The sequence below is a fragment of the Gobio gobio genome (assembly GCF_949357685.1).
Source record: "Gobio gobio genome assembly, chromosome: 2".
NCBI lineage: Eukaryota > Metazoa > Chordata > Actinopteri > Cypriniformes > Gobionidae > Gobio > Gobio gobio.
This window is the reverse complement of record NC_137098.1, coordinates 36525321-36669499: the sequence shown is the minus strand read 5'-3', so window position 1 is coordinate 36669499 and position 144179 is coordinate 36525321.

Here is a 144179-nt window from a genome sequence, read left to right as displayed (position 1 = left end):
AAACCAATATCCAAAAGCTCACAACGGGTGTACGATGTAAAAGCACAACTGTTCTGTACGAACAGACCCGAGATGAACAAGAAAAATACCGCAAAATTGCAGAATCTGGAGAGACGCTGAGCCTCGCGATCTACTCGCGCCGCCATCTTGGTCACTACATTGTTTGGCGGAAGAATAATATTTTTATTAATATAATTACATTTTATTTGCTTTTTTTATTTTATAAAACCTTGTTACATATATGGAATAACCGTTTTATAAAAACAATAAGCCCCGTACAGCCGTGGTTTACAGTGGATTTATAACAGTTATAAATTCACTGTTATAAACTAAAACTGTTATAAATTCACTGTAAACCACAGCTTCACAGGGCTTATTGCTTTATTTCATTTATAATTTTGCAGTGAAGACTGTGAAGTGTTTGATAACTTTATTAGATCAAATATTTCAAATATACTGTCTTTATGGTGTTTCTACATTAATTTGGAAATTAAATGTGAAATTATTACAATATAAAATACATAATATATATTCTTTAAGGTTAGGTGAGATTAATTACATAAAAAATGTGGGAATAATTCATTTTTACAACATTTCTTTAATCGATTGAAAGCACTAATTCATTTTGCATCTAACAATTATCTAAAAAGAACATTTTGCATAAAGTAAACCATGAAAGGTGAGTGATTAACTTATTACATTTGTTCTATAAGCTCTTTCGTATAAAGCGTCTTTATATTAGCCACCATGTTTCTCATCAACACACACCCATTCAAAGTTTCCCACATACAACTTCACTTGGTCATTCATTTGTTTAAAATTTGTAAACACAATATTTCTCTCTAGACTGCAATAATAAGGAGTCTTTGATCGCTTTTTGTGACCTGTTGCAGACGATTTATTAATCACCAATAAATCATCCAACTTTCCACTATCCCTGACATTAGCATACAATTTTCACATTTTGCACCTAGTGGCAGTTGCATGGAACTTTCAAATTGGTTGTGAAGCTGCCATAGCACTGCACTTAGGGTCCCCTCCACTTCGCTTTTAGACACACAATCATCAGCTTCCCTAAGCATTTCCACTTACGGAATCCCAGCTGCCATTTTGAAGCTTCTTCCACTTTTCAAGTGGACAAGGGAAGTTTATATGGACAGACCCTCGACCTCTTGATTTTGACAGTGGAAGTGAGTCTACTCATATGTACACTTCAGGCAGATCCATACCACAAAGCAACACGGTTGTGACGTCACAGCACATCTTGTTTAATTTAACCCCACCACACACAACTCTAGTGTATGATATATTCATTATTTTAGATTTAACCACATATATACTTGTTGCTACCTTAACTTGTTTGTTACACAGTCATAGTTTATTGTATTTGTTGTTTTTTTCCGCTTGTGTAATTTTATACATTTTCTCCAACAGTCCAAGCATACCTATAGTCATATAGAATGGTGCATTAAACAAATTCTTAAGGGAAAAAAGCATGTAAATAATAAATCCATAATGAGTTCCAATTCAACCCATTGCAAGGGTTCCACCAGTAGTGGGCACTCGTGAAACCTAAGCTATGAAGTTCATTGGTCATTGAGACAGAAGGAATTTAGCAAGCAAAATGGAACGCAGCCTTATTCACTATGGTAAAACATTTTAGGACTAAATAACATAATTAATTATGGTATGTAATAATTATAAAATAATGTATTATTCATAACCAGCCAGAAATAGTTTTAAGACAAGACACTACAGGTGAATAGGGATTTTTTTTTTTATTATTTACTACTGGCATAAACATAAGAAAAAAAATGTATTACAAGTTTTGTGTAAATTAATGTTTTAATAAGCAAATGAGGCCTTATATACTTAAATATACGCTAATTTGCATACATTTCCAAAAACTAAATCTGGAAATTGAAAAGGACCAGGTTTAAAATAATTGGTTCTATTTGTTGACATATTAGGTGAGAGGGCTTTTACAGAGGGGATTCTGGATATCTTATTTTTTGCTTTAGTAAATTAGAGAATACTGAATACAATTTTCAACATGTTTTTTGGAGTAAAAGGACGTATAACTCAGGATATGAATGATATATCAACAAATCCCTCTGTAAAAGCCTCCAGAATATAGTTAAGTATACGACTGGAAGTGGATATATCTGACTCTGAGTGTGAGAAAAAAACTCATTTTGAGAAAACTGCCTTTAAAGTTTTATATTATATAATTACATACATTTCTATGAAACCCCCAACCAACAAACAAAATATATATTCAGTTCATTAATATCAGTAGTGTATAATATTTAAAACACATGGAAATTGATAAATGAATAAATTATTAATAGCAATAGCCTTAAGCTGAAGAGAACTACCTTAACAAACACACAGTCACAAAAACTGCAAAAGAACTGTCCCTGTTTGTTGTATATGTCCATCTAAAACTATTTTAATCTAATTCTGACGGGGGGGGGGGGGGGGGTTAATCGTCTAATCTGTTGTTGTTTACTTTCTTTTTACTACCTCTTGCTACTTGGTCTTTTCTGTGAACGTTTATGAGCTGATTTCGGCGTTGTCTGCATTTTCTCTTAGGCGGAGAATGTACAAGGAAGCAACAGCGCGTATCACTTAGTGGGAAATTCACATCGACCAATCAGATGTGGCTTTCGGCTGCAAACTTTCGCGGTTGGTTAGTTCTAGGGCTGTGCAATTAATCGAATTTCGATTTCGATTTCGATTTTGCCTCCCAACGATCACCAAAATAGTACAATCGAGAAAAAACGATTATTTTGCCATGTTCAGTTTTGCAAGAACAGTCTTATTTTGTCTTGCGTTCTGAATGAAACATCCGCCCCTCCCGAAGCCACAATCTCTCTCAGTTCGTGAGTCTCGTGTGCATATCATCCGCTGGAATTTAAAAACTCGGCGCGAGTAAAAATGGCAGAAGGAGGGCAGTTACAGCAGCGTTTGGTGAGCAAAAAAGGCAAAACCAACTCCGTTGTCTGGGAACAGTTTGGCTTCGAGGAATCAGACGACGAGCAGAAACATGCTACGTGCAAGATTTGCTACATGGTATTTGGTAGTGACTGCAACGCAAGGGAACATCACGAATTTGTTTAACCACTTGAAAAAACACAGAGTGACCTATGACAATCTAATAAAGAAACAAAAACTGACGAGAGCAGGGATGCCGTGTAAACGTCCTTTTTTTCCTTCATATTTTTCAAATAATTCTCTCTTTGTAAACTTTGTTCAATGCATGCGAGTGCTGCCATTTCGCCGTCTTCACCCGGGTTTAGTGCCAGAAGACGCGAATGAGAAGACGCGCGCGCTGTGAGAAAATGTGCGTCTCACAGCGCGCAAATATTGAGTTCTCTTTCAAGTCTTGCTCTTGAACGGACAAACTCACACAAAACGTATGTCAACATGTCCATATTGATGAGTATCCTAGCAGACATAGTCTGTATATGCCTTAAGTAAACTTTATACAGTCGAGAAAGACGACGCATATCCTCTTAAAGGGGCAGTATCATTAGGTCTTAAAGAGGCAGCAGCCTTTACTTCCGTCTGTTTAATGTCAAACAACAAAAGACAAGGACATCACTCACCGCTCTTGATTGAATAGCTTTTGTAAGTTTAATAGAATTAATCTTTAATTTATGCACTTAAATATGCAATGTTATTTTACATTTGATACATTTCTGTACCTGAAAACTAATGTTAGACATACCTGAAAAGCATATCTAGCCGAACCATACTGTTGATCTTATTTATTTGTGGTTATCATTTTTACGTGAATACTTTTATACTTTGATTTGAATATATGTTATATTATTTATTTTAATAGTTCAAAAAAGTAAAACAAATGTTACAATTTCAATTGAATTGTTGAAAGGTGTATTTTTAATAAATGCAACACATTCCCAAAGTCATGTGAAATAATCGTGTTACATAATCGTGATTTCAATATTGACCAAAATAATCGTGATTATGATTTTTTCCATAATCGAGCAGCCCTAGTTAGTTCTACAAAGGAAATGCCCATATTTGGATTAGACAGCGCTATGTAGAAGACTGAGAGCTTTATGATGATACCAGGCATGACATTATTCTGTGAATGGAGACGGCACGGGAGCTTGTGTTAGAATGCTAACTGATGACTTTGGGTAGAAATCTAAAGGCGCAAGTTGACAAAATATAATGAAATAACCACTTTAATGTGTACTGTTGAATTTTTATTTTTTTTTGCCATGAAAGTTTACATATTAAGGGAGCAAACTTGTCCACTGCATTTTCACCTGCCGTGTCTCGCCTTAAAGAATGACATTTTAGTGCAATATTGGTAATAGTCACATGTGACGCATAGTTTTGATTCGAATAATTAACATTCAATCTTGCGGTTCAATACAGTTTAGCAACAAAAGTTAAAATATTTCAACTCAACTGAAGCTCAAATTGGACGTGAAAATTATGCATGTTGGTTTAAACTGCAGCTCCCACACTACTCTCCATTTGTAATAAATGATGGACAGTGTCGAAATTCTAAGTTACAGTCGTGCACTGACACTTCCTACGAGCTGTCGACAGGACGATTAGGACCAAAGACTTGGCAACGATGTGTTTATCCATCTGATAAAAGACAGTTGATGTCACAGTGCGCCATGGCTTTTACCCCACATCTTACTCGGATCATATCTTACAGTCTGACAAGCAACAATCATAAAAGACCAAAAACATCATACAGTGTGTGCCGGGTTTATGATAGAGGATGTCTGAAAAACTTGTATATGAGGAGGCAGCATCTGTAAAGGGAAATTAACTTACTGATTATGACAAAAGATTTTGCACATGCAAGTACGCAATGTACATTTTCAAAGAAAATATCTTATTTAAATGAATGTGTATGTATTAATGTCTCTTACAGCCTTCACAGGTCTCTTTCAAGGATATTATAGTCGTAATCAGTCCACACTGATTCTTAGTTTTTAAAGTGGCTTGAGAAATATGCACTATTTCTATCTATATAAGAATGTGAGTGTGTATGACATGTCCTTCCAGAGCCTGTTGATGTGAAAAGTGTTTTTTCAAGAGTTGTTTGCAGTGAAGAAATATAGATCTCATGCATTTGATTCTGACCTGCTCACTGGAGCATGGGTGGGTGAGCCGGTCAGCTGTGCAGAAACCCATCAGCTATTGAAAGGCAATCAAATAAGTGTCAATCGGCCTCTTTTGAATTCTGCCCAAAATCACTCACACACACACACACACACACACACACACACACACACACACACACACACACACACACACACACACACACACACACACACACACACACACACACACACACACACACACACACACCCACCTTTATATATAATTTTCCAGCCTAGTGGACTTGTTCTTTTGAGCAGGGGGAAAGAATCTGAGGAAAGAATTGCATCATTAATAATCAAAAAATAAATCAAATTCTTAAAAATGAAAATAGTATTGACTCACTTGGAGGAATATCTATTATTTTATGTCATCATGAAAGATTTTTTTTTTTTTTTTAAATGATTAAGGGTAAATGATTCACATGGCTGCCTACTTACAGCTTCCTGCTGCTTTATACGATGTTCATAAATAAAGATGCCACTATTTTTGAATTTGGTGATTCAGATAAATATCAGAAAGATCTCAAATCAAGAGAGTGAGACAAGAGAGAGAGATAGATAAAAAGCAGGCAAGACATTTTTGCTTAAATCCCAGACCACTTACTGGCAAAACGAAAGTACAAGCAGCAGTTTTAATCAAGACAATGACTTTATTTGTGTAGCCAGATGGTAATATACATTATAGGCCATGCCCATCCAGGTTTTTTACAAGAATGTGTTAATTCAACAGTTGTTGCAAAATTGACTGAGAGAAACAACGAGTAATGACTAGTGGTTCCATGGCAATTAGTATAAGAATGTGGTTAACACCTTAATTGCTATTCAAAAATCCCATTTACGTTAGGATGTTGTACTCAAAATTGCTTCTAAAGGGTGAGAGGAGGGGGAGGCAGTCTTGTTAAACACACCAGAAGAGAAGCGCCACACAAAGTGCAGGTAATCCTACATAGGACATGTCATTCTATGGGTGCAAACTCAATTTCAAAGCAGTCAGTCATTCTGAATCACACTATAGACAAAAATACATATAAGCCGTTTCATGTGACATAAGCAATGTGACATGAGTTCACAGGTTGGTTTATGAAAAAAAAAAAGTGGGAAAAGGTTGTGGGAAAAGGTTATTTTTTAAAAGGTTCTTCACACTAAGAAAAAAAAATCTGTTTAACTGAAAGGTTCTTTGGGAAACGTTTTAAAAAACCTCCCTTTTGGAACTTTTATTTATGAGATTGTAGATAATAAGGGGATCCAGTTGTGCCACATTAAATTAACTGAGCTATTGCAACCTACAAGGTAACATACGACAACCCATGTAAAAGGGTCCGCATTAACAAAGCGAACTTGCCCTCACACAGACTTCTAAACAGTCATTTTAGGTGTTGTAGGCATGTAGACAGTGAGTCAGCTCTCCAGGTGATCCCCACAAACATCATTGACTGTAAAGGCTGATTTATACTTCTGCGTCGGACCAAGGCCATATCCTCTACGCCGCAAATTACGCGTTGGTTTTCATTTATACTTCTGCGTTAATGTGCAATTACACATGCAGACCGCTAGGAGGCAGTGTCCACGGGCATGTTGATGGTAACCCACAGTATCAAGGCAAAAGCCGAAGAAGCGGCTTGTTTACACTGTCATTGCATGCGTCTCAATCAGCTCCCTAGTTCAGTAGTCAGGGCACTGATCAGGACATAAGTCAATGGGCTGACTCCCTGATCAGTGCCCTGACTACTGAACTAGGGAGCTGATTGAGGCGCACCTCAAGTATCAGCAGCAGTGATGGTGGCAGATAGCGGCTTTTCTTGCGGCTTGAGTTGTTGTATCTAATACAAATTAAGCATCTCTAGTTGATTAGTAGAGTTCCATAAGAGGAGATCTGACACTGGAATGTGTTTTTGAAATCATGCAGAGTGCTCGTGGCGCTGTTTTCACTATCGGTAGCTTGTGCACAGACTAGAGCTTCAATCGATTGCTGTTGCGGAGACTTTATTTGTTCCGTTAAAATCACAAAATGAAATGCACCCATTGTGATGTGTCCCTGTTCTTGATATACAATCACTGATTAACATCTTTGGTTTTAATGAGAAAATAAATAAACTATACACAGCGGATCTATGTTTTTATTCACTAACATAAAGAATCTGTGCACTACAAAATATTGTGTTATATAGCAGATGTAAGGATGAAACTATCATCCCATTTCTGGACACACACTCCTATCGCAGATTTTTTTATTTTATTTATTGACCTGAGGGAGGGGTTCTGGCAGACCAATCACAGCGCTTGCGGTCCGCGTAGAATTGATGCGTTGTTACATTTTTGGAGAGGTGCGCATCAGGGTACGTCGTAGGGTACGCACCTATCACACAGCCTATGGCGTATACTTGACGCAGAAGTATAAATTGGCCGTAAGGTTACGCAACTACAGCAGTACTGAAAACCAGTCTGCAAAACTCAGAAAGTCATTAGGTTTTTGATTCACCCAAAAATGAAAATTCTGTCATACTTTACTCTCCTCATGGAGTTGCAAATCCTTGTGACTTTTCTTTATTCAGCAGAACACAAAAGAAGGTATTTTAAAGAATTTCACAGCGAGTCTTGTCCTTGTTAAGTCACTGGGGTCCAGAGTTTCACTGAATGGACAAAAACTGTTGAAATGTTCTTCAAAATATCTTGATTTGTGTTCACCGAAGTCATATAGGTTTCAATTGGAATGACATGAGAGTGAGTAAATGATGACAGATTTATTTATTTTTTACATTCAAGTGATTTTATACAGTACACATTGCTTAGTATATAGTGAAAAAAAAAATCACTGTGTGTGTGTGTGTGTTTATGTTTTTCTATCCCAGTGGGGACTTCAACCTGATACAGTTTGTACAGTATAAAAAACATTACATCTATGGAGCATCAACACAAAAATTTAGTGTAGTGTAGTGTGTTCGTGTGTGTGTGTGTGTGTGTGTGTGCGTGTGTGTGTGTGTGTGTGTGTGTGTATGCACAGTTTAGACTAAAACTAGTTCCATTGTTGTTTGTCAAAGTAAAAACTAAATAAACAGAATCTACAATCATCTACAAAAATGTATTGAACAATGCTCGACAACAAACAATCCTGCAGTCCAGAGCTCTAGTCTTCTCTTCTCCTTTCACTAAAAAGACCAATTTAAAAGCCTCTACATCTAGGGGAATTATTCTTACATATAGATGTGTTTGCCTTGCCATGTTTACATTTCGAGGTAGAAAAGCATTAAAGGACAAACAATACTCAGGGAACGTTGTGTATAATTTGACTGTGTTTGTGTGGGCATATGTCCACTGTGATAATACAGCCTTCTGCCACTGTGAGGGATCAGTGAAAGCCTTTCACAGCAAATGAGCCAGGGAGTTGCTGACCAGAGGTTTTAACAGATTACAACTGTCACTGGCTGCCTTTCCCATTTATTTGGGCCCTCCACGGTGGGAATATGGAATGTCTGTGCAGCGTTATACCTTATTCATCCAACTGTAGTTATGGCAGAAAGTGGGAACACAAACAATTTACTCAACTTATGACAGCACCTGAATAGAATTTTCACATCTCCAGGCAGAGATAACACAGTTCGACTTATTGAGCTCCGCCATGCCGCAAACATGAATCTAGATTTTTTTTCCTGCCATGCCTAAAAGCCTGGAAGGTCAGTCTTTATTCTGTCTTTGCCCAGAGGAAATCAATTTAACTTTGTGTAAAAGGCTCAATTTCAGTGGCTTTTCTAAGATGGAAGCAGCTATAGAAGCACCAAAAGCAACAAGTCATCTGCTTTTTATAAGATAGAAGCAAAATAAGTGATCTTGTGCTTTTAACTCCTGAAAGAGAGAATGATCTGTATTTACAGAAGCCCTCTGGTGTAAGGAGCCCACCCTTGATAGCTCTTTTTGACCATTCAGTGTAATACTCTATATGTAATTCAACATGGCTGATGAAAAGGGAAAGCACCAAATACCTCTAGATCTATACCATCTTTCATTCCATAAATATTGTGAAATATTATTACAATTTAAAATATATATTTTCTAGTTTATTATATTTTAAAATGTAATCTATTCCTGCAAAGCTGAATTTTCAGCATCATTACTCCAGTTTTCAGTGTCACATCATGATCCGTCAGAAATCATAATAAGCTGATTTACTGCTCAAGAAACATTTCTTATCATTATCAATGCTGAAAAGACTTGTGGTGCTTAATATTTCATGGAAACAGTGATACTGATTCTTTGATGAATAGAACATTCAAAAGAGTAGCATTTATTTGACATTGATTTACTGTCACTTTTGATCAATTTAATGTGTCTTTGCTGAAGAAATTATTATTTTTTTAAATAAATTACTGACCCCAAACTTAAAGGAGTGGATACAATGCAAATAGATAATAAATTCCTCAATTAGTTACATTTCTTTAAAAAAGAAAAGAAAAAAAAAATCTAATTGGACATATGTCAAAGTTCAGCTTGTCTTTACTCTTCACACCCAGTTTACAAAATGGCAGTTATTGATAAAGTATCAGTTCAGTGGCTCCAGATCAAAGTGGGGCTATCCGCTCCTCCGTGTTCAAAGTGCTGAGCGCGCTGACAGGGAATGAAGCTACAACATGATCTTAGATCTTTAACAACGGGTGGAGCACGCACCAGCTCTCAAATCAATTCAATGATGCATAGCCATCCACATAGCAAAGAGAGCTCCCTCTCCCCTCTCACACAAAGCAGATTGAGATCACATCAGACACTGAGCTCATTGACGGATTAGAGAATTCAAAATAGCAGGAAATATACTTTATTTTAAGTAGAAGAGATGGGAAAAGAGAATTATGAATGTGTTCTAGTCCAGCAATGATCCTCCATCTGTTGGGGAGGGGGTGCATGACAGTGCATGACAACAATCCATTAGATAGTATTTGTTTAGAATAGTTGTCCATATTGTTCACATTCTTGTAGGTTTTAATTAATATTTGTTTTGGAGAAAATGTCAGGGACTGAAATGTGTTTAACACATGTAGCAATGCATAAACAACACTGCCTGTTTGTTTTAAAGCGCTCTCCAGCAACATGTCTTCATTATTTGTAGGCCCATTTGCTTATGTTAAATTATTCCTGTAACCTACTGATCCAAAATATTTGTTATTCCCTCTTCTATAACTCACATTCTTTATCAACAGAACATGCACTAGCCTCCAGCCACTGTGTTTTACATTATGCTAGGCCTAATGCAAGGTAAATAACCATCCTTCTATTGTCTGCATGCCCTATGGGAGAAGCCCCCTGATCCAGGCCTGATTTCCATTTATACTACATGTTACTCGGGGGTAGTTTTTTTTTTTTCAGCGTTACTGGAGATGGTTGCAATGCCAGGGAAAAACAGTGAATACATTCATTCTGCAGTGACACTGCATGTTTCTCAACAACCGAAACGAATGCAGAAAAATACCAGCGTCTGAGTCTGTGGGCATAACATTTGTGAGAGCATGTGGGTGTTTTTTTGTGGCTGAATGCATGTGTGTGTTTGTGTGTATATGCATCATATAGTGTCTGTCACTGCTACAAGTGGGCACAGGGAATATAATGGCCTCCCGATGGGAGAGGATCAATTATTCCAACACTGCTTTTTAATACCTGCTGACATGTGAGGGGGAAATGCATTCAGCTGAGGCATTTAAGAGTGATACCTCTTCCGGCAGAAAGAGAGGAGACTGCTTTCTCAGGGAGGCTTGGAAAGTGTTTTTCCAAGAGAGCTGAAGAGCAGTGAGGGGGAGACCTTACCTAGCTAGCAGGCATCAGTGACAAGGGCATTTGAAAGTAAGGGAGTTAAGGGAAGGAGAGAGGGAGAGCTGTCAATCTCATCCCAACCTACTCCAGCTAGCTAGGATAAAGCCAATAGGGGGGAAATGTCTGTCGGTATCCATTGCTGTCAGCAGGTGCCTTTCAAGTGGGCCCAACAGATTGAGTCCAGCTCTCCAATGGCCACTACAGATTATCTACAGTATCAGTCAACAGCAATTTACCTATTTAACTAACTTAAAGGGGTCATGAACTGATAATTCAAACTTTTTTATCATCATGCTATGAGAAAAATTGAAAACTTCCTTGTTAGTCCAAAAACAGCTTTTATTCGAATCAAGTTAAAGAGATTAAAGATAAAACAGTGTCTTCACTTTTTTATCTTTTTACACATTCATTTCCCACATATAATTGAATGAGGAAAGTAAAAAAAGAAACAAAAGAAAACAGCAACAACAGACTAGCATGTTGACTACTTGAACATACATTTTGCTCTCCTTTCTTTCTGGCCAGCAATTTTCTCAATGACTCTCTGATTAAAGTCAGTCATCTCAGTAGTGTCATGACGTTTGCATTGTTTAGTTAGATATTTGATGTCTCTTACCCCCGTTGTTGTCCACAAAACTTCAGTACCGACACTTAGAAATAAAAGACAGGGAAAGCAATAAAGGGCATTGCTAACAACACATCCAGCCAGCCACCTACGCTTCTCATAACAAGCGCGTGACACTCCGAGTGCAGCTGCGTCCTGTCACTGGCCTGCTGCTGGATTTGTAAATCGCGTTGGTCCGGTTCGGGATCCTTTTTTTTCTTCCAACGAACGCCTTGTGAAAGAATTTGGTTAAACTGCTGCCATCTCTATGAAACTGATCATCCTAACAAGGTTTTGGCGGGGTCGGAGTGACGGTGTCGCCCGCGCACTTTCGATTTAGTGGCCAAGAGCATAAAGTTGAATGACAGGTGACAAGACCAATCAGATTGGATAAAATAACACGCATCCAATTCTGATTCGCCAGGGACGCAGCGACCTGCATCCGGAGGAGGATCTTTAAAAAACAATTAGAGACCAGCTTCAGGTCACATGCTGCCCATATATTTTTGGACTCAGATAGACATCCATTTGTCCGGCGTCCCTCGCGCATGAAACAGCATGAAACATATTGAAGAACATATAAAATAGTTAACCCATCAAAGCCAGTTTTTATTAAATGCTGAGGCTCTTACTAACAGCCAGCACATTGTATGAGTAAACTATTTTATTTTTATTTCACTTTTATATCATTTTTGTATACATGTGTATTTCTGTTATTTTGATTGGGGCGGCACCCCAGCGCCCTCTATTGACCAGCCGCCACTGGCGACAACATGTAAGTAACGGTGTTAATTCTAATGCCTGATCTGTGACCAATGATCTTTGATATGTACTGATTCATGTACAGTCATTTGTTCTTTGTCTAGCCTACTTGTCAGTAAATCAAACCAGTCACTAAACGGTCAACTTCACATTGTTTCTCTTAGTAGGATGAAAATAATCTGTTATTTAAACTGTGATTCAATTATATATAGAAAGCGATAAAAGAGTGCTCCCTTCACAATCGCTGGAGCTGTCAATCAAACTTTTATCAATTAAAAGTTTATCTGTGACTGAGTTCTGGACTGCCAAAATGAATCTCTTATTCACATTTTGTTTGCACTGTTAGTTATGATGAAAGCATTTGTTCGTGTGCAGCAATCGAGTTGCAATGACGAGATCACTGCATTCATGCACTCAACATGTCTGTGATCAGCTACAATTCTTATCACTGCAAACTTTCATGCCACAATCTAAATATAATGTCAAAGATCTAAATGCCATTTTCATGATTAGTTAACCTTGAGAGCTGTAATAGTAAAAAATATGCAAAAAGTTTTCAAGAGAGATAAACATGTAATACTTGGCTATTTCATATGCAAAGATGTTAGCCAATGTCAGCCACAGCAGCGGGCGTTTACACTGAAGTCTCACAGCAAATATGCCACTTAAAACAGAGCGTTTAAATCAGATGGCTAAAATCATGGTAGGAAAATACATAATTAAATATACAAAAAAGCAAAAATAAGTATTTATAATTGTATTTCCTTATTTATGTATAATTGTATTTTTTTTTCAAAATTCAAATTTTTTCCTCCAATATTTTTTTTACTCTTTTATTTATGTATATATGTATTTATGTCTACTAGGGATGCCACAAATCAAACCGTTCGGTATGACATCCGCGGTTCAATACACGCTCTGTTTTGCATTTATTTAATTAATTTCCGTGCATTTTAGTTCTCTCTGAATTGTCTCTGTTTGTGTGTGCCCGTGAGTCTGCGCGCTGATATGAGTAAATATCCAATCACTATGCACTAAAGTTAGGGGGTGTTGAGTAGGGCTGGGACGGTATGTATTTTTTCTTACCGCGGTTGAAAAGCAAGAGATTCCCGCGGTTCAGCGGTAAACCGCTTTAAACGGGTCCCGCTCGACTTTCGTGCACAGCCGCACACGCACACACCAGCGCAGGCAATTGAACATAATAAGGAACATGTTTATTTTACACTGATTTTTTCACGTTTAGAACAGGAACATTTAGAACAGAAATGGAATGATATCTGAAAAGTGCTGGCAAAACAAAATATAGACTAGGCTATGGTTTACATCCAGTCTTTATATTTTTTGCTGAGAGAGCAGAACAGATCACGACTGAGAGATCTGAAGATGGAACAGCATAAACAAAGACAAACAAACACATTTTTATTTATCAGTATTGATCAGTAATATATAATTATTTGTTCATGTTTATTTATTTCCCATATTTTTACTTTCAGATTACAGTCGTCGTCATCAAACAATAAACTAACGACTTTCGCGCACACACCAGCGCATATAATATAATATATTATTTATATTTTTAGTATTTATATTTTTATATTACATATTTTTACAAATTCAGGCTATTAATTTACATTTACAGTTTACATCTCGTGTGTGCTTTTGTCTCAGTGGTTAATGAAGACTATTTAACGAAGGCTCAAGGCTATTTAATTTAACAAAGTGTCCCGCTGCTCACACTACCGTGATTGTATATTATGCTACTTTTATATATAATATAATATATAATATGAATATTATATATATTTATTTTTTATATTTTATAAAATTTACATATTTATATAAATTTACATATCTCGTGTGGTGTGCACTTTTGTCTCAGTGGTTCAAGGCTATTTAACGAAGACTATTTAGGCTAATTTAACAAATAGTCCCTGCTCACACTACCGTGATTGTATGTATGTATGTATGTATGTATGTATGTATGTATATATATATATATATATATATATATATATATATATATATATATATATATATATATATATATATATATATATATATATATATATATATATATATAATTATATATATATATATATATATATATATATATAATTATTATTTATGTTATTTATATTACATATTTTCACATATTTATATTAATTTATATATAGGCCTATATGCCTATCTCGTCTGCGCTTTTGTCTCAGTGGTGCTATTTAACGAAGGCTATTTAATTTAACAAAGTGTCGCTGCTCACACTTACTTATTATTTATATTTATATTACATATTTTTACATATTTATATTAATTTATACATCTCGTGTGCGCTTTTGTCTCAGTGGTTCAAATATTTAACGAAGGCTATTTATTTTAACAAAGTGTCGCACACTAATGTGATTGTAAGCCTGCCAGATGGTTATCTTTTTTGATAGCCTTTTAATGAAATTGAAATTGGCCTACAATAGATTATTTATTGATTATATTGAATGAAATTTTGCATGCCCAGCTTATTTGTAGTCAATCTTTCCCAAACAGAGTTGGAAGAGAGTTAAAACTTACCAGTACTAAGGAGGGCTGAGGCAGGTCCAGCTCAGTTTGTTCTTTCTGAAGCCGTTGTTTTTTTTTTTTGCCAGCTATGGGAGAAAGCGGTCACCAGCTTTCGACACAAACCCATTGCCCGGGCGGTGCGTTATTTTTCTGCTTTCATGACTTCTATCTACCTACCCGCTATTGTCGGCTGCGCAACCATGTGAGAGAATTGTGTTAAGCACGTGCAATTAAAAACTGAGGTCCTGCTTATACGCCTGTATTTTATGCTTTAGTAAAATTAAATTCAAATTATAGGCTACAAGACATTACACAGGTAGCCTACTCTCGCATATGGGCCTAATAGTCAATACGAATGAAATGTTATAATGGAACATTGCACTCCCCAACTCGCGAAAGGTCGGATTTGCTCCATCTTTTGATGAAGTTTTGTTTAGAAAACCTTGAATCCATGTAAGACACACATGTCATTAGTAACAATCCATGAATCAATGAATCCATGGAATTAGACACAACGTGCACACATTTTTTTTTTTTCGTGGTGATGGCGGTGACGATCTCAGACCCGCGGTATTGCGGTAATGCGGTAACCGTCCCAGCCCTAGTGTTGAGCCACGCTCGCAAGGCCAGATTTCACAGCGGTGAAGTGAGGCTGCAGTGCGCACCATCATCTTTCAAATCTGTGGTGTGGGTGGGGTGGGGTGTGCGATATCACATGTTGGTGGTAGAGTTAAGCTCACGGGACACTAGTTATTCGCAAATCATGGAAGTTCATTATTTGCATGCATTTTAAAGCCTTGCCGGTTAAACATTTCATACTTGAATGCTGCTGTACAGCTCTGAGCAGCCAGTGTCAATATTTATATATATTTATGTTATATTATACATAGGAAGGTTTACAAGGGTTTCTTTCTATTAAGTAAAATAATTTTAATATTTTTTTTGCCATAAAAAAATGTATTTTTTCTCCTTAACCTCTTGCTGTTCACGTCACCTAAGAATAGAATAACAAAAAACACTGATGTGACAAGCCATCAGAACCGAAAAGAAAACCGTGGTTAAAAAACCGAGGTATGTATTGAACCGTGTACTAACTGTATTGTTGCATCCCTAATGTCTACATTTATTTATTTCCACATTTATTTATTTTCACATGTATTTATTTCTACGATTAATAGTGGATTTCTCGTGCTTCCATGTCTAAGTGTCTGTTATCAGATCTTTTGAAGATGCAGTGGTAACCCTACATACATACAGGTAAGGAGATATTAAATGACTTAAACTGTGATATAAGATTTTGGATATATTGCCCATCTCTAAGTCATTCATTTCCTGTGCGACTTCTTACAAAGGCTTGCGTTTCGTTTGGTCACACTACAAGGTGTCACTGTGGCCTCAAAGCTTCTGCACTGCCACTCTGAGCTCGATTGCTATGTCTGATATAAAACACGCCCCCATCATTAGCATACAGACAAAGAAATGTAGAAATAAATAAATGTAGAAAAAAATAAATGTGAAAATAAATAAATGTGTAAATAAATAAATTTATAAATGGGGAAAAATATATGTATATTTATTTATGTATGTATTCATTTATGTATATTTGCTTTTTTACATTTATTTGTATATTTATTTATGTATTCATTTATTTATAATTAAAATATATAAATATATAAAATAGTCAGCTTTGGAATTCCATAGTTCATGACCCCTTTAACTTCTAAATACCTGAAAAGTTTTTTTGGTCAATGACCAAATCAAAGTAATCGATTGTGTCGCTGAGTAATTAAAGTAACTGATTACGCCATTTGCTAAATATAACTAACTGAAAAAATGAACTAGGAATTAAGATGTTTGTACACTCACATCTATTCATGGTTTAAGGTAATGTTGTTATTGCATTTTACTTGATTGTTCCATCACATTACATTTTTGGAGCTAATAAATGTAAGCTTTTTTGAAAATGGACACTATGTCATCGATCCAATTACCAATCTCTCAGCCCTTTTCTTCTTCAAGATTCTAAAGGGTGGTACTAGTTTATTGCTCATCTTTCACTCTCTAATGCTTGCTCAATGGCTTACGGCTGACATAAAGCCCACATCAACCATCAGTGGGAGGAAAATGACTAAAGCATTCTCAACGCTATACAGGCAGGCTCACAAACTGAAAAAAAAAATAAAATAACAGTCATTCGTTGCACTCTAAAATGTACCATGTATATCGCTAACATGGTCATCTAATATGTCATTTACGCTTAATCGCTTATGTTTTTTGTATCTCTTAGATTCGTAATCTTCTTTAACATAATCATTGTCTGAGGGGAAAAACAGAAAAAAAGAGTTATGCGTCAGAGAACACAAACAAGACTCTCAGGTAAACAAACCAGCCTGCTGTGCATGCAAATGCTGCTGCACAGACAAAAGCGCTTGTCAGAATGTCCCTCCATTGGGTATTTCTTTGAGAACAGATTACTCTTATCTCTCATGTCACTTTAGTCACATCTTATACTTGTGATTTGTAACTCATTTAGACTGGCAGTCAGTGCCAAATTAAAACATGGCTTCCGAAATTTACATTCATCAAACTAATGCAATACAGCGGGTTCATTGCACTGCAGTACTGAGCATTATTCTGCATCTGTAAAGCATAGCGTAAACTATAATTTTTGATGATGCAACGCAACCACTAACTCCCGAGGTCCATTAATTGTTTTTCTTTTCTTTTTTTCGAAGAGTGCATTAAAACACTGTGTGCTTCTTATACAGAGTAGTCATTTACAGACTGTGCAATTGAGAATAAAAATAGCAGCATTTTCAGTTGATGCAAAGAAGCATTAGCAGGGAAGAATTTTAGATTGCCAATGTGAATGGTAATGACTTACAGTGGTCGGTCCTGGCCAGTTCATGTTTGGCGTAATAGAAATAAGAGCAGATAGTGGCTGCAACCAGTCATGCATATGAAACAGAGTTTTTTACTATTTAATGCTCTGTAAAGTCCATTCATTAAACATGCAGAGGGAGATACATCCATCACATCCATGTATTCTGGAATCTAAATAATTCCCCACTGTACACATGATAGAGAGCACACAACATCTCTATCGCATGTTAATCTTGTTCCAAAAGCTGCCAGATATCCCCATCCATCAAAAGCCTATCTACATGCATTCATACTCATTTCCTCGTTCCCTATGTGTTAAACATGAGTATTAGTCACTGGCATTTTCTATTCTCAGATGTGCTCAAGTATCCATCACCAGCGTCCCAGTTCCCACCTGAACGTCATCACTGTACTTCAAAAATAACTTTTTGAAATCCATCATTGAAGGCTCTAGATCTGTAAAAAAAAAAAAAAAAACATTGTGACGCTTGGTCAGGACCCTTCGGCATCACTTTTTAACGCACAGGGTACCCCTTTAGCGTCATTTTTCGTCATGCAGGGTACTCCATTGATTTCAGATATTTGCCCAATGCGTCAGATCAAGACAAATTTAATTCCTTCCATTTGTAAAACTAGACATGATTTTATAAATATTCACAGGCTACTTTTATATTTTGGAGCAACTAACCCCACTCCTAACCTAAACCTACCCACTTCTCAACAATATAAAACACTAATAAAAAGTAGAGTCACAGGCATTTATAGCAAAAACTGAATACGCTGATCCACCCTTACAGAAAAAACATGTGCATGTGGTCAAAAACATGTTAAAAGCACATGTGAAATATGTTTTGCACATGGGAAATGTGTGCGTTGGGAACATTTAGCACGTAATCACATGTGAAACCCATTGGAATTCACATGTGATCACGTGAAACCCATAAATTCCCATGTGAAAACCATGTAATCACATGTGAAACGTATATTCCCATGTGAAACCCATGTGAAATGTACATTCCCATGTGATCACATGTTAAACCCTTAAATTCCCATGTGAAACCAATGTAATCACATTTGAAACGTATGAATACTTCATATGCAAAAGCCTCAAAGTCTGTCTGACGTTTTTCTTTAAAATAAGTATTTTTGTCATGCTTCTATGTATAGGTTTCTACCTATGTACCTGAATGGGCTGAGGCTGGGATTTAGTGGGTTTGAAGTGAAAGTATTTTATGAATGTATACTATATACGGAGAGCATTCACTCAGTATCGTTATCAAATTTTTGACCGGAGTGGCTTTTAGAGGATTTTGCACCTTCATATATTCCCATGTGATCACATGTGAAATACATGAAATCACATGCGAAACATGTACATTCCCATGTGAGACCCATGGAATAACATTTGAAACCCATCAACAATCATTTCTAAAGTAAATCCACAGAAAACGGTACCATGTTCTTCTGTAGGGCCTACAGCCATGTTTCCCAACATTAAAACAAATAATTCAAATTTAGCTTTTATTTATTTTCAAAATATGCAATACAAATTGAATGTTTAAAACAAACAATGCAAAACCAAATATTAAAATTATACATGAAAAAGCCTTATACATAAAACGCAGATGTATAGGGCATGCTTTCTGTTTTGGGATAGAAAAACAATCATATTAGGCAGTGCAAACACAAGTCTATGATAAAGTAAACTTTTCTTTCTGGATTTCAGGATTGTATCTGTTATTTTCAAGTGATGGCTGGTCTATGTATATTGGCAGTACCCAAATATATAAACAAGCAGATCCTGTGCACAACTACAGCATGCCCTCTAGAAGCCATACAAAATGGGTGTTCTAATGGCTCTAAGAAGTTCTAGTGAGGTAAAAACATAGCCTGTAATCATTTGTATCTGACTCAGAGTATTCTATTTATTATGTCTGTTGTGATGTAAATAATAAAGTATTAAAAACCGAAGCGTATTCCAACATGCAACCGGGAAACCTACGGACACATATTATCCTCTCATTCCGTAGAATATAAATAGGTTACGATGTTCACCTTTCTGTTCATCTTCTGAGATCTTTTCATTTTTGTGCCATGCAGACCTTAATCTCAATGTCTCCAACGGCAGTGTGAACTTGACATAGTCTGTAAGAAATGAAAATAATTATATTAAAAATTGAAAACAAGTTTGGAGTTAAGCTGCCAAAGAGGGTCTGAAGGTCAAGAAAAACTTTTTATTTTATCAATTATTCATGGACAATCACCGTTCATGTTCCGATAAACCAAGACACAAAGGAAGGGTGTGAAGAACTGTGGATTGGCCTGGTGTGTATGCTGTGTAATTCCTATAATGATAACATCAAGAACACAATGAAACTTTACTTCCACAGTGGGTCATTTCATCAAGTTATTAGGCCTATATTACTTTTCTTAAAGAACTTGTTAATATTGCTTCAAAAAAATATCTTGTCAATATTGCTTCAAAATAATCATGAAAGTAATTGCTAAATATATATTTAGCCATCCACCTCACAGTAAAGCTGCGGTCACATTACAGCCATTACAACATTTTCCACGTTGGTAACATGTTTGCCACATGTGCTACATTTCATTGCAACATGTGGTGACATGTTTCCCATATGTGATCACGTGAAATTCATGTGTTTTTTCTGTAAGGGCAGCCCCTCTATGAACGAACGCATAGTTTTTTTCCCTGTGTTTTATATCATATAATACACAAATGGGTAGGTTAAGGCGTGGGGTGGGGTTGGGTTACGTGTTCAAAAGTGTCTAAAGAGCGTAAATAAAAAAAAAATTATTCAATTAAACAAAATGATGCTGGCTGATTAAATTGAGAATCATATTCCAACATGTCAAAATCATAACCAAATATATAATTTCATCATGACGATAACATTCCCATGTCCAAGGCGTCTGTGTATGACGCCAAAGGTTTCTCATTGAAATCAATGGAGTACCCTGCGCTTCGTAAAAATTAGGCTAAAGGGGTACCCTGTGCATTACAAAGTGACGCAGAGGGGTCCTGACCAAGAGTCAATAAGTGAGAATGTGCTGCAAATTTTTTTTTGCATTTATTTTATCTTGACTTTACTAATAATAACTGGGCCTTTCCAGTTTAAAAATATTCTACATGACAACATGAATGAGAAAATGTCTTTACTTTTAACAAGATTCAAAATGCCACCAGATAAGAGAAGAAACGGCTTTGAAAGAAATGGCAAATTGCGCACAACCAGGAGGACTACATGAGGGAATATTCTGAGGATGCAAATGTCTATATATTAGTATAGAGGGTATGCATTGACGTCACTTTCCCGCCAAAACACCCCCTCAGCTGGACTGAGCGCTTTATATTATACAATATAGGTATATAACATCCAGCCCTAAAACTTGTTTAGTATTTGTCAGTGTTTATTTAAAAACATCAAATTAGACAGAATATACGATGGTAAATATTTAATTGAGTTGTCAGGGTATGATTTCACCCCAAAATTCAGCATATTGACAAAATGATAACTGCAAATCCACCTTTCGCTGCCTGGAGTCCAGTTGTTTCTGTGAACTGCAGCAATCTATTTGCTTCTCTTTTCTGTAGTTTTCGGAATTCTGTAAAAAATATACCTCAGATTTCATTATTTTAATCTGTAATAATTCTGACATAATTTAGGTTATAATCTAGATTATATTTACACTAAGTAAAAAAGGCATATACTTAGCGATAATTGCTATTTACACTAAGTGCAAATAGTGATAGATGCTATTTACACCAAGTGAAAATAACATTTTCTTAGTGATAGATGATATTTACACTTATGATATATTCTATTTACAGCATATAAAAGTAGTAGTTATTTGCAATATGTGTAAATAGTAATGACATGCAATTTATACTTTATTTTGACAGATACATAATATTTGCACCTCAGTATTGTACATTAACAGGATGCAATAATAACAGAGTGTAAATGATTATACTAATTCAAATTATTAAATGGATGCCGTCTTAATGGGACAATAAAAGCCCTCCCTACACCTACCCTTAACCCTACCCAATAAATGCTTTTATTATTATTAAACATTTTGTTAGGCACTTTATTTCCACTTTTAGAACATTTTCTTAATTTTTATTGAAAGTAACTGCATTTCCGATGTGATGAGAAAAGGGACAAGAGCAAGCTCAGCAAAAGGCAGCTTCGAACCCGGGTTGATCGCGTCAAAAACAAGATCCTTAAGCCTTACGCTTTACTGATTGCACCACTGAAGAAATTGAAATACAAGAATATTTTTTATCTTGTTTGGCCCAACCAGGCATAGGCGGAGCTAGTGCAAATAGCACTTGCCAACAAGGCACGTTATTTGCACTTGAATAGTGTGTGAATAGACACTCCGAATAATTTAACACTACTAACACTAATTTAACGGTTTTTGGATATGCAAAATTATTTAGAACCAAGGCAACAGGATATGATGTCATGCCCTAGGCATTCTAATTAATTAGAAACACAGTTATAAATAAATTAAAAATGTCAAATACTTTACTTCCTCACAGCACTGCAAAGTGTGCAGCAAGTTTGTTCCTGATGTCAAACCAGGGACTACACAAATCAGTAGACAGAGGGGATGGAATAATATCCTGGATGCGTAAAGTTTTCAGGAAAATCTATAACAATTTTGTCTGCCTAGACTGTCGCAAAACAAAACGATCCCAATAAAATCAGCCAAAACATCTTCATGTCTACAAGCTGAGAAAAGGGCCATGTTGTGCTTCCCTTCTATCACAAATCAACATAAGACCTTTAGAAAAGAGAGAAGATTTACATTATGCAGTACATATCGATTCATGTAAGCCTTTTCATTTATTCCCTTTAGCGTATTTTATATTAATTGTTTAAAGGTCTCACTAGAACTGCCACAAGCGGAGATTATTTGCATGCAAGAGGAGTAAGAAATGAAAGGGGAGGTGAGAACATTGCTCTGCATCAAACACCAATCTGACTGATCTCATGTACTTATGTCATCACGGCTCAGCACAGAATACATCATGACAGGTCCAATTTAAATCAAAAACCTCTGTGGAAATTCTCACAAGCACAAATATTATTCTCAATGGGCTTTCAATCAAAGAAGGTGGTAGAAAAAAATAATCTCAGCTAATGGTAGATGACATAAAACCAAGGCTGTATGATTTTGCTCTGGAGTCCAGGCACAGTTTTTTTTGTTTCTGCAGCACATAACTTCTACTGTATCCGTTATGCACACTAACTATTCCTTCGGTCTGAGTCTCAGTTAGTCAGCATGCAATCTTGAATGCCAATGTTTTACCTACTAAAACTAGCATGTAAAATATATTAACATAACATTCATATTCACAAGTAATTGTTCATTTTACACGTCTGTTTGGAGCTGTCAAAAGATCATGTAGTGTGGTCGACTGTAGTCGCTTCAGACCACTGAACAAGATACTGAGATGTGGGTTAAGAGCTGGAGTGGGACAAATGCCTCAGAGTCTTACATGACCTCTGTCTCATCTTCAAAAGGGGAACTGAAGTCAGTGAAATTTACACATGTAAAGGAGAGACCTCAAGGGTTTATACACTTGTCTCAGTAATGGGCTAAAAAGTACATTTGGCACTCAATCCAGATCTTATACTCTACGCTCTTCTATTGCTTTTAGGGATTCCATTGAAAATCACCAGGCATGGCGAAAAAATTGATTCCCTCCCAAACCACAGGCCTTTTCTTCTCCTTCAAGCTTGAATCCATCCTGAAACTCTCAGTGGGTATTGAGATGTGTGACATTAGCATTTCAGCACTTCCATTGGTCGACTCACTGAAAAATGGGCATCACATATTAATGATGTGTTGAAAGTGAAGTAATCTTTGAACAAGCAATGCACAGCGTATGACATCTGATATAATCAAAACAAATTTAAAGACTTGTTTTTATATGCCATTTTTATATGTATTTATATGCAAATATATAATATCTTTATCAGTTTGTATCACAACGTTGACTATGATACCAATCAACTTATATTAAATTATACTTTTCACTACACTAAATAAAGAGCATAGCTATATAGCAGCTTAAACATATATAATTAACTTAAAATTATCAGCACTGATCTAGAAAGTGGCCCGTGTGAATTTTAATCAGCTCTGAACAAACATTTCTGACTGGTTCAGTTCATATATTTTAATTTATGAGGTTACAAAACAAATAAAAAAGAAAATGACCTCCACACGCACAAACACACATCTAAATGAGAAAAGTTGAAACATTCCAAGATATTCAAATCCTAAAATATTCATTTTAGGGTTGCACCCAAAGCTAAAACATAAAATGCATACTGAACATCACAGCTAGACTGAGGCAAGAATGGGCTACAAAACAAACAACAATCATCTTCCATAGATATTCACAAACATATCTCTGCCTTCAAGCATCAATAGTATAAAGGTAGCAATCCTGACTAGAAAAGGAAAGCAACTCTCAAATGAAATTAACAGAGAATCTTATTCCTGATAGTGCAGTCAGAAATGCATATGACCACATTCAATTTGCTGTGTAAATGCTAAAGACCAAACTGATTAAATCATTGCATTAAAGGTCCCATGGCATGAACATTTCATTTTATGAGGTTTTTTAACATTAATATGAGTTCCCCTAGCTTGTATATTGTCCTCAAGTGGCTAGAAATTTTGATGGGTGTAAACCGAGTTCTGGCTGTCTTTCTCTGCCTTTGAGAAAATGAGAGCTCAGATGAGCTGATCTGAAATTTTCCTGTTATGACGTCATAAGGTTACCTCCCACTTCTTCTGCTTTGCCCACCCAGAGCACTCGGAGAAAATGGATTCAGTTTATGTCAGCACAGGCTTTACAAACAGACTTTACGATATGGATTCGACAGCACCGTGACAAACAGTAAGTAACAGTGTTCATTAATGCCTGATCTGTGTTCAGTGATTTCTGATGTGTAGCTAATCATTCAAGTTCACTCAGACTTTCTTTCTAGATCGTTTAATGATCGCCGTCTTGATGCCCTAAGCGTAATGCATCAGTGAATCAAGCCAGTGACTAAAACGATCATTTCTGTTAGTAGCATGAAACAAATCCGTTTTTTAAGTGATTCAACTACAGAAAGCGATCAAAGAACACTCTTTATAATGTCCGTAGCTGTCAATCACATGTCGCGAGTGTATCTGTACACTTGCCTTAACTGCCATTATAATGAATGACGCTGTTATGCTGCACAAAGCTCTTACTGTATTCATGTCCATGTCGTGTTTGCTGTTAGTTGTGGTGAAATCCTTTTGTGAGAGACAAAGGTGGAAGACAGCGAGTCGACGTGACTGGGACTGTTTATTCAGAACTCTCAGACACAAATAAGCTCGCGCTAACAGCACAGCACTCTCAACAACTCAGTACGTTACAATAAATGTAGCGGACCCCACCGAATGATGGCTAGACTTTACTGATGTTTCAAGAGTTTATTTGAAACCGTTTATCTCCAAAAACCGTAAGAGCTGAACAAAAAACAAAGTGCGCATAAACACCTCAAACACAAACTCTCTTTCCATAGCATTATCAATAACAAACAATACAGCAAAAAACACAAACATACTCATTACAAATGACAGTAAACAAGCACATACACACCTATTGTCTTTTCGGGGGGAGCTAAACAAACTGTAAACTTTAAATCTCCTTAAACCCACTGAATGATGAACAGCAAGCTCTCACGAGCACTCCCTCTTTTTTCATATCGCTCCGTAGACTGCAACACCCGTCAAAATAAAAGTCTCTACTTATTTACACAGATAATACAGACCTAAAACCTATTTAAATCCACAGAAATTACAAAAATGTACACAAAAACAAATGATAAGATCTATTACAATGAAGTCTGTTACAATAAAACTTCCTCCAGCTCTCCGTGGTTCACGAGTGCTCAGTCAGTCTCTCTCTCTCATGCATGCAGTGCCTACAGGGCCTCGCTAAACCACGCCCCCTCCGCAACATAATCTAACACTCATTTCAAATGCAAAGATGTTAGCCAATCACAACAGTGGGCGTTTTCACTGAAGTCTCACAGCAGACACGCCCCTTGAAACAGAGCATTCAAGCCAGAGAATAACAGTATTTAAAAAAATGCCTTTTATTTCTAAATTATGACATTTTTTGATGTAAAAATCATACTAACAATATAAGTACACCTCAGGAAACATTATAAAATAATAGAAAAATGCCATGCCATGGGACCTTTAAATCAAAGGTTTTAAACCTTGTCAGCTTTAAAAGATAACCATCTCATCTTGGAACCAGACTGAACATAAATGTACGGTTTTAAAAATTATATTTATATCAACTGAGGCAAATCACTAATCTGTTTTGTTGTTGTTGTTGTTGTACCTTTATAATATATAGGCTACACTGACCTTAAAGAAGTCAGTTTATCACAAGTAGCTTTTCCACAAGCTGAGATAAATACTAATTATATAGAAGGACATACACACAAACAAAGAACACAATCATGGTAACACACAAAACTAAAATAATGCAATAAACATTAATTCTGGGAATGTAAATTTACAATTTTTCACTGTAAATTATAAGATGTCTTGATCGTTTTTACTTCCAAAAACAGTACATTTAACAGTAGGCTATTTATGAAAGTATTACAGTTTTTTCATCATATAGAAAACTGAACCAATTACCAGATTTTTACTGTAGCATGTTTAGCCTTTTGCTGTTAAAATTACGTTCATTTTTTACGCTGTGACATATTTACTCATGAAATAAGAAAACAATTTGATCACAAGCATCACCAAAGATGCAATAATTCCAGGTGTAAATGTCAATCTGTCTCCGCTGACCACTTGTGATCAGATCATCTGTGACAGATGTTAACACTAGGTGTAAACAGGACCCGAGGGAGCTTTGCTGAGACCCAGCATTTACAACTAATCTTGTTGATTGCTTCTAATCAGTCGGGGAAAAAATGGAGATGATCAGTGTGGGTTCATTTATTTGTTTGCTTGTTTATCCAATTACTTGAAACAACAACTTGGTTATCCCAATGTCATTATGATGCAAATGATCCATCTGTCTATCTTTTACCTCTGACCAACTAAACTGTGTGTCTTCACAATTCCCAGACCTTTACAATGAATCTTCGGGTTTGGTTTTGTTATATGCTCCAAAGCGAAACACTTCCCAAAACAATTCCAAAAGCAAAACAATCCCAAATGTTTATCTGCCAGCAGCCAGAACACAGCATGAAAAGTGGTTTTATTTATATTTTTTCCCCATTTCTCCTGTGTGGCAGCACTAGAAAAAGATCTCTTCTCTCGTCCCTTCATGTCACTTGCATGTTCTTTAATCTCCCTTTCACTTTTTCCTCTGGATTACTCACATGGCCAGCTGTGTCGAATCAAAGTGCTCACCGGGCATATGCCCTGAACATCATCAATGTCCCTTGCTGATTTTATATGGCACTCATTGGGCTCATCAACTGTGACATGCAAGCCATGAAAGAGGATGAAAGAAGAAGCAGCATGCAAGGAGAGCCAGAAGTGCTTAATCCAACCCTCACTCCTTTACTTTAACACCCCTTTCAAATGCATTTCTTCAAACAAGCTGAGCATCAGTTAGAGGTGATTTTTTTTTTGGCAGTTTTTTTGTTGTTGTTTTTGTTTTGTATTTTCAATCATGCAGGGAAAAAAATAAAAAAATAAATATATACATACATATATACATACATACATACATATATACATACATACATACATATATATATATATATATATATATATATATCGTCGCTGTCCGATGAAAACCACGTATGTCCATTTTGCCGATTTTGAGATTTTTCGACGGATTGAATGTCCAGGTTCATTTCCGTATACAGTATGCTTCACATATCTAAATGGCCAATGAAAAGTTGTGAAATCATGTCATCTGATTTTCACGTATATCCATTTGGTGTCAAAGCTGTCAATCACGCCGCATATCTCCCGCCCTGTGGAAGCATCTCGCCGGTCTCGTGAAGTTGTTTCATCGAAGCTCAGCACTGGATAGCCGAAAGTACGACATTGAAGCTCTCCACAGTTTAGTTCTAATCTAGTTCTTCACAGATTAGTTTGCTTGCTAGTATGTAAATAAACTCGGTCTCATTGATGAGATTCAGCCTTTTTTTTCTTAGTCAAACTGATCAAATTATAGCCTGTAATGCTACTGTCATGATTGTCACTAGAACATGCCTCACTCATACTGCGATCACCGCTTGCCAGAGGCTGAGAATGTCCAGCACGTATTCCTCTGTCAATATGAAACGCGACTTGGCCATTCTAATTAATGATCGGAAGAACGCGTATCGACCACCGTTACTGTAAAATATGCACGTATGTCCATTTAAGCTCAATTTTGGTCAAATGTGGATTATAACATTACACTGGCAAGAATATGGTTACATGTAAAGATGCCGTACCAAGTATGACAATGCTACATTCAACTGCTTTTGAAATACGGTGTTTTTTTCACTTCCTGAAAAGTAAGCGTTTTGGACATACGTGAGTTTCATCGGGCAGATATGTATATATATACCTGATATATATAAGTACCTGATCACATTAGAGAATGCACAACATTTAGTCTTTTTAAAACTACAGCATTAGGCAGCATTGATGCGCACTATGTTCCCTTAAAGGGATCATGAATTGAGAAATCAACTTTCCCTTGAGCTTTTGATATATAAAAGGTCATGGTAATATAAGAATCTCCTTTAAGTTTCAGAGCTGAAAACTTCCTTGTTAGTCAAAGAAAAGCTTTTATTGACAGCTGGCTCAGCAAACTGCGAATGTGCTTCCCTGTGACGTCAGAGAGCAGTCTTAACCGAAGAAGAAGAATGCCTAATTCTGTAGCCCTGCCCACCGATTCGCGCATGACATGAAATAGATAAATAACATAGGCGTGGAGCTAAATCGGATTGAGCTAACAAGCAATAAACACGGGCTATCTTAAATAGTGAAATAACATTCCTTTCTTGATGTGCATTGTTCACTCTCTTGACTTGATATTTGAAGGAAAATACAATCGTGGAAGTTTTGAACATGCTGATTTGTCTGCAGTGAAGTTTTGCTGATGCACGTACTTGGCTTGTGTGTGTGGGTGCGTGTGTGTTAGTGACACACGGTTCACGGTTATTTCCACTGGTCGGGCCGGCCAAGTAATAAAAAATAACATTCCAATTAATTGTAGGTGGATGAGAGATAAATCATAGTGTTTGTTTGATAAACACATTTTGAGAGTCCTGTGGGCAAATCATTCCGGTTGCCGTTTTTCTACACGTTTTCAAAACAATTCCACCCATGTACTGACGGGGGAGCCGAAGCTCACTATAATATGCAAAACTGTTATCCAATCATAGCAGTGGGCGTTTACTTCCAAGTCTTCAATGCAACACGCCCCTACAAACCGAGCGATTCAAGAGCTAGGCTCAAAACCAGGGTAGAAAATAGCCTCTTACTAGCGTGGTTTTTACATTAAAAAATATCATAATGAAGCTTCATTATGATATTTTGAATGTAAAAACCACGCAAACATCATAAGTTGACCTCAGACAACAGTCTAAATAGAAAATTATACATTTAATCCTGGTTTCGCTTAGCATTCACCATGCCATTTTTAACACTGAACCTAAAGATACAAAAACAAGGCTTTTTCTGACATATTTTGCAACAGAGCTTACCATACATCCAAAACAATGCTGTGTACTGGGATAAATGCGTTTGTTGTGCGTACATATGATGGTATTTTTACCAGCTGAGAACTCGCAAAGAGCTTATAAAATATGTAAAGGTGTCAAAACAGCACCAGTAATTCCTCTGTTTTACACACAGAGGAAGTTCTGCAGCAAGGAAACAGCAGTATTGACGCCTGTACCGAATTGTAATGGGCGACGTTGCTCCTATTACGAGAAAAAACAGGTAAGAACGAGCTCAAGAAGAAAGTGAAGCCAAGTGCTTGAGCATTCTGTCCTTTTTAGGGTCGCATCTTGTGACATCACGTCCTGTTTAGATGTTTGTTTAGATGTCTTTGGCCCGTGTTTGTTTGGAAGCCAACCGAGACCCACCTTTTTAAGTTGCTTGTTGCACACCAGGGTTCGGATGGCAGCGTTTACACTTAGTTTGTTTTAATCGAACCAAACATGTCAAGTGGCTTAAGCTAAATCAATTATGTGATCGCTGGTCAGGGGCCTCATTTATAAACGCACAAAAGTTTTCAGATTTATAAAACCATGCGTACGCCAGAACCTGCGCAAAATTCCCTTTATAAAACCCAGTAAGTGTCTCCACCCCGTCTCCTCCCCGAAATAACCATATATGGAGCTTACAACGCCTAGTTTTACTATGCATATCCTCATATTATTTGCATATGCATATTCATCCACTTTCAACTGTACAAAACAGTAGGAAAAGATACAAATGTGCCGTCACATTGCATTACTAAAAATCATTCAGTAGCCTATCCTTGCCTTGTTTTTGAATAAATAAATCAAAAATACATTTCAGAGAAAGTTTTTCTCAATATTTTCCACTGGCCAAATAGTATTTTTAAATGCTTCATATTTTTTATGGAAACAGATATGCCTTACTGTGCTTTTTGATCATTATTTGCGCAGAAAATTCTGCCATTTTATCTAAATGTGTATATCAGATGTAAAACCTTAATTTTTTTATATTTAAACGGTCATTGTGAACATGCACTGTATTTATGATTAGGACTCATAATGCCGATTTCAAGTGGGTTTCTGTGTTAGTCCCTCATCTCACCATACGCCTCTTTCGTTTTGTTTGTACGCAATGGTTATAAATGAGGCCCCTGTACATTTATTGAATATGTGATATGTACATGTTTATGTACTTATTTATTTATTTTGTAAATTATATTGTCTTTTTTTTTTACTTGTAGTGTATTGCTGTACTTTTCATATAACATAATACTGCCCAGGGACTGCAGATGCAAATGAGCTTTATAGCTAACTCTGGCATAACTCATAGCTCAAGTGTGAAGAGGGTCAGTCGTACAAGCACAGCAATGGGTGCATGAGGATTTTGATATGTTCTCGTCTCCAACCGGGCATCCCTGCTTGGAGTACACATTCTCAGCGCGCTTGCTCACACAGCTCAGCAGGACTGCTTGTTAAGTCTGCTTCGACTTTTACAGATATGTTTTTAAACTTCTCAGGGAGCAAGTGGCAATGCGAAAAGATAGAGGCTAATTGATGAGAATGTGTACTGGCAGTCTGCAGAGTGCACAACGGCACAAACAAGCAGGTATGACAGATAATTTGACAGCTTCTGTGTTTTAACTTCCCTTAACTCCGCAGATATTCTCACAACAAACCACATGAAACAGCGTGCTGCTGCGAGACCGGTATCTCAAAGCCCTGACTTCACATATATCTTGCATTACTCAAACGTGTTTGCTCCCTCAGCATCAAAGACTGTGCCATATGATGGGAGAAAAAAAAAAAGAGACCGTAGGTGGATGAAATGCCCCTGGAGTGTGTTAAGTCACCCAGTCTAATTGTATAACACGTACTGAGCATATTGATATTCCTCTAGCTTGCTCCGTCAAACTGAAAAGATAATAAAAGGGAGGAACAATGGAGTTATGGTGGGAGAGCTCTGATATAGATGGGTCAATGACGTATGGGATTGTTTTCAAAAGAAAACTAATCTTAAAAATCTACTTTAGAAAACATGAGCCAAGTGCTTAGAAATCTTTGTATTCATATTGGTTTCATAGAGTTTTGATAACTATATTTGAGTTAATAAACTTTTAATAGCTTTACACATTAAATTCATGACTATCTTAATCATTATATATATAAAAAAATTGCATATATTTTCTTTTTTTCTACAAATATCATGAAATAATCATTCATATATATATATATATATATATATATATATATATATATAATTAGGTTTATATAAACACCTGAACTAACCTTGACTTAAAGGTCAGGTAGCAGTTTTTTACCACCGCGGTGGTAATGGACCAATAAACAAGTCTCAAACATCCATTTCATGACAAGCATGCATGTTTATTTTAGCACTCCCGTCAGTGAAATGAAAAAATGTAATATTAGTTTTAAAAAAAATTTTGTTTAATATTTGCTCTGCGCTTTGAGAGGGATGTGGGACATGAGCAGGAAAGATACCATCTCTTTTCGAATATCATCTTGTCTTCATGTTTTCTCCTGATGTTGGAAAGCAACTGACACTTGTTGTAAAAGGTCTGAAGAGCGCATTTTATCTTCCACAGGGTAAGACATTTAGGCTATGTTTGCTTTTGTGCTGCCAGAGAAAGTGAAACTAAAATCACTTTAGTTTCGTTAGAGTGTGTGAAATGCGCTATACAAATAAACTTGACGAGCCTTACCAAGTCTAATAACAAGCACAAACTGTGTTAAATAGAATTTGAAGTAAAAAGGTGTCTGTCCTACAGTGTTTTTTCTACTTTACCACAGTAAAGGAAGTGTATATGTATAATAGACATAATTAACGAAAGGAAGAAATGTTTATAATCCTCTGCGAAAATGGGTGAAACGTAAGTGAAGATTTGGGAAACGAGATGTCCATGTCCAGTGGAATAAAATGGAGTAGTCCTATTGTTAAAATTAGCGGGAAATCGGGTGACCAGATCGCAAAACAGAATAACAAAGCTGACAAAGCTTAAATTGGGCTCACATAGCCTACCTCTCTCATTCGGCATGATTCCAAGTTTCCATGGCTGTGAAGTAACATTTAATTGCTAACCTATTATTTATTTTGTAAACAAAGCTTTGTGCTTTACTCCAGTGGTAAAATTAACGTAAAACAACATTCAAATACAAACAAAAAAGTGTTTTAGTGGACGGTTGTCAAGTTTACAGGCACAGCCCTAATGATATCTATGATATCATTTTATGTTTTTCTCTGCATATTTCTACATGTTTGGATACCTACGGTGGCCCAGTAGTGCACAACACAACGAAATATAAAAAGCAAACATAAGTTCACAACACAACGGAAACAAGCCACAACACAACGAAATCAAGCCACAACACAACCGAAATCAAGCCACAACACAACGGAAACAAGCCACAACACAACGAAATCAAGCCACAACACAACGAAATCAAGCCACAACACAACGGAAATGCTCCCAACCACTCAGGGGCACTCGGAGCGCGGTAAAGTTGCCACTGTTCAATAGAGTCGGCAATCTTACAAAGAAATCGATACCACAATAAGTTTTAACAGTATGTAGGCTAACCATTGTTTATCGATATGAAATATTAATTTAAAATCACCTACATGCATTATAGCTGCATATTTATGCTCAAGAATGCTTTGACCCGACACCACGGCGCTAAGGGAACGTCTGCCAATTCCACCAATTGGTTGAAACGTATAATTTGTAAGAATTAAAATTGCTTTTAACATTTAAAAACAGACATGTTAAAATTCCACAGCTTGATTGTATTGGTAAAACTGACTTAATAATGCACAACACAACATTGGAATTTGACATTTAAAAAAAAAGTTAATTTAATTCATATAAATTATATGTTTCAACTTGGTGGAATTGGCAGACGCTCCCTTAGCGTTGTGGCAGAGCATTCTCGAGTATAAATATGCAGCTATTATGCACGTAGGTGATTTTGAATTGATATTTCATGTCGATATACAACTGCACACTTAAAACTGATCGAAGTGTTTAAATATTTGTAAGATTTGCGAATCTATAGAACAATGCAAGGAAAACTTTACCGCACTCAGAGAGTCCCCTAGTGGTCAGGAGCATTTCGTTGTGTTGTGGCTATTTCGTTGTGTTGTGGATTGATTTCGTTGTGTTGTGGATTTTTCGTTGTGTTGTGGCTTTATTTTGTTGTGTTGTGGCTTGATTTTGTTGTGTTGTGGCTTTTTCGTTGTGTCGTGGCTTTATTTCGTTGTGTTGTGGCTTGATTTTGTTGTGTTGTGGCTTTATTTCGTTGTGTTGTGGCTTTATTTTGTTGTGTTGTGGCTTTATTTCGTTGTGTTGTGGATTTTTCGTTGTGTTGTGGCTTGATTTTGTTGTGTTGTGGCTTTTTCGTTGTGTTGTGAACTTATGTATGCTTTTTAAATTTCGTTGTGTTGTGGCTTCATTCCGTTGTTTTGTGGATTTATTTTGTTGTGTTGTGGACTAATGTATGCTTTTTAAATTTCGTTGTGTTGTGGCTTCATTCCGTTGTTTTGTGGATTTATTTCATTGTGTTGTGAACTTATGTGTGCTTTTTAAATTTCGTTGTGTTGTGCACTACTGGGCCACCGTAGATACCCCCAAAAACTGAATATCTAAAGGAATGTCTGAGAATATGTCCTTCAAAGAAGAGGTGTATTCAAGTCATTGTATGTGTGAAATGCATTTTTAATGTCATTTTGAATAGATTTGTTATTTCTAGACGGGGGGGGGGGGGGGGGGGGGGGGGTCGGGTTGTGTTACGCCTTTGACCCAGGTGCTTTTTCCAGAATGGATAAAAAAAAGCTAGCGGTGAATACAGTGTTCACCTTCTCCGTCTGAACAAAGCTAAGGTCAATGGTGTCTGATAGATGGGAGACTACTTACTCATGCAAATCCGGAGTGAGCGCAGCTAGCCATGCCAAGCTACACGCCCAAGTCACTGTTCAGTCAGGGGTAACCAGACTCAGTGGGCAAATCATGCAGCGAGAAAGGGGGGAGTGGATGAAGCAGAGGATATCGAGAGAGGGGAGGGAGAGGGAGGGAGCCAAACTCACCTGGTCCTGGCTGTTTCTCTGCCAGCTGAACAGCTCGGCCTGCTCTGTGCCATCTGAGGCTAGTGAGCTATGATGCTGGCCAGGCCATCCTGCCTCTAATGATCTGCATTGTAGGCAAAGAGTCTGGGCTCTCTCCCTATCACTCTCCCTTGTCCACTCACACACTCTCACACCAGAAGCCTAACCTGCTATCAGCAAACCCCCACTCCCTCAAATGAAGCAATCTGCTCGGCTATTACTGTACATCACCAAGGATATTTTTCTCTCCCTGTCCCATCGGCGAACCGGCTGTATATTAACACAGGGAAACAGGGCATTTGCTGTACTACTAGCAAGTTGTTTAATGATCTATGTGCTGCTTTTATCTATCTCATGCCATAATCAGGGCTTCGGATGGGATATAAACATCCTTGTTTTTGGTTTTCTTCCCATCGCCAGCTAATTGGCCAAGATATAAGAGAGAGCTTGAATGATTTGAGGTTAGTCCATGTTATTTTGCCTCTCTGAGCTCAGTGTTATATGGCCAGACTATCAACTAAAAATGGCAATACATGTATCCTGCATTTTCTTCTAGCAATAAGATAAGCACAAAATGTTCTCCCTGGCTTTTTGACTGTGAATATTGTACAGTATAGCCATTAGAACACAACCAGCACATAAACTTGCAGGTGCCTTATGAACTATTAGAGGAGACTAATATATTACCCTGCTCCGTGCTTGCATGAGAGCAGAATAATTTTCAATTACATCACCGCAGTGCAGAATAAACAAAGGAGGTAATCTGAAATTAAATGCATTCATATAAATATGGCATCATTTTCTATTATATACTGTAATTATAAGTCCGTATTGAGACCATATTAGATGTACAATTTGCAAGGTATACACACATTTGAAATAAACATGTAATAAGCAGAAACACACTATGCATTTGAATAAGTTGCCTGCGTGTGCCAGAAGAACGTCTAAGATAAACTTAGCTTATTTGAATACAAATGAATTGGGTCAGCCTTTTTATTGTTTCCATTTTATTTAAATGAACACAATACACAATATAAGACTAAATAAAAGAGATCATACTGTTAAGCTGTGTGATAAACATGGATTGGCAGTATAAGAGTTAGTGGAATTGAAGGTGTTGGAATAAACATGAAAGGCTCCCGTCAAGGTCTCAAGAGTTCCTTAATGATAACAGCTCATTTCGGTCATCATCAGGTACGTGTCAGAGCTTGTGTGGGCGACAGGCCTCGCTTTACACATTACTGACACATTACTTTTTTAGTCAGACTGAAATTGTGAATGTAAAGTGCATGTAAATGTACCCTACCATTCAAATGTTTGAGGTTTGTAAGATTTTTTTTTTGTTCTCTTCGGCTGCATTTATTTGACCAAAAATACAGTAAAAATCATGCTGTGAAAAATTATCACAATGTAAAAACACCTTTTTTCTTTTTCTATTATAATTTTTTTTTTTTTATTCCATGTTTTCCTGTGATGGCAAAGCTGAATTTTCAGCATTACTTTATGCTGGGTAAACACCAAAAGATTTTTTACATCTTATAATATTTTCAAAATGTGATAGACCACACACATGAGGACAAATAATCCTAGATTTAACCGTTTTGCTCCTATAGTGTGTGGTGTGCCATGATGTGACAAAGACAGCACACCACACACAAACAGATTTTTGAGTCCCGACTGTAAACACAGGAAATCTCGCAAAATCTTGCTAGACTTCAGAATAAGCATGGCGGTGATTGGCACAAATACCGATTCAATGAATTCATTCCTTGATTCAATATCAATTCATATAGCCTACTGGTACATATAAGGAAAGTTTGCCTTTTTAGCTCTATTTTAAACTTTTCTTGGGTAAATTATATTTGCTTGCACTCATTAATATTCACTTGTGTGTGCTTATATAAGTAGCCTATCATTAAAAAATATGAACATTTCACATTTAATGAAATCTAGTGTTTGATCATAAATATGTATTTAAATGCAAAACCTAAAAATAAGTAAGCAGTTATGATCTGCAATACTTTGAGCAACCAGACTAGATACATGTATATGTATTAAAGAGCCATTCATCCACCTGGTGGGTAATGACATTACTAATAAAAAATAATTTTTCCAGCCACAAAATGACTCTAATTTGCCTCTTTGCATTGGAATTCTCTATTTTAACCTTAATTACTACACTAATTGTAATATAAATAATAAAAAAAATATATATATTTTTAATGGTCATTAATTGACCATAATTATTGCACAAATAGTAGGCCTATATAGTACCAAAAAATATCCTCAAAATATTCAATACATATTATTAAACTAAAATATAGAACATTTATTTAATTGAAAAATAATGTAAAGAGGTGTATAGTCACATTTGATCACCAATGAGTATGAGTGTGACCAATTAGGAATACCTGAGGGCTAAATACAAGAAAAACATTAACATTAATGTAACAATTTTGCTTATATCATCACTCTCCATAATAAAATGATACTGTAAAAGTAGTTGACGTAATAATCAATGCAAACTACGCTGTACTGTTTACCAAAACTTGCTGCAAACACCTGTATAGTGATATGAAGCTGTTGTGCATTCAAATGTATCAGCGCAGCTTTTTGTGGAACTATTGAGCGCTCCGTGAACCACGTACGTGAGTGTGCGCGCCGCCGGGAGATGAGAGCATGTCGCAACTCTGTTTTTCCACGTCTCTGGCTTTAACTTTTATGCCACATTAGCGCCAAAACGCTAAATTTATTGTTTGAATTTCGTATTCAATTTAGAAGCTTAGACTTTCAAGTTTCAAATCAAAAGCAGGGTTGAGAGAAAGAGAGAGAGACGCATGAGTGACAGAGAGATGGAGAGCGAGAGAGCAGGGAAAGGAAATGAAGAATACGCTGCCTGTTTTAAATAGCGTTAAAAAGTTAATGAATAAAAACGAGCAATATGTGGCGGCCGGTTGATTCTGTGGCGCACCGCCACTAATTAGTCTATGTGTGGGAAACACTGATGTTACAGAGTGAGCTAGAGGTGAGTAATGGTTAAAAAAAAAATCACACTGCTTTGTTTTTTTTTATAATTGTTGTCCTCAGGTGTCTCTTGGAAAATATATATTATTCTCTTTGAAATTGCCTTGTTAAATAAACTTTAAATAATTGTTTTTATAGTCGGAGTTATAGTCAGTTCATGACTATTTCATCTCTCAGCGTGCTTTCGGATTGAATATTATTTCATTTCATGTGAGTGTGCGCACGTTTGTCCTCGGGGTTCCCCCCACACATCAGGATTTCTGATCGTAAATATTCAACATGTTGAATATTTACGATTCATGATCGGGACGGCTCCGACGTTCTTCCGAGCAGGTTCGGACACTCTTAACACACTTCACACCACAGGAAAATCTGATAAGATAATCTTGAGAACAATCAAGATAATCGGGACAAAGCTAGGATTGTCGGAAGGGGGGAAATCGGCCCAAAATCAGCCCGATTATCTTTTGGTGTGTACCCAGCATTAGTCTTCACAGTGTCTCAATGTCACGATTCACCAGTTAGAGTGCCCCTGATTACCACCAGAGGGCACTCCACCCCGGATTGTCATTCCATCAAAGACTACATTTCCCATAATCCTTTGCCCAGACTCATTATTGTTTACACCTGTGTCTCATTTTCCTCATTACCTCTGCCTATATCTAGCATGTTCACCGGTTCTTTTCGGACAGTTCGGCTCAATGAACCGGTCCAAAAAGCCGATTCATAGGTTCCTGACGTCATCATGCAATGATGTCACTATGCATTTCTCAGTGTCATGTTATATCAAGGAAACATTCAAATAAAGTAATATTTTTTTTTAAATTAGCGTGAGTGCATTTTGCTTATTATGTCTTTCATTCACTTAAATTAATGGTGTTGTTTTCACAGTTAACTCATTAATCGACTGACATTTGCGCAACTAGAGCACACATTACAGGCACTGATCAACAAACGCGGATATTTTCCTTATGTCTAAAGTAGAACGAGTAAACCAGTCTTATCAACTCCTTGTTTATTGTCCTTATAAACTCGTTATTTAAAATATAAGCATGCACAATAAACTACAGTAAAATTTATTTAAATCTCTCAACAGAAAGGTTTTTGCAAGTTTTAATAAATTTACTTAATAGTCATAATAAGCATATTTCCAGTACGTTGATTGAACCGGCTCGTTCGGTTCCTTTTGAGTCCTCGGTAATCGTCTGCAAACTTCGACAGATCTTTGAACGGGCTCATTCTGTTCTTTTTTAGTCGGACGTGCTACTTCGGCTTTTGCGTCTTGTGTCATCAAACCGGAACTAAAGTTAGATTCAGTCCGATTAGTGAACCGCCTCGACCGGTTACTTGCTGAGAACCGGCTCAAAAGAACGATTCGAAATGAAAAGAACGAAAAGACTGCATTTCTTGTCTCTTGGTTTTGGATTACTTGCCCATTGTGTGGATTACCCTTTTGCCTGTCTCTCCTGTCTTGTTTGCCTGTTTGGACTGCTTGCATGTGTATGAGCTTTTGCCAGTTTTTTGACTACGATTGTGGATTATCCTTTAATAAAGCTGCGTTTGGATTCTCAGCCTTTGTGTCTCGGAGCAGTTACGTTACACTCGAGATCCCTCAGAAATCATTCTTATATGCAGATTGGTGCTTAAATAATATTTCTTTGTATCAATGTTGAAAAGTTGTGCTCCTTCATATTTTTGTGGAAATCATGATTTTATTTTCAGGATTCTTTGATGAATAGAAAGTTCAAAATAATATGTATATATAATATGTATAATTTATTTATTTTATTTCATGTCATTTACTGTCATTTCAATCAGTTATCCTTGCTGGATTCAGAAAGTTTCACTGAGCCCAACATTTTGAACATTTAGTGAAATTGTGGTGGAGCTGAGAGATGTGTGGAAAAAGTTTCGAATTTAACATGCATTGCATCAAAATCAGTCTGCAGAGGGCTTCATAGAGTGCGGTCCACTTGCAGCTTCTTTCCAAAAACCTCCCACTTAGACAGAAAGAGTACATCTGATCAATATGTACATACACTTAGTAATTGTTTATGTTATGTTGGCACTTATTCATCCCAGCATTTCATAACACCTCTATGTATCAGCAGGAAGTTGCTGCCTCTACAAATGTATAGTTTGTTTATTTGTCTCAACACATACTGTATCAATAAAATGTACATTCTTCGATTCAATCATAACAATTGCCATGCACTGTTTGTAAAGTTCTGGCTATAGTGCCAATTGTTCTTGCAGATCTGCAAAGTTAATCTCAAACCCTTCCAAACACAACTGAACCCTAATTAAGATCTTCAGGAGCACTTACTAATTGGATCTGAACTCTGCAGATATAGGTAAAACTCCAGGAAAAGTATTGGGCACTGTCTGCTATATTAAGTATAGAAACTATGAAGTAAAGTACACTGAAGTGGCATTATTTGCAATGCAGTTTCTAACAACACAGTCCTTCAACAGCCTCTTTGCAAAGCCTGAATTACATTGTGACAGGTGCACAAAACAACCCGCTTTCAAACATGTTACACAAACTGTGAAGGTTGTTGACATTTTTGTAGACCTTGTTAAAAATAAACTTCAGCCACTCATTTCTACCACTGCAGTCTTCCAGAAGGATAAAGCAGATGATACAGCCAGGAACAGCACAAGGTAGACAATCATGATGAACTCTATTCTTCTTCAGTGTACAAGATAATCAACAATAAATCCACCTTTATATAAATAAATACAGTCTAAAAGAAATTATATGTTGTATATTACACTGACAGGTAAAGTGATAACACTGATTTTCTCTTCATCACGGCACCTGTTAGTGGGTGGGATATATTAGGCAGCAAGTGAACATTTTGTCCTCAAATTTGATATGTTAGAAGCAGGAAAATGGCCAAGCGTAAGGATTTTAGCGAGTTTGACAAGGGACAAATTGTGACGGCTAGACGACTGGGTCAGAGCATCTCCAAAACTGCAGCTCTATTGTGGGGAGTTCCCGGTCTACAGTGGTCAGTATCTATCAAAAGTGCTCCAAGGAAGGAACAGTGGTGAATCGGCAACAGGGTCATGTGTGGCCAAGGCTCATTGATGCACGTGGGGAGCGAAGGCTGGCCTGTGTGGTTCAATCAAACAGACAAGCTACTGTAGCTCAAATTGCTCAAGAAGTTAATGCTGGTTTTGACAGAAAGGTGTCAGAATACACAATGCATCACAGTTTGTTGCATATGGGGCTGCATAGCCGCAGACCAGTCAGGGCGCCTGACCCCTGTCCACTGCCGAAAACGGCAACAGTGGGCATGTGAGCATCAGAACTGGACCACGGTGCAATGGAAGAAGGTGGCCTGGTCTGATGAATCATGTTTTCTTTTACATCACGTGGGTGGCCGGTTGCGTGTGCTTTGCTTACCAGGGGAACACATGGCACCAGGATGCACTTTGGGAAGAAGGGAAGAAGGCAAGCCGGCGGAGGCAGTGTGATGCTTTGGGCAATGTTCTGCTGGTAAACCTTGGGTTCTGCCATCCATTTGGATGTTACTTTGACACGTACCACCTACCTAAGCATTGTTGTAGACCATGAACACCCTTTCATGGAAAAGGTATTCCCTGGTGGCTGTGGCCTCTTTCAGCAGGATAATGTGGGTCATAATATTATGCCTGATCTGTGTATATAATTATATATTATGCCTCATTATAAATAGGCAAATTCTCCGTTTACATGCCTGGTGATACTTTGGGATTTCGGTCTCATAAGTAACAGCAAGCAGTAGGGGTGTGTTGGGAATTGATGAGTACAGACCAGCATATGGCCAAGCGTGTTGTTCAGGGAGCTGTTGTGAGCCTGAGTGCTCCTGTAAGCAGCATTATTTCTCACTCAGCTACAAGAAAAAATGGGGCTCTTAAAATGCTTGACCCTCCTACAGATAAAACTCGACTCTTTGGGTGCTCAAGAGCCTTGCCAGAGCATGTCTGGACTGAAGCCAAGCCTGGCACAGCTCTTTCACCTGTATTTATTGAATGGCTGATTAACTAACATCCTCTGTAGAGCAGCAACGGGCAGAGTGATGGGAAAAAAATCCACAATGGACACCATTATTTCTTTATGGACAGATTAAAGCAGTATCCTTAAAGACAGCTCTTTATATTCTAGCAATTAAGGCACATTAAATTTAGTTATTAAGTTATAATAAAATGATATGTTTATTATTGTTAATATGCTGAAGCCACACCAAAAACTGTTTAATCAAGTTGAAATAGCCTTTCAAATGTGAGATGCTCTCCGAGGAAATATGGTTCCTATAATGATGAGTGTTTTGTACTTTTAATATTTTGTACTTGAAATTCTATAGATGACAACATTTAGTTTACTAGGCAGAAACACATTAAACTACTCCCTTATTCTCTCTAATGGTGTGTTAAATTTGCTGGGGCTGCAGTCAAACTATGGAACAAAGTCATTTAAAAGGCTCATGCATCTGAATGATGAGATTCCCCTGCATTTGGAATGTAAAAGGAAAGAAATAGTACTAAAATAATAATATAAACAATAATCAGTGGCTCTTGTCTTTTTGCACATGGGCCATATAACTGTTCTGGCAACGAAACTGAGGCAAGACAACAAAGGAAGACTTTGACTGTTCAAACGTCAATCAGCAGGCCTGACGATTCCAAAACAAATGATTGTCCTGGACGATGATCAGTCCAAAACAAATGATTTTATTATTCAAACCTGTCTTTCATGAGTCAGCTAAAGCTTCCACAAGATTAACTTATTAATGAACACATGCACAGTTGTTTATGACATAAGAGAATCTGCAGCCAAATGTTCAACTGCTGTCGTTCTGTACAATATCATATCAAGCTAAAGCCAAAACAGTGCTGTTATCGTTAACTATAAAACCATTAAAATCATTTTCAGCATTTGAAATAGAACTGCAATGAAATGAAATATATTAGATGAAAAACTTTTCTTACATTTTCCAAAAAAGTTGTCTTGGAAACTAACTGAAATAAATTTAACTTGCAGTACTAAAAATACTAATACTAAAAAAGAAATAAAGCTAAATAGAATCATTAAAAAAATTAATTCAATTTTTTATGACAAGGCAAGCACATATTGAAATTCAAATGTAAATGATAGCTGGAAATATAAAAATAACACCTAATTCAAGTATTAATAAATATTAACAACACTGATCCAAAGTACTCTTTTCTGATCAGTGAGAGTTTAAGTTATTATAATATGGCTGAATAAAAAGAAAACAGAAACAGGAATGAATACATTATAAGCTTATATCAGCTTGGAAACTCCTATTTATTAAGTATTCAAATAAGCGAAACACCAGAGGTTATACATAATGACTTGAATACTAATCACTGAGTCTAAATCATGTGTCACATCATTAATTGCTGAATATTATAATTAATCAAACTATGCTAATTATAAAAGCAGATGTGTCATGAAAAAGAATATAACTCAAATTTTGATTACATTCAGAAAGACCCAAGAATCAATTGCATTAACATACAAGGTATTTTAATAGTGCATATTATATTTGGCAGCTATGATAATAAACCACAGCCTGCAATAAGGAATTCATGTCAAAGCACTCAACTAAACTACTTATTAACAGAAAAAACATCACAACCATCCCTTTTCTTAAATTTTCAATGGGGTTATTGGCTTACATCTGGTCAATCTTGGGCTTTGGGATACTTTTCAGGAAAAAAATACATAGTGATACACCCAGCTCTTAGCTGAACTCGAGATGCCTGTTGATTCTTTGTGCACCGAGGGTCACACCACCCACCAATACTTCATCTCCGCTTGTTTGTTCACCTCTGATTTCCCTCTACTAAAGCTGGCTTGTGTTCATCCAGCCATCAAAGCCTCTGCCACCTTATCCAGCTGCGATGGGAGAATCAGCCACTCGACCCAAACCTCCACAGACCTCTCCAAAGCCTCGCAGAGATCAGATGACCACTGCAAAACAGCTACGACAAGCGAAACCTTTCCACATAAGAAATCTCATATCTGAGAAAAGTGCGGGTGTCCTTTGAAGTGCAATAAAGACACTAGTCCCTATGAAACAGGAGGGCTGCCCTCTAAAAACAAACCTTTTTTTAGTAGCTTACAAATCTTATCCCCAGAAGTAAAGTTGAAAGACCAATTAATTTGGTTTTAAAGGGTTTTGTTAATCGACGACTACGGTGGTACACACATTGTTAGTGACATTTAAGATGTAGTGTGGAATGAGAGCACCTTAGCTATTACTAATTAGCACTTCACAGGAGCTCATGTCAACAGCACTTTATGGCAAGAGGCTTTATTACCGACACGTTTACAATCTGTTTTGCTTATAGGTTTATCTTTCCTTGCCATTGTTGTCATCACAGATAATGATTGGTGTCCTCAAGAAATCATATTGCTTATCAGTGAATTGCAGCAACCACTAGCTGCTCTTGATATGAATTACAGAAAGATGCAATATAGTATCAACTACCATAGGTCAGTATGGGACCTCTGAAGCATTTGAAATTCTTACTACGATACACTCTAAAAAAAAAAAAGGTTCTATATGGCACCAAAAAATGGTTCTTTGTCATAATCATAGAGGAACCACTTTTGGTGCTATATAGCACCATATCTTAACATGTTCTGTACATGGTAGCGATGCTATACTGTATAGCACCATAGTTAGCAGTGCTATATAGCACCTTAGTCAAAGAACCGGTGAAGAACCTCTGAAGAACCGCTGAAGAACCACTGATACCCCTTTTCCACCAAGGCAGTGCTAGAGCTAGATCGGAGCCAGAGCCTAGTTTCAAATCGGTTCTTTGTGTTTCCACACCCAAAGCCCCAGCTCCGAGCCAGGAAAAGTGGTTCTTAAGTAGCACCAAAACATTGCTGGGCTAGAACAGGGCTAGAAGTAAGAACCGATTACGTCAGGCGCTGTGGGCGGGGTCAACAAGACCAACACAACTTGAGATCCGCCATTGTTGAAATAGCAGCTAATAGAGCTAAAGGCTGCTGCTCGTTTGTAATCTCCGTCTATACAAATTACGGCGAACTGCATGAATGCGTTGGATTCGCTGTGTTTTCGTTGTGTTTTGATGCCGATGTAGGATCGTAAAGCCATGTGAATCTAGTAATGCAACGTTTGCATTGTTGATGGAAGGCTTGTTCGCAGCGGTGCTGTGCTCTGCAGACCGATCGCCGTATGATAACGAGTCCAGCGAGAGCATATGACTCCTTATGCTTTTGATTCACTCATGCGTTTTTGTTTTTATATCATTCGTGGATCGGTCTGCGCAGCGCCGATGCATCTCGAACAAGCCTGGTTTGTTTGTGTTTCCCGCTGCAGGGTTGCCAGGTTTTCACAACAAAACCCACCCAATTGCAACTCAAAACAACCCCAATCGCGTTTCAGGTGGGCTTCCCCGGTAAAAATCACATTTGGGGGTAAAATATGTGTTTTTTTTGGCATGGTTGCCTACTAAAATTCGCATTCCCGGGGCTAAATATCACATAATTGGGGTCGCTTCAACCCGCGGACATGAAAAACAGCCCAATTCCGCAGGAAAACCGCAAACTTGGCAACACTACCGCTGCCTCGCTAGCGTTGTTGAGAAAGATGAGACGTATACAGTGACATAAGATCTGACTCTGTTGTGGCTCTCAGCATGTGGAAAAGCAAACGGTTCTTAGAAGGCTCCTCAGTCGAACCAACTATGAACTGGGACTAGCCCTGGCTCTGAACTAGCTCTAGCACTGCCTTGGTGGAAAAGGGGTATGAAGCACCAAAATTGGTGCTATGTAGCACTTTAAAAGGTTCCCCTATGATTACGAGCTAAGAACCATATTTGGTGCCATATAGAACCTTTTTTTTTTTAGAGTGTATGTAAGCTGACATAAGATAGTTTAAACTATAACGTTTGTTCACACCACATTTTTACGTAGTACATAATTATACAAATAAGTAGACAGAAGTAACTATAACCTAACAATGGCACAAATGCCATCATGGCACTGTCACGTTTGGTTTTCGGATTTGTTTCACGTTTATGTTTTCATGTCTTTTATTTTGTAATTTCATAGTCATAGTTTCATGTTTCCTGTTCTTGTCATGTGCTTCCCTTATCCTCATGTGATCATGTCATGTGCTTCCCTAGTCTCATGTGTTATGTCCTGATTAGTGGTTTTGGTCATGTGTCCTATGATCTTATTGGTTTCTTATAGTGTGTTCGACATCGGCTGCATGCAACCGATCGGCGAGAGTTGCCACGGTAGGCGGGGAGGAGCCGTCAAGTCGGACACTTTCTGCTTGCCGTAGTAACGCCCGCGCTGTGTTTGCATATTTGAACACAGCTGAAGTGAAATAAATGCAATATAATGCACATATGTTTCAGAGACATTGTCATGTAATACTTTATGTACGGCTTAAAGGAACACACCAACTTTTTGGGACTTTTGCTTATTAACTGTATTCCCCAGAGTTAGATAAGTCGATTCATACCATTCTCATCTCCGTGCGTGCCATAACTCTGTCTGACGCACCCCCTGCTAGCCTAGCTTAGCACAAAGACTGGAAGTAAATGGCTCCAGCTAGCCTACTGCTCAATAAGTGACAAAATAACGCCAACATTTTCCTATTTACATGTTGTGATGTGCATAGTCATAGCTTGTACAAATAACAAGATTACATGAGACAGAGGCCATCTTATAAACATATACATACTGGGGACTATATTCTCAGAAGGCGCAGTTAGGCTCAGTTAGGCTAGCTGAAGCCATATACTTCCAGTCTTTGTGCTAAGCTAGGCTAGCAGGGGGGTGCGTCAGACAGAGTTATGGCACGTACGGAGATGAGAATGGTATGTATGGACTTATCTAACTCTGGGGAATACAGTTAATAAGCCAAAGTCCCAAAAAATTGGCGTGTTCCTTTAATACAGAGTGTGTTTGTACAAGATTAAAGTTCAACATAAGTGGACTATCAATGAAGTGGGGTCTACATTTTTTTTTTAATGAACTGAATAGCAGGCTAGAATAGATAAAAAAACACATTTTATACTAAAATAGATTTTCTTGAGTATCGGCTAGTTTATTACAAAAAATGCATGCATTTTTACCGGATTCAGTGCATCTTGTATTTTTTTTGTTGTTGTCCTGACTGGTGTAGCTATTTATGATTTTTGATGTGGTCCCCATGGTTCCTTTGCTTCATCCACACAGTCGTCAACAGCAGAAAAATCCCTCTCTACGAATGCGTCAGATGTATATTTTTCCGCTCTAGCTACAACATGAAGACTGCGCAAATGGATTTTTAAACACCAATCACATTTTATATATTACACTTCTTATTGTGGTATTGCAATTTCAGAGAAGAAATAAAATAATACAGGCATAATTTAAAATGTGGGACACTGATTATGTCTTGCGGGACACGGGACAAAGCTCCCAATTTCGGGACCGTCCTGCAAAATGCGGGACAGGTGGACACCCTAGTCTCATCCAGTGTAGACAGCATGTTTATTATAGCTTATTATAATTTGTCGCTGCTCGCTACCAGTGTAGACATGAGAGGTTATACATGTAGAGACACACACATGGATGTGTGATATTATTTACATTACAATCAAGAGTAGCGTAATTATGAAACATTTAAGAGGGGGGTTGAATGGTATGGACTAGGCCTATATCTTAAAAGGAATTAGACTTATACATAGCTTTATAAAATTTGTTGAGGGATTGATTTGATTGATCTTTGGATAAATATTTTATGGATAAAAAATTATTTTAAAAGTTAAGTAGGGTTTACTGTTATTTCACTTGCTTTTATGTAGCTATACAATATTTACTAATGTTTACCATTGACATATTTTTTTGAGACACCATCCACATGAACCAAAACCTGAATTTAATGAAGAAATGTCAGTAGCGATGTTTAGCCAGCTGCAAATATTCTGCCAGAACTGGATGTATTTATACAGATGAATAGAGAACAGATATAAATGTTTAATAGACAACACAAATTATTATAATCATAGATATCCTACTAATAATAAATAGGCCTACTTGATTTTTATGTGGTTATGTCTTTCGAGTAGTCTTTTAATAGGAATAATTTATAAAGAAAATTCTACAGCAAGTCCCTAAGAAAGCTACATACATTTCTGCTTCCTTCTGTGATCAGAATCCACTTAATATCAGAAGTTGCTTTATAAAAAACAGTTGCTTTTTTGAGAGAGTTTTGAGTAGGAAAAACAGATTCTGGTAGCCTAATTTGTCATGTGTGCATTTACCTATGGAAAGGTAAAGCTTTCGGTAACAGTTTATTTTGATGGTCCCTTTTGAACATTCTTTTGACTATAAGTAACTTTGCAACTACATGTCAACTTATTCTCATTAGAGTATTTGTAGACTGTGTGCTTAATATCTGCTAAATCTTTATTATGATGGCCCTCCAACAGACATTAAACTGACTATAAGTAACTTTGCAACTATATCAACGTATTCTAACCCTACCAGTACTAATACTATTAGAGTTAATAGACATCTAGGTGCAACGTTATTTATAGTCAACAGAATGTGTTAAAGGGACCATCAAAATAATGTGAAACCAAGTTTTTCTAGCTCTTACATGGACCTGTTGAAGTGTGATTATCCTTTATGTATAATTTGGTAAAGTGAATTCATATAGGATCATTAAAAATGCACTTTTTATAGAAAAGCATTTAATAGATTGGCAAGAGAAGAATCAAAAGAATGTTATTCATAGGTAATAGATGGGATAGGTATAAAGGTGCCACACAGAAAGAAGCATTTTGGTTGAACAGTTGAGCCAGGGCGTAGCCAATGAGTCGGAGGTTTGAGGTAGAGCTGAGAGATCCACGGGCCAAGGCAGAGCTGATGACTGGGAAGCCCCAGGCGGAATCACTGGAAGAGTCAAGGGGCAAGGAACTGGATGGCTTTGGCAGAGGAGAAGGCAGATGGAGGCTGGGCGGGACCATCTGCAACAAAAGAGACTTGACTTGGAGCTTGGAAGCACCAATGGCGACAAAGGAGACTTGGTGACGGATGACGAAGGAGGCTTGGTGCTAGAAGAAACCAGTGATAGCGACGAAGACTTGGGGCTGGGCTGGGCTGAACCCACAGCAAGGAAAATGACTTGGGACTGGGCTTAACCAGCGGCAACTAAGACAACTTTGAATTGCGCTGAACTAGCAGAACCTGAGATGACTTGGAACCAGTGGAGAAGATGACGATTTGGAGCTTGGCTTAACCAGCGGCAGCAAAGATGACTTGGAATTTGGTTGAACCAGAAGAGACTGAAACGACTTGGCATATTGAGAAGCAAGATAGAATGAGAATAAATAAAGACGTTCTGTGCGTTCTGAATTGTAAAGTCAAATGTGTGTGTGTGTGTGCGCCTGAAAGGGGGGTGAGTGAAAAGAAATCGGATTGGCTAGTTTATAAGCGCAAATAAATAGTGCTGTAATAATTGTATGGTTTTTATACTGTTTATATACGGCAGAATATGATAATGTAATAGAATATAGGTTACAGGCTTATATATAAAAATTTTAGTAAATTGACTTGAACTTCCGTAAAGCCGTAGATTAGTAGTTTGGGTTCACTTCACAGTTCACACATTACAAAAAGCAAAGTGAAGCATTCCCATGACTGGAAAGAAAGTGAGGCTTTGTTTTTCATTAGATCACGTGTTTTTCTCAAAACAATATGCTCTCCGCGACAAAGCCGCTCAGTGACTGGAGTAACGTAAGTCACAAACACAAACCACTATCTACACAAGCACATCAGAGAGATTAGTTACGCAAATCAGATTTTGTAAGTGTGTGTACAGGAAAGAGAAGGTTGATTTCAACCAAGACATTAGAAGGCAACAAGTAGGCTATAGTACCAACGCTATAATTGAAAAAAAGGGGGGGGGGGGGATTCTGTGCGTACCAAGAGATAAAATCCTGGACCAGGAAACATTTCCTAATCCAGCTCATCCAATATTAATTTCGTTGAAATCCAGCTTTGTTTATGTACCTTAGAGGCGGGAGTGAGGGCGGGGCTCCAATCCTTGCAATCAACCTCCATTAATCTGCCCTCAATGATGGACTGTGATGCCGGTTCACACACCTGAACAGACTCTGTTATGGGCTTGGGCTCTCAGAAGAACGTGGCCTTTGGCAATCGTTCTGGATCTTTTTCCATGCCGGGCTTGGGCTCGGAGTCAGCGATGGACTCTGGCTTGTCATTCGTGGCAGGCATGGCTGAAGACGGTCTGGCTTTGTCCCCTTCAGTGGGGAATCACATTGTACCAGCACATACTCTACATATTCGGTGAATGGCCCCCAAGGTCCATCTCCAGGCAGACATGGTACTCTGATTCAGGCTGACTTTTAAAAATACACAGAGGTTGCAATCTGGGAAGTGGGTATGGCACACAAGAGAGTTCAGAGCAGCCCAAAAAATACAACAGCAAAAAAATCCTTTTCAGAGATTGTTTGACCATACCATTGCCTGGAGTTTGTTTTTTGTCTGTCCTCACCCAGCACTCCCTTTAGAGAGAGTGTATATGATATCAGTGGGGGAGAGGATAGAGGTTACATCTATGGACTGAACTACACAGTAGTGTTTGTTTTCCGAGTTGGATCTGTGTCCATCAGCGGTCAACTCCCACAGAGAGAGTTATGGGACCTAGGCAACCCCTTTCCCCAGCTGCCTTTGCTGCCACCTTTCTGCTTGGCTGCATCCCTTTGGTAAATATACCTCCAGAGTCATTCTCTGCCAATATTTCACACAGGTAGTGCATCAGCGACCACCCTTACCACTTTATTTGTCTTCCCTGCCTGAATACCAGGCCTTTGTCCTCAGCTCTGAGCTTCAGAACAAAAGAGACACTGGAGTTATTGATGTATTGGACCCCAGGCTTCGCAGGGGGCCTTCAGTGGCCAAAGTAAGACCGCTGTCAGTACAGAGCACTATAAGGGCTCCTCTGGGTCTCAACATCATGTGCGGGAGACAGGAGCCATCTTTTATTCCACAAGAACAGGCCATGTTCAGTCCTTACTGCTCCACGCTGTACCCAACTGAGCGTTATAAACAGCTTCCTCTAAAATGACTAATGAACCATAAAAGCTTATCACCTAAATGTAATAAACCTGTGTGGAATTGCTTTTCCTCTTAGTATTAGCCATGTATGGTTTGTGTAGACTCTACTTGACTACAAATTCTTGCACCTTATGCATGTCATTTGAAATTTGATGAGGTAACGCAAGTGTCAATAAATATCCATTAATGTATAATGAACTAATTAAAATAAATATATAAAATATGACCACAGACTACCTACTGAGTACTCAGAGAAATTTTGACAGAGACAGCATGATGAGGCAGGATTAGGTTAACCTTGCCTGGGGTGAAAAAACAACAACATTTTATTCTAAAAACTAGATTTTTCCTATTCCTATTTATGATGCGCCCCTGGCATCACAGCCTCCCAACCTATACTAAATCTTGCTTAGAAACAGTGTCAGCAGCGATAAAACATGGTTGTGAGCAAGACAAAACTGGATGTAAGATTTAGCAGGTCTCTCTTAATAGTTACTGAGCAGTTATAATCTTTCACAGTATTTGACTTATCAGTTAATGTTAGTTTATTATAGATTCGTTTGTGTAAAATACGGCCCAAAGGCTATAGATAGTTAAGACTTTTGGCATAAATTTGCAGAAATCTGTTCATAACCCTAAACTATCTGGTTAAACAAAAAACTAAACAAAAAATCTGTTTTGACTCCAAACCCCTTTAGTAATCAAATCTTTAGGTGTAAAATCTTTAAATGTAAGATAGTAGCATAGAGTCTTTTACTGTATAATAGAGGATCTTTTAATGATTGACAAAATAATCATTAAAAAGGGTCTGTAAGTTTTTTTTTTGTTGTTGTTCTTAAAGAAATTACTACTTAGTCAGCAAGGACACATTGATCAAAAGTGACAGTAAACACTTTACTTTTTATTTCAAATAAATGCTGTTCGTTTAGGCTTTCTATTCATCAAAGAATCCTGAATGTAAATGTATAATGTTTTCCACAAAAAACATTAAGGTGCAAAACTTATTACAATAATTAAATTTAAATTGTAATTATATTTCACAATATTACTGTTTGTACTTTATTGCTAACCCCAAACTTCCAAAGTGTGTAATTTAAGAACTTGCCTTATTCCATATTTTTAAGCAAGGTAACACAGCAGAATATATCATATAAATTGCTTACAGAGCAAATGTTTCGCTTGCTTAATGATCAATCATTTTCAAAGCTGTTTTTGATGAGAAGAGCAATTCCAAAATCATCATCAATAAGTTCACTCTCTCTTTCTGTAGACATCAGCACATACGACAGTATATCAAAATAAGACATTTTGTATAGCTGGCCTTGATGGGTCTTTCATATTCATCATCAGTTTGGGATGTACATTATTCAGGAGCCAGCATGCATCCTGGGGACGATGGGGTATGCAAGAAACACAAATGGATGAATATTACAAGACTTTTGGTGCACAGAAGTTCCAGCTGAATAAACACAGACTGTGTATCTGGCCCTGTCCCACTTTATGCTTTCTGCCTGGCACTGTTATCAGAAGAAAGAACTTAACGTGACTGCTGTGCTGCCAAGCTGGTTAGTCTAAATGTTCAGTTAGTCCCTGTCCTTAAACATAATGTTGTTCCAATCATGCCCTAATATTCAGGATGTGCTTACATAGTTGGAGTTTATAAAGCCCCCTATGTACCCTTCTGAGTAAATGTCATCTTATGTCACTATACGCAGCCCACACTTTGTGTAAATAGCATGTTGCTTTTTTTCATTCAGGGAAAAACATCAACAGATGACTATTTGCATGTATTGTAAAGTGTTCGTTAAACCTAAGGTAAACATGATTTTGTACAATTTGCAGTTTGGTGTGAAGAGCTTGTTGCCATTTGCACCACCCATTTATTTATTTATATTTGCATGTTTGCTCCTTTAAAGGGAAGAAATTGACTCACTCTCATGTTGTTTCCAATTCTCTTTTTCATGCAATTACAAGGAAGCACAAATGCAAGTTATTATATATTACATGCTCCATATGACATAATAACTGTGTGTGAGAAACAATTTTTTCGATTAATTTTAATTTTAATGTGACAGGCTGAAAGGTGCTGTTATTTTATGTTTTTACAAAATATTTGCAGCTAATAATAGCCTATTACTGGTGTTATTTATTGCTTTTACTTTTTGGCTAAGAAATATTGAGCATTTTCTTATTTTATATTATTTCTGAGTATATAGAATAGGTTTAAGATATGTTTATACAATATTTGCCTTTATATATCATGCATATTTTTGGCAAAGATATTTAACAAATAACAAGTCATTTGTTTTACATTTACATACATCATGAACAATAGAACATTTTTAACCAGATGGTTACTGAAGAGAATGTTACCCTAACATGTAGTTGTAGTTACGTTTTTAAGTTAAACATTAAAAAAAATCTAATCAAACTTGTGAATTTTTTTGCCATATTGCCTACTGGCAAGTTCATTAAGGCTGGGACACACCAAGCTGACGGTGGGACATCAGGCAATGTCAGGCTGTTTTTTGAGCGTTGGTCGGCTTAGTTTTTTTGTTTTTTTCTACATCGTTTTTTGTGTCAATTCAGCATGTTGTATCGGCAGCGAACCATCAGTGAGCGAGAGAACTCTGATTCGCTGTTCAGCTTAGCGAACAAGTCAAGTGCATGAGAATAAAAGCGAAAGTGATGAAAACGTGCAAAGCAGTCAAGACGGTACAGACAGAAGGCTGTAATAATCTTACGTCATCTTACCTGAACATTCAAATGCACAAATTTTTCATAATAACATGAGCCGACTGGAATGAAAAAAGTTATCCGCATGACTGATATTAAAAATGGTAAACAAGCGCTGCTTTGTTTGCGGTTTGTATCTCTGCAGTCTTAGTTTCGGTTTCCATTTTTGAATGACGAAAATAGACAATTGATTGGGGAGAGTGGGGTAAGATAAGTCAGTGGGTAAGTTGACCCAACCCCTTTATCTTGGCAACTGTACACTTTTATTGTCATGTGACCATATATTTTGGAACCACTCATCATTTCTGCCAGACTGTGAAAATGAGAAACACATGGGAGGAGTTGAAGACACCAATTTACTTTAAAAAACATTTTTGGCTTGTCAAAATAAAATTTTAGTATAACAGATGTAATGGCTGTTGCATGAAAGCAAATTTTTCCAGGTCTAAAATATTTATGATCCATATTGGTGATTTAGTAATGTATAAAACCATGCAAATCATTTAGCTAAATATTAGCCTGAATCGGTAAGCTAGCAAGTTTAATCCAAAAGGGCAGCTTTGGGGCGAAGTGAGCCACATGTTGTGGGGTAAATTGAGCCAGCGTTTTAACTTACCCTACCATAAGGCACTGCGTTAAGTTAAATCTCTAAAGTATAAACTGGTATAATTTCAATGTAATGTTACATAACTGGTTTAGTTTATAATTTTCTTTTAAAAAAACAAATGTTTGAGTTTATTTGATAGGAACGATGTACAAGTACACTAAATCCTTCTCTGATAATGACCAGAAAATGCTTAATCATATATATCTTTCCACCTGTAGTCTCTAATGACCAATATGTACAATATTGCAAAATGCCATGCCAAGATCCTTTTGACTAAAATGTGTATTAGTTTCAATGACATTCATTCATTCTAATTCAGTTTTTATTTAATTTTACTCAACAGACTCTGTTTAGGCTGTGTTTGGGAAGGTTACAACTTTGGTGTTCAACTGTTTTTTCAGAAATGCAAACAATTAAAGATATTGAAATTTCAACTTCATTTGGTTGGTTTTATGTTGTTAAAGTTAGCTTTAAAAAATATATGACTATTTGTAATAGGACATTTGATTACCTTTACAATCCCACATGGGTTTGATTCAGATTCAGTTAGATGGTCCGTTTACACCCAGATGGTGCAACTTACCAACTGACTCAGATCAACTTACCCCTAACCTGGGGTAAACTTAGCCACAGAAACACTTTTTTATAAGATGCATTCTGATCATTTAAAATGATAGCAAACATCCTGAAATTTCTTTAAATACTTTCATTGTACTTCTGCCTTATTTTATCTTATCTTAAGTAAAACCACATAAGTAAAAAATGGCTCATTTTACCCCTCTCTCACCTACCTGCTGATATAGACAGATATTTACTAGGGTAAAATATATCGATTTCTCGATTTTAATCGATTCTCACTTTTACAAAACAATATCGATTCTTAAATCCCATGAATCGATTAGTCATCCTGTTCTCAGTTAGTGAATGAAATAAACATTGTAGTGCACCTCCCATCCAATAAATCGCAATAATCTTTGTGCTTTATTACTATTGATATGAACCAAAGTCTCAGATTTCAGATTACGTCTATTTTTTTACGAAATTCAAAAGCATAAATACCGCTTTGGCGCTGTGGCGCGAGATCGCTCTGCCACAGCTCAGCTCAAGAGGACCGGCAGCACTGAGCGCACATGAACGGATCTCCACTTTAATACCAGTTACAGCGCAAAATAAACATGAATAAGCATCTGAAAGTGTGTTAAAAGATACAGGACAACTTACACAGCAAATTCTGGTTTTTGGAATAAACTCTCTGTTAGTTAAAATCAACTCAATCTGAGTGTACATGCGTGACCATCAAATAAACTCCAGCGCAGAGTTAAAATAACTCTGCTCTTGGAGTTGAATTTTTAACACTTTTTCAGAGTTAAAATTGAACTCTTTCTGGAGTTAAAATACTAATCCTATGAAGAGTAACTGTAACTCTGAAATGTAGTTAATTATAAAATAAACTCCTTACCAGTGTTAAAAATTAACACTTGAAACACATTTTATTTAAAGGTCCCATGGCATGAAATTTTCATTTTATGAGGTATTTACAACATTAATATGAGTTCTCTTAGCCTGAATATTGTCCCCAAGTGGATAGAAATGTTGATCGGTGTAAAACCGAGTTCTGGCTGTCTCTCTCTGCCTTTGAGAAAATGACAGCCCAGACGAGCCAATCCTGAAGTCTCCTGGTTTGACGTCCAAGCAGGAACGGTTACCTCCCTTTCCTCCACGCAGAGAATCTGGTACGCCCATGCAAACGCTCCAGAGATCATTACTTGTGAACGAGTGAACGCTGGCAGTTTCTCAGTGTTTGGATGTACAAATGAAAACAGAAGTCTTTCTTCAGTTCCTTCTGATCTGTGATCATTGATTTCTTATGTGTAGCTAATTATTTATTATTCGTGCACACGCTGCGGCTTCTCTCTCTCCCGACAGAAAGGTGTTTTCTATCTTGTGAGTCAGTGTTTTTGTACGTCCTCGTCGCGTCTATCTGTTCTTAAATGTGCATACAGTCTTTTCTGCTCAACACCAGCAGAGTCATGTCTTTAGAGATAAACCTCACACACGCCGAAGCTCGGCCTTCAACATCCCCGACCCCCAGTACTGCATCTGGCCCACAGCGGAGGCACCAAACGCGGCGTGAGATTAAGCAGAAGGGGGGTAAGCGTGAGCATATCTGGGTTAGGCTAGCCAGCTTTCCCCACAATAAACTGGATTACATTCGATTACTGCTGTTGTGTCTTTGTTTGCGCTGTGTAAGTTACTCAATGCGCGTCACTGACGCTTTTCATATGATTGGAACATATCTAGAAATAATGCTATACTCAACACTTACTAACTCGTTCATCTCGCTGTAATGGTACATTGCATGTGTTACAAAGTTGGTAGAATAATGATGAAGACGGACTTGGCGTGACTGGGACTCGTGTTTATTCAGAACTCTCAGATACAAACACAATAAACTCGCGCTGACTGACAGCGCTCTCATAACTCAGTAGTTACTATAAATAACTTTGTTAGCAATCGCTCCGTCTCTGTGATGTCCGGTTCGCGAACGAATCATTCTTTTGAATCAGTTCTTTTTAGTGAACTGAACCAGTTCATCAAATCGGACTGAATCGTTCTAAACGGTTCGCGTCTCGAGTCAGCGCTGATCCATAATTTACTAAAGTTACTAACTTTCTGACATGAGTGACAGCCCCTCCGACTAGAAATAAACTAATAACCTGAAGTATATGCTAGTAACTACAACAGTTCACCCTGAACTGAGACATGCTGAGAGAACTGATGTGAAGTGAACTCAGGTCCATCCATCTCTCTGGCAGACTCGTGCCTGCTCGTGCCTCGTTAAACCACGCCCCCTCCGCTCATTTAAAATGCAAAGATGTCAGCCAATCACAACAGTGGGCGTTTTTACTAAAGTCTCACAGCAGACACGCCTCTTGAAGCAGGGCATTCAGCCACAGGGCAAACAGCAGTATAGAAAAATGCCTTTTATTTCTAAATTATGACATTTTATGATGTAAAAATCATACTAACAATATAAGTACACCTCAGGAAACACTATAAAATAATAGAAAAATGCCATGCCATGGGACCTTTAACACTTCTTAGAGTTAACATTTATTTAACACAATATGTTTTATGTGGAAATGACTACACTGAACACCATACTCTTGATTTACTGCCTTTATTTGAGCAAATTCATACATTTGGTTCAGAAATTCAATGCATGGACACACTTTGAAAACAATTGCTGTCAAACTGTAAAATCTAACAGCAAAACATATAGGCAGCTAACAGAGTGAATTACGTTACCTCGTCGGCATTAAAGTTAGTGTGGAAGCTGAACAGGTTTCTTGAGCTGAGTCGCCACTTCAATTTGACGGCAAAACACTCATTTTCAGAAACACGGTGAATGTGTAACAAGTACAATTCGGTGCTGCTCTTTTAAGGGGGAAGGCTCTTATTTTACTCACTCGCTGAGTGCAGTCCTTAGATGGAGCACGAGCTGTGAGCTGCATGTATGCTTTATATATTTCTGTTGCTCTTTATCGTTTATTTTTCCGTTCAGTAACGCCATAAAGTGTTGCAAACTTACATTACCCCATGTGTGCATGGGAATTGCGCTGATAATAAACCCCATGTGAAACGTCAGATAGCCTGCCTACTTGAGTTTTGCTTGCACTTGGCTGAAGCCATTCTATCCGGTTTCTCTGCAAAGCAAATGGAAAGACGGTTAGCTGGTTTACATCGACAAAAAGTCAGCGCAAATAGGCAATTCAAATTTTGAAACAAGTTATCGGCTACGTTCATACGTTGCCATGGTCGTTGACGTTAGTACACAGTATATAACGTAACAGCTATGACAAAACGTGTTTGTCAGAAAATATAGAACATGTTGAAATATTTTTTTTTTTGTTGTATATATACACTTTTACCTACCTCAGTCACGACGAAGCACATAAGTCCATTATTTGTGCTGCAGAACCAGGGTCGTGTCGTGACGCACTTCTCAAAATGTAACTCCAGATGTAGTGTTAAAACACGCTCCTGAACACCAATGAATGAACGCCAAAATACAACACAGCCAGGGAGTATCCAATAACACCCACGGTAGTCAAAATTAAAAAAATAACTCAACAAATTTAACTCATTCAAACTTTTTTGTCTAACTCATGATTTTTCAACTCCTGAAATGTGCTGTGTACTGAAATTCGTATCATGTCACATAGAATAGCTCAAGTGTTTAAACCGCAGAAAGACGTAAGTAAAATGGTTTGTAAACAATGTCATGTAACGTCACATATAGCTCAGAAAAACCATATCCAGTGTCCATAAATTTGTTTGTCAGCTTTAGTCAGCTAGAGAAATTAACTCTAGAGAGGAGCATTTTGCTAATTATATCCACCATTACATAGGCTATTGATTGTCATGTTTAATGTTCTTCAATATTTAATGCATGTATGTAGCCTATGAATAATTCTGGCAAGTTTTTATGACAGCCAAATTTTTATATAAAAAGAAACTAATTTGAGTAGAAATATGATTATATAATTGTAAAGTTAATATTAGAACTTTATTATTATAAAAAACTAAAATCATTTAGTGTAATTTAAGTGTTTGTATACAAATCAGTTAATTTTTACCTTCACAATTAGTAGGCTAATGTAGTACCAAATGACTCCCATAGTTTACAACATTAGTTCAGAGATTTGTTTTCCCTGAGAAAATTGGCCATGTATTATACCGGATATATATCTAAAATAATCTAAATTGAATTGAATCGAAATCGAATCGAATTGTGAAATTTGTGTCAATACCCAGCCCTAATATTTACTAGCAAGCAGGCGCAGAACACACATTTGATAATCTTTAGTCCTTGTGGTGTGTTCAAGCGCAGCTTTTTGGCTGAGACAGAGCAGTTCTTTGATGTTGTCTTGTGTTCCAGGCTTTAGAGATTGATGTCCGATGTTTTGATTCTTCTGGCTCAGATCTTTTAATGATTCAGTTGAAGCGGTTCACAAAACCAGCCAGAATTGTTAATAAATCATGATGATTTGGTGCTTGACAACCTGCTGACTCAGTGATTCTTTTAACATTTAACATTTAACATAACATTTGGGGATGTTCATCACACAAAGCTATTGTGTGACTTCAAAAGGCTTGCAACTCAAGTCATATACACTATTCTGATACATTTGTGGTGTTTGATGTGTTTTCTTTCTGTTTTAACCTTGAATGTTTCAGCTCACATTTGTTGTAATTGGATAGAAAAAGAAAGTCATTTTTAGATTTTTACGATTTAGTGTTTTACGAAAGAAAAAAATGGTATGAGTAAATGAGAATTTTCGTTTGGCCATGAAATGTCCCTTTAATGTTTATGCATTTATTCATGTATTGATTTATTTCAAGCTGGGTTATTAGCCTCCATAACATGTCAGTTTTGAAGCAGAGCTCCCGTGTGATTCACACAAGCAGGATTCTTCCTCTCAGGCTGAAGTCTGCTGATAACTGAAGGAGAGGTGAGTCACTGATAGAGGTCACTAACTGCTTCACAAACCGAAATAGTATCAGCCTGCAATGGCAGACTGGATACTTTAACCACTTCAAAGAGAGCGAAGGCGTTTCTAGAGATAACGTGGCTTTTAAGAGAAAGATGCTGGAGTGCGACTGAACGACTGAGATATAAGCGGCAGACAGAAAGACAGAGGTTAGTTTCAATGCCGAGATTGTAGTGCTTGTGAAACACTGCAGATGAGACATGGAAAGAGGGGCTGAGAGGGGCTTGCAGGGTGTTAATAGCACAATATTGTCCCCACCTGAAGCAGCAGGTTCTAATCATTTTCTCAAATCGCATCTAAGACAAGCATCTGGATTTAGGTGTGTGGAAACTGCATGGGTTCAGCTGGAACCCTTCCAGAGTATACAATTACACTCAGGGACTCTTCCTATTCTGTGAAAGCACCATTTATCCTCCAGCGGTGGGGGTTCAACACCTTTGGCCAGACAAGCACTTTCCAAGGGCCTCAACCTCATCCAGACCGTCTGATAACAGGCGTGAGATCTGCTCTAATGGAAGCTTGAATCAGCACTTTCACAACTGCCCTTTCAGCCAACTAAGTGGAACGTAACCTGCCGGTTTAGGGTGGTTTGTTCTTAAATAGTTTGTTTCTGTGCCAGCAGAACCTTATGGATGTTTTTATACAGCAGAAATGTGATAAAAAATGAAGTCTATGATATACCTTTACCAACACCGTAGCTGCCTTCCAGCTTTTTGATTTTTTTTTTCCTCAAACAGCTGTATCTGTAGCTGTGTTCGCAGAATCCCTATCAGATGTGTTTTTTCTTGGCCTCTGATACAGTGTCAATGAATGCCCTTGCACACGGCAATTTACAGGGAATGAATTGAAATGCCAGAGTAGCCAATTATTTTGTCAGAAAACACCTCACGATCATTGCATGGAGCTGCCAGGCTCCTGTGGAAAATTGTCAGAAAGCCCTTCCTGAGACAGAGAGGGCCATGGAGAACCAGCGTGGAGCCCAATAAATAAAACTCATTGAGCCCTCTCCGCTCATTACCTTGTCATCCCAAATAAGGAGCACTCTCAGAGAGAGGCTACTGGAAGATGTATGGCACAGTAATTAGTTGTTCTCAGCTTGTAAATTATTTATTCCCAAAATACATTTCAAGTACAAGCAAAATTGCACAACAAGCATTTGAGGAGCTTATGTATTATTTAAGTCTCTATTACAATATGCAGGGAGATGGGTGTTGACTTTCATCATGACAGTATCTCTATCTATCTATCTATCTATCTATCTATCTATCTATCTATCTATCTATCTATCTATCTATCTATCTATCTATCTATCTATCTATCTATCTATCTATCTATCTATCTATCTATCTATCTATCTATCTATCTATCTATCTATCTATCTATCTATCTATCTATCTATCTATCATCTCTTTGAGTTGATCTTTGCCATTATATAATGCTCACTTGAGTTTAATCTTTAAAAAATATTTTTTATAATTAAAATGTTAACTAAGTATTTATTTAATTTACATTTAAATTCAAACAGCAAAACCCCCATGTTAAATTAACAGTGTTATTATATATTTTTAATAAGTTTTTTTTGATTTGGCCCTGTCAGCTTTAGAGCAAATATCTGATGTTTAGAAAGCAATTTCAATAAGAAAAGATTGCTTCATTTGTTTCCAGCGGAAGATGATAAAGAGATAAATATCGTCGTACTCAGAACAGGGTGGATAATGTTTACATAGTCACTTTGTTTTCACAATGAATTTAGCGGCAACTTTCAGAATCTAATCAAATATTCATGTGTCCTCCTTTCCCTATTACAGATGACTTTACGGGCACAAGACTTTCTATAGTTGGAAAACTTTTTCTTTCACTATGATTGAAAAGCGTCAGGAACCGTGAGATACAGCCATCACGTCCTTGTGCACAAAGTGCGTGAGGAGACAACCTTATGGCACCGACATCCAAATTGGCAGTGCTTTTTGTCACAAAGCGCAAAGCAATTAAATATTTAATGAAAAAGGGGCCACATATTTCCATCCACCTGGGAATTGCTTCTATTTTCTGATATATTTGTGAGAACTGAGTGCCACTTCCCCAAATCAATGCACACCGCACATCATGTCCCTTCGCCCAGCTACAGATGGAAGCAGCCACAGAAGCCTGTGAATACGCAGTGTTACATGACCTTCTAAACCTGTTTGGTCATTTTTATCCACAGCAGAATTAACTAAGTGGCATAAAATAACATCCATTATTTAACTGCATGTACTTGCTTTAATGGAACAAAGTGCGATGGCTTTTGATGTCTTCTTCGTCTTATAAAAGCAGATAGTAATTTCAACAAGTGCTGCATCGAGATACGTCAGCAGTAAAAGTGGTTCTTGCTACAGTATCAGCACATTCTGAAGTCCATTAAAGGATCATCTTCATGAACCCATTTAGCTACCAACTTTCTTTCTGCATCGGTTTACTTTTTAAAGCATGTTAGTTTTATCATTATGCACCTGAAGAACGAGAAAAATAAAGCACTGGTCAAAAGAAATCACAGGATAAATTGTGTCTAACTGTTTATATTTGCCCACTGTCTATCAGACATGGTATGCTTGAGAACAACGTCGACATTGACAGTCCAGTATAAACAATGAAATATCTGCGGCACTCTATGCTGTGATAGTAAACACATCCTATGATATTACAGCGCATTACTGACAGCCACATTTTGCAGTCAGACAATTTGAGATTTGTTTATTCCATTATTTCAAGCTAGAGAGATGATACTGTTTTCCAGTGTCAGTCTAAGCCTCATACGCGGAAGTTTGATGTTGTCTGACCTGCAGCGTTCAGGGAGAGAGGGAGCAGAGCCATGATGGAGGAGTGTTTTATAGCTCACATAAAGACTGCGCTCTTTTGCAATACTAAACAAGCTGGCGGAGCACATACTCAAATTCAAATCATCTCATTTCAACATTGCTGTCACCTTGTTTCACCCTTCCCATCAGAATCACACAGTCTTAATAATACATGTGCTGTGTCTTCCAAGGAGAGGAGTTTTGTATTGTGATGATGGTGATTGCTATTTAACCTTGATGGTTAACAGAGGCTGATTTTGAAGGTTAATAGTTCATTTGTGCATGAGATAATGAGCAAACTTACCCATGGAGCCCAAGCATTTTAATGGTGACTCAGCTCATTATACATGCTGTGTGTTTGTGTCTCTGTGTGTGAACAAGGTCAAAGGGGATTTTTGTAGAATGAGCTTGATTAAAATTTTGCTGTTTTGTTTTCCAGGTTGTGAAAAAAAGCCAGAGAAGAAATTAAGACAAAGCATTGTGTTGAAATTAAGCTGTCAATCTCCCTTGTAAACAAAGAAAACAAAATGGAAATTCCAGTTCAAGCCAGTATCTGCAATTATTCATTTTGTTCAAAGACATTAAACTCCTTCATATTTCACTGCTTCTGATTACCATCAATGCTTCTAACGATGTTATGCTTTCATATCTTATTAAATAATGACAACAAATGAATTTCTCAAAGCTTTCTTTCAGGCTCCTAAAATAGGTAAGAGAAATTCAATTGAACAAAATATTAAAATAAAAAAAACAGAGCAGTAAGAATAAAAGCTGATGATATATCAGCTTCAAACATTATTCTCAGTCACCTGTTTAGAATGATGTTTCAAAGAACATTTTAAATGAAGATACACGTTTCCACATTTTCACATCAAGACATAAATTTAGCATTCCTGAAGAAAAAAAAATCAAATTAATCTCTGTCTTTGCAATAATGAAGTATGTCTAGTCTCTTACCAAATGGAATCTCATTATGTCAGTTTTAACCTCATGAAATCTGTTCATTCATCACACATTGCATTTTAATAAAGTAAAATCACAAGTGATAACTAATCTCGACACTTCCTATCAATGATTCCCAAGCCCTCAAATGAAATGCCTGCCAACGCCATCAGTCAATTTAGGGTAATCTAATCTGTTTCTGTCAGCAAAAATAAAAAACATTCCTGCTTCATTGTGATAATGATTAATGTATGTCCAATTAGACAGGCACATTCTGACATGCCTCCATACATTCGGTATATACACACACACACACGTTCACATGAACAACACACATTCGGTATATACACACATCACATGAACAACACACATACGGTGAACAACTATAATGTGAAAGTGTGTGCTGTATTTGTTTGAAATAAAGAATGTTAAGTAGAGAAGAAAATGTGGATGACCGTGCAAATAATGAATTACTATTCTATACATATATTTATAAAGACTCATTAAGACCTATAGTGCATTTTAAGAACACTTATAGTTACATTTATATTATTTTTATTAATTAGCTTTTTTTTATTTGAATGCTCATAATCCAGGATACACTTTATAAATTATCAAATATAAAATAGTTCCAGAGACACTTGTTTGCTGTACCAATTAGTTATTAATGATGTCTTTAATGGATAATGTATGCATTAGAGGTCATGAATGGTAGTCTTGATTTGTTAAAATCTATATCTCCTTAGCCATATTCATGGTATATTGCTTATAGCAATTTGAATTATACTTTTAAAAATATTGTTGCAGTGTTTTGCTACTATGTAACATAAAAAATATAGTTTTAATGATTTATTTCCCCATTATTTTATTACATTAATTATTGTCCATTAGTTACATTTACAAATAAACAATTTAAAATGTATAATAAGTACATCTTCATGATTTATTAACATTTGCTTTAAGAAAATTGCACTTTACTTAAAGGTCCCATGGCATGGCATTTTTCTATTATTTTATAGTGTTTCCTGAGGTGTACTTATATTGTTAGTATGATTTTTACATCATAAAATGTCATAATTTAGAAATAAAAGGCATTTTTTCTATACTGCTGTTTGCCCTGTGGCTGAATGCCCTGCTTCAAGAGGCGTGTCTGCTGTGAGACTTCAGTAAAAACGCCCACTGTTGTGATTGGCTGACATCTTTGCATTTTAAATGAGCGGAGGGGGTGTGGTTTAACGAGGTCTACGACGCACGAGCTGCTGCCAGAGAGACGGATGGACCTGAGTTCACTTCTCATCAGTTCTCTCAGCATGTCTCAGTTCAGGGTGAACTGTTGTAGTTACAGCATATACTTCAGGTTATTAGTTTATTTCTAGTCGGAGGGGCTGTCACTCATGTCAGAAAGTTAGTAACTTTAGTAAATTATGGATCAGCGCTGACTCGAGACGCGAACCGTTTAGAACGATTCAGTCCGATTTGGTGAACTGGTTCGGTTCACTAAAAAGAACCGATTCAAAAGAATGATTGCGCGAACCGGACATCACAGAGACGGAGCGATTGCTAACAAAGTTATTTATAGTAACTACTGAGTTATGAGAACGCTGTCTGTCAGCGCAAGTTTATTGTGTTTGTATCTGAGAGTTCTGAATAAACACGAGTCCCAGTCATGCCGAGTCCGTCTTCATCATTATTCTACCAACTTTGTAACACATGCAATGTACCATTACAGCGAGATGAACGAGTTAGTAAGTTTGATTAAAGCATTATTTCTAGATATGTTCCAATCATATAAAAAGCGTCAGTGACGCGCATTGAGTAACTTACACAGCGCAAACAAAGACACAACAGCAGTAATCGAATGTAATCCAGTTTATTGTGGGGAAAGCTGGCTAGCCTAACCCAGATATGCTCACGCTTACCCTCCTTCTGCTTAATCTCACGCCGCGTTTGGTGCCTCCGCTGTGGGCCAGATGCAGTACTGGGGGTCGGGGATGTTGAAGGCCGAGCTTCGGCGTGCGTGAGGTTTATCTCTAAAGATGTGGCTCTGCCGATGTTAAGCAGAAACTCCCGACTGTATGCACATTTAAGAACAGATAGACGCGACGAGGACGTACAAAAACACTGACTCACAAGATAGAAAACACGAAAACACCTTTCTGTCGGGAGAGAGAGAAGCCGCAGTGTGTGCACGAATAATAAATAATTAGCTACACATAAGAAATCAATGATCACAGATCAGAAGGAACTGAAAAAAGACTTCTGTTTTCATTTGTACATCCAAACACTGAGAAACTGCCAGCATTCACTCGTTCACAAGTAATGATCTCTGGAGCGTTTGCATGGGCGTGCCAGATTCTCTGGGCGGAGGAAAGGGAGGTAACCGTTCCTGCTTGGACGTCATAATAGGAGACTTCAGGATAGGCTCGTCTGGCCTGTCATTTTCTCAAAGGCAGAGAAAGACAGCCAGAACTCGGTTTTACACCGATCAACATTTCTATCCACTTGGGGACAATATTCAGGCTAGGGGAACTCATATTAATGTTGAAATACCTCATAAAATGAAAATTTCATGCCATGGGACCTTTAAAGCCATCAATGATGCATTTATAGAGAGGTTAGTAACTGTACTATCACTCTATCACTCTAAGTATTTATAAGAACACAACACGGTTATTATTAACAACATATTCCCTTATTTGACGGAAATCATTGTAACTATAATATAATAACATTATAGCAATGCAGGCTACATCTTTATAAATATATTGATGGAACCATACGACTGACTAATCAATACCTATAAATCTGTGTATAATGGATTATGAGCATGTGCATAGAAAAGTGGGACTTATAATTATAAAAATAATATAAATGTAACTATAACTGTTCTTATAATACAGTATAGTAAATGAGTCTTAATAAATATATTTATTAGAATAGTAATAGTATAAATGGAGCTATAATTCATTATAAGCATGGGCTTCATAGATAGCGTTACACACTGTAAAATTGTTTGTAATGTTTACAGAAAAATAAAGTAAAACTATATAGTAAAAACATGTTAGCTGGTTAACTATGTAAAATACTATCACATTTATTGTTTTTTTTAAAGTATTACTGTATGATTTATGGTGCAAAATTACACATCACATGATTCTATTTTATAAAAATACAAAATTATATAAAATATTGCATTATTTTAGAGTCATGTGTGTCACTATAAGGGTGTTTTGTCTTTGCATATATGACCCTGTCCACCATGCACAAATACTTGCCAAGTTATATGGACAGGCCACTTATGAGGGACTGGACTCTAAGCACTATTATTGTGGTGGTTTAGTAGTCCAATTTACAATTTTGACAGTTCAAGTAGACTGGCATATTAACATTATACCACTCAATGAAATATAGGGTCCTATCATACACCTGGCACAATGAGGCGCCTGGCACGGCACAAGTTTTCTTTGCTAGTTTCCATAAACCATAAAAAAACATTGTATTTTTTACTGTGAATTTCTGGCAAACCACAGCTGATTCATTATTTTTCAACCACAGCTGAGTTATAATTTTCATTTAACAGGTGTTTGTTTGGGGGTTTTTTGCAGTTAAAAAGGCAGCAGTTAACTTCTTTTTTTCCCCCTTATAACTAAAGATTGTTTCCCATATCGGAACAGAGGAGGATATGTGTGAAAGAGTGAGAAAGAGAGAGTCAGTTGATTTCTATTCCACACGCTCTTCAGCAAAGCTAATCACCTCAGCGGCTAGTCCCTTCACCTCAACTCTATCGCGCACAATCAAGACTTCCAGGTGCAGACTGATAACTTTTGTGAGAAAGATGGAGTGTAGTAGCTCATTCCAATTATCACTTAATTTCTCTTTCTTTCTCCTCGTTGTCAGATTTTGACTCATGCCTCTATTAGTTGTGTGAATTATATCAGGGTTTTTTTCCCAATAGAGTGAATTCTGTGTGTGTGTGTGTGTGTGTGGTGTGAGAGAGAGAGAGAGAGAGAGAGAGAGAGAGAGAGCGAGAGAGAGAGAGAGAGAGTGTGTGTGTGTTACTATTTTATCTACTTTAAGCAGGAATTTTTTAACTCCTGTTCAGAATGTATGAGCAATTCTTCCTCTGCAGTTTTTATTTGAGAAGGATAAGTTAAGCATATGCTGTGTATATTGTAGGTTTAAAAAAATAAATAAATTAAGTATATTAATTGTCACACAATATAAAGTTAGATATCCTGGTAGCTTAATTGGCTTGGTGAACAAAGATCAGATGCGGAATCGACCAATGTGGCATTTAATTGCCCTATTTTACTCCCAGATGATCTAGTGCCTTTGTAATCTGCTGGATATGTATCTGTCTGGCTGTGTAGCAAATGCCAAGGTCACTGGTGATATTGTCAAGACATAGATGATATTGAGATATGCAAATGAGAAAGCATCTCTATGTAAACCTTGTGTGGAAGTGTGTGGAAGTGGAGGGTGATAGCATAAAAACAAGCATAGGTAATGAGACTATAAAAGCTCATCAATAGACAATGGTTGTGCTATAGAGTAAATTAGTAAGACATGGCGAACAAAATTAAATAAAACACATCCTTTTAGCCAAACAAAATGCACATTCTATGTCCTGTCATTTTGTAATTGGTTATGGTCATGGTGGGATATTGAGCTGCTTTAAATGCCTTCATTTATTTGGCTGATTTCTAGCAGTCCAGAGCCATTGAGCTCCGTAAGCAGCCACAAAAATCCATTGGAAATTCTCCCATGTGACAGAACATCAAATGTGCTCTGCTTTGGGGTAATTGCCTCTTTATTGATAAATGAACAAGAGTGATCATGGCAGCCTCGCTAAACCATTCGCACATTAAATATTAAAACTTTTACTGAGGTCAGTTCCGCAACCATGAATGCCACATCTGCTCCATTTTGAAAACAAAAAAAAATCCTGAAATCATGTCAATGCTTCATTCTCTAATGGTACTTTTCCCCGAGAAATCATCTTGTATTTCCTCCTGGTGCTTAACAGATTCAGATTTTTCTCCAATTACATGTCTCCAAAAAATAAATAAATGTCATATTTGCATTTGCACTTTATTGGGGCTGGTGGAGGAAGAGTGAGAAAATGGAAGCTGGGTGTTATCTACATATTGAGGAGAAACACTATTTATTGGAAGGACACCACATTTGGACCTTATAATAAGTGCAGAGGGCAGACAATATTTGAAGAAGCACAATAACTAAATGTCACAGCATTGACAATCAGTCGCCACAGGGCCTGTTTACAAAGTGCAAGCTTAAGTCACCTTCGGCTGACATGTTGCTTGCCATGTTAACTTGTGTTGACACATTTGAATGTTTATGAGATACCTGCTTCGGTGTTATGTTTCCTTCGGTGGAGCATGTTATGTAATCCATCATGATTTCTCCACATAGTTTAGTGCAGGTTTAGTTTCACTGTCAGACCACATCTCAAAATGGCTTAAATTAAGGGATGGCATTTGACTTAATGCTGTCAAGTGTTTGTCCCACTTTTCTTGTATTATTATTACCTGCATATAGCCTCCATTGGGGATTTGTGCTCTACAAGTGAACAAAACTTTAATTGAGGGTTATTTTATGTATTAGCTTATATCCCCTAGAGACAAAAAAGCTTCAAAAAATGTCGGAGAAAAAAAAAAAGAGATTTGAAAAGAAAAGAGTGTGCAGTGACAGAATCCTAGGCTATAGATCACTCTGACACATCCTGATACGGAGCCTAGTCTACCGGCTTCATTAAATATTCAGTTACCCTTCAATTACACCAGGGCCAGCATGATTTATGCTTTTACGTTTTAATTTCAATTAAGCAACCTGTTTAGCCAATGTCCCGTTGTATGCTCGCGTACGAGGCAGGGGGAAAAACTCAATTACGCCCTACAACATGTTGATTCGCTATATCAGAAATTGGCTAATACATTTCTTGTCTAGACACATACAGCTCCTGTTCTCGCCTCGACTTCCTCCAAAATCTACTTTCAGTGTCCACTGGGCTTTGCGCACACATCAAACAAACGTGGAACAAAAACAATTAGATTAGCCTTGAAATCAGAGGTTTTATTTCATAAGTAAAACACACCATATACAGTAGTGATAGTGGATAGGAACGAACTGCAAACCCGTAGTAGGAAGATAACCCAATTTTATTCCACAGTATTTGTCTTCAGGGCAGAAGTTAAAGAGCGGCAGAGACACGATATGGTCTCAGTGGAGAGTCAAGCACAGCAGACAGCAACAGGTAATATAGAGAATGCCCATGTTTAATGTAAATTGGTCCAATGCGTGCCTCAGAACTGCTGCTGTGAAGCACTTGCTTGAGAAACCGGCATGTTGGCTGCACATATTACAATAAGGTTCTATATTGTTTAAAAAGTGTGGGGTCGGTAAGAATTTTTTTTTTTTTTTTTTTTTTAGAAAATTTGTGAGAACTCATTAAATTGATCATAAGTAACAGTAAAGGCATTTAAAATGTTACAAAATATTTCTATTTCACATAAATGCTGTTCTTTGGAACTTTCTATTCATCATAGTACAAAAATATTCAACTGTTTCGAACATAATATGATGGTTTGCTGCTCAAGAAACATTTATTATCGTTATAATAAATGTTTCTTGAGCAGCAAATCATCATATTAGAATGATTTCTGAAGGATCATGTGACACTGGCTGCTAAAAAATTCAGCTTTGCCATCACAGAAATACATTTCATTTTAAAATATATTAACATATAACTAAGTTACAAATTATACAAATATTTCACAATATTACTGATGTTTACTCTGTATTTTATTTAATAAATGCAGCCTTGGTGAGCACAAGAGATTTCTTTCATTTCTTTCATTTGAATGGTATATCATTATTGTAGTAAGATGATAAAATTGGATTAATCGTACCTAATTTACTTGTTGACCACATAGTATCATTAAAAATTCTTGTAATACAGTTTCAGTACAGTAATGTGTAGATAATCTGTTTATCACACACACACACACACAATATCCATAAGCTGCATTTAATTACCAATAACCAAAAACCACAAATCAGCTCATATTTTAATACCAGACTGTTTCTTTTTATTGTTGCAACAGTAAACTGTAACCCTAGAATGTAGAATATATGCATGCCAAAGTAAATAATCTCATAAATCATTTTAAATCAAGTCTTATCCATGTGACATCAGCCACCCCTGATGGTGCAGCCTCATACCACCTCTAGCAGAGTCTCTTACATTACTATTTAATAAGACTCAGCAAATCAGCAAGGGGTGGGACAGAGTCCATCCAGTATGTGTGTAGCATGACTGAGTACACTTTGAAACACAAATGTTCTTACACATAGGCTGCACAAAATGCATTGCAGATGGTGTCTGGAGTCTGGAGAAAGCTATTTTTGTGGTGCAGATTGTGCAGACAGGGTGGCAGATGATGAAATGCCATAAGCTGAGGGAAGGAAAATAGGTCATATACGTCAGGTTCTTGGCTTCATTCTCTGACGTGTCATCACCTGAGGTGCAAAATGAAGAAAAATTGCACATAACTAGACACATGCCTAAGGAGCTGATTGTTTTCAGGGGTTTTGGTTTGGGGTGTGTTACGTATTTCGACCATCCTGACATGGCTTAACGTTGAAGATTCACAAGCCTAGTATACAAAGGGCTGCTTGAATTTTTGATATTCTAGGAGAGAGAAGATGGTGAAAAGTACAAAATATTACGATGTACATGCTTCTATTAGATCCTCACTTGGGTTTCCTCCTTCTGCTCGTCTAAATTTTGATTTACACAAATAAAGTAAGTGCCAGACAAACAGTCTGCTGCCTATGAGTCAGGTTATCCCAGCCTTCCCTGGGTCTGGAGAATGTTCTGTGTCTTTTTCTCCTTCACACAAATGCAAACACCTTACAAAATAATAATCAGCATGGCCATAAGCAGGCTTTGTAAGTCTGTTAACATATCTACATAATCATATGTCTTTTCTGCAAAAGATTTTTAAAATCCCAAGATCAATCATCCTTGCACTTAGAATGACTCATTCATTTGACTCCTGAACGAATCGGTGATATTGAACGAATCAATTGAATGAATTAATCAATGACTCACTGGGTGTTTCTCAAACGGAAGGCTGCATCCTACAAACTTTTCCAAAGTTAAGTTTTAATAGTATTTTCGTGCCGTGACCGTGGGGGCGGAAGCATGTGTGACATTGCTGTGGAGGACACTAGCCTACAAGCCTCTGAAGGACTGGAGTGGGAAGGAATTATATGGCATTCTTCTTTCAGACGAATACAATCAGAGTTATATTAAAGAAATGGCTCTTCCAAGCAATGATGGCAGTCCAAAGTTTGAAGACCAAAACAGTGTATCCATCCATTATAAAAGTAATCTACACAGCTCTGTGGGGTAAAAGACCTTCTGAAGCGAATCGATGGGTTTATGTAAGAAAAATATCCATATTTAACATTATAAAGTAAAATATCTAGCTTCCAGCCAACCACCTCCCGTATTCAAGGTATCCAACCTTCAACAGAAGGTCTTTATTAACCTACCGCTCATTTTTGGGTGAACTATCCCTTTAATGACTCAATAAAGACAGTGTTTCTCAATCGGAAGGCTGCGTTCTACTAATGCTGCATACCACCGCTGCCATGACATCAAGTGACGTCGAAGGTTGTGTCAATTTGAAGCATCCTTGGAAGGCAGCCTTCATTTTGTGTCCTTCATTTGGCATATTTTGAAGGATTCATCAAGTGTATCTTTCCCGACCTCGAGTTCATTATGAACTGCAGGAAGACAAAAAAAAAGATTATGGAGGTGAATGCATTGTTTTAATTGCTTATTGCACTTAATAACTTTTTTTAAAATCAAAGCATGTCTAACAATTTACTTTCTCATTTATGCATATCTTTGCATTTCATCAGAGAAGAGATTAAGCACATAAATTAATAATTAATGAATTAATGAAAAAATTATGATCTGCAAGGATAAATAATTTATAATAAACACTGCAATATTCCATAAAAAAATAAGAATTGTCATTTTATTTGACTTTAAGCAGTCCAGCACCATGATATATATTGTAATATCGCCCAACCTTACTCCACAGAATGGCTCAAGCTCTTTTGCTGACAACAATGAAGATGGCAATATTCAGCAGTTAAAGAAAAAAAAAAAATTTCTGGAGCACCACAGCTAATTGATAATTATTCTATTCCACTGACCAATAATAACATTCAGTGAGTAAAATCTGATAGCATATTTTAAGGCAGTTTGCACTGCGCACCAAAACAGCTTAAAATAAAATTACATAATTATTTAATTAAGTATTTTAAATAAAAAATACAGTCTATAAAAGTATTTAACTTCAAATTACACCAGATTTTTTTTTGTCCAACAAAATACAAATGACAAATAATGCAAAAGTAATTAAAAACGTATTTTAAATACATTTCATTAAAATACATTGTGGATGCAGCCATACTTGTATAGCCTATAGCCTTCCAATTGAGAAACAGTCCGTTTTGTTCTTAAATGAATCAGTGTTTTTGAATGAATCTGCTGAATGAATCACTCAATGAGTCTTTATGTAATATATTATATAATATTATCAGGGTTTATCTGGGTTTGCTTTGGTTTTGGATGGTTTTGTTCAAGTTCTGGTTCAGTTCCCTTGGTTTTTTTATGGTTATTCATTGTTTGATTAGTGAATGCACCTGTAATTCATTCCGTTGATGTTTTTGATTCAGTTCATTATTAATTGAATCTGAATTAAGAGCTTGTGAATTGGAATCAAATCAAGAAATGTGTAGTGATAGCCCTACATATAGCAGCACAAAAAAAAGGTCTCTTAACAAACTGCTCCCACTCCCCAAACTCCCATTTTACCTCAGTCCAACTTCAATTTACTTTCTCATTCATTCTCCTCCAAACTCCAAATAAGAAAGTGGGTGAGTTCAGACGACCGCCCTTAGGGCTTTGTTTTTTAGGTGCCAAGTACCTTTTCTCCCTCTCTGCATTTGGAATTCCATTTACCAGCTATATATTAAACTTATGAGCTCCTCCATATTGAGGGGGGTTCTTCACAGGCCCATGTTGGCCATTCACATCAAACTGTGTCACCAATTATTAGGCCTAAGCAGAGGGGCCCAAACACAACAATTCAATTGAGAATTTACAAATGGACCTGCCAGTGCCAGAGGATAGGAGGATGTCAAAGAGAAATGCACAGTAACTAATTGGGACATGTCTCCCATCCCATATGGATCCCTCTGCAGTGAACAGTTGGGCTGGCAACTCAGGTACCGTATGCTGTTTGAGATTTCGTGTCAGTTCAAACACACAACCTAACCAGTAGTTCCCTCGCTGAATACTGTCACACACGAGATGAATGTATATAATTTAGATTTAGAAGTTCCTCTAACGAGAATCCCGTAGTGATTATATGGCTCATATATATATATATATCATATATTATATGATATATAGAGAAGGCTTTGGGATTGTAGTCTGACTTGAAAAGCATTATAAATTGTATTAGCCTGGCTCATGAATATTAATTTGGTGCATTTATTAATATTAATTATGTAGGTAGTGTTTGCCCCAGCCAGCCTATTTTTAACGTAAGAGCAGGCCATTTGTATTTTGAATGTGAGAGGATTCTGGCGTCATCAGCTTCCAGTTATTTTTAGCTGTACAAAACAGCTTGTTATGCTGGATGATTTTGCAAACTGCAAAATTATATCATATTAAAATGGTGAAAATGGACTGGATTTATTTAGCACTTTCAACAGACCCATGGCCACCAAAGCGCTTTACATATTGCCTCACATTCACCCACTCATTCATACACCGACGGAGCCATGCAAGGCGCCATCCAGCTCGTCGGGAGCAACTGGGGTTAGGTGTCTTGCTCATGGACACCTCGACACTTGGTCAGGTGGAACCGGGAATAGAACCACCAACCTACCGGTTAGTAGATAACCTACATGAACAACTGAGCCACTGGCGCCCCATAATATGAGCCATATTATAATTATTCCACTGGTTTGTAGTGCAAATAGCGCTACCGTTTGCTACACTGTAATCTTGTAGCTGTTTACCTAGTGGTTAATGAATCAAAAATCTCACACATTTACAGAAAATAGCTTACTTCCACAAAATAAGGTGAATATAATTAAATTAATTGATGAAAGGCAGGTACAGTAGGTGGGCACTAGCCATTGCAGGTGTTTTGTGTCACCTTTTTAATTTTTAGCTTGACACAGTGGCTTAAAAACTTGGTGGTCATGTTAAAACTGTTTTTTTTTTTAAACTGTGTGACAAAACTTCTTAATCTTGTTGTTTCATGTGGACAGCAAAAAAAAATCTAGTACCATAGCCAAGCAAAACTCAAATATAATGATTGTCTAAAAAGTGGGGCGGACTGCTAACCCTCTGCTCTATACCTGCTTGAGGAAAAACAGGTAGACTTATTACTGCATTTTGAAGCTATACAATTTGAGAAATGGGTCAGTGGAGTTTGGATTCAGGGTTCAGCCTGTTCCCTCTGGCTATGTCTAGGTCAGTCAGTGGCAGTACAAATCAGACAAGGCTTAACACATAACAAGGCTCTGTACATTTGTCACACTTCAAGCCACTAAAACTCATTTACTGTGTAGTGGATTTTGTTGCAAAGCAACAGACTGTGCACAAGTTTGATGCTAATCTTTTCATCATAGTACATATCACCAGGACTCAAAGGTTAAGAGCTACAATAGCTGTAACATTTTAATTTAATATAATATAATTTGTGTTAGATGTAGTCTTGCACAACATTTGCCTATCTGTACAGGAAGCTGTACAGCCAGGCTGTTTTACAAAATTAAGCATAGGCTACTTATTGGAATAATTTGAATTCATAATAATCCTAGTGCCATATTTTAGTCAATATCATATGAACCAGGACTAATGGTTGAAGTATCTTTTCAAATGTAAAAAAAAAAACACTTAAGCCATGCTCACTTTCAATGCCTCAATGTTGACTATTTCTAAAATTGAAGCCTCAGAGAAAATGAGTAGAGAAGGTCATGATGATTGCACAGCCATAAAGGTCCAAATGATACATGGATTAAGTAATTTCACAGAGAAAGGTTCAGAGTGGAATTGTCTATTTCATTTGTAATAAATTTCAGTTTTCTGTGGCAACTGAGAACATTTTGTTTGATTTTGTTGACTTGAAAAATCACCTTTCCGCCCCTTTGGCAACAATTCGCTGCTAATATTCAATTGCTATAGTAATTGAGGTGCCTCATCCCCATATCTGCTCACCTCAGACATTTTACAGGAAAAAGCAAAATGCCTTTGCTTTTTCTGGCTACAGATAAGCTTTCTAACTGGCTTACATTTCTTTCATAATATTGAGTCAGAAATAGCAATTTTTGTAGTTACAGCCATACTGGGAGAAAAGCAAATTGAATGTCACCACATGCAATGGTTCCATAGTGTGACACATGAAACACCTGCAATTTGTTTGTACAGATCAGAGTGGCAGGGGCACAGTCAGATCTCAACCACACTGAATGAGCTGTCAATAAGAACTTGTACCTAATGATATACTGTGTAGCCAGCTTTACAACACAGCAGTCAAGATGCTAATTTTGGTTAGAGGCTAAAATAAATCAAATCGGCAAATAATTTTACCTACTAAGAGAGCAAAGCAAGATGGTAAAACCAGCCCAGTCTGAGTCTTAATAATATTGATTTAATTTATATTTCATACAATGAATGTGGACACTATGGGTGAATAAATATTGCACCCCACATATGCAGTTGATAAAGAATGTAATGTTTATCGGCATAACAACTTATTATGAATTATCACAATAGGTTTTGCCATCCCCTCAGGGATTTGGGTAATGCAAATGTCCATTTTTTCTGTCGATACTGGATATTATGTTTTGAGACCACAGAATATGCTAAGTATAATATGCAAGAAATCTTACAATGAAGACTATAGCTAGTATGGGCTATTATGATTCAAATTATTATAAGACTATTACATAAAAACCGAAAAACTGAAGTGTATAGTCTTTGAACAAAGTAATTACTTGGCGTCTTTACTTGCGCAGGTGGATTTCACTATCATTAAAAGTGGTTGAAATGATTGTATCATGTGATAAAAGGACCTTATAACTACAGTACCTGTCTTTGATGCTGTCGGCAAAAAGCAAAACAGATTTAAGTATCTGGCAATTTAATATTTAAAGCTAAACTCAAACCAGACCTGAACTGGGTTAACATTTTAAATATAATTGAGTGAAATTTTAATTAACCTATCACACGGACAGACAGAGCATGGATGGAAAAAGGATTGTGTTTAGGAGCACCTGTCTTGGTAGATCATCATCCATTTGCACTTCAGATATGAAATAACAAAACAAAGAACCAAATCTCCTGGCTCCCTACCTGTCCCCTTGTAGTGTTGAGAAAAGCTTTTCACAGATTCGGAAAATTATTCCATGAGTCATCTCAGTCAAAGGATATGAAACGTAAACAAACTATAAAACCGCAAGCTAAAAAAGCTATTGGATGCTCCAATTATTTATTTATATCATTTATTTATTTATTTGCTAGAAAACTCATCACATTATTCAAGTTTGAAAAAATGTACTGTATTTTTTGTTCCAAAAAATATAGAAAACACTTTTTCGAAGGTTGCAATGTAATTCCTGTACTTATTAAAAGTTACTTACATAGAGAGCTTGATATTTCAGATGTAGCCATACTCAGTGACACTTTATTTTACAATGTCATTTTTACATATATTACACATAGTTACGATAGTAATAACTATGGTAACACTTTATTTTACAGTGTCCTTTTTACATGTTACAAGTACTTTCCATATAGCCTGACGTCGTCATACTTAATTCTAGTCAGAATATGAGTCTGAGACCGCTCCGTTGGGCTGTGATTATGGGGCGTGTTTCAACCGAACCAGGAAAGATCTCAATTGGATAGACCTACAATCAATCAGAGCAACGGAGCGACGCACAACGTTAGTTGTCAAATGTCAACAGAACTCAACTGCACTGTGTTGCCATGTTCGCGGGTTGAAGTGACCCCAATAATGTGATATACAAACCCAGGAATGCGATTTTTAGCTGCCAGCCCTGCCAAAATAACACATATTTTACCCCCCAAATGCCTTTTTTTTCCCGGAGAACCCCCCCTGGAAAGCTATTGGGCTTGTTTTTGGCTAGTTTTGAGGAACGTTAGCAATTGGGAGGGTTTTGTTGTAAAAACTTGGCAACCCTGTCTGCACGCACGCTGGAATAAGTAGCCTAACGTTAGAAGAACAAGATTAGTGTACGATCTTTGCCGGTGTTGTAAAAAAAATAATTTAAGGATACACAGAGTACTTACCAACACGATCATCATTTCTGAGAGAAATAGTAAAGGTGAATGCATATACGAACAAGTTCTCCGTTTAGGATTAGAACAAACTCAACCCAAGCGGCTTTTGATGACGTGGATGATTACGTTACTGTTTATCATCTGTCCATCATCGTCTAAAGCCCGCCCTGACAATTTCATTGGTCCGAACAGTTTCTGTTCGGGCATAATTACTTCTCTACCGATCAATTCCAGACCGAACTGCCCGAGTAAAAATGTTGTGGGCGGGGCTAAGTTCGGCTGGCATCCAGGCTACTTTCCATAGTAATAACAGTAATTTATGCGTAATCACATGCAACTAACCCTCAAACAAACCCTAATCCTACCCTAACCCTATAGTAAGTGCATGTAGTTAATTAATATTATTCAGTACTTAAATATATAAGTACACTGTAACAATGACACCGTAAGATAAAGTGTAACCTAGGGATGGGCAACAGTGGTCGAGTAATCGAGTACTCGAACGTGAAAAAAAATGTATTTGTCTCTTTTTTATTGGTTATTGCGTCATTTTACGCGGTACCGGAGGTCTGATTGGTTAGCGTTATACAGCACGCCTCCAGACCGCGGCGAAATAAAGTGAAACTGAGGCGTGCACTGCAGTGATGTCTGGAATCACTGTGATCATTAAATGGTTAGTGCAAGATGCGCCAATCTGTCATAGCCTACATAGCATTATAATGAGAACACGATGGAAATAGAATGCTGTAAATTCTCTGTGCTTAGTTTCCCGTGTATCAGCTGTTAAAGGAAATCCACAGAGAAACTAGCGAGAACACTCAGACTAGCGCGTGAAGTTCATGTGCGTATTCGCGTCCTTTTCTGCAGATGCATGTTGTAAGATTACTTTTATGTTGTCTATATCTGATTAATCTAATATAAGAAGCGTTTGGTTGAGCTTAATAAGCTAGAAAAGCGCTGCCGTTATACCAGCTGTTGTTCATTCTCTTCAGTTTCAGCTCAAACGCATTAATGCTCGACATTATGGTTTAGAGATGGTCATATTCTTTTTAGATAGGCTATTTATTTCTCAGAATCATAGATATTAGTAATGCAGCAGTGCTATACTGTTCTCATATTTTTTAACAGTAGACCTAGTTTATTTAAAGTTGTTTTTCATTATGAGTTTGAAAACGCGAAGTGATGTCTGTAAACACTTTGATCATGAATAATACAATTAAGTGCATGATGTGCAGAGTCAATCTGTCAAAGCATTATAATGAGAACACTATTTTAATAAAATGTTGTCCCTTTAATCTAGCACGCTGAAGTTCACGTGCGCATTCACGTCCTTTTGTGTTAATTTAAGTTGTAATAGGTTCCTATTAATCTTCATATTAATATTGATATAGGGTGCGTTTGGTTGAGTTTATTAACCAGCTAGCAAGCTCTGTAAGGTGGTGTTATTTCACAGTTTCAGCTCAAAGGCAATGCTCGATATTATTGACTTGGTTATTTGAGACGGTCATTTTATAAAGATGTTTCTTTTTCAAAGACATTTATGCATCATAATCTAGCAGTTAGTTTTTGCTTTATATGTTCATGTTTTCATATACCCGTTTTCATGTCACGTTTGTATTTGTCAACAACCATTTTCATAACAGTATTTTCATTATCTCAATGACGGACATGCGCATGCCCCGCCCCCGAGTACTCGAGTACTCGTTTTTGAGGCCTATCGATGATCGAAATGTGAAATTGACAAAAATGCCCATCCCTAGTGTAACCATGACTATAAATTATGCATAATTACATGCAATTAACCCTAAACCAAACCAAACCCTAATCCTAACCCTACATTAAGTACATGTAGTTACTACAATGAAAATATTACTCAGTACTAAAATGTAAAATTACAGTGTAGCAAATACAATTAAAAGTATTAAAAGTTGATATATCAATTTAGAGAGAATTAAAACCCTTAAAAAGTATTAAAAAGTATTAGAAGCAATTTCCAAGGTGTTATATTTTGTATCATCTTTTCATTATGTATATTTGTCCAAAGAGGTTGAATGCTAAAGTTTGCCTGAATTTAATCATTGCGTAGGCGAATAGTGGGATTCTGTGTAGTTTATTTGGAATCCCACTGGATTTGACGTCATCTGTTACCACACTCACTGACTGACTGCACTGCTGCGTGATAACGCAGGTCCCTTTACGCAAATGGTTGGAGGATAAGGAGTTGGAACCATGGCTGAGGGCCGTCTCTGGGCGTATTGCTCTGTGTGTCGGAAAGTGATTAGCATAGCCTCGATGGGGATCAACGCTGTCCGGTCCCACATGCTGGTCACAAAGCCGCTATGGGACGCAAAATGCAGGTCTCTATCGTGCATTTCTATGCAACACCACCATCTCTACCAACCACCGCTGAAGCTACAACAACCATTGCTTCATCATCTAACGTTACTGCTGACCTCTGAGTAATGATGGGCACCACTCCAACTCTGCAGGCAGAGGTTCTTTGCTGCCTCAACCCCACAGTAAAACACCAATCCAACTCCAAAGAAGGGATTTCAGATAATTGTCAAGCTATGTTCCTGGATTCAGAAATAGCCAAAAAGTTATATTTCATAGTTCAAAGTTTAAAAATTCATCCAGGCATGAAAAAAGTCGAAACAACGAAATCATTGAATGTTTATAGATTCATGTGTTGAGCCGTATTAAATGGGAGTCTAAAGTTTCATTAGTTAATTTAAAGGTCAGGGAGTTTGCTGAAGCCCCACATACAGAACCATATCGGTCTCATTTTAGTCTGGGGATGCACAATAAAAATGATGTAATAATTGTGATCATTATTTTAACTTCCGTGATCATTCACACTTGATCAGGAGCAGTACTGACATTCTGTGGTGACTTTCCTGACTTGCTCTGGTGCATCAAATCCAGCACTCCGTAATCACAGGAAAACTGTCTGACCAGTCAGGTGTCTGTCATGAGAAGTGTTCCACTAAAAAGCTATGGTTTGCAGACAGTTATGAGAGTTGATGTTACAAATACGTCTTTTGAATATACTGTGTGAACTCAGTGTCCCGTTAGCTCGGACAGCTTTATTTTCCCTCTTCAATGAGTTCTGTTTATTTGGTCTAATTCTTGTTTCTGGTTTATCTTTCTAATAAACCTTGCATTGGGTTAGTCACTCAATTATATTGTGCTTAGTTCCCACCCTTCTAAATTTTGTTGCATTGATAAAGAGTTATCACAAACTAAGACTATTTGGTTGTGCTATCTTACAATCAATAGTAAATGTAAGTTAAAGTGTCGCTGATGTAACCGGTTAAAACTTGAAGTGGCGATGAGGTATTACAATGTATGGAAAGAGTCTTAAAAAGGTCTTAAAAAGGTATTAAAGTTAACTCCATGATTCCTGTATACCCTGACCTTAAAATAAAGTTAAATCCCATATTTTTTATGTCAACAACACTGATTTGTTTATGAAACAAGTGGCTCATGGAATGATTCACTTAACCGATGTGTTCAAAACACTAATTCATTCACACCATGTTGTGAGTTGCCTAAAGATATGAACAGCTTTTTTTTCTTAGTTTCGGAGCAAAAAGTCACGTAAAGGGATAGTTCACCCAAAAATGAAAATTATATAATTAATTACTCACCCTTGTGTCATTCCAAACCCGTAAGACTTTCGTTCATCTTCGGAACACAAATTAAGATATTTTTTTATAGAATTTAATTACCATTTTTCAAGGTCCAGAAAGGTATTAAAAACAAATCGTCTATGTGACTCCAGTGGCTGTTTTTACTACCTTTCTGGGCATTGAGAGTGGAAAGTGGTAATTAAATAGCTGTCTATGGAAGGGGCCTTGGCAAAATAGGGGGGTGGTTTAAACCTTTACTAATCGGTTTGATAGAACATGTAAACACTTGATTGGATAGAAAACAGAAACTGGGATGTTCTGCTTATGTACAACGACGTAGAAATGGCGTAATGACTTGTGATGCTCGGAACAAGCTTTTGTTGTTGTTGAAATAGTGTCATACATGACAGTCCTGTCAGTCTACCACTTATCACGTGAAGTGGTGCAGGACAATATTGTCAGGCCAGCATTGCTTTGCACTCTCATCCATAGACGCCTTGTTTTGGGTGCAGGAAGGGATGTTTTACTGTTTGATAAATATAAGCAGCACTTCACAAAGCTTTATGTGCTTGTTGTCTCCTAATTAGGATCCGAAATAGATTAATATATAAAATTTCTGCAAAAGGTGCCCATGTAAACATAGTTTGTGTGTTGCTCGGAAAAACACAATGGTTAATGATGCTGTGGCTTTGTTTAACTATTTTTGTTGTCGGAAGAAAAACAGACAAATAAACTGACAATATTGTATCTAAAATGCAAGTTAATGTATTTATATTATATAGAACTCTTGTGTAAAAGCCATCAGACTTGCAATCATACTGTTTAGCTATATACGGTCAAATGTTACTGTAATAATGATATTTAAAAGGGACAGTTGGCTACTACACAGCTCGCTCTGGAGAAAGCTAACGTGAAATATGCTCTTTAAAGGTGCAGTGTGTAATATTTATGAGGATCCATTGACAGAAATGCAATATAATATACATAACTATGTTTTCAGTGGTGTATAAAGAGTTTTATTACCTTAAAATGAGCCATTTCTATCTACATACACAGTGGGTCCCCTTACAGTGAAGTCACCATTTTGCGCCACCATGTTTCTACAGCAAACTGCTCTAAAAATTACCTGCATGTAATTACAACTGTAATTAACTTCCATACTTACATTTATAATTACACTGGACTCTCATCCATGAAGTGGTGCATGAGAATATTGTCACACCAGCATTTGCTTTGGACGCTCATCCATAGATGCCTTGTTTTGGGTGCAGGAAGGTATGTTTTACTGCTGGATAAATAACTGCTCTACAGAGCGCTAGCTACTCTCTGCCGTCTCAGACGACGACATCTTTTTCCTGTGTCGGCCACCGTAGCTTCCCTATGTGCTTCGATAGGGGGGGGTGAGCAACCTCACCGCTAGATGCCGCTAAAATTTACACAGTGCACCTTTAAGGTCAGTATTAGTGACATTTCTGCCACTGTGATGTGTTGAGATTATGCATTATACATTTTGTATTATTTATGGCCCATAAAATCAGACCAAGGTATATATACTGCAGTAACCTTGCAATCCACCGAGGACGGTCAGCATGAGGCTGTTTTAATGCTGCTCCAGCCAAATCCCAGCCATCATCTGCTGATGCAGGTTGCCTAATGCAGTTTGAGTGTTGAGCTTGTAGGGGTCAGCATTCAGAGCTGATACATGCTCAGGTCAGGCTTTAGACCTCAGATGACATCTATGATGAACTTCCTCTAGTCCTCAGTGACAAGGGCAAAGTGGACACTGTGAAATCCTCATGCTTCTGTGAGGCTTTTTAGGGCATTCGGTTTATTTGAAGTGCAGGTCTAACTGGGTTCTATATGTGTACAAAACGATGTATCTTTTGATTATATCCTAACAATATCTACCACATTTTACATAATAGTAGCTTATGCCATATGTTTGTGTTTAACTTGGTATATTTAAAAATCGAATAAGGAAAATAAAACTTTTTTTTTTTCTTCTTGCAGAGTCTGTGTCGGTCAGCAAGGCAATGAAAGGACACATTATAATTTAATTGATTAAAACTCATTCATATATTTTTTTCTTGCAGGACTGAAATGAGACATACTGTAAAATAATTTGCATGGTAAATGTTGTCCAACTCTGACAGCCAGATAAACACATCAATAGTGAATATGAGTCCCACCAGAGAGAGATGGAATCATAAATGCAATTTTATAAGTCTTTTTGAAGTGTGTTTTACCCAAAGAATCCCTTGGGTGAGATGTTCATCTGTTTCAAATATTTGTAAAATATTTAAAATTTAAAATGTTGTGTTTAAAAACCAGTTACTTGAATCAAATGAGTTGCCACAAGCTGTAATTATGCTGCACACTGAGCAGCATCAACATATTAAATTAATTACTGTTAACCTTGCCTTAGAATCAGTGAAGTTCTCCTTTAATTTGTTCATTTTGAAGCATATTATAGTTTTTACACAGAGGCAAAATGACACAAAATGACTTTTGGCGTGCATATGGTACGTAGTTTTTTGCATGCATATGATACACACTTTATGGCGAATTATACGCACGAAACCCCCAACCTACCCAAGAGCGTGTCATATACACGCCATAAAGTGCGTATCATATGCACGCGAAAAACTGCGTACCATATGCACGCCAAAAATTATTTTGTCGTACACATTCCATGACATTCTCGTACTATTGATACGCATTCTCATGTGATCGTCTAGGTTTTGGTCCATTTTAAATGAAAGCGCAGCAGTTTAAAAAGTCCTTGTATGTGCTTAAATGTGTGTTTTTTGTTCGTCAAACGTGTTGCATATGTGCACTACAGTCACTAAGCCACTATTAAAACAAGCACAATGGCATGAGTTATACCAAACAAATGCTAGAAGAATAAATGAGATATTTTAGAAGAAAGATTCATGAGAAAATAAATTCTGTGAAAAGACATTACATCGCACACCAGGTGTTTTGTGTTTTTCCTCGCAACTGAATATATCTGCGGCTGAGAGGGAAACATTTGGTCCAGCCCGGGGCATGTGGTGAGACATTAACAACACCTCAAAGTGACCTCTCTTCTTAACGCTGACTTCAGTTTGGAGGGCAGCACAGTTTGAGGCCAGCACACTAATAGAATCAGATCCAAAGTATGAAAAAGTATTTCACCCACCCACATAGCTCAAAACAAAACAAGGTTAAACTGAAAAGTAAAGTTGAACTATAAAGTTCTCTGAACTGCAGAGACAGATGACGGCAATGATCTGTCAATGAAATAGCCAAAAATGTATAGGAAGACTGCAGGATGGGCTATCATAATATCAAAACAGTTTGCAACACATTTACAACTTGTAAATGTGTTTTTGTTTTTTTATGCATTAGAACTATGAAAAGTAGCATTATTATTACGTATTAATAAGCAGTCACACCAGTAAAGGTGCTAACATATTTCTTCAATGCAAAAAAAAGTGATACTCTAATTGAACACTCTTTGCTGAAACCCATAGCACGTTGACAGAAGGAAAACGATTCTGTCAAACAAGTTCTGTCAGTTCTCTCTCTCTCTCTCTCTCTCTCTCTCATTTGTCTGTCTTGTTACTGGATTTCTGGCATCATAAAGATTCTCTAGTATATAAGCTGTTTAATGTTAATTGGTAGGAGAAAAAAAATCTGATTTTAACAGCTTATTAGCCTGTACAGATGCAAACAAATATACACTTGTATCATTATTCTGTACAGAATATATTGCAGGAGGCTTTGTAATTGTTCGGCACACTGTAATGCTTGCTTTTATGTAATGCTGTCAATTTACACTGGAACACTAACAAGCCTCATGCAGGCATAGTTAGTGTGCAATAAAGTGCAGTTTGGTCTCCTTATTGCATAGTCTTGAATGACTTAATTCTGTATGTAGAAAAGTACTTTTAAATCTTCTTGGTGGCCTGCTGGGTTACAGAGATTAATAAGATTTATACCCCCTGGCTTAAAACTATAGTCCCTGACTAAAATGCATGTTTATGCTGTTTTAACTGAAAGCAACTTGCACTGACATATCTTAAAATATGTCAGTGGCATTTTTACAAGGCATGTTTATAAAAGCGAAATGTCTTGAACTAAGGCCTAATCTTGGTTTAATCTAAGCCTTGTCCGTGAAACCAGGCCGTAATGTTTGCGTACACTTTAGTACTATTTTCACAAATAATGTGTACATTTTCAATCCACTTAGTACAAAACTCAACACACAGCTAGTCATTCTTTCAAAACCTGATCCCATGCTTTCATTACAATTATACACATTTCCAGTCCACTTTAATAATTGTTTCAAACACAACATTATTGTAATATGTAATGAGAACATTTGCTTTAATCACAGAAATTTAGTACTTTTAACAGTTCATTCAGAAGCAAACAATGCAAGATACATGTTTCAAATCACCCTTGTTGATGAAATAATTACTGTTACTGAAATAATTCATAATGTTAGTCAATTTGTCTCAGGAACTTTTTCCCCCAGACCTGTTGCTGTCTGTGTTTCCATCACGGTCAAGATTAGTACGGTGACATAGGACTGCACACATCTTTCCAGTTCCCGCTGGATTTCGTCCTCTGCATATAAGCATAATAAAGCCTGAACCTCGTCGTCAGTCCATCTGTCTAATTTTTTAAACTTCTGGTTGATTCGAATAGCAAACAACTCTTACTGCACACACCATTAAAAAATGGTGGTTGAAATAAAATGCTGCGTGGAGTCAACAATCACTAATACTCAACCAATCAGCATGTTCGGTGCCCAAGTCTCACACCCAAATGTTCCTGAACTTTGAAAAAGTACTACCTCTCGAGCAGGGACTTTCTGAAGGGGACAATTTTACCCGGAACTTCATTTAGACCCTGGTTCCTGCGGTCAAAACACACGGAGTACCACCCCAAAGTCCCTAGTTCCTGGGGAAAGTTCCTGCGATGGAAACACAGCTTATGTCTGAATCAACATTGCCTGATTAGTTGACCTTAAGGGTGAGTTAAAGTAATGTGGCAGTCTCTATCATGTAATCTGTTTACATCATACATACTTTACTGTAATGTAAAATTATGTATTTCATGCCATCTGTCTCTCTTCTTCTGATGCATCTCTGATCAAACTGATGTTATATCGGCATTGAGAGTGTCCTCTCCCCTGTACTCTTTCCTGCTCTATGTTCACAAATTGCAAATATCTCTGTCACACAGACACACACTTTTGAACACTTTAGATCTAAGATAAATCGCTTATAATTTAAAAAGAATTAATTACAACTGGTTATCCGTCCGTATCGGAAATTGCAAATTAAGTAGAAACTCTAGGCTACCTACAGAATCTGTACCTATAGAAATCTATAGATGTACCAAATGATTAATTGATTAATCATTAAGATCAGTTGGATTAAATAATATATAAATGTATTAAACTGAACAAAAAAAGAGATGCAAATCAAAAGTTTGATAATAACAGAATTATGAAAGGTTACTGGGAATGAAATGTTTAGATGAAACACTTATTTTGTGTTGTGAAAAGGATACTTTGTTATTTTGTGTATTGTCCCAACACAATTGAAAACATGCTTGAAATGTTTGAAAAAGTGCACTTTTAATGATTTAGTACTAGAGATTTGAAAATGTAACACTTGATTGTGAAAATTGCACCAAAGCAATAAAAAAAACTGTAGTATGTTTATTTTGTGTTTTGAATTACAAGGACATCGACATGTTCTCATAATGTAGGGGGCGTGGCCTGAAACCTCAAAGCACACCACAACATAAGGATTGTGCATACTCATAATGTCTAACCAGTGCACACACACACACACACACACACACACACACACACACACACACACACACACACGTGCGTGCATGCACACACCTTGAACAAAGTGGTTATCATCGAAGATAAATCACTTGTGTAAAAAGAATTTGTTACATTTGATAATCCATATCGGAAATGGCAAACAAGTTCTATAAACGATGTCTGTAGAATCCATATCTCTAGATATGGTACCAAATGATTCACTGATTAACCATATCCAGTTGGATTAAAAAACAGACAAATGTATTAAACTGAACGAGAAGAAAAAAAAGTTTGATAAGAGCTTTATGAAAGTTACTGTGAATGAAACATTTATGAAAACTTTTTTGGCAGTGAAAAACACACTTTGTGATTTTGTGTATTGTACTAAAACAATTGAAAATATGCAGAAATGTTCAAGAAAAAAAGTGCACTTTTGATGATCTGGCATGATATGAGTACTAAGAGTTTTTAAAATTGACCAATTGCTTGTAAAAATTGTGCCAGGGCAATTAAAAAACTGTTACTGCACCAGGAACAGACAGTAAACCAGACAGAGGTGTGAAAGCTGAAAGCACTATGACTCTCCAACCACCATTTATTTCCAGACACTCCACCAGCACTCTCTAATCAATCACCTCTTTCCACCTAACAGCTTAACCACCACTGCCTTCTTTGTCTTCTCACTCTTGAAACCACAGTAAAGTACTGAAAAATGCATGTTTTTTCCCCCACACTAAATGGAGGAACTACTTCTTGGTCTTTAGACAGACCACATAAACATATGCTGTTTAAGTGTAAGGATAAAGTAAAACCCTGAACATGATGCATAGTAACTTTTAGTTCACAATGACAGAACATACTGTAAAGAATATTGGTTGTGTGCAATTCAGAATTACATTTATTGTAGAATATCTTTTAATTTCAAATGACTGAAATTAGTCAATTTAATTTTAATTAGAATTCAAATGAATTTAAATTCAAAGAAATTTGATGAAGCCTGTATTTATAATGCATTATAATGGAATTCTTAATGCATTATAATACATACATAATGCCTTATAAACAACCTTATAATGTATTGCATCATGCGATAGATAACTATAACAATAGCTACAAAACATTCTAATACTTGCCTATTTGTGGTTATAACTTGTAAAAGTATGATGCATTATAACACCAGATGAAGCCTGCATTTATAATGCATTGTAAGGGTATTCTTAATGCATTATAATGTATGTGTAATGCCTTAACCTTATACACAACACAATATTTAGAGCGTGCATGGAAGACGTACAAAATTGATATATGGTGCCTCTGTGGCAACAGGACAACTAAACATTTGATAGAAAAGTGTTACTAAAAAAGTTTAACAGACAGACAGACGGATACAGTAGACATATTTCGTCATATTTCATTCAGAAATTAATTATAGGAAATGAATTGTTCTTCTAACCTGGTATTGAATTTCTTTGAATTACAATTCAGTAAATTCATTGAAATTCAACCAGTGTAAATTCCAATTCGAAGATCGATTTGCTGTGTGGTGTGGACAATTAAATTCAAATTCACACTCATTAATTGCAAGGGAATCAATACTTCACTTCTGAATTTTGGCCAACTCTGATGATGATGTATTTGAGGTGCAGTCTGCAGACTCTTAAATAGTCAAATTCTGCCATTGTTTATGATTTACGTCATACTATCATGTATTGTTTGTAAGTAAGTTTTGAACATTGCAGAGTATTCAAGAGCTCAGCGAGGTGTAGTTGTTGGATTTTCCTGCCCTGATTCTTGTGCCTTTGTTGGTCTTTACTCCATTTAGTCAAATTTGAGGCAGCCATCTTAAGTATTATTTACATACCCATGATTCTATAAATTGCTTTTCGGTCATTAGCAGTAATCCTGTGATAAATCATTCATTGCACGTTTCCTTTTTGTCCTACATGTGTGCCCCAAGTTCATGAACATGTGTAAAATTGATGCTGTCAGCATCAGACAAGACAGCAGGTAATTTGTTAGAAATTCAGAACCGATATAAACCAAAAACCCAAGGTAAAATATTGTCCTGCCCTCTACAAGGGTAAAAATAGCACATAAACTCTAATTATTGCTACCATCAAACCATAGACCATGCTCAATCAAAATATAGATTTTTACTTTAACTTTAAGAGGCCCAGCCCCATCCTTTCTGCTCCAAGAAAAAAATTTATACTGTAAAGGCAATGTACCATCTCTGGATACATTTATACACAGCATGTTTAGATAATAAAGTAAAACTAACAAGATAAGAATCATAGGATAGTGTTCAATAATTTCAAGAATCATTCTTGTTTTTACAAGAATACACCGTAGCTTCTCTATGTGCTTCGAAAGGGAGGGGTGAGCGGTTGTTATTCGCAACCTCACCGCTAGATGCTGCTAAAATGTACACAGTACACCTTTAAAGCACCGTTTTTTGAAGGGTGAGCATGTGATTACGTGCTCTAGTATGTAAGAACGAGTCTATCATCGAATCTGGAAATACAGCTAAATGACAGAGAAATGAGAATTAGTCCTCAGATCCCATGTCTGTAATTTGTAGCAAAAATTCAGCATTAATTCGATCTCATGGTTTAATGTCAAATTTGCAACATTACGGTTTCGAGAAACAGTCGAGGCTAGCTAGTTGATTTCTTCAACGATGCATCGTACTATGGTAGTTAAGCAGTGAGTAACATTGTTGTACTGCAAACTCACCCCTGGACGATCCTCTTGTTTGTTAACATTCTAAAGTCTGAATCTGGAGAATTTGAAATGGAGGAGAGCAGATTCAAACTGGCGAGTCAGAAAAAAGTCAACGTTTTTTGAGTGCAATTCACACCCAGCGGTAATTCAAGGAAAAAAAACTGTCAGAATGCGCCACGTGCAACATGGATTCGGTCTTCCGACCTTTTGATTCTGATTAATGTAATTTGTGAAATATGAGAAAGCTAAGACAGTGCTTATTTTGAAGACAGAGAGAGAGTGCACGAGTATGTCACTGTTAACATGTGCCCTATCACAAGCGCAGCAGTTTTATCTACATCACTCATAAATCACAATAACTGCTCGAATAAGGCTTTGGCGGGACAAAAATTTGTTTTGGCGGCCGCCAAATAATTTTCAGTGCAGTAAAAACCCTGCACATGCTCCCAAGCCTCGGCACAGAACGTAACATCCCTAGTATTTTGTACCATAGAAACTGTAGATAAACAATACCGACAAGTCCACCAGTTTATTTTAATCAAACTATACACTACCTCACCAGAACTCTACAACAAAACTACTAACGTTATATACTGTATAAACCAAATGGTCAAGTAAACCCCCACACTCAGTGATTGCATTTCACAGGTAGCTAAAGACAACAGCAGTGCTTTTTCAATCTGGTCGTTCAAGCTAACTAAAAATAATAATGTTAAACTTACAGCCATGGGTGATGATACACTTGGTCCTGTCTGTCCTCTGAATATTGTTGGGATGGCCATATTCTTTAGATTCTGTACTGTGGTACGGGTAACACTGTCCACGTCCATGTTTTCCAAATAGTCATCTGGTCCAAAATGCTTTGAGCAAACACGCAATGTCTTGATTGAATCTACCGGTGTTTTTATATCCATGTTCAGAGCAGCCAACCTTTGATTCTTTCGTTCCTTGTTTTTCGTTGGTATTCTGTGAAACATGATGGTATAATACACCTTCGACTTACTATCACAGCCCTTTACAACACACAGAACCATGGCAAATCGCACAGGTAAATCCACTACCTAATTTGTCGGCTGCACCTACACAAACTTAGTGCTGGTCGCATTGGAAGTTACCTAGCTGGGGACTACTTTCAGGCGTAATATTATTGCGCCATGATTATTACGCAGGAATGAGAGAATAGTTCCTAGCCATATCGCAACTTTTCATTTTCTGTTGGTCTTGGTACGCGATGTAACTGCAGAAGAGTCAAGTTTTAAATAGGAAAAATATTGAAAGTCTTTGGTCATTTTTGAGCACGATGCTAATGGTCTAATGTATGCCAAGCTATGCTAAAAGTGCTACCGCCAGATACAGAGATAAAACGGTAAAACTCAACTGTTTAAATCTAGGGGAGTTGCAAAATGAGCCTATTTTGAAAAAAAGTGGACTGTTCCTTTAATATTTACATCCGAGTACAGCTCGCGGTTATGGTAAGGGGCATGACATTTCCCAAACATGCACTAAGTGGTGTCAATCACAACACACTGGGCCAGCTAACCAATCACAGCACATTTCATATTTCGGAAGGAGGGGCTACATCAAAACTGGAACGAAGTGGCGTCTTCGGGCCACACTGGGGAGAGAGGTCAAATATGTGAAAAAAAATTATGTTATATACATATTCTAGTACAGCCCGAAAACAAAATTAAGAAAGTGTAAAAAGGGCATAATAGTTTGTAAAAGGGCATAATAGTACGTACCCCTTTAAAGGACTATTCATCTCTGCATTTAACCCTCCGGTATGACGTCAGAAGTGTGTGTGTGTGTGTGTGATTTATTTCAGTGGCTTCCTTGTGTTTTGGGCTGAGATGAAGCACTGGGAATGCAGCTGATCTTGCAGTTTCAGTAAGTCTATCTGGATGGATAAGAGTGGCCTTCAGACCCTTGATGAAAGCCATCCCATCATCCTGACATTCACTCTCAAATCACCAACTATTCTGCTGACTCCACTGAAGTGGTGACGGGCCACACCAGGGGGCCATCAGGGCACCTTTCCCTCCCTTCAAAAGGGGAAAAGATTAAACTGCTATGCTTAGAACTGTTTTATTATTTATTTTCTTTTATGTACTATAATTTTTTTTATTACATTATTAATTGGCATTTAATTAGTATTTACATCAGTATATTGCATTGTGTGGCCAAACTAAAATCAATGCTGGATTGAAGAAGAGATACGGGATACCATGTATTTTTGCCTCTTATCTCTACAGATAATTTGAGATGAGAGTCAACTTGTCAGATTAATACCACCTGCTGAATGTTAAGCACAGATGTCTTGTTAATTTACCAGCATCTCATCCCTCCTCCCTTGGCAATTTTATATCCGGCGGTGAAATCCCAACTCCTGCTATACTTGAGTTACTGGAGTGTTTGATCAACTGGCAAAAATCCAGCTGTAAGATCAACAGTGATACTTCAACATTGTTACCTACACACAATAACGAGTTATAAATGTGATAATCCCTCAACCACACGCGCGTTCCCTTTACACATAAACCCTCTAGCAGCAGATTACGAGACATTTCCTACTATCAAGATTTGCTCTGTTTATAGTGTGAACGACATTGTAGGCCAGCTGATTGGAAACACTCACAGACAGCCATCTGTAAAATGTGTGCTATAAAATTTCATAAGCATAAATCATAGTGCCTCACTCAATGGTTTTATGTATATTGAATTGTCTTTGTCTAAATCGATCACTGTATGAGGTTCTGCTCAGCACAACAATTCGCATTATAGCCGCAGCTGTTTATACAATGGCTTCAATTTATCAGTGCTGTTTACCCCAGAATGCAATTTGCAGCCGTTTAGTCAAATGAAGACACATGAGTGATGTAGCAAGTGAAAAACGTTGTAGGTGAGCCGCTAAAGTTACAGTTCAAGGGCTTTATTTTGTCTACATCAACTCTCCTTAGTAATGGCCACTTTCGAAACAATGCTTAATGAAGCTTCAAAATCTTTAGGAATCTTTTGTTTCAAAATAGTGGTTTGAAGTGCGTATCAAACTGCCAAAGTCATGTGATTTCAATAAACAAGGCTTTGTTGAAACATTACGAAATTTCAATGGTTCACTGTTGGCAAAAACGAGACAATAACTAAATAAAAAACAGCTTTGAATGACAAAAACCATGACAAAAATCTACTGTCATTTTCGTCAACAAATAAAAACACAACGAAAATGTTAGGGAGGGATGATTATGGAAGAGATCCAGCCCGAACTGATGTTATGTGTAATAGATGCGTACATTTGAATTGTAACGTGCTGAACTAACCTCGGAAAACGCGCTTCAGAGCAGTTCGCAATCCATGAATAGCACATTTATGCCAGCCAGTTCTTTATGAACTAATGCTGATAAATAGAAGATGTTTACTTGACGTGTTTATACGGTAGTTTAGACGGTTGTAACAATGCATATTTTATCTCCCTCATCTGAACTTGAATGATCAGCCTGCAACTGCAATAATAAGGCGTATACGTTTCAAAATAAGAGTCACAGTGTTTTAAAAGTCACACATTATAATATATGTAAGTTTTTGTCCCTGGTCATTATTGATATTATGGTTACACAATAAACTGTATTTAATTTAATTCACATCTAATTCTTAGTATTAGTAAGGAGGGAAAACTAAGAACATTATTTTACATATTATTCACTAAAGTATCAGGGTTATAATAGTTAACTAAAACCATTTTAAAAATTGGCATTGCTTGAAATTAATTAAATGTTAACTGTTATTGTTAAATGTTGTAAAATGTTAAATGTTAATTAAAAACTAAATAAACTTATTTGAAGCTTTAGCTTAGCCTGATATACTAATCTAAAACAGAAATAAAACAAAATAGTTATATAATCTACGTCAAAAAAAATTCTAATCTAATCAAAAATATTAAAAACTAATAGTACCTCAATGAAACAAAAATATCACAAAGTTTGTTTTATAAAGTGTATTTTCTTCATTGCACTTGCTATTTTCTAAATGCGCTCCAACATTTTTGGGTAAAACAGTATGCATCAAGCCCTGACGAGTACTGAATTGAGCTCTTTTTCATGCATTTTTGGCATTGTCATCCTGGAATATGGCCATGATGTGTCTTCCTATATGGTGGTTTAAGAAATGAAAAGCTACACACCCCATCAATAAGAGTTAGAAGAACTGTTGCCAAACATTTAACATGTTAGAAATTTAAAAATCACTGCAATAATGATACAATCATTGACTCTTAATTGACTCTAAAATTTGCCAATTGAAATCCAAACGGCAACTTTTTTTGGCCGAGCAGTGTAGTTCCCTTTCAGTCGGTCACGTTCATATAAAAGAGCTGTTTCCAATATCTCTGGGTGCCAAGAGAGCGTGCTTGGCGGTGTACGACGTTTCAATGCCTTGTCACCCTCAGGTGCCTCTTCTATCGCCAGCAGGGGGTGCTGGCAGTGCTCAGGACGCACACAAGAGGCCTCCTCACACCCGTGCGCTCCCTCAGCGGAAGCAGGTAAGTGTTGCACTTAGGGATGGGCGATATGGCCTAAAATCCATATTGCAATATACATTGCAGCCTCTTGCGATAATGATATATATTGCGATATAAAAATTATAATAGAACCATTTCAGAACGGGTTAGACCCTAAGGAAAGCCAAACTGCTAAATGTATTTTTTTTTTTTTAAAGAAAGATACGTTGTATGTAGTTTATTGTGCAAAACTGTAATTATAACATATTGTTGCAGATAAATAAAATTCAAGTACACTAGCTGCAGAGACTTTAACAAAAAAAAAAAGAAAGTTTTAAAAACGTCCTGTACGCGTTTATCCATATGATGGCAGTGAATAGCGACCAGGCTAAAACTTTAAAAAAAATTACACAAAATTTGGTCAAAATTAGACCGTAAAAAATGTGCATAATGCGTGAGGCTTCATTGCAATTTGGTACTGCATACATAGCCTACATTCATTTTCAATAGAGTGCTGCATTTGGCTTGCATCACTTGCATAGCGGTGTATTTTAGGTGAAGCATCCGTTCGAAAAATCGCGTCACAACATCATGTCCCGGTGTATACAGTGAACGCATGCTGAAATTATTGTTGCGTGGCTACATAAAAGTTTTAAGCATATGTGATGCATTGCCACGATTGGTCTGACTGGCGCGCGAGAGAGGAGGGTGCATGCGTGTGTGTTACTGATTTTCTACTATTAAAGTTGGAATTTTTCCAACAAATGCAAAAAGTGCATTTCTTTGTGATTTTTAAAATACTTGAAGGAAACGGTTCACTTTCAGCAGTTATTGATGTCTGTGGGGCAGATTTATGTTTGTTGTACATCAGATACATTAACACAGTAGTAGACCTACATTACATTTATTTGAATGCATTACTGAGAGAGTGATTGTGTGTGTGAATTACTCATTCCATCTCTATTCATTATGAAGCTGTGATTTGTAATTACTTCAAAGGTATTCAAATATATGCCTTTAACGGTTGAGTTTCTAAACTACTTTAGTGACTTTACTTTAGTCACAGGATGGCGTTGACACTGCATTTCTGCGCTGCTCTCTGCGTGCGATATTCACGCGAAAAGACTGAGGTCTGCCTTCAGGGCGTGCGCTCGTTGTCAAAGACGCGACACGGCTCGGCTCTGTGTCAGAAAGAAGCTGAGCACTGAACGGATAAGTTTTCCGTATCGTTGTTTTTGAATAGTGCACAAGCGCTTCAATGTTCAAACTGGCAAGGCTTTAAAAGCATTTACTTGACAAACTTTATGAGGACGAAAGTGAAAGCGATCTGGCTTCGGGGCTTGCGCGCGCCGTGTATATGTGTGTGTGTGTGTGTGTGTGTGTGTGTGTGTGTGTGTGTGTGTGTGTGTGTGTGTGGCAGCTATAAGAACGGTAATCAACTTACATAAACTGTGTAAAACATGCAGTTACTATAGTGATTCTGGGCATCTAGAATCTAAACTAAATTCAAAATGTATCACGCGCTATGGTGTGTTTCCTGAACATTGAACAGCGGTCCGTGTGAATCAGATCCTGCGCGTATAGTGCGCGTCATAGGAATTTAACGAGGCTTCGAGGCAGAATTTTTGCCTCGAGGAATTTTTGTAATCGAGTTAATCGAGTAACTCGATGAATCGTTTCAGCCCTACACGCAATGATACAGGGAGATGCGTGCCAGATCTGTACCAATTTCGGTACCACACATTTTTTTTTAAGTATTTAAAAACTTTTTATACAATTCAATAAGTTTATTATTTATGATGATAATCATTATAAGTAAATAATACATAAACATTTAAAGGCTGCATGCTGTTTAAAAGTAAACATTGTTTATAAAAAAGATCAAGTGAAAAATAACAACCATCTAGGCATAATTTTTATTATTATTAGTTGAGACAAATTATTATTACATAGAGACAAAGTTAAATCTACTGTAGGCTACAACAGTAGCCTAATATATTCTGAAAAATGTCTCACGTTAAACCAAACTTTTATTTTGATGGGTTGCCGTGAACACCTTTGAGTGTCTGTTCATTTTATGATATGACAGTTTTCTCAAATGAAATGGTAAATTCTCATGAAGTGATGGTTTATGCGTTCGTGTTAGGGCTGCAACGACGCGTCAATGTCGCCGATGACGTCGACTACGAAAATACGTCGACGTGCGTGAAATGCGTCGACGCGTCGGCGGAACATTATTTACGTTCTAGAATGGAACAGAAGATCTAGAATAATGGCAGCTTCTGCTCCCGGGCATAGTGAAAATGATCATTTATCATATAAAGCCAGACCGCGACATTCAAAAGTGTGGGAGTACTTTAAACAGAAGACGAATAAAACTGTGCTTGTACTGTACTGTACTGTACTGTAACGCCGGTTTCACACTGCACGCGGTGGCAGAGCAGAAGCTGTGTGTGTGGAGAGCGAGAGCTTTCACACTGCCAGTCAGTGTTGCCAAGTCCGCGTTTTTTCCGCGGAATTGGGCTACTTCTACACTGTTGCCGCGGGCTGCGTCTCATATCCGCAGGTTGAAGCGATCCCAATTATGTGATATTTAGCCCCGGGAATGAGAATTTTAGCAGGCAGCCCTGCAAAAAAAAACACACATATTTAACCCCCCGAACGAGATGTTTACCAGAGAACCTCCCCGAAACGCGATTGGGCTTGTTTTGGGCTAGTTTTGAGTAACGAATGGGTGGGTTTTGTTGTGAAAACCTGGCAACCCTGCTGCCAGTGTTCTCTCGCTCAGCTGAACCGTGGCGCGTGTATTGCAACAGACGGTCACATTTTCCAGTGTTCTTCAAACTTCTTTGAAGTTTGGGCAAAAACTTCTGGCAGCTTTAGTCGTTGTTTATGCACATGTATCTTCAAAATAGACGACCAGTTATACATTAAAACTATGCTGAAAGCTCCTGTATGTGAACCTTTTGCAGATAAATACAAGTGCATTTTCGTTTACTATTGACACAAATCAATAAGTAAATCATACTCAACTACTATAGTAAACAACATTTCCTAATTAGGCCTACTCTGTATACATTTTATGATGAATAGTATCATTATATATTATGTTTAAAAAGCTTCTTGTGTTCATATATTTCATTATAAAATGGCATACTATGTACACTACCCTTCCTGAAATACAATTAATATTGTCATCATTCATTGATTTCATGTTAAAATAATATACAAATTCACTACCCTCTTTGAAATACAATAATCAGTAAAAAAGAATCATAAGATTAATCCGGAAAAATAATCGTTAGATTAGTCGACTAATCGAAAAAATAATCGTTAGATTAGTCGACAGAAAAAATAATTGTTAGTTGAAGCTCTAGTTCGTGTCCTCTATAGCAGTGTTTCCCAACCTTTTTTCAGCCATGGCACCCTTTGAAAATGTTCTCTATTTTGTGGCACCCCCTCGCATACGTTACGCTTGGGGTATAACGGTACAGATTGCTCACGGTTCGGTTTGTATCACGGTTTTAGGTTCACGGTTTAGTTACGGTTCAGTATTTGCTATGTTCAGGGAAAAAAGGACTACTGTCAAATAAAAATAAAGAAAATAATAAGAACAAATAATTTAAATACAAGCAGCAGCACAAATAAATACTTTTGAGCAAAGATACTAATAAAATAAACTATGCTTTTCAGGTCTTTCTCGACTATATAAAGTTCACTTAAAGAGCACCTATTATGGCATTTAAAATGTTCCAAATATTGTTTTAGAAGTCCCCAACAACAGTTTTGCATGCATGCAATGACAAAAAAGACTTTAGTTTTCTTATAATATGCATTTATTTTTACCTGTTTTGACAGCGATTCTCAAATGATTCCTTTAGTGATTCACTTTTCAAAACCCCACCATTACGTGACGCTAATCTGCGGTGATTGGTCCGATGACCCAGTCAGTTGTGATTGGTATAGTCTGTGCAGATATTTTCGGAAACGGAACGCCCATCACCATAAATGGTTTAACTGGATTGAGGGCGCATTCATCCTCAAGCTTTATTTGTTTAAATTAGCTCAAATGACTGTCAGTAATTACCATGTCAATCTATACATCATTTAAAATATCTAAGAGTCAAGCTTCCATTTTTTACCTCTGTTTTATTCCCAAAGTCTTATAGTGACAGTAATTTGTTAATATGTGTCAGGAGTTATGAATATGAAAACCGCGTCGGTACCGTTTGATTGTAATATGAGCCTTAGCTGATCTCATTCATAAAAAACTCCTCTATTCTCCTCACGAAGACTCGCGACAAATCAACATCCCTCAGGGCTTTAAGTTCAAAAGTGTGCAGATGAGGAGAAATATTGATAGATTCTCATATGTCTGTGTCAAATTTCTAAACAGAGGAGTATTCTTTATTCAATACTTCCTCAAAATGCGCAGATGTAGCCTAATCATGAGCGATTGAGTCTCTTATGTGTTGTTTTCAATTCATACTGGCAGCCGGAGGGCGCTCTGTGCACATGTAGTCCATATTTTGTACAGACAGACGAAGAAGATACCATGTGCCATAATAGAAGTCCTTAAAAGCTTCCTGAGATCGCGAAACATGCAAATAGAGACATTTGAAGACTAATAAACACCCAATCGCGACGATATATGGTTTGTCTTCAAGCCACTTAGTCTTCAAATGCTCATCCTTGGGCAGATGAAAAAACTTTGCTTTTGAGTCACACTTCAGAACACAGCGTCTCATCGCCATGATGTTTTCTAGTTTTCACTGGCGTCTTGGAGAGCAATAAGTGGGCGTATCGTATTCAAATAACTTGACAAGTTGACGTCATCTAGTCAGAGAAAAAGGTCTTCTAACGATTCTTAAAAATGACTCAGAGTCGACTCTTACTTTTGAAAGAAAATAACTATATATGCGGTGCACTGTCATATTTCAAACTTTGCAGGATGTTTTTGTTCACTTAGATCTATGTTACACACTACATGAAAGGTAAATTTCAAAATTCCATGATAGGTGCCTTTTAAGGCATATACAGACTATGTCTGCTAGAATACTCATCAAGATGGACATGTTGACATACATTTTGTGTGAGTTTGTCCGTTCAAGAGCAAGACTTGAAAGAGAACTCAATATTTGCGTGCTGTGAGACGTGTGCGCGCTTTCGGATGAGTGCAGAGACAAATTTTCTCACAGCGCGCGCGACTTCTCATTCGCATCTTCTGGCACTACACCCGGGTGATGACGGCAAAAATGACTGGTCATATTCAAACATACGGCAGCACTCGCATGCATTGAACAAAGTTTACAAAGAGAGAATTATTTGAAAAATTTGAAAGAAAAAAAAATGGTTCCAGTTGGGAAACACTGCAGAGACTACAAAGACAGTGAGCGAGTCTGTGTGTGTGTGTGCGCGCACCCGCTCATCTCAGCGTCGGATGGCTTAAATCCGAACCAGGTCCAAACAATGGATGTTGCACCGGTCTTTTTTACCAGCTCCTCCGTTTCGCTTTCAGCTATGTTTACTCAAGATGACTAATACAATGATGCATTTCTGCCAGTTGCAGCTCGTGGCTCTAAATTTTGCGGGTAGATTCTGTCATCAACGTGCATTATCGCGATAGTGCAATAGACTTAAAATCTCTATCGTAGGCCAATTTTGTATCGTTTATATCGCATATCGTTTATATCGCCCATTACTAGTTGCACTGCACACTCAGACCCCACTTCGGGCCACTATACCGTCCGAGTCGGGTCCCTTGCTGCCCCACTGCAGGTACGTCTGTGGTGCCTTTGGTCCCGCTTGCTCGGTAGCTGGAAGCCTGGCTAGCGCTCCCCAGCCCATCTTGCTAGTTCAGCCATACTATCAGACTCGGCTATGTGATTCAGTTCGCATGGCAGCCCCCCAAATTCAGGGGCATCCACTTCATCTCTGTGTTGAAGGTGGATGTTCCTGTTCTATGGGCGGAGATCGCAATCCTACTGGCGAAGGACACTATAGAGCCAGTCACCCAAGACGATATGAAGACATTTTACCCAAGAAAGGCGGTGGGTTATGCCCAATCTTGGAACTGCGGTTCTTGAATCAAGATGCTAATGCAGAAACGCATCTTCGGGTGCATCCGTCCCCAAGATTGGTTTGCAGCGATCGACCTGAAGGATGTGTACTTTCATGTCTCGATTGTCCCTCGACACAGACTGTTCCTACGCTTTGCGATCGAAGGGCGGGCATATCAGTACAAAGTCCAACCCTTTGGGCTGTCCCTATCGCCCCGTGTCTTTACGAAGGTTGCGGAGGCGGCCATTGCTTCCATGAGAGAGCGTTGTGTTCACATTCCCAACTACCTCATAGCAGGCAGTTTTTAACTAGCTATCAGGTAGTAGGCTCCACCAGGCCTCCCTGAAGGCAGATAGCATGACTTGCTATCAGGTAGTAGACCTCACCAGGCATCCCTAAAGAAGAGTTCCCGAATTTGGATACTCTGGCAGCTAGCATGACTTGCTATCAAGGTAGTAGGCCTCACCAGGCCTCCCTGAAGGCGAGTTCCCAAGTTTGGTTACTCTGACAGTTAGCATGGATTGCTATCAGGTAGTAGGCCTCACCAGGCCTCCCTGAAGGCAAGGTCCCGAGATTGGGCACTAAACAGCTAATATGACTCTGGCAGCTAGTGGATGCTTGCTATCAGTTGATCTGGCCTTAGCAGGCAGCAACTGAAGTCAAGTTCGCACCCTAGCATGACAAAAGTGGTCACTTTTCGGCTACTGGTTCCCTCCAGAAGGGAACTTATTGGTATCTAGCCTACAGCCTGGTCTACCAAAGAGGTCAGGCTCGAGGATCCCCTTACTGAGGGTCGCTTGTGAGTACTCAGCCTCCACTGGTCAGACGGTTGCATGCCCCTTGTGAGGCCTCACAGTTAGATCAGTCGGCAGGCCGGTCCGGCCTCCTTAGCGTTTTGAAAGATAGGTGCTTTTTAGATCCTTGGATTGAGCAGATACACTCCTCTTGCTAGAAAGGGTTGTAAAGCGCGACCCTGAGTATTGTTCTCCAGGATACCTGTCTCTGAGATCCAGTCTGAGTTGGTTACTGCCAGTTTCGCAATTCCTCTGTCTGGATGCCTTACCTAGAGGCAAGGGTCCAGAGGCTCTGTTTCTGAACAGACAGGTTGTTGGCCAAACTGAAGTTTCCAATAGTGACACCAGGTCAGGCCTCCCTTATGGCATTCGGGTGAATATGTTCCCTAAGTAGTGATTGGCTGGGGCTCCATCAGGTTCCCTAGCCACATTCCCTTAAAGGGACCCCTTCTGTTGAAGTGGTTGGTTCCAGGTCTTTGAGCGGCCTGAGTAGGACTTTATGAAAGTGTATGAAGGTTTCCTCTTCAGGCTTAAAGCTTGGGCTATGACCGTAGGGAATGCTGTCACTGACAGCCCAGTGTGACTCGAGGGAGAGTGGTTCTGGTATTTCAGTTGAATTTGCTGGTTCTGACAGTTGTCAATGCCACGGACATGCACTCCCCTCAGCATGGTGACGTGGGTATATCGTTCCCCAAAGTGTCCTAGGACGCAGTGCAAATTCCCTTCAAAAGGGAATGTCTCAGGTTATGTATGTAACCTATGTTCCCTGAGAACAGGGAATGAGACACTGCGTCGCTTTGCCATGTTTCGGGGCCTGCCTACCAAAACAGTCCATTCAGACGGTAAGGTGAATGTCATGTTTGCAAGGCGCCTTTATATACTTCCAGGTCGCACGTTGATGACATCATGGGCTGTTGCCGGTCAATAGGATTGCCTTGAATCGAAAGTAGTTTCAGACTCCTGTCACGCTTAGGCGTTCCCCCACAGCATCCTAGGACACAGTGTCTCGTTCCCTGTTCTCAGCCAACATAGGTTACTTACATAACCTGAGACATTCTGTTTGATTATCCGTTATGCCTGTCACTCAGACGTCCAAAAGAAGTTGTCAAATTGAACAGGTAGTGAAACTAAAGTGTTTCTTCTCATGCGGGTGAATAAAGACAACGGCAAAGTATTTAGAGGTAATTTCCAATGACTGACATCACATAATTTACCAGAATTTACTTGCCGATGTGTGAATGGTCTCTTGCCGGTAAAAAGCCAGAACGTTGTTGCTTGTGTGAACAGCATATTTGTGTATTTACCGGTAAAGTTATTCTGGTAATTTCGCAGCAATTTCAAAACTTTTATTCTTAGTTAACGATAACAACACTAATGTTTGAACTGCTGTAGTCACTTCTCACAGTCTGTTTTGCATGTATTTATGGATTTGCACATACTTCTCACAGTATTTATGAACGAGACCCCTGGTGATCATGTACATGTAAGGGACGTGACATTAAAATAACTATGCGAGGCTGGCCTGTGTTCGGGCATATAGACAGTTGTGTGAAGTGGGAAGCATAGTAAGTGCTTCACAGTCCATCTGGGCCCAATCATGATTGTGAGCAGAGCTTGTCACTAGGGAGATCTGAAGCAGCCCTCTCAAGCTGCCTCCCAATTACCTGATCCAATTTGCATTCAGTGCATGAGAACAGCAATGTGTAAGACCGTGATAGCCCGACAGCCTTAGGTCTCTCTCCATCCTCTGCTCTTTGTAGAGTGCTGGTATTAGCTCAAGAGAAAAAAAGAAAAAAGCCTTGAACAAACAACTTGACCACTGTGGCATGCTGAAGACATAATGATTCATCATATTCAGCACTCAGAGACTCTTTAACCCTGAATACTAAGAGAATGATGCATGGTGGTGCACACTATCTAGTGCATGTGTATAATATAACCTTTGCCGCAAAGAACGATGAAACACAGCTACCGAAAGCCATTTTATGTCTGCAGGTCCAGAATTTAGAGGATGCTTTTTCCAGCCCTTCAAAATGAATCATTGTGAAATAAATAAATGTTATAATAAATGTGCACAGATTAAATCTCCTCCATTAAGCTTTTAGCCAACTGCTGTCATCCGTGCTCCATGCGGGTGACCTGAGAATTTGACAGCCGTCTGCCTCTCCTCCACCCTCAATACATCACTCATTCTGTGGCCGAGTGGACTGTATGCTGGCAGGAATCGGCAAAGATTCAGCACTCGTGTGGATTAATTAATTACACCAGAAATGTTAACAAGGTCATTGCTCTGCTCTTCCTGGAAATGTTAATGAGGTCAGGGCTCATCATCTGAATACTTCGGTCAGTTGAGTCTTTTTAATTTCTAATATGTAACATTTAGCCACAAGACAACAAAAAAAAGCTGAATACAAACTGTTACATGGAGATGAGTTAGATGGAGAAAAGAGCAGAGGGTGAGGAGAGAGAAAAAGAGGTTTGAAGTGTCAAGTTACAGAAAATTGTCCATATTGGCTGGAAAACTAGCTGTGGTTCAGTTAACTCAATATGCACATACTGTACATTTAATCTGAGTGTTGTTTGTAACTGATTCGCTTTCATTTAAAATGTTCTGTGTGTGTTTATACACTTATACAACATTTTGTTTAGGTACTGAAAATGGAACAATTTCTTTGGCTCAGAATAATTATACAAACTAACCAATTGGCTTTTTTCTTTATTGAACTTTTGTATAGCATTATCCCACTTACCTAGCATGCAGTTTGCACTGAATTAGGAAAGTGTGTACTTACTAAACTTAATAGAGAGAATACTTCAATATATGAATTTGAATTTAGCAATACAGAACTGAAATCAAAATGAACAAAGCAGAAATAAAATAAATGGAAATAACTACTATTACTTGAACTATTTTAACTAGAAAAGCACAATTTGTCAAGCAAACACATTGTTAATGGTGGCTTGACATCTTTCTTTGTATGTTTTGATGAAAAATTTAATAGGCTTTACAGACGGATCGACGGACGGATGGATGGATGCCGAGACCCAAAAGTGAACCACAGACAAAGATCTTTTGTAGTCGAAAAATGCTTTAAAAAAGGAAGGAAGGAAGAAAAAAAAGGAAAAAGAATGGAGAAATCCCAAAGCGGTCCACAAAGTGTGCGTGGTGCTCCAGGTCAATGAAAAGTTACTGGGGCTGTTTTGGGGGCCGTGTCAGCAGTAAAGAGTTTGTGCCTTTTGGAGCACACAAGGGAGCCGTACATATGCTCACATTCCGTGGACAGAAACAAAGACAAAGGAAGAAAAACAGAGGGAGCTTCGTATTTGTGGGGGAGCAGGCCAAGCTCTCCGGCTGGAGGTTGGGAAGAGCAAAGCTCTTAGAAAACATCTGGCCTCTGCATGTGTGGCAGATACGGCAGTCCCTCTCCGCGCAACCCACGGCCTCCGCTTAGCAGCCAGAAAAGCCCAGAGAGAGCGTTAATTCTTCCCACACTGATATGGCTGCTAGGATGCCTTAAGAAGACACAGCACAAGGAGTGTGGAGGAGGAGCGTGTGTTTGAGGGAATCGTTTGATTTAAGAGGGTTTTTCGAGGACAAAGTGTTGTTGCGTAAAAGCGTGGTGTGAGACTCTGAAAAACGGTTCCGTCTGTCTGCTCTTTCCATTCGAAAAAGCTGTTTTCTCAAGCTCTCTTGACAGCATGGCAGGTCAGAGATGGTTGATGGGTGTGAAAGAATGAGATGTCGGTGTTGTGCTGCTTCTAATAAGTGTGTGTGTGTGTTTTGCATGCTTAATGTGTAGCCGAGGGACCGATTTCCCTTCCACCCCCCTGCTGTGGCGAGCAGAGCATTTGAACGTCCGTATATGCCTGATGTGAGCTCAACTGAGCGAAAGGAAAACAGCAATGGTATCTGCGCTTTTCTTTGGTCTAGCGTGAGGTCAGCTGCCAGACGGTCTTCTCACTGTGACAAGGTCACACATTTAAACACAACCAGGGAATATGTAGGGCTGAAAATAATGTGAGAATAGGGGACTTAAAAATATGCTAGACACACCTCTAGAGAAAGTCTATCAACCATATATAGAACTGCAAATGTGGACACAATCATTAAACATTTTTAAAAATGTAATTGTGTAAGAATAAAACAGTAATGGTAACACTTTACAATAAGGTTCATTAGTTAACATTAGTTAACTACATTAGTTAACATATTAGTCAATCATAACTAATAATGAACTGCACTTATAAAGCATTTATTTTTCTTTGTTAATGTTAATTTCAACATTTACTAATGCATTATTAAAATCTTGTTAGTTAATGCACTGTGAACTAACATGAACAAACCATGAACAGCTGTATTTGTATTAACTAACGTTAACAAAGATTAACTAATGCTGAACAGAGGTGTTGTTCATGGTTAGTTCATGTAAACTAATGCATTAAATAATGTTAACTAATACAACCTTATTGTAAAGTGTTACCAAAGTAATTGTGTACTGATCTATAGCTACTGTAGCTATGAGTGTAGAATAAATGGAATATGTTTGTCTCTAATAAAAATAAAATGGATTGCCCACACCTTTTCATCAGGAAAAAAAAATGTTCATCAGTTAAATATGTATAAATGCAGAAATTACAAGATTTACTTATCCTAGTGTCATTGCTTTCATTTGTTGTGTTACATAGCTCACATCTTAAAGCACTAGAATCTGCAAAAATTCTAGAGCATACATTACCTTTCAAAAATGTGGGGTCGGCAAGACTTTTTAAATATTTTTGTAAGAAGCTAACCAAGGCTGCAAACCATCACACTGGTTCCCTCTAGAAAAACCCAATAGGATTTTCCCACTGGCTTTTGGATTATCACAAAACTCAACTAAAGTTTATGATACTATGATTTGTGGATTCTTTGAATCCACAAAACGTATAATATACGTTTTGTGGATTCAAAGAATCCAAAGAACAATTGTGTGCACATCCAATAAACTTTTAGCAGGTGCTAGATTAGATGAAGCATTTAACTCGAAGTCAACAAAAATCTGCACACTGCTGTTGCTGCTCCCAAAGATGTATTAAAATATACAACGTTTCGACCCAAAGGGTCTTCGTCAGGCGACGAAGTGCATTACCTGACGAAGACCCTTTGGGTCGAAACTTATACGTTTCGTCCATCAAGATAATTATCACAGATGAACACAACTTTTAATAATTTTGAAGCCTAAATGCAGTAGCCAGAAGTAAAAGGCTAAAGGCAGGCTATAAACGGACTACACCACGGTCCCACAATTTCAACGTCACCATCACTAAGCTTTCAACAGCTCTTAAAGTTTTTATCTCAAAAATATTTCCCTGTATGTTTGAGTATGACTAGTTTATCAGAGCACAATTATGAGCATAATGAGGCTGTAAAAGTGGACTGAGCTTACCTTTTCAGCGTGATGACATTTGATCTCCTCGAATGCAAGTTAGCAACCGCATTTTTGAAGACACGTAACAGCTTAAAAAAATCACATGTTGGGTAATACTGATGCATTTCATGTCGTAGAATAAAACTTCAAAGTGTCTTGAGCTTGTGTTCATCACAGACCTTATTTCAGCCATTTAACCAAAACCCCATTCAAAAAACCCATTGACTTCAGGACGAGGGAATCAGAAGTGCAAAAATGCTAACTCGCTTCCGCGTTTTGGCCTATAAAGTGATGTCATACCTGCACCACTCTATTGATCCTGCTGTATCAGTAGCCAATGAGCTCGCTGCTCAACCTTCAAATACTTGGTTAGCATTTGCTGTAGCAGTGCAGCACGCTTTCAGAAACCCTCCACCTTCCCCAGCTCCACCTGCATGGATCTGCTATGGATAATTCATGTAATATGGTAATTCATGTAAGCATTTATTTGAAATAAAACTATTTTGTAAAATATAAATGCCTTTGCTGTCACTTTTGATCCCTTTAATGCATCACTGCTTAATTAAAAGTATCAAAATCTTCAAAGAAAAAAATATCCCCCAAAAACCCCAAACTTTGGAATGAAACAGTATATTCTACAAGCACATGGGTACAACACAGTTTAGCAAATATTAAAATGCTTAATATTCTCAAATATTAGTTTAGTACATGGTACCTATAAGAGAAGTTGTTCAGTCCTAACTCAACTTTTGACCAAAAATACATTTGACATGGTCTAAATTTCAAGAAAATAGCTAAATAAAAATGTATATAAAATAATTAAAAAATAAATTGCTCCTTATGAAAGCTATATTTTACCATTTAGTTTGACCTATTGAGGTAGACAATCAACATTCTCTGGAGGATAATTTAAATAAAACTATTTAAAATATTCTGCTACTGTTCAGCTTCTGGTAATTGGTTCATGTACTGTGGCTCCAGTGACTGTCCACTCTCACCCTCATATGGGGGTTCAATTCTCAACCTCCCTAACAAGGTGAAAAACAATCAAATTCTTTTTCAGAGTTGGGACCAATGGTTATGTCCCCTGGTGCAGGGGGGCCCTACACTAGGCCTGATGCCCTTGACCTGTCCTGCATCAACTCCTCTTGACAGTAGTGCCTTGAATCTTGAAATGTGCCCCTCCACCCAGGAACCACTGGAGAGACGTCCTGAAGATTATTGCTCTTTCTTGGTAACATGAAGGTCACTTGAAGTGACACAGGTTCTTGTGGGAAAACAAGCAGGAATGCGACTCCTAGTTCCCCTGTCATTTCCATTCCCTAAATCAATCCTGGACAGACGCCTTGGAATTTGGTGCTCCTTCTCAGGGACTCTTCCACTCCTAGACTTGGTTGTAGTGCTGTTTATTTAGTAGCCCACACAATAATATGTAATTTTATAATAATATTAATAATAATAGATTTATAAAATAAATCAAGATTACATTATAACAGATGAGATGTGGAAAAAGGCTGAAAATAATCTAATTAACTGAATATTTTATTTTGTGTTAAGAATTAATGAATTGTAGTGTATTCATTAACAACATATTTCAAGTTAATGTTATGCAGTAGTAAAATAAAATTAATATAATCATCAGAGGAGGATCAAATGAGGATCATGCCTTAGTTTTATTTTTTTAAAGAATGCTGCTCGCTCTCTGTTATATATGCCATTTCTTTGATACAATGACAACCTTTCAATAGCATGGCATCAGTGATGGGCATGAAATGTGGCAACAAATGGCTTCTCAGCTGCCTGCAGACCACCACAGATTGTTTGTTGGGAAGAAAGACCCTCTGTACAGTTCACATAAATATTTAGGTCTATTAATCACTGTTTAAGTGAGTACTGAGAAAAAATGTTTTGAAATAGGAGAGCATATGGGATGATGGGAACATATGGGAATAAAAACATTGAGAAGTTAAGAGGGAACAGGGCTATTGTAGAGAATATTTGAGTCACTGATCCTAATTTAATACATGAGTCAGATCTTTGCTTTGGTCCATTTCTTTCAACAAGAATATGTAAAACAAATACAAAAGTGCTGAGTATTTCAGGTCCAGCTAATCTTTCATGCTCACTTGCATAACAAGCAGGAAATCATAGATTTTTTAGCAATTTAGCAAACATAGTGAAGACAATAGAATCTTCTTTCTTTATTTTCTTTTTTTTGTATCTATGGTCAGTGAAAGGAGGTGCTTAACCTTCAGAGAATGTTGATTGTCAACCTCAAGAGGTCAAACTAAATGGTAAAATAAGCTTTTTACTTTCATTCTTATATATAGAATTTTTTTTTGGTGCTATTTTCTTGAAATTACAATAAATAAACATCAAAATGATTCCAAAAGAAAAAATGAAGTCAAGAAGGTTGAGAACCACTTCTTTAGAGGGAACAATGAGGTAATAAACATAAATATGATGTTTTCAGCACGGCTGTGATCACGAGTGTGATATTGCGTTTATACAACAGTTAGACGACACAAGGGAGTAAATAAACAAGAAACAGCAATGGAGTGTCTTTTAAAACCCTCTTTGGTGCAGAACTACTTCCTTCCGCCACAGATTCAAATCTCAAGTTGACAGTTTAACAGTTGTGACCAAGCCTCCATTACTAATTCTAAAATGTCACTTTAGAACTAGTAACGACTGAACATTGAGTCGCTTCATTGAAGGTTATTGGAGTGGAGTATTATGGTATTATGAGAGAGAGCTCGACTAAACGAGTGCATTACCTGCATCTCATATAGAATTAATTCTTCAGGTCGATGTCCATAATATCCATTATAAAAATTTGAATGTCCGCTGAGGAAAGCGATATCTTTGTCCTTTTAAAAGATAGACAGCGCGAACACAACTTCCTTGTTTACAACCAGTCACTCATAAAGACAGACCTTGCCAACATCTAGTGGTGTAATAATCTAACTGTCACTGAAGTCGAAAATTACAATCACTGACGGACACTTTCTCAATACCAAATACGGCATATTATTTTGTTTAATATAATATTTATTGAACAATAATATTTAAATCAACAACAAAAGCCATTATAAAAGACAATCGGAAATAAACACATGCAAATAATGTAGTCAAACGTACAAAAGCAGCACTGTAGTAGGCCCTACAGGATTTAAGATAAACAGCCTAACATTAAATATAAAGTTATCACAATTAATTTTCCCCTTAACCCAAATCGGTTTGTTCTGGAACAGGTAATGGATTAATAAGACCAAAGATTGCCTGTTTGATATACCCCAAATTAATTATCTCATGTTTAACCACTATCTACATACAGTAAGAGCTAGTGGCAAATTCCCGAAGGACTGGCCGAGATTAAGCTGTTCTCTGCGGGTACACTAAATGGCCGCTGACGGCCTGGATCTCGCATCTACGAAAGCGTCTGAACAAACTGTAAAATAGGTGCTAGGTTTATATATGAATCACATATTTGAGGTCCAATGAACTACAACCCCAAATCAGAAAAAGTTGGGACAGTATGGAAAACGCAAATAAAATAAAAAAGAAGTGATTTCTAAATTTACTTTGACTTGTATTTCATTGCAGACAATATGAACACAAATATTTCATGTTTTGTCTGGTCAACTTCATGTCATTTGTAAATATGCATCCTTTCCTGTCATTCAGACCTGCAACACATTTCAAAAAAAGTTGGGACAGTAAAGCATTTACCACTTTGTAATGTTGCCATTCCTTTTCACAACACTTAAAAGACATTTAGGGACTGAAGACACCAAGTGATGAAGTGTTTCAGGTGTAATTTAGTCCCATTCTTCCTGCAAACAAGTCTTAAGGTGGGCAACAGTACGGGGTCTTCGTTGTCGCATTTTGCGCTTCAAAATGCGCCACACATTCTCTATTGGAGACAGGTCGGGACTGCAGGCAGGCCAGTCAAGTACCCGTACCCTCTTCCTCCGCAGCCAGGACTTTGTAATGTGTGCAGAATGTGGTTTTGCATTGTCTTGTTGAAATATGCATGGATGTCCCTGGAAAGATGTCTTCTTGAAGGCAGCATATTATGCCCCAAAAATCTCTATGTACTTTTCAGCATTAATGGTGCCTTCACAGAAGTGCAAGTTACCTTTGCCAAGGGCACTGACACAACCCCATACCATGACACACCCTGGCTTTTGGTCTGGATGATCCTTTTCTTCTTTGGTCCGGAGCACACGGTGTCCATTCCTCCCAAAAAATACCTGAAGTACTGATTCATCTGACCACAGTACATGTTTCCACTGTGTGATGGTCCATCCCAGATGCCTCCAAGCCCAGAGAAGTCGACAGCGCTTCTGGACACTGTTAACATAGGGCTTCCTTTTGGCACAGTACTGTTTTAACTGGCATTTGTGGATGTAACTACGTACTGTGGTACTTGACAAAGGTTTGCCAAAGTAGTCCTGAGCCCATGTGGTGATATCACTTATAGATGAATGACGATTCTTGATGCAGTGCCGCCTGAGGGATCGGAGATCACGGTTGTTCAGCTTAGGCTTGCGCCCTTGTCCTTTACGCACTGAAATTCCTCCAGATTCCTTGAATCTTTTAATTATGTTATGCACTGTTGAATGTGAAATATCCAAATCTCTTCCTATCTTTCTTTGAGGAACATTGTTTTTAAACATTTCAATAATTTTGTCACGTATTTGTTGGCAAACTGGCGATCCTCGGCCCATCTTTGCTCCTAAAGGATTAGACCTTTCTTGGATGCTGCTTTTGTACCAAATCATAATTACAATCACCTGTTGACATCACCTGTTTCAAATCACATCATTATTTAACCATTTTTCCTCATTACTAGCCCTAAATTGCTCCTGTCCTAACTTTTTTTTAAATGTGTTGCAGGTCTGAATGACAGGAAAGGATGCATATTTACAAATGACATGAAGTTGACCAGAGAAAACATGAAATATTTTGTGTTCATATTGTCTGCAATGAAATACAAGTCAAAGTAAATTTAGAAATCACTTCTTTTTTTTTATTTGCGTTTTCCATACTGTCCCAACTTTTTCTGATTTGGGGTTGCATATTCTCACCTAAAAAAATTGTTAAAACTACATTTCGTTTCACAACAACAGTAGTATTTTTAAAACTGGTGGATTTGCTCAACCACCATGACAGTCGCCATGACACTGCATTGATACAAGCTAGGGACGATACACTTAAACTCACGATACGATGCACCTCGATATGCCAGGGTTACGATATGATACGTCACGATACGATATCAAAAAAGAAAAAAAAAAGAAGAAAATATTACTGTATAACAACAACTTATTTAACAACTTATGAAAGAATGTAGTTATTCTTTGCACACGACCAAGAAGGCGCGCGACGCGGGATACAGCCAAGCCTCGCTTACTGGCCAGATTCACAACATGCGCTAAGCGCTCTCTCTCACAGCAATGTCCATGTTGCTTGCGTTGTCTGTGACACAAGCAATGGTTGTTTGTGGCCTCGTTAGCTCCCACTCACTCAGTGCATTTCTCAACACGTGAGCTATGTTAACACCAGTATGACTTTCACTTAGCTCACGAGTTTGCAACACAAAGCTTTTTCTCTCCCATTTCTCGTTGATGACTTCTGCCGTGATGGTTATATAACTCTGTGTTGCACACGAGGTCCAGCTGTCGGTGGTCAGGGCGACACAGTCTGCATTTTTTAGATACTCTTTCACGCTTTGTTTGGTTTCATTGTAAATTTCCGGGATTACCTTCTCTGAAAAATGTCCTCGACATGGCATCTTAAACTTGGGCTCCAGCACATTGAACATTTGGATGAATTTTCTGTTCTCCACCATGTTAAATGGAGCCATATAGTCCGCTATGAATTCGCCAATGAGCCTGGTTATCTGTTTTGCACGCGGACTTGACGGAGGTAGAGTTGGTGTCAGCGCTTGTTTCATGGTCAGCTGTCCCTTCGGTAGGCTCGTTTTCTCCGGGGCCGTCTTCACATTTTTATGGTGACGTTGAAGGTGGTGGTTCATGTTTGATGTGTTGGATGTGGTGTACAGAATGACAGCATGGCATAGCTTACACACAGTCTTAGTCTTGTCAGTTACTCTATTGCCGTCTTTGTCTTTTTTAATGAGAAAGCCAAAATACTGCCAGACATATGACTTGTATCCAGGCGGAGCGTCCTCAATTTCGACCTCATTTGACTCCATGGTCGGCTGTTTGGGGGGCAAGGCAGTTGGTGCTAATGCTAATATTTGTTAGCTCGCTGCAGTGTTGTTGTTGCAACATGCGCTGTCTTGACGTGACGACGCACCGTTCCCCGGATATAATTTTTTTTTCATTTAGTTTTTTTTACCCTGCTTGATCAGCAGATGGTGCTGCCAGCCTGTCACCATAGACTGTATGTCTGCCCCATATACATACACACACATATAATACACTAAATTATTTATATACTACACAAATCATGCAGCAGTGCCATCTATCTTTATTTCGCGATCCATTTTTTTCGACCTCGATGCGCTTCGTCACGTTTTGTATCGCGATATTTTGTCAAACGATATTTCGTCCCATCCCTAAACAAGCGGTGAAATGGTTTGAGTGCCAATACTGGGTGAATATCGCACAGCTAGAAAAGGCTTTCAGCCAATCAGATTCGAGAACCAGAAAGAACTGTTGTGTGTGTGTGTGTGTGTGTGTGTGTGTGTGTGTGTGTGTGTGTGTGTGTGTGTGTGTGTGTGTGTGTGTGTGTGTGTGTGTGTGTGTGTGTATATATATATATATATACACACACACTCACCTAAAGGATTATTAAGAACACCATACTAATACTGTGTTTGACCCCCTTTCGCCTTCAGAACTGCCTTAATTCTGCGTGGCATTGATTCAACAAGGTGCTGAAAGCATTCCTTAGAAATGTTGGCCCATATTGATAGGATAGCATCTTGCAGTTGATGGAGATTTGTGGGATGCACATCCAGGGCACGAAGCTCCCGTTCCACCACATCCCAAAGATGCTCTATTGGGTTGAGATCTGGTGACTGTGGGGGCCATTTTAGTACAGTGAACTCATTGTCATGTTCAAGAAACCAATTTGAAATGATTTGAGCTTTGTGACATGGTGCATTATCCTGCTGGAAGTAGCCATCAGAGGATGGTACATGGTGGTCATAAAGGGATGGACATGGTCAGAAACAATGCTCAGGTAGGCCGTGGCATTTAAACGATGCCCAATTGGCACTAAGGGGCCTAAAGTGTGCCAAGAAAAAACATCCCCCACACCATTACACCACCACCACCAGCCTGCACAGTGGTAACAAGGCATGATGGATCCATGTTCTCATTCTGTTTACGCCAAATTCTGACTCTACCATCTGAATGTCTCAACAGAAATCGAGACTCATCAGACGAGGCAACATTTTTCCAGTCTTCAACTGTCCAATTTTGGTGAGCTTGTACAAATTGTAACCTCTTTTTCCTATTTGTAGTGGAGATGAGTGGTACCCGGTGGGGTCTTCTGTTGTTGTAGCCCATCCGCCTCAAGGTTGTGCGTGTTGTGGCTTCAAAGTTGTGGCTTTGCTGCATACCTCGGTTGTAACGAGTGGGTATTTCAGTCAAAGTTGCTCTTCTATCAGCTTGAATCAGTCGGCCCATTCTCCTCTGACCTCTAGCCTCAACAAGGCATTTTCGCCCACAGGACTGCCGCATACTGGATGTTTTTCCCTTTTCACACCATTCTTTGTAAACCCTAGAAATGGTTGTGCGTGAAAATCCCAGTAACTGAGCAGATTGTGAAATGCTCAGACCGGCCCGTCTGGCACCAACAACCATGCCACGCTCAAAATTGCTTAAATCACCTTTCTTTCCCATTCTGACATTCAGTTTTGAGTTCAGGAGATTGTCTTGACCAGGACCACACCCCTAAATGCATTGAAGCAACAGCCATGTGATTGGTTGATTAGATAATTGCATTAATGAGAAATTGAACAGGTGTTCCTAATAATCGTTTAGATTAGGGGTGTAACGGATCGCAGTTGATCCGTGATCCGTACGGATCACGACCCACGGTTCGGCACGCACGTGACCTGCGGATTTATTGTGCATTTTTTTTAAACTTGTGGATTAATCTGAATTGTTTAGCGATCGCAGACTAAAAGACAGTTTTTCTGCCGATATTGCTTTTTAAGTGATCTCGTTCCTTTAAACTCGATGAGGAGTTTCAGAGGAACACATGTGTTCACGTGAATAGGGCATGTTAATCAACAGTGGCAAGCGGAGAAGTAGAAGAACTTGAAAAGCCTCCCGCATCATTCACTCGCGTGTATGGGAGCATTTTGGCTTCCCCGTATAATATAATGATGACGGAAGAAGGGTGTGGACAAAACTGTAACATTATGTAGGCACTGTGGCACAAGAAAGCCGCATGAAAGTGGCGCATACATCGAGCATGGCACCTGCTGACGCCCGTTTCACACATACTCCGTTTTGCCGGGCGTATTTTTTCCGTACCCTTGTTAACGGATACAGCTTTCACTGCACGCGGCTTCGGTCCGTCAGTGCGTTCCAGGAGTGCGTAGCCATACAGCTGTGCTGCGATCGTTTCCGCACATAGTCTATTTTTTGATGTGCTGGCGCTGAATTAAAGTGACAGTGCATCCGCATTAAAACAAACATGTATCGATGCGAAAATCTAGTAATTCCACCACAGATGCATATAATGCAAAGTCTACTGTTTCAAAGTCAACACATGGCTTTTTGCCTCGAGTAAAGCAAGGAAAACGGCCTTTAAGTAAACGAGAAATAATGGAGAGCACCTGTCCTTTCTTGGAGGTGGAAAAACAAAGTTCTTTATGACCTGCAGGATTCCTTGTAAAAAGATTTAAAAACGAAAGAAGTTTTAATTTAAAATGTTTGTTATTTTAACATAGTCTATTGTCTGTTTTGCAATTTGCATGAGCAACGTAATATATACATCTAAAGTATTAGGCTATAAAAATACAAAGTAATGAATTCAATAAAACGTTGTTTAAGTGTAGTGCGTTTAAACATGATATCTATAAAATAGTGTATAGGCCTACAAAGAGAATTGCAATGCTGACAAGAGAATGTTGACATCCTAATCTTTAAAAAAAAAAAAAAATAGCTCAGGCCCATTTTCACGTCTCAGGTTGTTTTAAGTCAAATTTGATTTATTCAGATGGTTATTTATTCATTTTATTTTTGTTAACACCAAAAGTTCCTTGTTAACCTATAAACCATATAGGTTATGTTAACACCAAAAGTTGTCATGTAATAAATAGAAAGCAAATAAAAATAGTCTCCTCCCCCTTTGTTGCACCACTACTTTAGATGAGTGTATGTATATAACAGTGATCTGAATATAAGTCAGCAGAATGAGCATTAAGTTTTATATTGTCTTGTAATTTTAATTGTTGGATACGTTCAGGCCAAGAAGATTAAAAAAATCACCACAGGCGTATAAGGTGCTTTGGTTATTTTGATAGTACAAAACCATGGTATTTGTGCCGCTAAAGCTAAAAAAAATGGCAGTTATTTCCAGCTTCCTTTTTCTTTTAATTTGCTCCATTTCACATTAATTTGAAAGTGCTGCCCTTGACAAGCTTACATAACATCATCTTGCATGTGCACAAAATTATTCAAAAGGACTCATTTTCATAATATAATGTTTTTTTTAAAGGCCTCCAAAATATTGTTGGCAATGTAAAACAATCATTTCACATGAGCAAGTAGCCTAATAGTACCTAACCTGCCAAGTAATGGTACTGGCAGTAATCAAAACAGAGAAGAGCAGCCCTTTTCAAATGAGAACGAATAAATCCTTTTATGGGGGAACAAAATGCCACCAAATTAATTAAACATGGACAGGTCAGAACGTACTGCAATCTGTCCCTTGTCTCCCCATCCTGTTGGAGAGACATTTGGAAGTCTTCGAGCATGAAATTAAACATTGAGGACACTCCTTATTGAATATCTTCTATTCTCTAGGAAAGTCAAAAAGACTAAAGCACGGAAAAGCCAAAAGAATTAACTGTCACAGTCAGCTCTTCGCTTTGGAAATGACCACATTGGTTACACTGATTAAAAACAGATTCGGTTTTATCAGAAATGCAAAAAAAGTCTTGTTTTGGACAGTTGCTGAACATTACACATTACAATATGTGCTTTGCATTTCGAGGTTTCCTGTCTTGCCAAAGTATGTGCACTCAGTTCTTTTATTCTCTGTTCTTGGAACATGTTTTACAACTGATAATTAAACTTTGAAAGCTGCCTCGCAAAGTCTCACGCAGAAATGTCACCGTCTCCATCTGCTGGCTCTTCTACAATGAGGAGTTTACAAATGTGAGAGGAAAGGGCCTTTGGCATGAGTTTTAGGGCTTTATTTTTGTTTAAAATATAAACAGCCGTTTAAATATGTAGGGTAATTGGACTCTGACGCCGTGAGACATATAATTTAAAGGGGAAAGAAAATATTTTCCATATGTCTTTGGCTAGGGTTATTTTCCTCTCTCTCTTTTCCAGCCGCAGTGTTTGGGCTGTTATTAATGTGTTAACTTAAACCACTGGAATTCACAGTCATATATCATCCACTTCCTGATTGGAGGCTGACCAGACCGAACCTCCAGTTGCCCGACTGTTGACACGAAGGAACGGAGAGTTTGCAAGCATTCACAGAGAATGCAGTTCTCTTTCAAATGGGACCTCGGGGTCTAATATCCTTCGTATTTGGTTTTCAGGATTTTGGCCCGCCGCTCAAGTTTTCCTGAGAACACGCACAGTCTGACTGAGAGCCGTGAATTATGATGCAGCTCATATTGTTTGATTATTTGACTTTGCTCATTGATCACCGCCTCTCATCTTCCTTCAACTTTTTTTGACAGCTGTTGTCTTTAGTCCACATTTGAAATATTTACACACTCCCTCAGCCATTTAACCAGCCTGGTCTCCTCCATCCATCAGGGTTTGCATCCGTCTATCTCCCACCCACTGATCTGAGGGCACAGAGTGTGGGTAAGTATGACAGATATATCACAGTCACTTTATAAAACACACCTGGATGCTCTCCAGCATTGCGATTAGTGGTGCCAGCGAGGAGGAGGCCGTCCTTCGGAGATCAAGGTCATGTCAGGGTGCGCCATGGGGGGGATCTCATCAAAATGCACATCATCACAATCATCTTACTTAACCTTGATTAAAAATTCTGAAAAAGCCAATGTGCTACTCTCTAGAGGAAGGTGATGCTTTCCTTCCCTTCAAGGACTTATACGACAAAACAAGCGATCCTCCATAGTCCTTCTTGATAGAAAAACTACCAAGAAAACAAATAATCACAGCCACGGATATAAACGTAATGAATGAAAACTAGCATTTCTAAAACCTCAAAAGTCCGTCCCTGTGTTTGCATACAAAGCATCTGGTTGTAGTGCACTTCAGTTGAATTATTACTGGCAAATATTTAGTCGTTCACATTTGCCAAGTCAGTGCAATGACTATATTTCCTAGGTTCACACCGCACATAGTATTACAGCTTTACACTGAGACCGTTAACAAAGAGACCTTTCTTGACAATATAACCCATATGAATCATCTTTTAAGTACATTACCAATGATAAATGTAGCCTTTACTTTTACATACCAGCTCTGCTATGCTTCCTGACTCTGAATTCCAATAAAGAAGAGTATGCAAGGCTTAATAAGCTTGGGTTAAAACGGATTTGAACTGCCAGAATTCGAGGTGTACAGACTGTAAATGAGAACGTGAGGGTGATGTGTATGCATGTGCGTACACAACTATTAATTTCGCCAGAGATCATGGCTCGTGTCTAAATAAAACATGCTGGATCCAGGTGCCGTTCGGCAGGATTTAACCTCCAAAATGAGAATGGCGGCGTTGAGGTCGAGGGCAACTTTCCTTTTTCCTGCCCTGCATTTTAGACGCAATGGAAAAGCAATCAGGCCCCACACACTCTTTCAGGTCTATTACACTGAACGAGAGAGTGGCCTAAGGTTTAGGAGGCATTTAGAGATAGGACAGCGATTATTACACAAAGAGAAGGCAAGATACTTTAATCAGCTGAACAAATCATTGCAGTGCAGCTAATTAAAATCTAATGTTCATCAGGAGCTTTGGGAAGATCAGCTTGATTATGGATAGAGGGCACCATTAAAGCAGAGCAGACAAGTTCTATTATACTGTTAGACAGCAGAAAAACACATTACTGTGGCTTTTTAACAAATGATGAAAGACAAGTGCTATTGTATCTAGAATTGTGTGCAAAGACTGTGCTTTTCCCTCAGTGGAAAGGTTTCAGCAGAGTTAGACATTATGGTTGCATTGCCCTAAAGTTTGTTTGAAAAATAGCTGCAATGACTTGGAAAAAAAATATATTGGTGGATGTTAAAGCTGATGGCATTATCCTGCCCCACATCACATTCAGAACCATTGACAGAGCATATTAAACAAATAAAACACTGGGTCTGCATATTCATTTTTGTACAAAATAAAAATGTCATTTAAAATGTGATATTAAAATGCATGAGGACTGATAGTAAATCCTTCAATACTAGGATAAGCCTCATGAAGTCAAGTAATAAATAATAATAAATAAAAATATTTTTATATATATATATTATATATACATATTAATATTTATATATACATACATCAATAAATATACATCAAATATACATGTACATGTGAATGCAGAGTTCAAGTTGATCATAGTAAATGTATCTGAAAGAAAACCAAATAAGAGAAGAGAGCCCAAATAAGACGAAATTCACTCAAAGTCTGATTCAGAAAGATATTCTTCACAGCTGACTACACCTGCTAAAGAAAAACTCCTACTGAAAATGCAACCACAAGCAGACCGCAACGCAAGGACAGAAACGCTGTAAACAAGTACTCAGCCAATGTCTGTCAGAATGAAAAAGTCCATATCTGACAGAGAAACAGAATGGAGAAAAGAGACATATTCATCAAATGGTTTTTGAAACACTACTGAAGCAATGCACCATCCATTAAGTATCTGATGAGTATTTTGACAAACATTAAATATATTCTAAATTACATTGCACCCTGCCATGAATGAACAATAATATATGAATAGAAAATATATCAATTATAATATGTTAGCATACAAGATGAGTTCTTTCTTGTGTGAATTTAAACAGGAACTCTTTCTGGATCAGATGTGAAGGTCCCAATTAATGTTGAGCAATGGAGCCGCACCCTTTAATGGGTTTGAATTATACATGTTCTTACTGCCATTTTTAAATGAGATTTGTCCACCACTCTCTTCAGACCCTTAATCTCTCTCTCTCTCTCTCTCTCTCTCTCTCTCTCTCTCTCTCTCTCTCTCTCTCTCTCTCTCTCTCGCTCTCTAGTCAGTGCATTAAATCAGTTTGCTGGCTTACATTTGAAGGAGAAGAATGAATTTGTTTTAACTACTTTTATTGTATGTCTGAGGGAGACATTGTGTCACATTTATGCCAGAGGCTTCCAGGTAGCCACTTCCTTTCTCCCACACATTGAACGGTGCCCTGACCGAGGCACAATGTTAAATATAAAATTAATAAGGAGAGACAGAATAGGATTATGCAACTAGAGCTGTGAAAAGTGAAAGCATATTTTATCTTCTTATCCCCTGTTCTTGGTGAATTTGGAAAACTTGATCAGATTTGTTGACGCCTAAGGAGATCTCAAAGGAAATGGAACTATGCTTTTTCCTTGCTTGTTTGTTTGGGCAAAATGATGTAGTTGGAGGGAACGATTCCATAAAACACAAAGGCAAATGATGTAACATAGTCCTATTACTGTAATGAGGATATTCCTTAAATATATTAGAGGGCAAAACACAAGCAGTGAACTGAATAGCAAGTATTTTATGGAACAAATAGAAATGCTTAATATTCCTTTTTTCATATTCCAATATGTTGCAGTGGCACCACAATATAGCAATTTGCATAAATCAGACTTGTAAAGATTGGCTGTGGTGAAATAGACCTGCTTAACTTTGGCTCATGGGTTATTCAAATTGCAAAACAGTCTCTGATTCTTGCTGAATTCACAGTCAGGTTGAACCATGCTGCTTTCTGTTTGGCAGGAATTTCATTAGTTTACTGCATCTCCTTAAAAAACTGTGGAATACTGTTATTTACCTTGTGTTCAGGTTAAAGGATGCAATTATTCACACCTTTCCACTGTTAAACCTTATGTCCATGACTCATGCAAAATTAGTTTGTAGATAAAACAATATTACTCGGTTTTCAGGAACACTTGATTCTGTCAATTGCATCATTCCCAGATAATGACCGTTGCATATTGCAGTATTGTATAACTGACCATTTTAGGGAAAACATGTACTGTCTGCACTTTTCCACCATTGGCCAAATGGTTCCAGCCACATTTCTACTTGAGCACGGTTCAGTAAATAACAATTACAAACTATTCCCAGCCTGGATTTATGTGCACTGTTAGTGAACTGTACAGGTAGAACGCCTGTAGTGACAGTGACGTGATGATTTTCTAGTATTTTTACAATATTTTTCTACATGCTTTTCCCCAGAAAGGTATATAACACTTAACTTATTAAAACTCTTCAGTATTAACCATTTAGCAAGGTCCCAGGGAATGCTCCCTTATGAGATTTGTTTGTTTGTTTGTTTATTTTAGTATCATCCACACATGCAAAGTTGGTTGAGAACATAACTGCAATAAAGTAGGCTAATAGTTAACAATTACTTGTTTACAAAGTGCCATGGGAAGTCAAACTAACTTTACTTAAAATGTCCTTATACTGAAAACTAGCTACACGGTAAAAAAATGAATCTGTAAACTAATGGGAAAGAAACTGGCAGCTCATTACCTGCACATTATCCAGTAATTGTATGGACAAACACGACACAATGAAGTGCAAAATTCAAAATACAGGTAAAACACCTGGGAAAAAAAAAACAAACAGAAAATTATGTTAAATTATTACAGTACATTGCGCACTATTTTTAGAACGTACCTACACATATAGCTACAACATGTCACAGTTGTATAAATCTGTAAGTGAAAAATGTATTTCCTTAACAGATTATCTATTATAAATTATATATAGTACAGGGTATTCAATATTTAGCCCAATAAATGTGATAAGTTCTGGTAAAGGTGGTCATGAACAGTTTAAAAAGCTTTCTAATTTATGTTGGTGCATCAGTTTTTTTTTTTGTTTTGTTTATGTGGCTGTTTACGATCATGTTTGCGTTTTAAAGTGGTAAATTCTTATTAAAGTCAGTGTCGCGATAAGAACAGCTAGCAGAAATCCTACCACACTTTTGGAGTGCCCTGGTGAGTCCCACTCATGCAAAATTAAACAACTGGGCTTCAGTTATATTGCACAGATAATTACATGCAATGTAATTCATAAATAGCCTGATTCTATGTTTTGGTGTGGGTGGTCAGAGTACCGGCAACATGTGAGAAGTGTTGGTGTTGTGCCGGTAGATTTTGGATTAGGTGTGTGGGGGGGGTTAGGATATAGGCAACCAGGTAGCGACCTCAATGAAGGGGGGTAATTATTTGTTGTTAAAATTAGATTTAAAATATAGAAGTTTGAGCACTGCTCTTATTATGATATTAGGTCAATAAATGTCCTTTGTTGCTAGTCTGAATACTTTTTCGATGTGATCATCCTCAATGGCACACCTGATTCAGTGTTTTCTACTGTCCTGTTTATTACTTTCATGATTTTGTAGAACCACAGTGGAGGACAACAACAACATAAATGTGCCTGTAGTTTGGATCAGCATGGTTTCATAAGTAGAACAGTTAGGCCTGATGGTGGAAAATAGTTTATAGTTTTGTGCATAGTTGTGCTTAAGTTCTGTCTTTCCACATGCACTCTACATTCTAAAATAATTGCAACTTAAAAGTTCACCCAGATTTGAAAATCCTGTCATCATTTACTCATCATCATATCGTTGTATGACTTTCTTTTTTCTGCAGAACACACATTACGATATTTTGTTGAAATGTTGGTAACCAAACCGCATTGACCATTTAAAAAACAAAAAACAAAAAATTAATAAAAAAAAAAACTCAAAATATTTGATTTTATGTTCCACAGAAGATAGAAAGTCATACAGTTTTGAAAGACATAAAGAGTAAATGATGACAAAATTTTCATCAATTTTAAATCAATATTTCATGTTTTATTTATTTGTTAAGCAGCCATGTAATTAGCAGGATAATGTACAGTCAGCCAGTCATTAACACAAAATAAACCCAGACGGGGTCTTGTACTGCCCCAAAGGGGTTTATCTTGCAATAATGACCTGCTGACTGCACATTATCCCTTACGCAGAATCCCCTGTTTGTTCTCTACTCCAGGGCCAAAATACATTTCCTGTACCTTCTAGAATTGCTCAGCTGGTTCAACCAAAATAAAGAAAGGCAATTCTCTCCAAAAATAACAGCACAACTGCTCAGAATCAGGTGGGTGGTGCAGCATCTGGTTTTAAAGAGTTTGGTTTCAGAGAGTCTGGCACACAGGAGCCTTTCATTTTGTTCCCATTAATCCTCCCTGTGGGCACTTCTGGCTTTCTGGAAGAAACACTCGTTTTAAACTGTCACCCGTTCCACTCCCACCGTGATTCCTCCGGTCCTGTCATTTTGCACTCATTCTCAAAAATCTCTTGTCACTTTGGTTATTTCCAATGCTTAACTATCAGTATCCTTGAAGACAGTCAGCTGTTGTTGCCTTTTTTGTGTGTGTGTAGGAAACATTCACGCTGGCAGCAATGTCTGTAGGGTTATTTTTAAGGGCACATATAGTCATGTGAATGGCCTGCTCAAGCACTGACAGGTCCACCTAATGTGATGTTACACCATTGCTATATGGCAGGTAAAGATACACTTACGTCTGTGGTATAGAAGAGGAAGTGCTTCTACATTGTGCAGCTGTCTGTCAGTGGGCTTGAATACAAAGGTTGGAGTGAGAGAAACATGGCATGGTTGCTTAGTTATTGAAATGCATGTTTTGAGCTGTCAGATAGAGCAAACTAATATTTACAGTTTTCACTTCAACTCATTTTGACAGCTGAGAGCACCAAGCACTACAAACAATCCTTAGACAACAAATTCCTTTGACGGCCCTTCCACTTGCAGACCAAAGTAAAAGCGTGTGCCAGCAAATGCAATCTACTCTTGCAGTATCAATGGGACTGCGAAGAATTCTCCATTGGACCTTTTTTTTTTTTGCCAGAGGACATTGAAACAGACCCAGCAGCCCATCTTGAGAAAAATCAAGCCTTATCAGTCTGCCATCCCCATACTTTTTTCTGCGTGTCATTGAAAGGTCAACCACTCTTTCCAATTTCATTGCTGTCACTTTATGCTGTCATCACTGGATTCCTCAGCATGTGCGCTGACCTCTCTAGTGGAGAAATGGGTTCAAAAGGCACTGAGGTTAGTGAGTAGAGGCAGATATTACTCCCCTACACACTTCTGTCTCCTTCTTTCACTCTTGTACACCATACACAGCCACTCACCTTCTTACATGCCATGTCACAATCTTCCTGAAACCACCAAATGTGTTTACCGTTTCAAGTCAAGTCACATTTATTTATATATCATCATATATTAAAACAACACATATTGACTGTAGGGGAAACCACATCTGGTTCATTCTGCACTATGTCTCTGTACTGTGTTAACCTTTTACTATTGTTTCTGATTTCTGTTATTGTTATAGCTAAATCAAGTATAGTGAAGTAGACTGTAATAACAGCAGCTTTTGTACCTGATACTAATTTACACATTTTGAATCTGCTGATTCAGATTGGATGACACCACACGCCTGTCCTTTAACATTAATTAACAAAATCGCAAATCAAAAAAAAAAAAAAACACTTTATTTACCACATCTTTATAGTCATATCCTTTATTTTTCACACAGAGACCTCAGGAGATGCTTTCACATAATTCCTAATTTCTTACAACTCATCTCCCCAGTCTCTCCTAATATAAGGTAAATAAAAAAAGGAAGAAAAAAAGAAAGAAAAAAGAGATTTATAGCAAGCACACATTGTGTGTGCACATACACATGAAAAACAAGGAAAACCTTGCTGAATTTAACATTCTTAGGATGTGGATTATTATCTGCTCTGTAAATGCAGAACTCACTAGGGTGCTTGCATAAAAAGTATTACAAAATATTATGATATAATATAAAACATTCATTTGATCCAAATATGATTTACAGTTTATTATAAAATGTGCTGGTTTACAATGTTTATGAAAATAAAAAATATGCCTAAATACTATGGCGTCTGCAGCTCACCACCATTTTATTCAAAATTTTCACTATTCTAGTGCCGAGAAGAAAAGGGGAGGGGGTGGAGGGACCTCAAGATTAAGCCTTTGCATGAGTTTTTCACTGAAAAGATTGAAACATTTGGTAACACTTCACAATATCTCAGAGTTTAAAATGCACATGCTTGTTCTTTCCTTTTTGAGGCAAAGCCATCAATAAGGTCATCATATGATAACTGCTATGTATGCTGATGATGGCCAGACCATTTAAGCTTTGTTGTGCCATTAATGAGTGCAGGTATGTTTTAAAGAGCTATCAACTTCAGTGGAGTAAAATAATATACTATACTAGTTAGGGGTGTAACGGTACACATATTCGTACCGAACCGTTTCGGTACAGGGCTTCCGGTTCGGTGCGCGCGTGTACAGAACGCTTTCCGAATGCAATCTTTAACAGTTAACAGTCGGCTTGTTTTAAGAGCGGGACACACTTCAATCCGAGTTCCCACACGAACATATTAAGTATTCAGTCTATTTTATTATGAAATTCATGCTCTTTAATGTGGCGTGACTGATCACTGAACACAGTTCAAGTAGCCGCGCGTGAACGCGATCGATCATCTCTTCCTAAAGAATAAAAATGAATGAACATCTGAAGGTATGTTGAGGATACATTACAACTTACTGTCACGTATCATATGTGGTGTAATCGCTCAATCAGTGTTTCAACGGTGGAAAGACCTCACAATAACTCCTGTAAACTAAACAATGTCATGTAACGTTAGCATCACATTTACCTCAGGCAGTCATTCAGTGTCCACAGAATTTTATTCACTAGAGAAATCAACTCTTTCACTGAATATATGCACTATATATTAGCCTATATATTCATTATATTAGCCTATATATTCATTATATTCTACTGAACCTGTTAGTGATGTCTTGATTATTTCATGTGTGTGTTTAAATAAACCTGTCATGAAAATGACAGACACTGTGTTGGCTATAAATTATTATATTTCAACAACGAATTGGAGAAAAACTTTTTTATAATTAGATTTAGAATTTATTGCAAAAACTGCCTTATGTGAAGTTTTCATACTTGCGAACTATGTTATTTGAGTGTTGATTATTATATCTAAAAATAAATAGCAAATGAATTTAGGCTAATAGTTTGGGCTCTGTTGTTAAAGGGTTAGTTCACCCAAAAATGAAAATTCTGTCATTAATTACTCACCCTCATGTCGTTGGACACCCGTAAGACCTCCGTTCATATTCGGAACACAAATGAAGATATTTTAGTTGAAAGCTGATGGCTGAGAAAGGCTTCAGACAGGCCTCCATTTGCATTCAGTACATTGACACTTCCAAGATCCATGAAAGGCACTTAAAACGTCGTTACAAAGTCCATTTCACCACAGTGGCTCTACAATAATTTTACGATGCGACCACAATAGTTTTTGTGTGCAAAAAAAAATCAAAATAACACCTTTATCCAACTTGTTCTCGACTTCCGTGTGTGCCTCCACGACGCATGCGCGAGAATATGACGTAGCGCCGGCGTTCGGGAATCCATGAAATACACACTTAAGCCCCATTTTGAGCACTACCCCGAGACCTAAAGCACGATCAATGTAGAATCCAACAGCTTAGACACGCGCGTCTTCCTCTGCTCGTAAACAAATCGCTTCTGGGTCATATGTCCGAACGCCGGATCTGCGTCATATTCTCGCGCATGCGTCGTGGAGGCACACACGGAAGTCGAGAACAAGTTGGATAAAGGTGTTATTTAGATTTTTTTTTGTGCACAAAAACTATTGTCGTCGCATCGTAAAATTATTGTAGAGCCACTGTGGTGAAATGGACTTTGTAACGACGTTTTAAGTGCCTTTCATGGATCCTGGAAGTGTCAATGTACTGAATGCCAATGGAGGCCTGTCTGAAGCCTTTCTCAGCCATCAGCTTTCAACTAAAATATCTTCATTTGTGTTCCGAATATGAACGGAGGTCTTATGGGTGTCCAACGACATGAGGGTGAGTAATTAAAGACAGAATTTTCATTTTTGGGTGAACTAACCCTTTAACCTTTAATATTACAGTAATGTGCAAGTAAGGGCTCCCTATATATTTTACAGCAATATCTTCAATAAACTTTTAGTTATTATTTAATTAATTTAATGACAGACACATTTTTTTTCAGTAAACCACTATTTAATAAAAATAAATAAAAAGCAATTTTGTAAAACTGCTGTACCGAACCCGTACCGAACCGTGACTTCAAAACCGAGGTACGTACTGAACCGTCAGTTTTGTGTACCGTTACACCCCTAATACTAGTTAATAACATAATTAATATTATATGTTCTTAAGGAATTGTGAATACGTAGACATTTAATTAATAACAATTCATGCATTACTTAATCTATTAATCAGACTCTTTATTAGTTGCTGATGCAGTAACCATTAATTAATGGCTTAGCTCTTTATGATAACTGTATCTGCATTAGTTAAGCATGAATTAATGCATATTCTATGCACACGTATTGTAAAGTGTTACCAAAAATAATTTTACTCTGAAATAGACATAGTGTCATAGTGAAATAGTGGCCATCATCAGCATAAATATATCAGTTATCATATGATGACCTTATTGATGGCTTTGCCTTAAAAAGGAAAGAGCAAGCATGTGCATTTTAAATTCTGAGATTTGGAATGCTGTACTGCAGAGTAAATCAAAGACGACATCAAGATGTTACACTTGAAATAGATATTTGTATGCAGAGAATGTAAAACTTCAGATGCCTTATTGGCTGCATATAAAAACAGAGATGTTGTGTTTCAGGAAAAAAGAAAATACAATACTTCTTATAGTTTTGCGATAATAGTTTTAGTTAGTTTTAGAAATGATTGTTATTTACATCTTAGCCTATTAAAACATTTCTGTTTATCTTTAAAAAAATGTTGGCTTCAGTGTTAATTGTAGTAATTATAGTTAAAAAAGCAGTTTCTCAATCAACAAAACAAAAGCTAGATTTTAGATGTACATATAAAATAAACAAGATACGTGTGTAAAGTAGTCAGATTTGTATTTACACAAGAATCACAGTGTACTGTATCACATCTGCCACTTGCCATTTGTGTGCACAGAAAACAAGACACTGTCTTGTCATGACATTGGCAACGTTTTAGATGGGTTCTATTTTAGCTTTTTAAACCAAAAAATCAGTTGCATCAGAAAAGCAAGAGGAATCACATCACAAAATGCCATTTGACTAATCACTCTAGAGCCTATGAAGATATTTGTCTATTCAAATGTTGCCTGAAAAAAATGTCAGAATACTAGAATAATTCTGAATGAATGTCAATGAAAAAAGATGCTTTTAGGTCGAGATGGTGCTATTATGACATCTACCAGGAGGGAACTAATGAGGCCGTGCTCACCTGCCAAACCTTGACACATTGGGCACACTCAGTATATGGCATCTCACGTCACATCGCCATCTGCAGGTGGGATGTCTTCTCCCACACTGACACAGCGGGTCAGATAATTATGCCGTGTGATGAATGCTCTAAAACCCACTGTAAAAAAAAAAGTTAAAATGTTCTTCTAACACATGTATTTTAAAAAAAGTAGCTTGAAAAAAGATTATTTGGTAGGATGAGTCCAACCTGATCTCACGGAGATTGTTTTTGTACATATTTTACAGGGTGGCTATTTTTTTACAATACAATCGTATGTATTTGACGAGTTGGTCAATTCGTATGATTTCGTACGAATGACCTAACCTCAAACCCCACCCCTAAACCTAACCATCACTGCAGTATAGACAAATCATACCAATTAGCTACCTTGTACAAATACGCACTAATTGGTCGTGAGATAGCGTTGGATGAGTCAGTTTATTATCTTGATTGAATCAAACACGTTGCTTAAGTAAGTTGACCTTACTTAGATTCTCACGTGTTTGTACACATTGATATGAATATGATCATTTCTTGAGAGAGGCTCAAAACCAGGGCAGTAAATAGCCTGTTACTTATTTTGAATGTAAAAAACACGCAAACGTCATGAAGTAGACCTCAGAGAACAGTAGGGTTGGGTATTGTTTTTTTTTGTTTTTTTATACCGTTGCCAAACCGATACTTTTAAAATGGTACCGGTGCCTAAACGGTTCCTGAACCGATACTTTTAAAAAAGAGCCACAAAATGAGGTGGATGAGATTAAAGAATGGCTTTTTATTGATTTTTTTTTTTTATTTAAATGTAAAACTTTATTACAAGTTTAAAGTATACTTAAATATATAAATATAAATGAATACAAAACACAATTTACTTAACAAATCATGTGTAAAACTAAAGCCACCTAACCCAACTACAACTAATTTAACACTAAATAACAGTTACAGTAATAACAGTAGTAGTCTGTATTCTTGGTATGCCACAAACCAGCTTCAAGTTTCAGCTTTATTTTGCAGAAATATGACCATATTCTCTGGCTAAATATTTTAGAACGCATCGCCTTATTCTTTCCATGGCGGCGCGTAGTGCTTCTCACTTGACACACAGCTGTCACAATAGCGCTGTATGACAGCTCAGCTGTATCGGGTTTATTTCGCTTTTTCTTTTTTATTCAAAATATTCACAAACTTGCTAACTATGTCATGAACTATCTGATATTCTGATTTTCAAATATGTGTGAGTGGATGTGTGTCTATACTGCGCGATGGGCGGCGCCATGTTAGTTTGCGCCTCAGAGAATTGGATCTGTCGGATTTACATCACGTAAATTAATTAACGTTTCACAAAATACATTAAAGTAAGTGACCGCTGAACTGGGAGAAGAATAGAGTAAACTATGAAGTTACTATATAATGTGTATCTGATATGAATAAAACACATAGTCAAGTTATAACTGTCTGAAATGATTTTTTTTGCCGCTTCCATAGACAATGAGCATTTAAATGCCTGAAACCTAAAATAAACATTATGTTGTTGAAAACACTTAATAGTTGTGATATGTGACGAGCACTGAGAGTGTCTGTCTTTGGCTCGGCGCCAGCCAAAGCACGAAAGCACGTTTGAATTTAAGTGGCACCGAAATGAGGCACCGAAATCTGCATTCTGATTCGGTCCGGTACATACCGGGGGTTTCGAAACCCAGAGAACGCCCCCATCCCAGGTTGTGATAGGAATAGTTAGAAGTGAGGAGATGGGGTGGTGGAGGGATCCTGGCAAATTGTCGTGGAACGGAGATAAGTCTGCTGTATATTAGGGCGTTTTCACACTTGAAAGTCCGCACCAAGGTCCGAACCGAAGTTCATGTTTTGATACATTTTATACATTCGGTTAGTTTTGGTTTGGTTTCACATTGCAATTATGTGAGCGCACTAAAGAACTTTACATGACGCACTTGCGTCCACTCGTCATCATCTATGTGGGCTACATCTGGACATTGATTGGTTTGTAAACGGACGTGCGTCTAACGTCAGCGTCTTTAACAAGAATGAATGAACGAACGCATATCGTTGCCACTATTGAACATTGCATTGCTTGACTATTTTTTATTCGTTACGTTTAAAAGTGGACATTTCAAGCTTTATATACACATAATTTCTCATGTTTGTGAGACAAGTAGCTATACTGAGTTTCGGTTTATTTCAGACGCGCTCCAGTTCATGTGTAAAGCATGTGATCGCTCCCGTGATTATTGTCTGCAATAGACTATTTGCTTCTTATTTATTAAATCCAGGCAAATATCTGATTAAACGTTGATTAAAATGAAGATACAATTTATACAAAACAAAATTCACATTAAAGAAAGGCTTTCTAAGCAACATCATACCAAATTTCGTTCAAAATAATTTCTGACATTGTCTTCTGACATATTGCGCATCTTTTCACTTTTCATAATCAATGTAGCCTAGATGAAATTTAAAAATAATATTATAATATTTAAACATAAACAGGAACTTCCTGTAAATGGTCTGAAAGTCCGAACCGTACAGAAAATGCTTTCACGCTAGAAACGAACCAAACCTTTGTTCAGTTTGATCCGGACCGAGACTACCTCTTTTCGTCAGACCAAATTTTGTCTGTTTGGTCCGGACCATGGTACGGGGGAGGTTTCACACCTGTAATGTTGATTCGGACCAAACTGAAAAGTCAGAAAATCCGGACCAAACACGGTAGGTGTGAAAACGCCCTTAGAGCCCGACCAATATATCGGCGGGGCCCGATATAATCAGCCGATATTAGGCATTTTCCAAACTATCGGTATCGGCATTTATGATGGCCGATAAATGAATATTAAAAAAAAAAAAAAAACGGACAAAACACCACTAAACCTGAGTGTTGGCGTTTCATAGTTTGTCCACCAGAGGGCACTCTACAACTTTAAGCAGGTTGGCAACACAGCTGATCCAGCTGAGTCATGCTGCATGTTGCGAACATTCACAACAGATCATCCGTGAAGTGCATGGTAAGGTGGCAACTGTCAAGAGACATACATTGCTTGAATAACAATTAAAAGAACATCCCCATCAGTTCTCTTAACTCAAATAAGCATGACAAAATTTGTGACTGTCAAGTCCAGTTTTGCTGTTACATGTAAGCCAAGAGTGAAACGGAATTAGCTTACATTAGGTTGTTACAGTATAGTTGACTGACTGTCAGTTTAACTCGGACAATGTGACTGAATAAGATTCTTTACTAGCGTGACAGTTTGACAGCATGAGACGTATCATCTCGCCCCTGCCCGTTATTTTGAAAAAAGTATGTTTTACAATATTTTGCAGTCCATTTCTAAAGCTAGACTTTAGCTAACCACAAAGCTAGCTAATGCCATGGCTATCAGTGGAAGACCGCTAACATTGATGTGCTTGGAAATCACAACAAACTTTTTCTGCCTACGTAAAGTAATGATTACTGTATTTATAACTAGTATATTTGTAGTTCCAGTCCCTGCATTGTAAGTTAGGCACACGAGTGAACGAAAGTGTTGCTGACTTCGTTCAGACGCAGCATTAACGAGTCACATAATGGATTTAATGCATCATCAGTAGTAGATTTTAGAAGGCAGGCAGCAAATGATGATTGAAAATGGTTTGTGGTAGCTTGATGGATAGAATTAAAAGAGTGCATGTAAAGGGATAAGCAAGTTGACATTGTAATTATAAGGTAGCTCATATGTATACTGTATATAGTTTATATTTTGCTGTTGTTGTTATTTATCAGAACTTATAGAACTTAACTGAATATTTTTTTTCCAGTCTTGCTCAGTTATATTTATGAAGCTTACCACATCTATTAATACTATATAGATTTTTTGTTTTGTTTTTGTTATTGTGTTTTCGTCCAAAGGACTTTAAGTTTCATATCTTAAGTTTGTATTTTTATACATTTTATTTATCAGAACTTTAATATATTTTATGCTCCCCTGTTCTGTTGTAACAATAAAACAAACAAGTTTATTTTTAAACTGCATTATCATACTATATTAGAGAGGCTGAGGGATCATGAATAACTACAAAAACCTTGTTAATGAGGAGATGAACACTGGACTGTGGCAGGTTAGTTGGGAAATACATGTATTATTCAGAATGCACATTTTGAAGGGATCATTTCAGCAGGTTGAAGATATGAGATGTAAACATCCTCAGTTTCGAAATGCATACTACACACAAACGTACTCCCCGCATATTATTTTAAAAGAAGGACCTTCATTCCGCCATATCAGTCACACCCATGCTTTCCTCAATACTTGTTGTGTCGGGAAATCGTGAAAACTGAGCCAAGGATGTCGTTGCTTAGAATTAGAGCAGCTGATACGCAGCTGTAACACCAAAGAGAGGATTTAGCCATTAGTTTTGATTGTGTTGCGATGGAACCGGAAGTAGCGATACACTGCTTCACTTACCGGATATAGGAAGTGTGACAAAAGTCTACAGCAAGTTAACAATATTGTAAGTCCCCCTGTAGTGGTTATTTTGGTTTCTCAAATTTCTATTGAGTAACTTCTACTGACACACTCTGAGGACTACTCCGATGGCCTAAATGCATCCGTGTGCAGTGTTTTAGTCATTTTTAATGTTTCTAGTGTGAGCCATGATGTTAATAAAGGCCTTTTAAAGTTTTGTGGACTGGAAAAAGTGCCTTGGATCTTTTTTCTAAAAATATATGATTTGAAACTAGAGCTGCCCAACTAATCGAAATCGGACCGCAATCGCGATTTGGCTTATCTGCGATTATGAAAGTGCAAAGGCTGCGATTTTAATTAAATAAATAAATGCCCAGCTTGTCAGTGAAGAGCGGCTCTGTGATCAGTAAACGCTGCATCGTCTGAAAGCACTGCGAGTTTGAGCAACATGTGTCAAACATCTTCACAAACTAGTAATGCGAAGCGTTCATAAACCTGTTGTCCAACCAAATACAACGTTTAATAACATGTTTTAACTCACTTCATATAGTCAGTCGAGCTGATGTGGCTTCTTATCACAGAATGTCAATCAGCACTGCATACTTTATTGTGAAAATACCAGAGAAGGCTTGAAAACTCAAATACACCATATCTTGTCGTAGAAGTATTATCTTAATGTTTAATCAGTCAAAGCGTTTTTATCTTCATTTTATTCAGCATACAGCGGGAGCTTCACATTAGAGATTTCCCATAGGGATTTCCCATAGGGATTTCCTGAAAACAAACGATTACTTATCTGGCACAAATGTGCCGTTTCTGCTCGAGGGTGCCCTCTGGCCTCCAGTATGAATGAAACTTTTGGGTAGAAAATAAGAAAAATAAAACTTCTCTCTAAATAAATTTATATGACAATCCATATGTTTTTCTTCAATGTACAAGAGTTTTAATCCCCACAGTGGATTAATAAGAGGCTCATATTTCATATTAAAGACATAGACTTTAAGAAATTGATATCACAGATAAAAAGCACAGATTTGTATAATAATAATTATTTTTTTTTTTTTACAATAAATCGACCTTTCTAATTATTTTTAGTCATAGGCTGTCTGTATACTAACAGGTAACCCATAATTTTTAGTTTTCTGTAAAATATAAATATTATTATTATTATTATTATTATTATTATTATTACTATTATACCGTTATATATTTATTATTAAATGCTCTATTTAAATTTTTTAATAATGAATGTTATTGTAATAGTAATATTTCTTATTTTTATTTAGCAATAATAATAATCACAATTATTATTATTAGTTACATTAATATATAAACACAAAATGTTATATACACACTTTTCATTTGAAAAAATTAATAAATAATAATTATCGCATTTTAAATCGCAATTTCAACCAGAATAATCGTAATTAGATATTTTCTCCAAATCGTGCAGCCCTATTTGAAACCCAACCAAAGAACACCTTCACAATGTTATTCCAGCAAGTAGCTGTCCAATATGTTTTCCTTGAACTATTTAAACTATTGAATTTTTGTTATTTTGTTTCAGTTTACAAAAAAAAAAAAGGTTTTAAATCAATAGGTCTCGTGCAAGTTTTAAAATATGATGATAACCTTGAAAATGCATTTATGAAGAAAACTAAGTCTATCTAGTAAACAGATGAACAGATATCCAGCTTCATAAAGCACATCATCATATCCTCAAGATCAAAGTGCATTGTATCTCTCATTCTACATTCAATAAGAGTTTGCAGAGCGGCCTGAATGCTGAATACAGGTGCTGCTCAGTACCGCAAGATACATCACACTAGCTGACCCCTCTGCTAGCCAGACAGGTCTTTGCGGATCATTGATGAAATGACTCCAGATGTGAACTTTCTCTAAAGACTCCGCAAGTGAAAGATGAGCTTTAGGAGTCAAACGGACAACCGAGTCACACGCCGACTACGAGAAGTATGTGTTGTCGTGGCCATTCAGTTCGGAAAGAGCACAGCCACTTCTAAAAATGGGAATCGATGACTCCACAATCTGTTATCCTCTCCTTTGCACGGCATTGCTTGTGCTCTTTTGAAAAAGGTCTCGAAACCTTTTTGGCTCACGCTCACACATATTGCGAGCACATTCGCCTAACAAGCTAAAAACAGTCGCTTTTTTGTCGTGTGAGAAAGCTGTTTCATAATGCTCACTCACACCAGATGCATGCCAGACACAAAAACAGTTCCTTTAGACACGCACAATCTCAAGGCTCCATGACAACAGCAACGAAGGCCAAACACAAAAGAGCTTGCATACAGACAGAAAATCATCACGTCGTCTCTGTGCTTGGGAACTATTATAATCTGAGGAAGTAATTGTAGTCTCTTGTAGAAACTTTGACACCCTGACTCATAAGTCTGATCACGGGTCCCCTCCTCCAGTAGAATTAAGGCCTGTATACATCAAGAACGAACACTATTAAAATAGTAGCATCCACACCAGATGTTTCCAAACCTGCTCCTGCAGAGATTAGCTCCAACTTGCCTCAACACACCTGCCTGGAAGTTTCTAGTATGCTTAGTAAGACTTAGTAAGAATTTGACTGATAAACACCCTTGCGAAAACGAAAATTAACCATGGTTTTATTATAGTAAAAATGTAGTAATCGTATTTTTTTGCGTGGACTGATTACTATTTGTATTACCACAGTTGTACTAAAAATACCATGGTTAAACTATGGTTAGCAAAACCATGTTTGATTTGTGGTTACCACAGTTTAACTACAATAACTATGGTTTTATCAGGTATATTTAATTGACCTATCGGTAAGCCCCGTCCCCCTTAGTTACTGTTGCTAACTCGGACAAACAAACAGAGTTGCTTTCAGTCTTACAATGACAGCTGTCAATGTGAAACCCTTATCCTAAGATGTTTTTGGACACAGAATGTAGCTGACCTCGTCTGAATGATGGCCAAATTTTACTGATGGTTTATGAAGTTTATTACATCGTTTTTCACTCCAACAAAATCACCATAAGAGTTGAACAAACAAAGCAGAAGTGCACACTAATGTCTAATTCACAAACTCTCTCTCTCCGTTGCATTATCATTAACATACACAGCAAATTATACAAAAACACTCATAAAACTAACAGTAAGCAAACATATACAGACCATATACTGCCTTTTCGGAGGTGCTAATAAACTGTAAACTATGTATCTGAAAACATCTCAGATAAAGATGCTAGCTCTCTCTTTCACTGCCCATAGAACATATTACACATCAAAATAGGAGTCCCTCCTTAGTAAGACAGATAATGTAGACCTTAAACATATATAAACTCCCAGAAATATCAAAAATATATACAAAAACCAATTAGTCGATGCATCACAACAAAGTCTTTGACACAGAAGGACCACTTCTCGTTGAGGAGCATTAGATTAATTTTGGAAGCAAGGGAAAGGTTTACAGATCACAATGCAAATGGGAGAAGCCTCATTACGGTCGTCACGATCACAGATGACAACATCCAGTATCAACACGGTTCATGTACAGCAGGGTAAAATTAAATTCATTTACATTTAACCAGTTTAATATGGAGAGGCACTGAAATGTAGACTTTTGTTTATGTGTTTTTGACCTACAATGTTAACGTTACATGACGTGAACAGTTAGTTATTTCGGTTTGTTTAACTTTAATCATAACTTAATGAGAGTATGACAACCATAAAATCCTCTCAGGATACCTGTAATCAGTGTTACAGTACCCCAGACATATCGTTTTACCATTTTTGTAGCATAAACATCATCAAACCGATGAGAGCTTCGGATTTACCAATGTTTCTCTATGGCGCTGAAATCTAAAGATGTCTGAGTTCCGGTTTCAGTGCGACTGATACTCAACTGCTATTGGCTCATCTGCGTTCGAAGGGCGGAGCTTACCGATAGGTCAATTGGGATCGAAGCAGGATTGGACACCCTATGTCTACACTAACAGACGATAACATTCTGCTTAATATAAGCATTGTTTACGTGTCACCTGCTGCTTTAAGCCCGGGATACACTGCACAATTTTAGCAATCTTATAAGATCATTACAAATCACCCTGTGCTACATGGATTTATTAAACTTGGGCACGTCATGCATGTAGACTGTACGATGATGACACCTATTGACTCGTAGGCTACGATGCAAGTTTCTATAGAAGAATATAACGTCACTAGCGTGCTTGTGGTAAACAAAAAAACCTTGATGAATCACACTTTGGCAGCTGTAGATTTTATATGTGCGCAAAAAAAAAGGACGTGGCAAAGGATGGAGGGAAAAGAGCTTGAGGCAAGCAGTTTTAAGTTTTATCACCATGTCGCTTTGGTTTCATGTCGCATTTTTATTGGCTGGTCAGTAGACATAGGTCGTAGCAGCATACACACTGTGTGGTGATCATGCTGAATTTCTGACACTGTCAGAAAATTGTCATAGGCTATCTTTGGTCTCAAGACTATGACAACGGCCGTCTTTGAACCGCTATGACATAGAAATCGCCACGATTGTTGCGCGATGGCAATCTTTCATCTGCGACAGCCGATAATCGTGCAATGTGTCTTGTGCTTATGCTCAATCTCTAAATGACTGTCAATGTTTTGCAGCATTCATCAGCTGGAAAAAAAATCTTTCTGAAAGTGATTCCAATAATGTTGTTATCATTATAGTTGTGGTGTGGACTCCCCTATTGTCACAGAATTAGAATGATTATTAAAATTGTATAGTTATAGTTGTCGTCCTTGGTGCATGTCCCATTACTGCAGGCAGAGAGGCAGGCCCAGCTTTACACCTCAGCCAAAGCCAAGCAGATGTCTTCTCCTGAAAATGAATGCCCTCACAATAACATCCAAAGCCAATAACCTTAAAGTCAATGTGCTGAAATGGCTCATTGATGTATGAGGTTCCGCTTAAACCAACACACGCTGCTCTGTCCAGATGTGTGCAGGCAGGCTTTCTGTCTTTTATTTGGCTCCCATTTAAATCTCTTTCATTCTATCGTCGTTGCGCTCCTCATTTTTTTCACCTCATGCACACCTATAATTCAAAACAACCCTGTTAGACTGTAGTTTGCCCATTGTTTCAGGGTCAATCTCTTTAACCATCTCATCTCCTTTCACACGTGTGAAAACGAATAAAAATGTCAGTACAGAGAGATATGAGGCATTGGCTTCAATTGCTAACACATTTCTTTTTTGGATTTCACCACACTAGCTACAACCAGGAGGCATCTGGAGGCGTGCGCATCTATCTGCATATTTCCGACAGAATCCGGTAGAACAGACCCTCTGTTTTGAATTTTGGGAGGAATCTACCCCTCTATTAAGTCAAAGCGGAGGAAGAAATCATTTATTGTAAAAGGAAATTTTCAACACAACATCTGCCTCGTCTTTTATGAGGATCAGGAGAACATACAGCAACCCCCATTTTGGCATGTGCTGGTGAGAAATCAGTGAGACAATTTCAATGTGCAATGCCATCTATTTTGCTCTCCTAATGAAGTCTCATTTATTTCAATAAGGCACACATTGGCTGAGGCTGATAGCTTTCTCAGTTTACATTTAGACAGGAATGCTGTGGGAATCCTGATTGGAGTGTGACCTTATACAGATTCATTTTCAAGGCAGATATAAATTTAGAGAGGGAGGGGGAAAATAAACTGTGTTCTCCCACCATCTCCTCTCACAAGCTAAATGTGATATACTTGTGTCCTGTTGATCTTGGCCTGAACATTCTTACTTTTCAGGGGGAGCTATGAAAATATTCCCACATTCTCAATATTTGAAGATAAGGGTCACAAGAATGCTTTCCAAAACTAAATGGAAAAGATAATGATGATGTTTTGCTATGTGTTAACTATACGTGTGTGTGTGTGTGTGTGTGTGTGTGTGTGTGTGTGTGTGTGTGTGTGTGTGTGTGTGTGTGTGTGTGTGTGTGTGTGTGTGTGTGTGTGTGTGTGTGTGTGTGTGTGTGTGTGTGTGTGTGTGTGTGTGTGTGTGTGTGTGTGTGTGTGTGCACACTGACTCATGAGGAAACAAGCTTATAAATCATACAGAATGAGTTTTTTTGAAAACTTAAAATTGCATTTAGTTTTCTGTAATGTGTAGGTTTAGGGGTAGGGTTAGTGTTGGTGGATAGAATACACAGTTTGTGCAGTATAAATACCATTACACCAATGGAAAGTCCCCACAAAGATAGTGAGCCAGACGTGTGTGTGTGTAATGTACACCTCCACTCCCTAGACGCCCTGAAGGGTTTTCCTGAAGTCATCTATCACCAGGGTCTTTTGTTTCACATCTTTGCCTTTTATACTTAACAGCTTTATTTACAACTCACTAATATGCGTCTAATGGATAGTTATTAGCAACACCACTAATGTAGCTGTTCAGTCACATGGTGAATGCAGTTAAGACTATGACTGCTGTTATTGCCAAATAATAGGATGCAAAATTAGACATTTGCTCCATGTGATGATCTAAATTGCAATCTAAATGCAAGTGTGGGCTTTTAGGATGCTTTCCCACTACAGCTTTTTGTGCGGACCAAAGTCCATTTGTCAGGTTGCTTTGTCTTCTGGAAAGCAAGGTTAAAATCTGGAGGATTAATTCAAAGCTTATGCATACAAAGACAGAAACTGCCACTGCGCTCTCAGTCCCATTTACTTTTTATGGCAGTGCGATGTTATGGGTAAGAGCGCTGAAAGATAAGATGATAGCCGACAGCAGCCACATCTGTGCTAGCACTCATCACCTCTACTCTGTCATTAACCAAGGTCAGATCGGCCCCTCCAACATACGAGCACACGGTTCTGATCAATAGTCTCCACACACTGCCCCCTGCACCTTTGCCTTGATTTGCCCCTCAGCCAAAAATAAACAGGTCTGTCTGTACTAACAGCTACTCTAATGAGACCTGGATGCGGGGTTTCAGCTTGCTATAATTGCTAGTGACTGGTAATCACATTAATCCTTGATCTCGCTTGATGCTTAACACTTTGGTGATAACCTCCATCAACACATTCCTTTCCAGTTCTTGGTAACATGTTAGCTCAGAAAATGTTGAAAACCAACAAGTGAAAAACAATCTACCAGTGAAACAAAACTTATATTAAAGGGGGGGTGAAATGCTGTTTCATGCATACTGATCTTTTTGCACTGTTAAAGACTTGGATTCCCATGCTAAACATGGACACAGTTTCAAAAGCTAAGGTGGACGTTTGATGGGAGTATTTCTTTGCCAAAATTAGTACTTCCTGTTAGTCATAAGTTTCGGAAAGTTTTTTTCGATCATGGGTCCGCTTGACGTCAACAGGGCGGAATTTCCTTGTATGGGCCGTACGGACAATTCTACCGGAAGAGCGCCCGCGCGCGCGCGAGAGAGAGAGAGCGCGTGAAAGCAATAGGCTACGCCCATCAAAGCGCTGGCTCGTAGCCAAATAACCCCGCGTTAAGGCAAAAGTGGATGGAATTTGCTTTTCCGGATTTTCAAATCGCCTAATACTGAAGGATGGAGCGGTCCCAACGATAAAGGTCCCAACGTTGGAACCGCAGGCAGTGAGTAAGACTGCTTCGAATGTCTATTTTTGCCTATGCCCATCAAGTAGCCCAAACATGACCACGTATTGATCAATGGAGCATGCGATGTATAGTGTGTGTACATTTGTTTAGCTGGCCACTATATGTGTATGTTTGTGTATTGTAAAAGCACTCCAAACAACAATACACAAAGAATGGGGAAATATGTTGAACTAAATAAGCGTGCTTCTTCATTCAAATGCGCTACTATTCCATGTCTTTCTATGTAAACACTAGCCTGACGCGCAAAACCAGTCCGCTTACTACAAACCACGCGTTAACACACACACACACACACACACAATATAATTAAAGTATAAATGTGTAAATAACACAAGCCGCTAAGCATATTATATAGTTAGTGTAACTTATACCACATAGAGATGTCCTGCTCTAGTCGTTTTTGCTGCTGCTCCTGTTCAACTTCAGCCTCTGGGTCTGATTCCGGATCATAGATGTATGGCTGTATCTGATTAAAAGCCATTTTTTATGTTGAATAAAGTTTTTCCCCGCTTTTAGGGATGACGCAGCTTTCAGACGCACTCAACACAGTAACAGCGGCGCGCGCTCGTCATTCTTTAGCTCCGCCCACACGTAATTCTTTAGCTCCGCCCACACGATACGCCCCCAGCCGCACGGCTTTTTTCGGAAAGACTCGGAACAGCGCATCTTCCTTTTATAATTATAATAAAAATAAAGACTTTTCGGAGATATGCAGGATGCAATGCTACTCTATAGGTACTCAAGATTGACATGAGACTGACTGAAACTGAGTGCCCCCCCCCCCCCCTTTAATGAACCAATCTTACATTGCTAAACTAAATGTATCTGTGGTGTAAAATCTAGTTTTAATGTTGTTTATATGTCTATGTGGTGTTTTTAATATGCTTTAAGACAACCCATGAGCAAATTCAAATTCAAGTCGACACCATTGCAGAGTATTTTCTCCTTAAAAAATTGAAATTGAAATTGGCGGTGTTCCCATTGACAAAACCAATCTTATCAACGTGCGGGCAGGCTTTAGCATATCATCATTACTATGCTGCAAAGCAGAGGAGTCTCAAGCCAGGTTATCCCGTGTTCACTTAGCAATATAGCGGGTGAATTATGTATTTGATGTATAATACGATGTTATGAAGAACTATGCCTTTCTCCACTGACGTTCAGAGTTGTTCAAAGCAATTCTAAGGATACTGATTTTCAGAAGGCAGCTGTCTGAAGCTGAGTGGGCGAACGGGAACATGGTTTGTGTAACATTAGCAACACATTATTAGCTGTTTGATAACGTAGTCAAGCGAAAGGCTAATCATATTAATTGCCGTTATGTGTCCGACCTTGTAGAGAGCGATACATAAAACGCATTACCATTCTGATACATTGACTTGTAGATGAGCCTGTATAATTCACTTCCACTTCTTCTGAATCAGTTTCTGGTTCAAACATATATGACTGGATTAAACCAGTATTTCCACTTGCCATTGTGTGGCGTTTACTACAGTAAAGTTGACGTTTAAATGTCATTTTGGTGATCAACAATCAAGTTTTAATGGATAAAACTATTGACTACAGTCAGTGTTGGGTAAGTTACTCTAAAAAAGCAATTAATTACTAGTTACTAATTACATGTTCAATAGTGTAATTGGATTACTGTACAAATTACACTCTCCAAAAAGTATTTAATTACTTATTACTAATTACTTTCCAAATCCTATATTAAAGGTCCAATTTTTCGTGTTTTTTTGAAGCTTTGATTGTGTTTACAGTGTGCAATATAACATGTGTTAATGTTTCATGTGTAAAAAAAACAGTATTTTTCACACAATTTACTTATCTGTATACCGCTGTTTTCACTGTCCTCAAAACGGCCTGAGAATTTCCTCGTTCTATGAAGTCCCTCCTTCAGAAATACGTATCGAGTTCTGATTGTGCCATCGGTTCCTGTGTTGTGATTCGACAGCAGCTTAGCACACGTTGCCTGAGAAGGTCACGCCTCTTACCATAACGGGGAGATGAACGCACTCAAACTACAGCCCCTGAAGGCCAAACAAAGGTGATTTGACTCCGGGATGAAAATAACAGCGTCTGATGGCGACAAACGCAACCGAACCGAACGCAACACTCCCTCTTCTCCACGAGGGAGCAACAAGACCATGCCCCCTTTTTCGCGTATTCTTGTGGGCGGAGGTTAGTCAACAAACTGTTCTACTGACGTAATTAAAGCAGGAAATAACAGGATGTAGTCCAAACCGGCCGTTCGCTGTAGGCTTTGAAAGGGAACTTCTGTTAAATAAAATATCTCGCTTGGCATTGAACTTTGAGCTTTATAATTTTACAGGTATTATTTATGCTCTAACAGCAACATTACACACTAACTAAAGTTTGAAAAATGGGATCACGAAGAACGGGACCTTTAAGTAATTCAAGGATAGACATCATGGCTCTTTTAATTCATTCGAATACATAAAATAAAACTACATCAATTATTCTTATTAACTGACCAGTGCATCCTTGCCTTATCGTAAAATGCTTTATTGTAAAAAAGATAGAAAACCTAGCAATAATCCATCTGGTAGTGGGGCATTTATGATCTGAGTCTGATGTGAATTTTCTTTGGGGATGTAAGAGCTAGAAATATAATTTAATTGTTTTTAGCTGCAGAAATAATTGAAGTCAGCATTAATTGAAAATCCAACCTATTTTCTAAATGCATCTTAATGATCTTATTGTAAACAATAAATCGTCGCTGCCTGATGAAACTCACGTATGTCCAAAACGGTTACTTTTCAGGAAGTGAAAAAAACACTGTATTTCAAAAGCAGTTGAATGTAGCGTTGTCATACTTGGTACGGAATCTTTACATGTAACCATATTCTTGCCAGTGTAATGATATAATCCACATTTGACCAAAATTGAGCTTAAATGGACATACGTGCATATTTTACAGTAACGGTGGTCGATACGCGTTCTTCCGATCATTAATTAGAATGGCCAAGTCGCGTTTCATATTGACAGAGGAATACGTGCTGGACCTTCTCAGCCTCTGGCAAGCGGTGATCGCAGTATGAGTGAGGCATGTTCTAGTGACAATCATGACAGTAGCATTACAGGCTATAATTTGATCAGTTTGACTAAGAAAAAAAAGTTTGAATCTTATCAATGAGACCAAGTTTATTTACATACTAGCAAGCAAACTAATCTGTGAAGAACTAGATTAGAACTAAACTGTGGAGAGCTTCAATGTCATACTTTCGGCTATCCAGTGCTGAGCTTCGATGAAACTTCACGAGACAGGCGAGGCCGGCGAGATGCTTCCACAGGGCGGGAGATACACGGCGTGATTGACAGCTTTGACACCAAATGGATATACATGAAAATCAGATGACATGATTTCACAACTTTTCATTGGCCATTTAGATATGTGAAGCATACTGTATACGGAAATGAACCTGGACATTCAATCCGTCGAAAAATCTCAAAATCTGCAAAATGGACATACTTGGTTTT